Raw genomic sequence first — 144179 nt, forward strand, 5'->3', positions numbered from 1 at the left:
CTATGACCCAACTTAAAAATAACCGCTTATTTTTATTTAATTTTGGATTTTGAAATAATTCTATTGACGCTTACTCGCACGAAATGTGGTATTTTGATATTGGCAGTGAAACCCCATTAGTCCAGATTTCATTTGGCTTGACAATTTTTAGTTATTTCACCGGGAATTTTGGATTAAAGCTGGTAAGCAAAACGGTGTAAAATAGAATATTCTATCGGGTGCACGTGATGACAAAGGCCGTGAAATTTAATACAATAATGTCGTTTGGTAGCAAGCCATTGATAGCATTCAATTATATAGCATAGCGAGTATCCATGTATGGTTACTCTGCATCGTGTCCCGCCTATTGTGTTCACGTCTTGGCCCATATGCCACTCTATTTTACTGCAGGAGACACCGGCAAAGGCACATGTATTTCCAAGCCAAAAATATTGTACCGTGATTCATTTTCCCTAGGTAGCTTAAAAGTTTACCAGTATTTTCAAATCTTACAATTATTTTTTATTCATCAAGTAATTTTCCGATTATTTCATCACCCCTGAATCAATTATTAAGTGTTTTATGTCAAAATCTATATTCTTTATCATTAACTTCTATCCATAAAAAGTTTCAAAAATACTTGTCTGTAAATTGCGTTAGGTATTACGCCATGGGCAACGGAGGAAATGCCCAAGGATTTCACTTTCACTATAGCCCGACTTTCAATTAGGAATTTTATATATCACTTTTTGCGGATATAGAGGAACTTAAAAATTGTTCATAATGAGTCATTGTCCGACAAGATGAAAAGAGTGTGCATACACACAGTACGTAGTCGGGACTGTGACAGCTTAGTCGACTTTTCGTCGGTCGCATTGTAGAGCTATTAAGCTTGCAGATGATAGCGGTAGTCAAAGTTAGTGTTTGAACGTCATAATGCCGGAAGAACAGAAAACCCCTCGATATACACTATGTATGAGATGATGCCTACATCAATGACTCGCCTTATTCATCCATTTTGCATGTTTTGTGTTTATATTCCTCGTGTTTATTTTAAGACCATTGACTTTGTTTATTCGCAAACAAGGGTCGGATGAATTATGTAAATTAAGTCGTCTAGCCAGTGTTGATTGGGTACGCGTGGCCGATGACCTATCAATCAAATTAGAAAATGACGTTAGATACACTGAGTAAAGTAGTGGGTGAGCAATTTATTCGTCTGCCAGCCCACCGTGCATTTTTATTGGCTAGCGTGAATTCTTTGCATAGTTTAATCCTTATATGGTAGAAATGGCGTTGTCCAATGGTTCTGATCTCTTGTCAATTGCTGTCAGTAGTGAGTCCCTAGGGTATTTATCGTTTTTCCCATGGGGGCTGGAATCCATAGGGAAGCCGCCGTCCATAGCAGTACTTGAAACCAACAAAAGACGCCCCCGGGAGACCGACACCCCAAAGCTGGCTACATCGTAAGCTACGACCACATAGCGATGCTAATCAGCACACGTTAAGCCTTACACGTTTATTTTCTGTTGAGAGTGTGCGGTGGTCGACAGTGTACTAGTACGTATACACAGGCAACGTGCAAGCCTTTTACCGGAACCAAGTTACAAGCTACCTGCTCATGCATGCATGTGTGTACTGAAGATAAAACATAGTCAGACCTCGTGGGTTCGGCAACTTTCCCGTGCCGTTCAAGTTCCGATCATATCCTCTGTTGTTGGATCATTTACCAGTTCACACAGTCAACTTTAAATTGTAATCATATTAATAAGGAAAGCATCCCACTACAAACTTGTTCACGAGTAGTAGACATACCTTTATATTGATTGCATACGTACATCTCTTCATCTCCATTCATAAGTTAATCGTGTATTTTAACACTACACTGTTGTCTGCTGCTAGGAGATTTCATGTTTGGGATTCAGGACACACTTGCAAGAGGTCCCACGAATTTAAAAGAGGAACCGATTTCGAGTGGCGTTAGGAATTGGATGCAACCAACTATGGTTGAGCAAGGAGCGGCAAGGTTTGTTGACGTTTTCTTAACAATTTATATTTTCCCGTGCGTATCTTATTGTATTTTGCTACAAGCGATATGACATTATCGAGTCCCACATGTGCGCACACAATGTCTTGGGAAGTCGATGACTCCAACTAATATTGTTATAGTCTACGACTTAAATAGAAGGGTCTCAATTTCTATGCCATGTAGTTCATTGAACGTCATAGAAAAAATGTGGAACACTGGGGAAATTTATGGGAACAAGTGGGGAATGTAGTTATAATCATTCATACACGTTAAATGCTATCAAGTACTAGCAATGTTTTCAAACGATCTTTACCCCGCAATTTCATCTCATCACTTGACGTGTCTCCGCTGTTCTCTTGTATTTCAGTGGCGTCGGCATAGCACGAGCACATTTCGAGAAACAACCACCAAGCAATCTCCGAAAGAGCAATTTCTTCCATTTTGTTATTGCCTTATACGATCGTCAGGGACAACCGGTGGAAATCGAGAGGACGGCCTTTGTGGATTTTATCGAAAAAGATAGGGTACGTACAGGCCTACGGAAGCGATTTCAACGTAGTTTTGTGCTTCCCGCTGATTAATCGCTACATAAACCGATGTATTTATTCAATCAAGTACGCATGCAATATTCAATGTGAAAACCTGTCATTAATTTATTTACATTTTGACAGCGAATACTATCACGTCGTTAACGTGTATCTTTTGTTTCCTCTACCCTCATTGGGATCTTTTTGTTTTCTTTTTTCTTTTTTGTATTTGATTAGGAGCCGGATAACCAGAAGACTAATAACGGCATTCACTACAGACTTCAGTTGCTTTTCAATAATGGTAAATAAAGTTTATTATCCTCTCAATTGGTTCAAATCCGCTAATATTTGAGGGTTTATAGATTATAAGTGTTGATCCGATTTATTGCTTTCCTGCTTCCGATTTGAAAGGATAGATAGGTACCGTTACAAAAACACGCAATGAACTCTGTTTTGTTTAGCGATTACATGTTACTCGCATGGTTCACCGCTATTCTCGCTGCAATGTTTATGTTCTCCTTTTAACGTCGTTGTACAACTGCATCGATTTTGTAAATAATCGCCCGCCTCCTGTGCCCTTTTTCTTGACTGTTATTTATACCTGTGCTTTTCTAAAGGACTCAGGGTATTAAACTCTTGTGTTAGTTTGCCAAAGCTCTTCAAAATACTTGTCAGACCCTTCAAAATTTCACGGTAGCTACATAGCGGGAAGTTACCACGCTTGGCAGTACACGCGGGGCGTGCGACTGCCTTGCTAAGTATACGCTAATGACTCAATTTGACCATTTCGCGATCGACCTCTCTGTAGCCCCAAGCAATCTCGTATAGACAGATTTCCATGCAAAATTCTACCAATTGTCCAATTTTGTGTGTGTTGTGAATGACTGACATTGCCTTTGATTCTTTTCGGGATGATTTTCAGTCACTGGAAGGGTGAATTTGTGTCGGGATCATGTTGAAAGCATTTTGCGACGTAACACGATGTGTTTGGTCGATCGCTTCTCAGAGAGTGTGCGCTGTATTTTAAAAGTCTACACACAACCCTTAATAACCACCCAATTTTACTACTACTTCAGCCCATTATTTCATTTTGCTTACACATTATTCCCCATTTCACCCAGGTATCCGAAGTGAGCAAGATATCTACGTACGACTTATTGACTCTATGACAAAACAGGTAAAGTAAAGTTGACGAAATTCTTGGTTGTATTTATCAATGGGGTTTCCTCCGTCATGGCGAAGGAGTTGTGTTGTACAATGTATGTTTGACTGACTGTATACTGTGTCACATCCTTCCATGGATGACGGAACACAGTTTCACTCGCAGTAATCATTTTTGTTGACCCAGCACTGCAAAAGCAGTAGCCCCTAAAATTTGACCTACCCAACGAGCTAAAAAGTGAAAACATTGCAAAAAAACACTGAAAAAAAGACAGGACTGCCTCAAGCCTTGGCATCTTCTTGAAACCATATTGAGAGAAAAATACCGAGACATTTGTTACATTATAATAGTTGATAAAATTGACTCCGTATTATATTTACCGGGAAAGTACACCCACCCCTCCGTGTAGCCAACGTTTGTTTGGGTCCGCCGCCTGTGTATGTTATGTTGGGATATGGTTTGCATCGTATATTACATGCCTGTGGGACGTGAAATCCAACCAATGGCTATACCAACTGATATCATAGATATTACATGGGCTAAGCTCAGGTTAGAAACACTATTAACTGCATTCAAACTCGAAAGCATCGACAACAATGTATACGCAAATTAATAAAATCTAGAGAGAAAATTGATCGCAAAAGCGAGTAGATTATTAATTCGTCTAAATTTATAGCATTATGGTACAGTATACCTTATTGTGGTTAAGACAAATATCGCTGAAATTACTGCAAATTCCCCTAGCATTATCGTAATTTGAAATAATGTTAAGGATAAAAATTCAACAACAGACGACTGCCGAACAGTGAACACTCACTGACAGCAGCGGGCAATTGTGAAAAGTATAGCAAATTAAAGCCTTGGTTGATTGACTTCGTATCGTGTGGTGAAACATTTGGTGTATGGTGGCTATTCATCGCTGTTTGTGTCGGCTTGTATAGGCTAAGAAAGCTATGCACAGTGAATTTCTATATATACTATGGGGGTGTGTGTTGTCATCGCTACTTGACATGTCCCTTTTCTACATGATCGTCGTTACCAGGTGTCTTAACAGACATTTAGCGGCATTTTTTTCAAGATGACAACTGTATCGATAGTCGTTGTGGCCCATTTGTTGACCCAGAAGCAAAAAGTGTCCCACAAAATCCATGTTCCTTGTGGTAAATTTAACAGATCGAATGTGTAACTTTGTTTTCTGCTTTTAATTTGTCTTCAGCCCATAATCTATGAAGGCCAAGACAAGAACCCTGAAATGTGCCGAGTTCTACTAACACATGAAATCATGTGCAGGTATGAAGTTTATGTAAATAAACACGCAATGTACTCTTATATCGACTATCCAATAATTTCTTTCAAACTTTTGTGAGTTAATATTCCATTAAAAACTCAATCACTTACAAGTAATGCCTACTTGTAAAACACAGTGTACCTATCAACAGTTCTTTGTAATTCTTAGATTATTCCATTCAATTTAAATTCTTGACAATTTTATGACAATGAAAATGTATGGTATACCAATATTAATGTTTGTTGAAACGATATCTGATTTGTTCCTTAATATAGACATATCCCACAGCATTGTTAGCCTGTTCATGTAAAAATATTAGTGTATAATAATACTATATCATGTGGGGTTTTGTCAGTACCTGCTGCTCAGGGTAATTACTCCCTGCTATTTACTGACAGTGCAAACCATATGTGGTGCAAGTTTGTAATAATTGTGTTGATATTTTGTTGACAGCCGATGCTGTGACAAGAAGAGTTGTGGCAACAGGAACGAAACGCCTTCAGACCCGGTTATTATCGACAGGTAGGTGACTAGTGATAATTTGTGATAATGAAGCTTGAAGTTGTGAGATAGGAAGAGTTAAGACTCAACTGCTAAACTGCATATTGTTGTAACCCATTCTATAACACCCAAGGGGTCTTGGTCAAATTAAACCGTATTCTATTGTACAGTGATATCGTCATCACAGTCAAACTGTCAGTGTCCATTGATTTGAATTTACTCACTTCGACATGTAAATTACTGTCTGTTGTTTTTTTTGTCTAAGACTCCGCAGTCGAGTTTGAATAATAACCCCTACTTCTGGATTGCGACATCTACAGTACCGCCAAGGTATTCAGAATAACTCTTTAGGTTTAACTTTGTAGAGTTCGGCTTCCACTCCATAGCCCCTAACCTTTTGTTTGATGTTTGTGGTGTTAGGAATTGGCGGACACAAAGTGCCTTGTGAATCTAAATGGTTTATTTTAGACAATGACGAAAACGCAAACAAAGAAAGACAGAAAGTGTATAGTATAGATGAGTAACCCGCCTTATTGATGAGCAGCATGAGTAGTGGGCCTTTGATATCCATAATTAGCCGTTAAGGTACTACCCAGGGCAATTCTAATTGGAGGAGAACTATAGACTGTATGTGATATCGCGTTACAATTCTAATTGGATTGGACTTGGGTAGCGGCCACCTTCTTAAACTAAGCAGGCCCATGGACAGAGACAAACCCCAACATGCACGTACTTACGGTCCCCATGCTAGAAACTTTAACACTCAGTGAGAAGTACTCAGAAAGCAGCCAGTCAAAGAACTGATTGTTCTTGCCCCGTTCAGGAACCGCTAGGCTATTACAGAAGTATAGAATTACATACTAAATATCGTAGCTCCTGTTGGCTTTGTATGTACAAGTGGAAGACATATATCTCAATGTTTATATCAACTGCAGAGATTGTTAGTCAATAGCATGATTAAATACTCATAAAACTTACTGCTTGGTAGCTGAGTCCACTTTTCACCACTTATTTTACACTCAATAATTCATCTGGGGGTATCTCACTAAACTTTTTTACACTAGAGTCAGAATGAAGCGAACACATGTTAAATTCATTAACCATGTTAATTATGGCTGTAATCTTTCAAGATAGGCCAGGCGCATATAATACTCCCTTTACTTCAGTTTTGCCGCTCACTTTACCTGTTTGGCCAGATCAGGTAACTCCATTATTTTGGCAGTTGGAAATTTGTTAACATCTGGTACCTTTCCTTGATGTGTTGGAGCTGATCTGGATATTGTAATTTGTCAGTAGTTTTTTTTTTATCAGTTAAGAGTTAAGAGTGGTACCAAAAAAAAAAAAAATTGGGTAATTGAAAATGAATTATAGGAGGCCGACTTAATGAATGTAACAGATGTGATTGTGAAGGTGGAGATTGATACATTTTAGAACAATTGTAAAAGTTGTTTCATGAACGATAGTAGTACAATCTAAAAACAATGTTGACATTTCCTGATTGTCCACTCACACAAAGGTGATCTTTTCAATGACTTGCTTTCATTTTCTCTAACTCAAAACTCTGTTTCTCAAAAAATAGTATAGCTTGAATGAACTTAGATGCAGATTTTAATGTTTTATATAGATTTTCTGCATTTTTTTGTTTGAAAAATTTAGTATGGTAGAGAACTCTACAGTGTCAAACTTTCAGTGAACAACTTTTTATAGCCATAAACCTCACTGTAAGTCAACTGTAATCTTTCACTGGCAAATTTTAAAACTTGAACACTTGACATAAATTCTTGTACTTTTATGAACTTTTAGCTTTTTTAAACAGGATTTTAGTTTAGAAGGATTAAACTTGAATTAAAAAGTTGATTAAGCTGAAAACTAATCATCCATATTTTGTTCATGAAAATTAAACTTCCTCTCACCAAAAATACTACTTCTAGAAGCTATGCATGATTTGAATCAGTAGATCTCTTTCCAAAAGAGGAAGAAATCTTCAGATTCAAATCCACGGGCAGCCTCTAAACTTCTAAAAATCAGTGAATTTTTGTCTTTATAACTTTTTGTGTCTTTTCAACTTGAACTTGAGTTTAGACTAGAGTTATTATGTTACACAAAGAAAAAGTTGAGGTCAAAATTTTTGTTGATAGTTTAACAGTTTACAAATTTTTCCTGAAATGAAACTTTTTCATGCCAAAATTATTTGAGTAGATGTTGACATTTTGGATAAAAAATAGATCAATTTGACAAAAATGAAGTCATCACACTAGATATTATGATGTTAATATGTTATATCTTGAAAACTATCCCCAGTGTAAGCTGAAAAAACAAAAGGAAGGATATATGAATGGGAAAAGAGAATTTAGTAAAATAAATCACTAGTAAAGCATGTTTTGTTTTCCAGTTAATGGTTCTAGAGATGACATTTTTTGTGAATGGAAAATGGTTTCACATTCTAATGCTGTCACCTATAATTCTACTTTTCATATATTTGATTTACGAGCTTTTGTGAGGTGAATATCATGTCATTGAAAAGTTTGTGTGTCTATTGTTTTAATGGAAACTCAGGTACAATAGTAAATGGGTGACAGGCCTCATTTACAGGGTTAGTGAGAACTAAAGGCAGGTTGTTATGCAATTTAAATCATTTGTGGATATACTTGGCTTGACAGTTGGTCATTTTTGTTTTGTTTTGTATTGATTTATTACACAGATTTATGGCATTGTTTTTAGTGATTTATGTGTTAAGTTATTGTCAACATGGGCATTCACTTGTTGGCCATAAAACAGGTTTCTTTAGCTAACGTGACACAACATTGATTCGTTTTGTTGTTCCTATTTAGGAGAAGACCGGGCATTTCCGGTTAGTATAGAGTCTATGAAACCGTTCAGATATTTGTTTGTTAGCGCAATTTTAAGAAATAACAGTAAACAATTAATAGACAAGGGCCAGCTTTAAAACCACAAATATGTATTTTTTTAAAAATTGTAATGACTACTTCAAACAAGTAGTTCTATAGAAGGTACTAAATTAATCCTCTTCCTGTTAGTTTTAATCTGTCAGATATTTCATTTTTGGTATTTACATCTCTGAATATCAAGAAGCCAAGTCAAGACGGCTTTCTTTGCTACATTTCAGTTGTGACTATTTTTAGTTTAAAATGCCTTCCATAATGTCATTCATTTAAATACATTAAGCAATAATTGGGGCTGTAGAAGAATTTTCAAGCACCGCAATGAGCCTTCATTTATGTAATCAGACTGGTTTAGTAAATTTTATTGGTTAGAGATGTCCTTTGATCTGGTAGTAAAATGGAGGGATAACCACCATGGATCCACATAAAACAACTTGAACTTCCTCCCATAAAAGTAGATTACTTTTCACACCATGAAATTCTAAGTTATTTGACAAGAATATTTACATGTATATTTTTACCAGCCATTGATTGAATTCATTTTAGCATCACAAGTTTCTAACTAGGAAAAGTTCATTTTAATGGCTGATACACAAACTACTCATCATGGGGAAAGTTATAAACATTGTGCCTAGCCTGTGTTTTGGTCTTCAGTTTATTTTAGAACTACCGTATATTGAATTTTAGTCTTGCGGCTTTAATATGGCTGCCGTGAAAAGTAGCTTTACTGCTGTTTTGACTGTGTTAAAATGGAGGTTATAACTGAGATAAATAAATAGATAACAGTGACGAAGTTTATGATTCATAATTTAAATGTAATGCAAGAACGGTTTTATATAGCTATAATGCATTTCGTCTTTACTTACAGTACAGTTTTGAGCACCTTCCTATTAAACTTTACATTCAGGGAAAACTCCTCTTCCTCTCAAAATTTTTAGGAATGTTTGACTTTATTTTAGAAAGAGATCATAGAAATAATGTGTACATATTAACTGGCACCAAAATTTTGGTTTCAAAGTCATCACATTTACTGAAAATCTGATGAAAACTGTGTCAAATTTGTAATTCTCCGACAAAATTATACAATACAAATGAACACGTGAATAAAAATTGTAACAGTACCACTTTCTTATTTCTTGGCAACAATATTTGAATTTTTGCTTCTTTGTAAATTTTTGACATGTTTTAATTTCATTCTAGACAGGTCATAGAAATGAAGTGTATACACGAATTGGCTTTAAAAAAATTTGTGTAAGAGTTAATATATTTACAGAAAAATGGTGTTTCTTTGTCACTTCACTACCAAAAAATATTTGAAGAAATTTCATGCAGGCCTAATTTTTTTGGTACATTTGAACTTTATTTTTAAAAGAAATTACAGAAATAATGTGTTTGTAAAATTGGTGTCAGAATTTTTGTGTACAAGTGATCATTTTTACTGAAAAATCTCATAAAGATAGTGCCCATTTGTAAATTTTTTCATGTCTGGTAGTGAAGGCGTTTGAGATATGAGTCATTACCACATATTCACTGCATTTGATCACAGCTGTGATAAAGGCACATACAAAGATGTGTAGATTTTCATTAATTTAGAACCGTTTTTGTTTTTCAATCAAGTAATAAAAAGAAGATATGAGCATGTCTACTTATTTTTCCAAGAGTAGTAAATTTTTTTTTTTTTTTTTTTTACAAATTCTGTGCGTTGTCAGAATGATGAAACAACATTCCTGTTCAAAATATCAAACAGTTATTGAATTTCAAAATAGTTGGAGATCAGCTGTATTTCAACATGGTCATGTGACTTGTTCTGAACACTTTAAGAATGTATAAGATTTAGTCTTGGTGACATCACATTTGCAATTTCTATTTATACCTTACGAAAGTTGAGCGTCTTATTAACCAGGTCTGTGATTGCATTGTTTGCGGTAATATTAATCTGAATATTCTCAAAAACCCAGAATTAGTTTTCAAACTAAAATTATAGAATAACGGAGCGGAAAATGAGTCATTAAGAAAGCAAGGTTAAGATTTGCCTAATGTAGTAACTTGTAAGTACTCCTTCTAATATGACCTCTGACCTCTTATTGTGAGTGATTCACCTAGGCTTTGTCCCCAGGCCATGTTTAGTAAAGGTCAAATACATGAAAGTGTAATTTTTCTTTTACCTCAAGACATACGGCTCGTACATTCTTGTAAACATGGTGAAATTACTATAAGAAAAGTGTGATACAATTTTTCTCTCTCTCCATTTTATTAGTTTGTTGCGATCTCCGTACTGTTAATTATTAAACTGTGATTTGAATGCGTAAATTTGTCATTTTCATCTGATGTTTGGTTTAGCCATCAATCTTGGTGCTAATGTCACATCTTATGTATTTCATCACATAGTCAATGAGATTTTTATGATTGAGAATTTTATCAGGCCTTTGAATAAAAGATGGTATATTGAAGCAGTCAGTGGTGTTTATGTATTGAGCTCGATTTCAAATTTGTGTTCGGTCTCTCTCATGGTTTTATTCCTTAAATCATTTGTTCATGGACTCACCAATTCATTCATTCATTTGTTCATTTGTTTGTTTGTTCATTATTCATTCATCCATCCATTAATTTACTCACTCACTCACTCATTCACTCATTCATTCATGCATCCATCCATCCATTCATTCATTCAATCAATCAGTTGTTTGCTTATTCTTTCATTCATTCATTCATCCATTCTTTCTTTCTCTCTATTCTGATATTTTATCTCATAACACTCAGAAAGTAAGTCAAATCATTGTCAGACTTGCAAAGAAATCACAACCATTTGGTTACCATGGTCACTGTCTATTTTGATATCTGAATGACTAACCAATTTGTAATTCGGTACTTTGAGTTTTCTCTCACTATTTAAATAAAAAAAACAAGAAAGATAAATATGTATAAACTTTAAAAATGTAAACTTACGATTTTTAATTTTAGAGTGTTGATCTAAGTGAATGTTATAATAATCATATTTAACAAATTAGGAGTTGATCGTTTTTTTGGGGAAGGTTTAGTTTTCAAGATAGCTCAGGGAAAAGGGAAGCTTTGTATTAGAAGATAAATACTTGAGACTAATCTGCTAATAGTAGAAACCCCTCCAAATAGATTAAACACATTATTAAAGAATCTTGGAGAGTTGAGGGTGTGTTTGAGTGGCGAAATCATGAATGGCTTTGTAATTATTATGCTCAAGTGTCAATACTTCTTTTTAAAAAACCCCTCATCATCTATGTCTGTATTGTTGGCAGGTTCTCCAGTGTTGCTTTGTGTCTCTCTCTGTGTGTGTGTGCCAAGCTTTTGTTGTTATTATTTAGCCAAGAGGTGTGAAGTTATAAGTAAGTGATAATTGAGAGGTAAAGTCTTTAGACTGGCACTGTGTGTAGGTCCTAGATGAGATCCAAATGAACACCACATATTAATAACTACTCTTCAACCAAGGAAGAAATACTGAGGTAGCGTGTGTATCAGGTGATTAGGAATTAATTCCATGTCTGTTGGATTATTTAACTCCTACTGTTGTATTTAATAGCTTGGATGTCTCATCTACAAACATGTAACCCCAAGACAAGCAAATTGGAAAAAAAATAGCGAGATAGATTTCTAAAAAGAATGTATTTCTTCAGAAATTTTTGTGAATATTGAAGATCGTTTGCATTTTTTCCCTTAAATCTTAAATCTGTCAAATTTTTCTAAAGGATTTGTTTCTTTAGGGAATTTAGTGAACAATAACAAAAAATAATGTCACTACCTACATAGAGATATATTACCAATTTGACACATTTCTGTTCCACTGAATAATTTTGCAAATTTATATCCTTATCACAAGTGAATCTTCAAAAAAACTTGATAACCAGTAAAATTTATTTTTTTAAAAATCCAAATTTATTTAATAAAATCAAATTCATAAATTATTGAAATGTTAGGTTTTCTTTTAATGACTTAGTTATCACCTACGGAGTCTTTGTTTGACAATTATAAGACAAATTTTAAAAACCGGCAGATTTATGAAAGGAAATGTTCGTGATTATTTTAGAGATTTTTTAAATTATTGAAATGTTACCGTTACAGTTGTTGGTTTTATAGTATCAAAGACAAGGGCTTCTTTTAACCAGGATAAATTGGACGCAATTCTTGAAACTTACAGATTTTTGAGGCGGGGATCATATATCTGTTGAATATTGCATTATTTAAAAATATCAAAATTATCAGCAGATTTCCTTAACTTGATAGTCTCACCATGTTAGCTAAAATTTGTACGCATCACAGATAGATTTTATTTAAAACTTTAAAATAAAATAGGGTTATATGATACTTACAAGATTATTTTCAGTATATCTTGAAAATAAGAAAAAATTTGAATTCCATAACGTCTTAATAACAGTAAAACTGGAATTTCTAGGAAAAAAAGGCTGGTCATATTCATTCAACTAGAATATGGATGATTTACGAAATGTGAATTAAAGAAGAAAACACAACTTATTTTATTTACAAAATGGTGTTTACAAAAAAACAATACCTGCTTGTCTGATATATCTGAAAATTGAGAAATATATCGATTTTACAGTTCCGACATCTAGAAAACAATATTCAAAGAATTTAAGAAATCCACACAATTTTGAAACTGATGGAAAACAACTACTAATGTTCTGTCCTGAACAAATTTGATGAATTCAATCAAAAATTGTGAAATAATTTGTGATGAGTGAATTAAGTGCTTCCATGGTAATACTAGATAACTATGCAAATAAATTAGGTGATATTAAAGTGTAGATCAGATACATTATCGCGTTGATGATGGTGATAATTTTTGTGAAAATTTAATACGATCTATTAAAATGAGAAAAGTACACAGTTGTGTTTGGTAATATTTCATTTGTCGTGTTCATTTAAGCAGTGTTTCTGCACCTGTCTGCCAATTAATAGCTAGTAATTTTCACTTTGTGTTTATTGGACTTAGGCAGTACTATTTCTATTATTAACTTGATTTAGGTATGATCACAGATAATTATTACAACATCATGCCCTTCTTTTTACCATCAACCCTCCCTTGGCTATTTTTTTTCTTCTGTAAACTTACTTGGTGTTGTTGAGATGTCAGAGCAGTGTTGTCTACATGTAAAATATTTTTTATTGTGGCTCCGACTTGCTATTGACTTATCTTTTGACGACAGGTTCTCGGCCATGTTTCTAGTAATAGCCTGAAATTAGAAGCTTTTAAAGGCCATTACTTTGTGAACTCACAAAGACTTAGCACCAGAATGAGACGTAATGAAATTTACTAATGCTGTATTAAAACCCATTTATGTTATTCTTTCTGATGTGTTCTCTTTTTGTGTCGGTGTCAGTAAGTATAGCTGTAGTTATGGCTTAATCAAGGCTGATGACTGTTATTGGATTGGCCTGGGATAAGATACTAGGCAACAGAACACCACTTACACCTATCATTCAATTAACTTTACTGCAATTACTACAAAATAATAACCTTTCCCCACAACCCCCCACCTTAAATACATAAAAAGAAAACAAAAATCCCACACTGTAGTTTAGAAAATTCATGAAGCATTTAATACATTTGATTCTGAAATCTATATATACACTGTAACAAGAAATAGGACATGCTCACCTGACAAACATCTGCCCCAAAAAATATTATTTAAAAATCTAACTTTATGAAGATTACAAGAAGAAACCCTTTTGTGGACGTTGTAGTATATGGGATTCTGAAGGGGTCATCATGCAACCTTTCTTGTATCACACCAAAACAATAACAAACAAACAAAAGTAAACTGGTTTGCTAAAAGTTGAGTGAAAGGTTATTTTAAAACGTGCGTACAGGAACAATCGCCCTTGACAAACAGCAATCTCTCAAGTAATCATTATAACTGAACTTTTGTTGAAACGTTGGCGAGTAATTCATCACCTTGTTTTGAATGCAGTAACGCCTCAGTGGTTTGTCTCCACACAAACGGCTGCTGCATGTATTACCATCCCCATTCTGGTCTTAATGGAAGTCCAGTGGGCACCTTGAAACATAATGTTTTCTGGACCCTTGAGCTCTTGAAAAATCAGTCACAAAATACACAAAGACTCATTCCATTTGTCACTTTCCACACATGTGAATTATTTTTAACAGACTCAACGGCGATGTTCTCTCTTTGGTGAACTCCCAATTTAGTGAGCAGGAATGAACTGCATCATATGACTTCTACTCAGTGCCTGCTATTTTGTATATACCAACCAAACTACAAATGCTATTGGCTGTGAATTTTATTACCCGATACCCACATATTTTACCTTCAATAATCCACCATTTTGGAAAACCACATTTAGATAAGAGCATGGAACAATACATTCTGTTCAAAACAATTTCTGAAAAATCATTAGTTTCAATTTTTGGTCACAAAATAATTTAATTTTGACTAGAAGTAATATATTTTATATGTAGCATTTTCAGTCAGTGTTGCAATACTTACTATTTGACATGAAGACCTTCAGTTCTACTTGTGCTGATTTTTATCCGGTTCTTTTCACCACGATAGATATCTTGATTGATGTAAAATTTCTGTGAAAATCCTCATATATATCACCTCTTGATGAACTTTCTGACTAAAATCGTCTCCAAGGTGACTAAAATAACAGTTTTCGATTGATTTGTGTTGCCAAAGTGTGAAAAATTAGTCAAATAAATTGCGAGTGAAAGTGAAATTTTATTTTATAGACAGGATGACTTTGTGACAAAGTCAGCCCAAATGTTCAACACCAGAATGGTCTTGTCTTGTATTTCGCTATTAATGACATTAATGATATGAATGCATTCAAGTGAATGGTTTTGTTCCAGTGCCCATATGTCAGCCAGCTAGCCAAATGGACTTGGGACTCTTCTGACAGTCAGTCCCTATCTCTAGCTAGTAAGCCATTAAAATGGTAAAATCAGTATTGTTTATTTTAAAAATGACAAATACAGTAATAGTGTGAGGCTAATCTTATTAATTTTTAAAGAGAGACTTTCTTCTGGCCATTAAGAAACCCAACTGTCAGCGAATATTCTTATTTTCTCAACCCGTACGTTCATACCAATCTACATCCTATTTAAATACAAAACTATTTTTCTGGCAGCCAAGTGGAGATCATGTTGAAGCTGTTTGGTGTTTTTTTTTTGTAGTGGTGATCATCGAAGTGTTCAGCTTTTGTTATTAAAGTCTTGGTACTTGTTGAACAGTGTATTTGAGTCCAGTGAACTGAGGGATTTCCTCTCTGTGGAATTCCAGTATCTTTTGATCCAGCAGTCAGATTTGACGGCAAGTGGTGTGAGATTTTAGATCGATAGAATTATCATGGAAGTGATGAAAACTCAATTTCATTGCATTACTTTTCATCTGGTCGGCTGTAAAATAAATGTTTTGGTAGTTGTCGCACAGCATATGCCCTAGTGTGTCACCCCTATTAAGAAATGGAATGACCCTATTGGAAATGTAGTTGGGCTCAGGTGATATCGTTAATTGCTCTATGCATGTTAAACCACTTTATGGCCTGTTAAAGATTCAATTGTGCAGCATGCGTGCCATTCTGCGTGAGCTTATCCACTCCCCAGTTTGGGCTGCAAATTACATTAGGCGGTACAATTTGGTCAAATTGCCAGCACGGTCACCAGGCTTAGATGTTAGGTGCCAGGCATCAGGAACGCATCCTTTTCCCCTCTGTGTGCTCCGTGGCTAATTTTGATTCCCTGTTGTGGTATCATGATTAGCTAAACTTATTTATGTGTGCTTTTTAACTCACTGAGCCCAGTGTGGTTGCTATGTATGTAAGCAAGCATGGACTCGGCTCACTTCACCTACTAGCTAGATGTACGATTTTGCTCACAACATGAAACCCTATTCATATCAACTGTACCACGTACGCTGTGTCGGTATATAAGAAAGATAGTAAGCTTTGATAACTGCAAAGGTAAACACTACAGAAAATCAAATCTGATAAATGAGGACGGCAAGAATGAGGTCTAGTAATGTGTACACTGTGCATTAATACTACCAGAATGGTAAGCCGACTACCTTCCGGTGTGTATAAATATGATGACAGGCGAACCTTGCATTTCCAGATGGATGCATTTTGTGGAAGGTGGATTCTGTTCCATTGTTTTTCCTGAAGAACAAGCTCTACCCTTTAACCATCCTGGATATTATCATAACAAAGACTTCATATCCATGGTTTTTTTTTTTTCCCAAAATTGAATTTTATCAAATTGTATAACAATAGTGTATATGTAGTAGCTTCAATTTTACTTTAGCAAATTAATCAATCTCAAATTTAAAAATGAGCCAAAATTATTAATTTTAATGCGTTTCTGAAAATTTGACCACATTTTCGAATTGGAATTGATCGTACATACACATTGATTTTTGAATTTTTTAAATAGATAAGTCCTCGTATGACTGAAAAGTTGACTATAAAATTGAATGGAATCAAAGATGACCTGACTTTACAGATATTAATGTTTTTGATTGCAGATAGAGTTGCAAACAAAACAGACATAAATTATTTATAGTAATTTGTGAGAATCATCTTCTTTGTACAAACACATCGTGACTCTCATCCTGGATGTGTGTCTGGCACAAAAGTGTAATTTCACTGGAAATAAAATGTTTGTTCTATACATGATCTCATCCTTCAGCCAACAGAGGAGATATACTCTGCATTAGACAAATATTATTTCATTGCGGCGGGGAGAGGCCTACCGTCTTTCTTATAGTAACAGGCTATAATTCATATACGTAGTATGCTTGTAAATATTGATGTAGGGATGGTTAGATTCTCCATCGTTTTCTCAGTCTCTCTCATCCTGTACTTCAGTCAGGTTTTTCTTGGGAGTAAAGAAAAGATTTGAAAGATAACGACACAAAAAAAAATGTGTTTCATTCACTGAATCAGTATGATGGTCGGTGTACAGTGTAGTTCACATTGAATTATGGACAGAAGGAAGTGTATGAGTAAACATGAGTCAGGTTTAGGATTCAGTTAAACACTAAACTTCACAAGTATGAGATGTACTCGTTACCGGATATTCTAATTTTTAGACATTTGGTCAGGATTTGGAGGTAAACTCTGGCATCAGTTTCAAAGTTTGTCAGGTTGTAGGTAATACATACTCCAGAGGCAATTACCAGTGTTTCTTTAGCTGATTTATGGATTAACTGGAGTTTTCCTGTCAAAAAGCTGCTCCTATTGTATGTATCCTGTGTCAAACTACGGCTTCATCTATAATTCAGGCACATGGATGCAGATTTCTTAATAATTCACTAGCAATTTTATCCTCTCTCGCTGAAGATGAGCTGATTAGCATTTTGCATATAAATATAAGAGCTTTTTTTTTGGACGGAAAAAAAGTCTTAAGAGTAGAATAAGATAAAAACAAGGAAAGTGGTTGTACACCAAATTACCAAGACCAAGCTAGCTATCAAGTGAAGATGACTTGTAAACTGGTGTGAAACGATGATTTATCATAATTTTGTCCATGATCATTCATCAAGACTCGCACGATGTCATTAAGCCTGCTATCAGAGCCTATTCTTCAAAATTTATATGATTATAAATGAATGCATAAGGGGAAGGTAAAAGGATGCTATGAGGCACTGCAGGGCTCCTCATTGACTCATTTTGGACAAACAGACATACTGACCTTTCACTTTCCCTATCTTGTCATATTAATTTTCCAAAATGTTTACATTTTTCCCCAGAATTTTGAATTTTTGAAACATTTTTTCATGCACTATGATCATCAGAAGGGTATTTTACTTATCTGATCCTAAATGGACCTCAAATTTATTCAAAATTTCATCAACCACAAAAAAAGTGTCAGTTGTTGTTTTCAAAACATCAGATGGCAGGCATTTCAGCTTGGTGGCAGGAAAAGCAGGCAAATTATAGAATATCTCTCCAGTCAGGAAGTAGCAAATTGCTAGGCTAGGTGTGAAGTATGATGGTATAAATATTGTCCCCTGTGAAGAGAAATAAGCTACAAGTCTTCAGTTCAAATTACCTGAAGGTTGCAGTTGATCAAGGATAATGAGACTAATACTTGGCAGACATCAGGGGCTGACCACCACAGTGGACTAATTATTTGTCAGAGTTAGCTCCCCTGACTGTCATTAACGAGTCAATCTTGTGGCAAAATTACTAATTATTAGTACATAGAGGAGACTAGGGTGTGAAGTCAGATAATTGATTGTGAAAGTTTAGACTCTATAGATTTGATGTGCCTATAGACTTTATAAATTTGATGTACCTAATGCATCTCTTTTTTTTATCATTTTCAAAAAAAAGGTGAAATTATATTATGGATTTTGTGAAGATGACCAATTCTGATAAGTGGTTTGGCCTCAAAATTATCTCAAAATAGTTATAAGGAGATCACATTTGCATATCATTCTTAGTGAGAAAATTTGCTATAAAAATTTTAGTCCAAATTTTTTTTAATTTTGGTAATTTTTGCAAAATTTTACCTTCATTTTAGATCCTTTCATTGTTGCTAGGTCTATCTAGCCATTTCCAATATCAACTTTTATCATAAAATAACTAAATTTTATGTAATTTTATTTGTGAAATATGATGCACTTAGATATTGAATTGAAGATTTTGGATGACAAAATAACTGAAATTAACCAGAATTGTTGGAAATATATGATTTATTATTTTGAGTATAGTTTGAAAGTCTGCTGAATGCAGTGGTTTAGAAAGGCTTCCGATTCTTATGAAATTAAATTTAATGGAGAATTATGAATTGATATGATAATTGATTTTATTGTGTATTCACTTCATCCATTTGTAATTTGAATCTCCACATATAGGGTTTCACCTACTTGACTACTAATTTACAGACACAAAGCTGGTGGCATCTGGGTTGTTCACTTTGTAGTTCACAATTACTGAATCTTTAGATTTTGAAATAAACTTTCAAGTAGTGCATAGCAGTCAGTCAGTCAGTCAGTCAGTCAGTCAGTCAGTCAGTCAGACAGTCAGTCAGTCAGTCAGTCAGTGAGAGAGAGAGAGAGAGAGAGAGAGAGAGCAAGAGAGAGAGGGAGAGAGAGAAAGGCAGACAGACACAGACAGACACACAGACACAAAGAAAGACATAGGGTGGGGTGGGGTGGGGAGAATAGAAATTATGGTAAAATGTACAAAATTACTAAAGAAAAGTTTTTTTTTATATTTAAACTTATAAATGAAATAGATAAAAGTAATATTAACCACCACACATGGATAGATAAGTGTTGTAAAAAAATATTGAAATGCAACATTGTATAATTTAGAACAACCAAATTTACAATTTATTTAAATAAATCTACAAATATTACAGTTTAGTAAAATCATATCTTATTCACTCAAGTGATGAAAAGTTTCCCCGATACAAAATATTTAAAAATAAAAAATTTAGAGTTGCACTAATATTTACTATAACCATCAACCATTGAAAATTTAACGATGTAAGACAAACAGTTCATAGCCTTACAGTGAGCAAAACCTACCAACAGATGTTAGGCACCAGAAATTACATTTGACTGAACTGATTATCAGAAATAGTACTGGCAAATATTGCTGAAAATTTATGACAAACACAGAAAATGAGTATTTGAGACCTAGGGGTGTACACATTATAGTATAACCGTCGTAGCTGTCATGGTTAAACTTATTGAAGAGCCTATAAATCAAAAATTTTTACTTCCTTCAGTAAACTCTTTAGATTAAAATTGAAGGAAATATTATCATCAGAGTGGAAAATTAAAAGTGTCATCAAGTTCCTGCTGTGTATGTGTCCCTCTACTTTGATATGTACTACAAAGCTGTATTTCTCATAAATTTTGAATTTTTTGAAAATTCATGACTTTAATTTCAGTCAGTATCAGACTCTTAAAAATGTTAACAGCAATGGAACCTTTGAATTTTTTTTTTATTTCTGCAAAATTGATTCAGAATTTTTCCAAAATAACTTCTACTTATTGTAAGATGTGAGTTTATTCTTTCTTAACTTTTATCGTGCACTTCTCCCCCCCCCCCAAAAAAAAAAATACAAACAAACCCCAAAACAATCAACAAAAACAAATAAAACAAGACATGAAAGAAAATAAGTTTTTTTAAAAAATATCATTCTAGTTCTTGCTGACATCACCTCCTGGAAATTTGTTTTTAAAAAATTCCCCCTCTATGGGTAAAATGTTTGTTATGATATTTTTCGAACGGAAATGTTCAGATTTGAGGAGGGCTAAACGTTATGAATGAGTTGATCAGGGTGGTGATACTCGAACAAAGATTAGTGTTCGTACTGTCGTTGCTAATTGCAAACATTGCATTGACTTGATTCACTTTAATGACACAGAATGATCACGATGTCGCTAACTCTGACATATCCCCCTTCTAATTGGCCAGATTTCCATTCACTTGTTACCTTGTAACTTTTTAGCAAGAGTGGGGGTGTAAAATGGGGAGTAATTATCCAATTTGGTGACTGAGAGAAGAACAAAGTCGTTAAAGTACACGTGTCCCTGCGTGCTGATGGTATTATAGTTTTGGGCTCTAAATTAGTTAGATATAGATCAGTATCTTAGTAATTTGCACTTTGTGATGGAATCGAGATAAAATATTACAATACATTTAGTATGAAAACCTATACGGGTATAAATTAACACACTTACAAAAACTGGTCAGGAATTTTAATATAAAAATCATCATTGGTTCGCTTAATGTGTTTCCTTTTCTTATTATCACAGTGTGTTTAGAGTAATGAAAAAACAAACAAATAAATAATGATAGGCCAGACCAATTGTGGCTTCTGGAGGGAAAAGAAAACCCAGACAGGTTTCAAAGTTCTATTTGATTTTGGAGTTAAATTATTCACAACGGACAGAAAATTAGCAAAGCCTGGATACAATACATAGTAATGGGATGGAAGTCATTGTATGTGCAGTACCCTCTTACTGTTGGTTGATACGTAGCCTCCAGGCTTATTTGCTGTAGTCGTAATAACAAGATTTTTACTCTTCCCATCTGGCACACTTTTTACCTCACTTTATCCTAGCTGCCACCTTTTTGCACAAAGCGTAGGTCAACATGTTTGAATTTTTTGATCAAAATATGTAAATTTGGAGTGATTTTTCTGAAAATGGTTTTATTTTTTGTACTCTGCTGTCACCTTGGCTGTGAGTGTATATGTATTATAGCTCTTACTGATCTTCACTCACTCAGCAAGCTGTTTTTTTTTCTGATTTGAGAATCATACACTTTGTCACTAAAAGATATTTAAAAAAACCTAATGGGATTTGGAGTGATATTATGTTTCCTTTTTTCGTATGACATAGTTTTTAAATCATGAAAATAAAATGGTCTCAAATTCTAAAACCAAATGCGGAAGTGTAGAGTTGATGTTTTTTGATCCAAATCCCTACAGCAAGGCACAGTGGGCAATCAAGGATAGAGTAAATGTAGTGTAAATACAATGATTAGTAGGAATTGGGCAGCCTGATAAGTTGAAAAGTGGGTAAATCACATTTGGCGAGGAGCTCTGATTTATCATAATTTTCTGTTGAGCTGTTTCTATTGCCACTCATTGGTTATAATGCCTCGGATTTAGACCGCTGTATAAACGTGTATAATTTACTTATATGCAGCACAGCATTGGCTTGTGATACTTTCACATTAAACCATCACTAACTTGAATCATTTAAAGATTTTTTAGACTTTTATGTAGACAGCATCCATTTATATTTTATCAGTTTCTGAGGCTCAGACTAAGATAGTGTGCTGGATCTGCATTTTTATTACCTATGTCGGCCTTTTTGCCATGTAAATACATAAAGGTTACAATTGAATGAAGTATAGTGTAAGCCGTGTGTAGATAAGACACAGCGTTTGATAGATTTCTCATCCGGCGTTATCTATACTCTATTTCTAGTGTATTTATAATTGCAAGCATTTCATTACGGCCAAGTGACAGGCCACAGAGGCTCACAAGTCGGATACTTGAACGGAGTCCTTGTCCGTGTTAAAATGCTCCCAAGTTGCAAGTCACGCATAATCCATTTAGCCAACAGGCAGTTATCGTGTACGATAGTACTGGCTATCAGTGATCACAGCTTAGCAAGTACTGAGTTTGATCGCCCGCTACTGTATACAAATACTGCCGTTCAGCTGAGAGAAGATTTCCTAAACTTAGAAATTGCTCTCCATGGACAATATGTTTGCATAACGACCCAGCTAGATTTGCCTCCCCAAGTGTCAGCTATAATACCTTTAGCCTAAAGCTTAAATCATGGTACACTAGAGGCTCAGTATTGAGTTTCCGACACCATGTCCTAGTTTTAGTGGATGGATTTCTATAGTTGTATTACAGGTAAAGATATATGGTTGCTGGAAGGATGATCTTTCATTATCTATGTAACTGCAGTTGTCTTGGAAAGTGAGTCATTCTGGTCAAACAAAGTAGACTTGTGTCGAATTCTCTCAGCTGAAGGATTATTTTAATGAGTAGCAATTATTGCCTAGGGCCAAAAGGTAATTGAACTAAGACTGTTTGATAGCAAGTATAACTGGCAAGAAAAACATGCAAAGGTCATAGCAGATTGTAACTTATACCAGTACCCATTCCCAACCAATGCTGGGAAAACATATCCGAGGGGTTTCAATCTACATCTGGATTATACCAAGTTACATAGTCTTCTCGATTTCTTCCGTTGACTTGTTGGGATACTCACCCCATTGTAAGCTGATCAGCTGTTTTTGTTTGTACGTAGCAATGGCCACATTTCTGTACAATGGAGGAAAGTTATCAGACAGGACGTACGGATTGGACAGTTGTACAGATTAGCTGGATATTAGAACTATGTTTGTGATTCCTAATGACAATGTTTTGAGAAGTCAATTAGTACTACAATAACACCACTAAGTGTGAAAATTGCCCCCAGCTAAAAAAGTTTGTCAACTTTAAAATTTGTTGAAATGGACACAACTTTGTCATGGTACAGAAGTGTGCCCCTTTAAAAATATTAACTTCTGTATTCATGAATTATCAAAGATAACCGTTTGTAATAATTTAAGTATTTATTTGAGATCATTTTGCGTTATAAATATTTTGACTTTAGCAGTGGTTAACATGAGTGATGTAGGTGAATCACCATCAATAAATAGACCATTGAGATAAAATAGCATCTTGGGAAGCATCATATCCAGACTTCAAGGTTGCCCAAATTTATAGCAGGTCATTCTATATTTAAACCACTTTAAGACCATCATTTTAAAATTCAGCACAGTATGCTGTTTATCTTTTATTATGAGAATCAAATAAGGCATCTACCCAACTACCATCAATATTACAATTTATTTGTGATGCTAGACTTAACTTGGAAAACAAAACAACAATTATTTATTTCACTGTACAAGTTTATTAATAAACTTAATTTTAGTTCAGATTTTTATGAAAAATTATTTTTCTCTTCTTATTGAGAAAAACAAAAAACAACTGATTTACCAGGTGTTTGTAAGATTTTATGTGCATTTAGTGACTTTGTTATATTTCAGAGCAGATTTTATGAAATTGCTGTCGAGTTTTTGACTTCAAACTTTTCAACTTAAGAAAAATTTAGGCATACGTGACAAAATAGTAGTTCTTCTGGTTTAGAATTGCGTACCATACCTCAAAAGAACGTTTCAGTGATTAACTGAACACAAATCAACAAATTTATTCAATTTACATAATACTTGTAAGTTAGTGTCAGCGGAGGCCATGATGGCATCCACAGATGTGGACTAGAATGTTGCTATGGCAACTGTCACTCAAATCTCTGAATACATGTGCACAATTAGCCAGGGCAAACCAGGTGGTCCGGTCTGGTTAGAACACATTACAGTCAAAAAGTAAGTTACAAGACATGCAATGCTAAAAATGGAACAGGGGTGGGGGTAAAGAACTTTTCTTTTTTGGGAGTATGTCGTGCCTCCAGCTAAGGTGCAGATAAATGGCTTTCCGACAGAGCCCCCTGGCACCCGTATTGTTTAGCTGCCACCAGCATAGTGAGGCAAGATTCAAGTAGTCAAACGAGACATGTAGCAACTTAATAAGTTTCTGGTGGGATATTTCCTGTGACCTGATCATAATCACAGAGACTTACTTGTTTGAAAGTTTCACCAGTGGAAGTGTTTATTGTCTGGCCAATATTCTCATCAAGTTAATCGACTGTTGACGATGTGACATGTGACTGTTTTTAACCAATGAAAATTAACCCAAATCTTAATTACCAGGTATAGCACACACTAAAGGTCAATCTAAAAAAATGTTAGAATGTGTTCAAGTATATTACTGACATCCTAAGGTGGAAAGCAGGTGACAGATTTTAAAAAAAGATGAAAAAAAGGAAGTAGTTTAAATGATTTATATGTTTCTGCTTCAGAGATCTGGCTCTCATTATTTACAGAGAACAATCCATCTTTTAGTGACTGATCACTGTCAAAGGCTAAAGTTTATTGTAATGAACAAATTCATGTCAACTTTATGTTCTATTTCATTAACCTATGCTAGAAATTTTTAAAAAGTTTTCCAAAGTTGTGCCAGCAGTTGACTCCAGCGCTCAAAATATCCAAAACAAAATTAATTGAGTGTGGATTCAATAAAAACATTAAATTACTGATTACCACAATATACATATGATCTAATTAAGTGTCATCTTTATTTGAAGATTCACACTTAAGTGGCCAGAACAGTAGTCTGCAAGTCTCCCATGGGTTGAATACTTTATGCTTGGCAGACTGCGGTTATTAACACCTACCAGACTAACTGTATCATCAGTGCATTGCAACTTAGGTGGCCAGCCGCAGAGCTAAATACATGTACTATGATTCCTAAATTGCTGTATCTAAACAGCTTTGCAAAAATGCTATTCCCTTAGTAGGAAGAGACGCTGAGAAGGGCAAGACCACTGCCTCCCCAGACCTCTGCAAAATTGCGGAAACATCATCACTCCACAGGTTTCTCATCACATTTTGGTGTCGGTTTTCAAAGTTCAATTGACCAAAGAAATTGGGAAATCGCCGCCAAGAGTCGAAAGATTAAAAGTAAGGGAGATTTGTGAGCTGTGAACAGATCACCGACTTAAGTGAGACTTCACAGAACTTTGTTATGAAAAATATGCAACCAACAAAACTCAAATCCAAGCCTAAAGTTGTCTACTGTGTTTTTATTCTAGTAAACTTTGTCATATTTCTTAAAGCTGCCATGTTTTTTTTTCAGACTAAATATTTATCTAATTGTGGGGAAAGTTAGTGAAAATATTTTGTGATGGCAGAAAACTGATTTACCATTATGGTTTTATAAAGTTTAAAAAATTCTCAACACAAAATGCAAAAAAATACATGAATCCAATTTTCCATGTCTTGCTAATAACTTCAGTCCTAAACAGAGTCCTAGGATGGAGTCTATTTCGAGAAAGATATCTTGGAAAATGTGAAAGTGGGACAAAATGTTATCACGTTTCATTAAAATGTTAGTATAGAAGCAGATGAGAAGGTTTCAGTATATATTTTATTCTGGGACATGATGATGAATTAAAAATTTAAAATGTATTCATCAAAGTAGCATTGACTCGTGGGCTCGAAACTCGATAAAATTTCAATAAAAAGAAATTGTCCAATGTTTTGTAAGTACATAATATATTGAACTGGAAAAATTCTATAGATTTTACAAGGAAATTCTGTGATAAAGTAGTGTTTTAAATGTAATGAATGATTTTGTACAAAGTACATTGAGAATATTGGAGAACATATTTGGCACACTTGTAGTAACTTGTAATCTAGTTTCCATCTCCTTGACTAGTGTGTCATTGCCTGAGGTAGGGTCTTGGTCTACGCGCATTAAAGTTTCAACTGAATGTATAACGGCTAAACCACTGACTAGAAGGTAACACTGATCAGCATTGAGGTGGTCCTGTGATTGGTCAACTTTTAATTAAAACCTACTGATGATATCCGAGATGTGCAACCTGAGACAAATTTTATCGGCTGCTCAAATCTTGGACCAACCAAGAAGAATTTGTAATAAGAAAGGGATGGGGAAACCTGGTGATGTGGTGAGCAGGTTCAATTCATCCCTCGTGAGAAATGATGGCTTGGCCACCCTGTGATAATGGTTTGTCCCTTCCAAGCAACTTAGATGGTAGAATAATCAGCAGTTTCGCTATACTGTTGAAGAAAACTTTGATGTTGTTGCCATACCTTAGCAATAGCTGCAGCAAACTGGGTGAGGGTTGTATATGCAATGCACCAACTCTTTGAAAATGGCAAATGAAATGAATTTTTTACAGACTAGTGCAGCATACGTGTAGGCTGGTTTGGGGAGTGCCGTTTCCGCTAGTTCACTGTTACCATGTCAACGCTGCTATCACCATTTGTGACATGGTTTTTACAACCCTATGCCCCCACTTAATTTAATTGTTCCACGATGTCTTGTTTTTTCTAGCCTGAAATGTGTACACATCTTTTAGGAGCACAATAAGGTACACTCTGTTCCCTTCATAGACTGAATTCTTTGTATCACTATTTGCATACCCACTTACTCAAGTCACTCAATGTTACCTATTCAAGTGTCAGTCATTTTAGACAGCTCATTAGCATAAAGACGGGTCCACATTGACAAAGTCCATGTCTGGTGCGGTCGGCCCTTTTATTGAGAACTGTATTTAATGTTGATAATCCGTACCACATGTGACTCAGAAGCTGGTCTCAAATTGGTGTGTGGAGTCTTAGGTACTGATGGACAAATAAAATGGTTTTTAAAGCATCGGATTTCGGCTATTCTAGACATGTAGTTGTTTTAAAATGCTTCAAACCAAACACATAAATATTGATGTTAGGCACGAACAGTGGTGTTTAGATGAATGACCACAAATGGAAAAATTATCCGCCAGTCTGCTTGGATCAAATTTGTCCAGACATAAAAATATTGAAAAGGATTTAGAATCCTGTAAAATAATGAACTATGTTTAGAGGACTTTTCTATCAATAATAATGAATAAAATGTCTGTAAAACTCCTCGAACGTTTATTATGGTACACAGTAGGAAGGCAGAAAACTGACTAAGGCACTCAGGACGACTGTGTTTGTGTAGGCCACCCATTTATTTGAGTAACTCAAACAATAATATTGACAAATCCAAAAAGCTTAGTTCCAATCAAGACTTTAGTAGTAGTGTAGACCTGGCTGACCTTAGCACCAATTTAAAAGCTCTTCATTCAAGATGACTGTTTTTCCTGCGATCCTGTTTCCTTTTAAGTTATTTGCAAAAGCAAAGACAATGCAGTGAGGCAGATCACTCAGTCTACACAATTATAGACCTACCAAGAATTGGATCCCCCGTTTTAACTTCCGCACAATAACACTTTGTCCCCTCGTTTATAGAATAAAAACAGTGAAAGTTTTTGTAGTGTCACCAAACTGTGCTGCTTTTTGGAGTGCTTGTGGCGACCAAATATTTAACTGTAAAAATAAACTTTTGATTTACATGTAAAAGGACTACTTTATAAATGGCAGTCCTTGACTGGAATAATAGTTTACAAGTTTTCAGTTAATGTCACTGATAATGGTTGTACAAACCTGTTGTTTTTTGTGTCACTGCATGAATATGCTGTATTTTCATATATCATATTTTCTGTATTCACAGTATACATACATATTCACATATTTTGAAATGCAAGTGGTTGGTCTGGTTTAACCATTTTGAAAAAAAATTGGGGATTTATTGATATTTTGGGTGATAAATTTTTTGACTAGATGTGTACTTCTTTGATGATCCAACGTTTCCTGTTTGTTCGTTCTTGATGTTGAAAAAGACTGTTTATTCATGGCATACATTTTCATGCCACCCACTTCTCTCAGCTGTAAATTTTCACACACAACTGTTGTTAAAATAGTTGATGAAATATGCCAAACCATGACTCCTAATCCAGAAATGAAAGCAAAAAAAAAAAAACAGAAATGAAGACAGAAAGAGGAAAATTTGAGCCATTTTACCTACCACTGTGATTAATTGGCAGGGTGTAAACAATCTATATGGTGTATGGGTTTGCAACAAGGTGTGAACGGGTGTTTGGTTAATGGCTTGAGGAATTTATTCTTGAAACTTTTGTTGTCAGTACATTTGTTATTTCTTCATTTCCTATTAAGCCTTTGAAATCAAATTAACACCAAAGCGCAAAATGGAGGCTCTAGAATAATATTCATACTCAACTATCGGCTATCAATGCCTGTATGAATAGCTACTGCTTGCAGACTACAACATTTCCCGCCAAAAGAGTTTGTGCCAAATTCTGTACCAGAATATTTATTATATGTACCAGTATTCTTGTCGACTAATTTTCCCACCAACATTTTGTCCCAAACAAGCTTATTAGCAGACTACAGATATCATATGAAATTGTTTAGCCAAACTAGTTTATTTGTAAATTTTCAGTTTCTAAATTGTAAAAACCATTTCTGTAAAGACTATTATTTCTATTTTCAAAAAAATGAAATCTTTGAATGGAATGTTTCAAGATTTAGTTTTCATATAGTTTATAGCTGTTAAAAATTGTAGAATAGTAAACTATTTTGCCATTAAATATAATTTTGGTGATGTATTCAGTCACAATTTTATTTTCTTGGAATGAGGATGAATTTTAATGAATGACCTGTTAGGTAACATTGACATCAGTTCCAGGTGGAAGATGTATCAAAATGAAGGAAGTTGATGATTTTTGGGAGATTGGCATGTTAAATTAGCTATCAGAGAAGTAATGAAGAGGTCTGTTGCCAGACTGACTTGAAAGAAAAATAAACAACATTAAATCAAAAAGACATCGTACTGTAACTTAGGAAGCAAGTATGTGGTATTGGCATAAAAGTATTTCAATGATCGGTTAGAAGAACAGAGAGGAAAAGAAGTATTGTGAATGGTTTACTTGGATAGTAACTTTAAAATGTTGTGCTGTTTGACTACGGTCAATTAATGGAAGATGTGAAAAAAATCTTCAGAATATAGACTTGAAATTGTGTCTTTGTACTTGTAATGTTGCAAGAATTTTGAATGGTCAGTAGGAAACGGAGAACACAACAGAATATGAAATTTAGAGAAGAGAGTGATTTAGTTGTAATTTAGGGTGAAATTGAGCGCTGTGAATGCTCTCTGAAAGACTCACAAAATGGAATAAAGAGGATGAGAAAAAGCACCAAATGAAAAACCACAACTTTATAATCGGACCAAATCGACTTTGGTAATAGAAAAGGGTCTATAAGCAATCTAATGTTTAGGCAGACTTAGTCAGAACTCTATTGTAGTTGGTCGGATTACACCAAGATTGCTTCTTTGGTGGAAAATATCATATTTTTCTTCTTATAAAGCAGCTTATGTCTGCTTACAAATAATGCAGTTGTTGTTTCGATTTTTTTTGGTGGTAAAGCTTGACTTTTGGTATATAGGTATATTCATCAGGGGTAATGTAGGTAGATAATCTATATTATCAAGGGCTTTACGATCATTGTGTGCAAACTAATGAAAATCGTAACATTGAGGAATAAGCTGACAGCAGCGATGATGATACTAATAAGATGTCAAAGTGAGAATTTGTAGTGTAACTTTGCGATGGTGCATATGTAATGAGGTAGAATGCCCTTTGTGAAGAAACCTTTCAGAAATGGAATAGATAGGCCGATGTGTCTAGGGATGCATGGTGCAATGGTTTTTGAAGTGTACAGTACATTGACAGCGCTTGCTGATATGAATACAAGTTTAGCTTGAAAGATAGGAGAACAAAGGGATTGTGCTGAATTAATATGAGATATTAACTGTTTTGAATTTTTATAGGATTTTGCTATGTTAGAAGTTAGAAAGAAGTGAGAGAGAGAGAGAGAGAGAGAGAGAGAGAGAGAGAGAGAGAGAGAGAGAGAGAGAGAGAGAGAGAGAGAGAGAGAGAGAGAGAGAGAGAGAGAGAGAGAGAGAGAGAGAGAGAGAGAGAGATATTTACCTTTATATTGTTTGCTCTGCATTTGATCAGGAATTAATAATTTTAGAGAAATCTTTGCAGAATTTTGAATTGCTCTGAAAATCGTTAGGTTGTGAACTCCAAACTTTAAAATATGTGATTGATATTTCAGATGTAAAATACTACAATTTTATGGAACTTTTGGCAATGAATGTGATAGCTATAAGTATTACTGGTGAATGAGCTAATGAACATCAAAAGTTTGTCAAGTGTTACAGGTTCCCCACAGACCTCGGTTATATTATGTATCCAGTTCATCTCAATGTTAGAGTCTTAAATATTTACAACCAATAGAGATAAAGTCAATGAATGCTTAGGGATTGTTAATATTTCAAAACAACATGAACTTGGGCCATTATTGCACTGTTGAAGTCCTTCACCAAGACTGTGAATTTCCGATATACGAGCCCAAGGGGCAAGAAATGTGGTAACTTCATCCTAATATTTTGCCTGGATATTCTATCCATGTTGTGAAATCGTCAGTCATAATAGCTTTCTTGAAGTCAGTACAACATAAACATACAAGTATTCAAATTTTGGCATTTGGAAAAGTCATGTAATGGAAACCGGAAAATACTTTGTTGTTATTATGGAGTCCATTAAAAGTCTTGTGTCAGAACTTGTTTTTTCCCCTGGTTGTCATAAAGAATATAAAATTATTGCTTCTAAATCATTTTAGTGAATGCCAACACCTGCTGGGAATAATGTTTGAATTAGCCGCTCGTGATGGCTTTCCTAGCCGCTTGTAATGATCTTTCTATGTTGGTCAATTCATTTGAATGTTTGGATTGCAGAGGCCAATGATAAAACAAGTTGCGGTCAAAATAACGGACATTCTCTCCCTCGTGCTGTGTGAATGAACGGACAGTTTTGTTTACTCCATAGTATATGATGCCTGAAATATGTAACATTCAAACTAAAAATAACGTAGACAGTTTACTCTTGTGACAGTGCATGACTAAGTTGTCAAGTTTGTTTTGCCATAACCACATAAACAAATTCTCAAAGTATTATTAAAATTCGATAAACTTGTTTTACCCAAAGAAAGAAATTTGTCATTTTGGCCAGAAAAGGGTTAGACCTTGTTTCCTTCTTTCGAAAAAAAAAAACGAGCATACCTCTAACAAACTTCAACTTTATCTTTCGGCTGAGATCAACAAGTTCAAAAAAGCCAAGTCTGATTGTGAAATGACTCAGATAAACTTAATATATGTGTCAAAAATTGTATCTTCCAAGGAACTCATTAATGTAAATCTGATCTCTATGTGGTCATTAGACCAGGAAGTCTTGTCTGAGTTAGTGAAAACTTACACCCTGGAAATCTTGGCGGGAAAATCATAGCCATAAAAATCCTTGGTTTTAATGGGGGCTGATGCTTCAAATGAATGGAAGTTATGAGATCGTGATGTCCAAACTAGTCCATTCTTTCTGATATATGGGTTCTTAAAGCATGTGTTGAAAAGTTGAGTATGTTAAATTGGAAGTCTACACACATGGCTTCTCTGTCCTATTAACGGAGTAATTCTATCCCTTTCACTATGGAGACAGCAACAACATCAAATTCCTTTGTGAATCGTCAGCTCCTGCTTTGTTTCTGATAAATTGTTATAAAAAAGTGTAAGTATTAAACATTGTGGAAGGAAGTAGCTTCCCTGTGCATGTTGCTTGAGTAGTTTATTCCAATTTGAGGTCCCTTTTGATTTGTCAGGGAAGCTTTAAGTTAGATATAGTGACGGTGATGACAGAAGTCGATATCATCTGATAGATAACAAAAACAGGGAAAGTTTTGATGGCACTTGAAAAATTCCGGAAGAATCTTAGTGTGGTCACTTCTGGCAAAACGAAATAAATTGAAGGAATTGTTAGATGATGAAATTACAGACTCAAGAAATTTGTCACAAAACAGGAAGTTGTACTTGGATTTTGAAGGAAATAGGGTAATCTGATAGTTTGGGTTACCATGGTAACATGTTAGGTTGTCGTTTTTATTCCTGAGAATGGATGGAAGATTGACTTGTAATCGACAATGTTACAATAACATTGAAACTAGATTTGTTTCCTATGTTATCATTCATTCAGAATATCATAGAAACACAATATGCTTGTTATGAGACAGTGTGGTTGGACGTAACCATAACGACCAGCCTCGGTAATTGGAAGTGCAGTGTGACCCAGTGATGACTTTGCTATTAAGAGGTCAAAAATATACAAGTTTTGTGAAAAAGTTTATTGGTGAGGAGTTCTGGTGACCCATGGGTCAAAGGTCAAAGGATCAATAAGATGTATCAGTAGCAACAAAGTGACTTGTCATATACATAATGTATGGGGTGTGTATGGATATGATATGAACGACTACATCTGCATACGCCACATTAGCCAGAGTCGTAGGATGATGGATGGGACTTCCAAACTGCTTACAATCTCAAATATGCATTAAGCATAGAGACAACTGAAAAACCAATTTTGAAATCCGTAATGGCAGGGGAGTTTGGAGGTGAGAGAGACTGGGATAGGTTGTCCTCTTGTAGTGTCTATCATCAAGCCGGGAGGGGGAGTATCAAGTTCAGATGGTCTCCCTGTCTGACCCCTGGCTGTGTGGCTAACTGATCACGCAATGCAGTAAGTTGATGCCATTGCGGTAACATCTGACTGAGTCTGGTGCAGTTGAAAGGCGGGAACAGCTCCCTCTCTGTACTGTAGTCTGCTAACAACAAAATTTTTTAAAAAATTGAAAAGTTAAAAAAATTGATGTCCTTAGTCATTGCCTCACTGTTTCAGTTTTATTTATGTTATTTTCAGCTGTAACGCACCCCATTTTCTATGCAATTGAATAAGAAATTTAAAACAATTATTATATATTTTGTAAAATTGTAATTATAATATTTGAAACATTTGTAAAATTGTGATCAACTGTGTGTATTCGGTTTTAGACCTAAAGTGATTGATGCACACACAATTCTCGGTAGGCATTTTCTTTTTAATGCAATATATAGAAAGGCAGTTTTGATAAGATTATGTATTTTTCATATTTTCATCATAAACATTTGCCCTTTTGAGTAAGACTGGAAATGAAATTAGCAGTGAACTGAAAAATATGAAAAAGTGATGCACAGCTAATTTGCCTTTGTGTAGTTATATAATTTCATTGTTTTAGGTGAAGTAAGTTATCTACTTTCAGTTCAGATTTGTATAGCATTCATATATGGAAACAGAGGGCTTGGTACAAAACCAGGGAAGACTGCCACCAAGCTACAAACTAAAACTAACCAAGGGTGTACAAATACACAACAGCTGTGTCTGCTTCAAGAGAATACAAAATCCAGTAGAGTCCAGCTTACAAAATTTGTCGGCACTTGATCAAGAAAAAGTTTTGGTTGATATAAAATCACGCAATCCAGAAAAGTGACGCCCATTTGTTAACAAGATATGCTTGTACACGGAGAGTCAGTTGCATTTTGTAGTTGCCTGAAATTTGAAACACGGATCAGGTGAAATCCTATCCCTGATGCCGACCATCAGACAAAAACATTGTCGGAAAATTTTATACCCAGACCAACTATTTTGTGATTGGCTTGCTGAGATATTGTTGTAGCGCTGAAGAGGTCACAGGTCATGTTTTTTTGTTTTTTAAATGACAAGTTATGTTCCTACTTGCAAAGTGGTAATATTCAGGGTCTAAAATGACATATTTATGGTCATGAAATATAAATGTGAAGCAATGAATGAATGAAATATGAAATAGTAAGTCATAAATAATATTAATCTACATGTAATTAAAGAAAAACTTGACTGTAATTTTTGTTTATACACTTTACATTAATTATAAAATTTTATTGGTGATATGTTTTAACAGAATAAGGGGATTTCTATAAATGATGTAATCTGATGTCTGCAGCATCTTCCTTCACGTCTTTTATAAATATCATCATCATCATCATCATCATCATCATCATCATCATCTTCATCATCATCCTCACCAGGAAATAAGTACTTTATAAGTTGTCATCATGAACAAGATCATTGTTGTGTATGTCAGTAACATGATTACATATCAAAAATGTATTAATAATTTCAAAATCAATCAAACCAATATTAAGAAAAAGTCCAGCCTAAACAAGAGTGAACAAAGCTAAAATCAACCATTAATGTTCAAAAGAGCCAAGTGAACTTTAAGAAGATTATTTCCTTGAGATTGTTCTGAAATTTTATGTCAAAAATTGGGGATATAGGAGGAAGAATGGTTTCCATGGTGACAGAATTTAAGAGCTATTTCCTTGTCTCCATACACTTTCATTGTGATGTGTATATTTTGAGAATTTGTGTTGGAAGTTGAGAAGTTTAGATAAATCTTTAGGAGGCTGGTGATATAGATGTTAATATTTGATGACATGGAGAGTGGATTAGTCGTTGCAAATATCAAAAGGCCTGTATTATAACATGAATAATTAAATACCCACTGGATAGCCACGTTTTGTCAACTTTTTTCATATTCTAAATGTGCTCATCTTATATAAACTTTAGAAATTTTAGTAAATATTTGCAGTGTTTGACAGGACAGTAAATTGTGAGACGAGGGAGAGAGAGAGAGAGAGAGACGCAAAGTGGCAGGAGGGATAGTTGACATTGTAAGAAGTGGAAATTAGCATTGGGGAAGAGAAGCAATGTTTGTTGGCAGTCAAACGCTAGTTCCTATGTCAACAGTTTTATGTAATGCTACCCCCTGTACCCGGTCTGATTTGTACTTTTGGTGATGTCTCTATGATTTTTGACTGGTGTTCTAAATCGGATGGCTTCTATTGATATTTACAAATACAGGAAGGCCCAGGGGAGAGGAGTTTGGAGGGACAGGTGGGTCGGTTGGTCAGCTATGAGGTGTTGGGACAGTGGTTGTGAGTTGATAGACGTTTAGAGAAATATATATATATATATATATATAGTGTTTAGCGTATTGTCATCACATTGGTGATGTGGTCGTTGGCATTGTCATCCTTACTATCACTGACATAGTGGCCTAGTGTGTTTGATAAATGTGAATGTGTAATGCAACTTTAAACTTGCACCGGCAGTCTTTGTATTCCCCCATCATCTGCATTATCGTGCCATTATAAACTAAAGTAATGAGAATGTTTTAACTACTAATGTTGAGTGATAACAAGGCAATCCCCAAGTGAACCTCTTTGATAAGAATTCAAATTAGACACTAGGATAGTAGCTCCGGTGAGACTACCGCTCCCATTGTACACCCATCTTTGTTTGGCTACGACTATGTCTACCATCAATTCAGCCAGCGTGTAAAAAGAAATCAAAAAAAGTTAGTGATCAGAATGCAAGCAGCAAGAGTGCGCTTACTGTAGCTCTAACTGATCTAAATAGGAGTTTAATATCATAAGGGAATGCATGTAATGTAATAAAGTGGAGATAGTGATGGTATAAACTATATTCCATAGGGGAAAAATTAGAAAAAGAGTCTAATAGGAGAATGAAAACTTTAGGGAGAATTCATTGAAGTCCAGTTTGGGCTGTCTTACTGCAACTTAATGTGACGCTGATAGCGATTAGTCAGTAGTTGCCACGGTAATGAATAGAAACAAATATAGCTTCATCTGATTGCGATATTTTTTTAATCACATAAATTTGTCATTGTTGAATGCAACTTTTCAACGGTTTTTGATAGCGACTGAAAGATGTTGTTCACTGAGAAAAATTATCCAATTGGCCGACATTAGTGAATCATTATCACCTATTTGTGAAAAGATGATGTACAGATTTTTTTGTAACTTTTTTGTTGTTGATAATTTGGCTTCAAATATTGTAAGGAATATCAAAAGAATGAAGCAAGTCATTGCATATAAAGTAATTGGTGCAAGTTTGGTTTTGAAGTTGTGTAAAACTCATGGCACCAAAATTTTGGTTCAAGAATTTTTGTAGTAAAAAGATTTAAAGTCATACGAAACTAATGTTACAAAATAGTTGATAGAAGAATTTTTTGAGAAAGAACTAGAAAGACAGAACGATAAATTTGTTCCTTGCCATAAAACAAGGCAGGGTTTGAAAGTGACTGATCTCTACAGCTTGTTTTTGTTTGAAACTATATAAAAAAGTGTGAAAATGATGAGTTCTATGTTGCTTGAAACTATAAAAATTAGTGAAGGGGGATGGAAAAGCAATCTATAGATGGCCAAGGGCAGTCTCTAACTCACCCAATACTGGAAAATCAATCCGTCACTCCCAGAAGAGTTTGTGCATAAGTTCATTGCTCCAATGCTGATCAGTGTGAAATCGGTCATTAACTGTACACTGTTGGGGACTATTTTTTTTATTGTGAGCAAGTGCAGCCTGAGTGGACTCTTGGGCTGTGTAAATTTAGCTCAGAGCAAGTTCTACCAAAAATAAATTCCGACCAAAAAAAAAAAACACAAAAAAACACACAATTACTGAAATGTTAGATGAGTTTTATATTTATATGCAAGGAGATGATTATCAAAATGATAAATTTTAGTGATGATTTCGGCGCGGAAATTCCTAAAGTGGAACTGAAGCATGATGAGTAATTACTGAAAGAAAATACGATGCCATGGTAAGAATCCCCAAGTGGGTCGAGATAGAGAGGATAGTTTCCACATCTATTTTTTTACTGACCGTACAGGTGAAATAAATTGGACTTATTTAATATGCAAAGGATCGCCGTGTTTGATCTGTATTTGCATGCTAACTGTAAGACCCGTCAGCAGGTACGCTTTTATCCTATACTTTGATAGATAGATTCAATTTCAGTGAGGTCCCAGACTGTCTGTCCAGAAATGGAGCAAAAAATATCGGCTCACTCAACGGGAAGAAAGAAGCAATAAAAATGTGTGTATTGGCTATACACTATAATGGAGTTGACAACATATGTCAGTCCAGTCATGTAGAGAGACATAGGAAGTATTCATATTATGGCATAATATAATTAACCGACGAGTTCTCCTGAGATCTTTCAACTTTAACCAAGCATACTCAACAAAGTTCATCAGTTTGGGGAAATGGCCAAATAGGAATCGTCATTCATAAATCACTAGGGGGGAGTTTATTTCAAGGTCTCAAAAGTCGGCTGTTTTTTTCCCCTTTCATTGGATTGACTGTATGTGTTGTTGTCAGAGAAATGCTTGATCTATGTGTCACTCATCTTTACTGCATGCATTTTCGACCAACCGTACAATGTACAAAGAAGTCCTCTTTGTATTTCTAAGACAGCCACTAAGGACCTATTTTACGCATTTGTGGGTAAACATCCAGGGGTCGACAAGTACACGGTGTATGTACCTCAGAGTTTGTCAGTTTTTCTCCAATTCTCAGCTGACAATAAAATTGGCACTTAGGAGCTGCCACAATGTATAAATGCTTGTCCCAAAGTGAAAGAATTGGAGTGATAAAGTTCAAACCATCTTGTCAACATACAGCAGAAGAGCTCGCCACTGTGTGTATATATTTCCATTTTGTCTTCTAAATCAAAGGGGACTCAACTCAAACGCTGTCTCTTGGAAACACTGCCTGTCAGAGAGTATGTGTCAAGGGGGTAATTTCGGTTATCCAAAGAGATTGACTCTCCGGGCACTGTACCTGATACCTTCCAGTGGGAGCTCATCTATCCTTGTACCTCTGAATTGAAATCTCGCACGGCTTGATTTAATGCCGAGGAAATTTGCCATATCTTCAGTTAGAAAATGGAAGTCTCTAAGCATGTATGCACTTGGAGAATAGTGATTTTCTGTGGTTACTTCTTTGGTAAATTTGTCCCCTCTAAAGACTATTGCAGATATAACAAACTTCATAATGTTATTGTGATAAAATGGTCCCATTTATTCAACTAGTCCAATGAGCTGTGAAAACTTTTAAATGCCTCCATGATGTCATGCCTCTGAAGAATACACCGGATCCTTTGATCTGGCACTATCCGTAGTTCTAACTGAATCTTTCAGTGGATTTTTTCCTTGACAGCTAGGACGGAAAATTAAATGGAAATTTTCATTAAGAAATATTTAAGGAGATTGTCTTGGGAGAGTTGATTCCTTGTATATGTTTTAGATGAAATGTTAATATAGCTTGAAGCGCCAAGGGACAGAGTATAGAGGTGGCATAATGAACGCTGACATGTTCCGGGTAGTATTAATGCTTTTCTGTGTGGGGAAGTCAACCAATGCACTACAGCATACACAATGATTTGAATACCATCAGGCCTGACAACAACCTCTTTAAAAATAAATCACCATCCAGAACCGCTTCTGACTGCAGCCTTTTTAGATGAGGATTCCTGACTAATCCAGCTAGTCATTTGTGCAGTTTGTAAAAAGTAGACACTTTGGCATTTTTCACCCAAAATTGATGAGAAGGTCAAAACAACACAGGTCAATTCAAAATTACACACACCTGCTCTGACAATTTTGCCATTTGAAATTTTTTTTCCTGACAGATATCAAGCAAAATTGTCAAAAAATATTACATTGTGTGCATTTTTTTTCAACCTGCCAAATTATTTCCACAAACCGTTTTGTGGTTTCAGTTGGAAAATTTACTAATCTTCGACCAAAAAATAGATTTTTGAGGTGATTTTGTCATCAGTAAACATTGTGAGAGTATGTGTTCTTTCCACTTGATAAGATTACATGTGAACTCTTTGTTTCTGCCAGGGAATATTTCCTGAGTAAACATAGAAATCGATAGATTTTATAGAAATTCCCAACGAGCTACAACCAGGTGGGAGAGTAGACTAGCGAGTAAACATTCACAGTGATTTCAATATGAGGAGTAAAACAAACAGACTGAGATGAGAATGGTAGCATACTCTGATGATAGTTGGCATAAAGTTACACTCTCTGCTGCTCCGTATAATCATTGCTTGTATATTGACTGCACATCAATGTCACAGTTAATGCAAGCCAACAAACCAACGTGAAGGATCAGGGTTTGGTTTCTAACATATATCGTAATGACTCACCAGGTGATTTCGCTGTCCAAACACATTTCCAGGACTACTGCGACAATTGTAACATTAATAAATCTGAATTGATCACACTCGAAACTGAAATTTCAATCTACGACATCGTTCTAGGATTTTGAAATAAAGGTTTTTTCCCAAAACTGGTACTTAAAAAAAAAATAGATTTTCAACCATTTGGTTACAAATTTTGTTTGTCTGTTTGAGTGCTTTCTGGACTTGTAAGTTTAAAAACTAAAATGTCAATCCACAACATTTTGATGATTTTGAAATGGCTACTATTTTCAGAACTTTTTCCCACAACTAAAAATGTTTTTAGATTTTCTGATATGTAACTAACATTCTCTCTTCTCTCTGCCTGCATGTTGTATGTTTTATTTACGTTTACTGTAAAAACTAAAATCACAAAATGGTTGAAGATTTTGAAACACAGGCTACTATTTTCAGAAATTTTGCACAAAACTGTAAATGTTCTAGATTTTCTGATATTTATTCACATATTTCCTCTGTTTGTTTGAATTCTTTAGTTACTTTTTCAGATTAGAAACCCTTATTACATCACATCAGTGTAACCTAATATTTGTAACAACCAGATCAGAATATTTATCACCACCTCCATCCACATTTTGAAGGAAAAAACCTAGTAAAAAAAATTGAGCAGATAAGTAATCATTCATACTGATTTAATTTCAGTAAAGATAAGTGGTCAATTGATATTTTTTATCATGGTTACTGTAATATCTAAAAGAATCTAGGCCCTTTAAGTTAATGTGTACTTTGTCAATAAAACTGGAGTGTATTGGGGCTATAAAAGAATTCCATGCAATTCTCCTAAAATTAATAGAAAAACTTGGGTCATAAAAACTCACCACAAAATTTGAACTTGTAATTTACCAATGAAGAGATTGGATGAAGAGATGTTTAGTGTATTACAACTTATGGCAGTTTACTGAGGTACTCAGAAAAATAGTTCAAATGTAGAATACCGGTATGTCATAAATATAGACGTCCCTTGAACTTTAATAGTAGTGAAATAAAATTATATCATTTTTTGGGAAGTGGTTTTTATATCCCTGAAATTCCTAGTTATAACAAATGTGAATATACGCAATATTTAGATTGTTTTAAAAATGTATTCATTAAAAACGTCGTATTTGAACCTTTTTTCAAAAAAAGCTGAGGGGTAAAGTAGTTGAAGGTTCAAGGTTTTTTTTGGACTCATAGAGTGCTAATTAAAAGTGCCACTTATGTCAAAGTTTGTTTGTAATATTGCAATGGCCAAAATGGAAGTAAAACATGGTCAAAAGTATGTTATCTGTTAACATTTAGCTTTTTTTTGTCAAGTTTAAGGTTTTTTAGAGATGAAAAAATACTAACAGATGTTAAGAGGTGAAGTTTTCCTCTTATTGGCCAAAGTAGAAATAAACATAGGCAATGCATGTCATCAGTTCAAACTTGACATTCTTTGCCAGGTTTAAGTATTTGAGAGTTGAAAATACAAATAAATAAATAAATAAATAAATAAAAGTACTTTCAGAGTCATATTTTGGACAAGATTAGACATCCATCCAAGGGTTTTCTACTTCACTTTTACTGTTCATGACAACTTTAAGATAAATTATGTTAGAGTGGAAGAACTTTAGAAAGGTTTCATCAATCAAATCTAACAACTTGAATGATTTGTTGAGTTACTAATAATGTCATTCTATCGATGATAAAGAAAAGTAGTGTGACAGCAACGCTACTTTTGGACTGAAAGTATAAAGAAGAGGGAATCAGAACGGAATAATTTATGATGTGTACTACCACAAGTGGAAATGATAGTTACCACATCGCCAATGTACAAGGCCTATCAGCAACTCCACTGACAAGACCACTAAACAGTCCTTTCATTATTACGCCATCCTCTTGTTTGATTACTTTTCACTTTTTGTGACATTGTTATAGCTGTTGATATTTTTACCTCCTGATGACTGCATCATGGTAATTGAGGTACCGTTAGAGTGTAGAAGTGGTAATTAATTTAGGTATAGTTTTTGTGATGTCTGCGAGGAAAGACCAGAATTTTTAGGTGGGATCATAAAATTGGAATGTTCAGTCATCGCAATTATTGCATTATAAGACTAGAGAGATTTATGGTGAAGTCGTAAAGACGAGCTGATATGGCAGATAGCAGGATAATTTATTGGACTGATTCGGGGTTAGTCTCATATTGGCAAAGCACATTAGGATATAACAAGATTTCATGTACCAGACAAATCTAGTGCAATACATTTATTGCGGGTTGTAAACACGGTACCTCTCTCTCTCAAAATGGCACCGAATGAGACCTATCAGGGATGCAAATAGCCTCATTTGTAGTAAAAATTTTAGGAGAAATTTTGAAAACCCATAGTCTTCTGTTTTTATCCCTAAAAGAGACAGATGGATTTAATTCAAAATAAACCAAAAAAAAAGAAGATTATTAGAAATGGAATTTTCATGTCGATTTATTTGTCGTACTGAAATAATCAAAATAAGTTTGGTAATTTCTCCAGTATTCATTACATCAAAACAGACCTTTTCTGTCGAAGTTTTGATTTTAAAAAACTGCAAGAAAGGATTTCACAACTTCAAAATTCATCAACTTTATTGTGTAGTTATCTTTATTTGGTTGAAAATTATTACATCAAATTACAAAATGCTGTCATATTTAGTAAATGAGTTTATCTTGGACACCAAAATAAATTATTTGAATGTTGTTATTGTTCTTAAAAAGTTCCAAAAAAAGTAGTGATAAGATGAAAATAAATTAAAAAATTGTTAGAGGGGGGGGGCGCAAGATGACATAAAGAAATAAAGACTTAAAAATACAGGAAAAAGTTGAGTTAGTATGAAAAAGGGGATAAAGTAATAAAGAAATGAAATTTTGTCATACAAGGAAAGAATTTAGTGCAAAATTTGAGCAATATTAAACAAATTTGAAAGAAAAATGTAAAATTGAATGATATGGCAAAAAATTGTGACAAAATAAAATGAGACATTACAAAATTGGGTGATATGGTATACAAATTTACCCAAAAAAGAAGAAGAAGAAAATTGCAAAATTAAGTAATATGGAAAATAAATTTTATAAAAAATAACTACGATGACAAAGTGAATGAGGAGTTGACAGGACCATTACTCACTAGTATGAATTAAGAAGCAAAATGGTCTTAATTGGAGCCCTGAGCAAGCCGATGTGATGATACAAGGTGATTGGATAGGAAGTAGTTGTAGGAAGCCATGATTACTGATACAGCAAGATTGTCATATATATTAGTATTGACATTGTGTGCGTCTCATTTACATGGGAATCGTAACGGAACAGTTGATCCCCTACAAACTGGTCTTTTCCTCTCTGTACTTTACTGCATATCCTACTACAAATGCACAACGGACTAAACGACTCAAGTCTGCTAGTGCCAGATAATTCCCCGGATTGATTGGGGTGATACAGGCCAGGCAAATCTAATCCGCCACCTAATGATAGGCGTGTACTACCGCCAAGTCAACCCACCAAGGAGAGATCTCTTTTTCTGTTTGTTTTATTCTTCATACGAAATATATTTTGGGGAGATGACTGTGGCAATTTCAGTCGACTGTTTGAATTACTTGTGAAGGAGAAGATTGGCAGAAAGTTTGTTTTAACCATGATTAATATCCAAATTTACTGTAACAGATCACTCAGAAGTTGATGGGGGCAAAGTGGTCAAATTGGTTGCCATGGTAAACAGCATATGTTAAGTCAGTGCATTTTAGTGACATTTGAGTGATGAGGTATCTGAATGGTCATCTCGCTGTTGTTGAATTGAAGTCAATCTGAACATAGTGGTCATACATTTATTGATAGTCGCAATTCTACGATGAAGTTTACAACATTTATGTACACTCGCAATAGTAGCATGACTTTTACAACTTGGATAGCTGACTTGACTCGTATCAATGGGTATCCCAAGCTTGTATGTTAGGGTGTTCAATTATACATTGTGATGTCAGTTAGCATGAGTACAGTTGGCAACTGCCTTCATATCTGACTGATCATCACAGTCCTTTACTGAAGCCATTTAAATGCTAAATAGTCAGCCTGCTAGCCAGGCCGCTTGGGGAATTCAACAAGAAATGCAGAGCTCAGCTTAGAAAATGACCAGTGTGTTAAGTAGAGCAGTGGAGCGTGAGTCTGAATGAAAAGATCGGGGTGGAAGTTGCAACGCAGTGGCAAAGATCACAACAAAAGGATACAGGTCATGGAGAAAAGACGGCCCTAATGGTGAAGGGACCCCGCACAAGCCCTCAAGTTAAAGGACGAACCTCAGAGACTGATGCCTTCTGGGAAAATACGGAAATAGCCGGTCAAAGATTAAAGTATACTAATTTTTAGAACATGTTTCATGCACTGTCAAATCTTCTCCAATAGGAATTTCTTGACATGTTGTTAAAAAGAGAGGAAAATCACATTGATATGCAGCGATTGGAGCAAAGTGAAGTTCAGTGGGACCATTGAAGTAGACCTAAACTTATTAATGAGAGACTATCCGATAGATATCATGACTGGTAACTAGGGACTTATTTGTTAGTTTGTTATGCGTGTTCTATAAAATCAAATGGCAAGCTGTAAGAGCTGATCTGAGAGCCAAGGGAACAAAGGTCGAACAATAGTTCTCGGTACGGCTTACAAGCCAGAAACACAGACAAGATATTTTTATGTTGCATATAAACGTCAGATTTCTCTCTCTCCGACTTACGCCTGCAGCCCTAAGCGGGCAGATGTCCTTCCTTATCATTTGTTCCGCCTAACTTATTACCAACTCTACTATCCATTGTTCCAGAATCACAAGGTTTTCCAGGTTTTAGATTTATTTCTATGGTGTTGTATTACATTTGGAGGGCATTTTACATCACGATTTATCATATCAAATGGGGTTGGGTTTCCATATTTTCATTGAAATATTAGGAAAATGCCATTCTTTCTTTTCCCATTAAGCAAATGTTTCTGGGAAGATGAATCTATATTTTCGGTGTCGCTTTTCACCGCGAGTAATTAAATTTATGAGATGAGAATACAACTGATGAAATGGCTATGGGCATTAATGTGGAATACAATATCATGAACACTGTTACACTTCATTGCCATTGACCAAATGTGACGATACAAACAACACCATCATATTTCCACTTTAACACATATTTTATTTTCTGTTTATCCTGAAAATAAATCATCAATTTGGAAAAACTAGGACAGCTCTGTCTCTAGTTTTTATTTTTCTATTTTGTCGTAGACATGAAAAATGAAAACAAAAATATTTGTGATCTTAAATTTATTTAATTCTTCATTTTGACTGTATTCTTTATTTTATTGATATAAAAAAATGAAATATTACTGATACTGTTTACAATATTTAGTGAATTTTTATTTTTGATCTTTTTCATTATTTTGTAGCAATTTTATTTATATATGAAGTCAAGTACTTTAATCGTGGAAGTCAATCTTGTACAAGTTTGTGTCAATAAATAAATAATGTAGAAATGTGTATATTACCACTACAGCAAGGCTGTAGTATCAAATATTGATACATCGACTCGAACTCTAAGCCTCTTTCAGGAGATCGTGGGGAAAACTAACTACAGAATTTCAGAAAAATAATTGAAACCGAATAATATGCTAGTAGTGAAGTTGATGAAAAATTGAAGGAGAGTATGGCATTGCATGTTTTGGCTGAAAGGTGCAACTAACTTGGAAGGGTATCCAGGTGTAATACGTAATCACTGTAAGCTGCTTTCGTAAGAAGTTTAGTAAGGCAGCAATCAAAAATAAAGTGATTTACTCAGTACATTACCATAGCGAGGTGATTACTTTATAAAACCCCTCAATAATATTCCAGGCCTTTTGGCTTTTGTTTAATTTTTCGTGAGTATATTCCTAAATGTAGTTTATATTACAATCTTCTTTAGTTATTTGGCATTGAATCCGTGATCAAAAGCATTGAAGGGGAGCTCTGAAGTTATTCAACAGAAAAAGATCTCCACTTTAATTTCAATTCGATCATTTGTCTATAGCCACAATCAAGCTTCTTACAAGCTAAGTGAGTTTGATGACGGGAACATAATGCGTAAAAAACGAAGCTCAGCTGAGGCATGGCAGCCCGTCGGGAATACTACATTAAGGTATGGAAGGAAATTGTGCCTTGGGCCAACCTGCATACGAGTAATCTCTCTGCTTGTCCCTAGAGCTGCTATTAAAACAGTATTACACCCTTGTAATTCCTGATTAATGTATGTTGTTTGACCAATGCCTTAAGTCTGTGTTTTGAGTCCCGACACGACAGTGTGGATGCCTTGTCCAGAGAGCACCAAATACATGTATGCCACTAATGAATAACACAAACAAGAGCTAGGCTTTGTAGGAGTGGCCATTATGCTACAATTATGAGTGAATTGGATACAATAGTGTGAAAAACGTAACACTTGTATTCAATATCAACACTCAACCACTAACGTTGGGCGAGGAACGCAGCAATTGTGTCACAGTCCATATTAACATGCACAAAACGGCTGAAGTCAAGCTATGCATGAATGCATAAGCTGCATGGATGCATAGCTTGCCTTGAGCAGAAATTTATAGAAAGCTCACAGCTGATTAAATAAAGACATATTATACTACCTGTGTTTGTAATAAAAGCTTTCTATACTGCAATGATGAACAGCAGCCAACAATATCTAGATACTAGCTTAGACTAAAAGATCTGGCTGTAACAACTAGGATTGGTTGTGTTGTTGACACATGTATTCAATTGTCATCATGTTTGTAACTTTACTTTTCATGCTCAAATATTTCCTGACATGAATTCATTAGATAGAACCGTTAACTTTCTCAGCTTTGGGTGTCAGTTTGTACTAGGTTTTCTTGTATCTATTGATGTTTAATTCATACTGTAAATGCAATGATTGGCAATGAATTTGTCAGAATTAAGAGAGAAAAGAACAACAATGCATATTTTCACACTCATATTTGTACATCCACACATCTACACATACAGACAGACACACATAGACACACATGTGCATACATACATACATACATACATACATACATACATACATACATACATACATACATACATACGCAAGGACTAACCCACCCACAGACAGACAGATAGATAGATACAAATGAACAAACAAGCAAAAAGAAATAAGATGAACATTTTTTTAATTGTGTCATATTTTATGTAAAATTAATTTCTGCATCGCGTTCATCTTTTTAAAAAAATGTCAATAAGTTAGGACATCTGCGAACTATAAACTTCATGAAATTGTTAGCTTGTGATCTTTGTCCATATAGGTAGGAAGGATGCAAAACACTATAGTACACAGAGAGTGCTAGAGAATGCACAAAAATAACTTCTTTTGTAGGGTTATTGTGTTAACTGAATGATGATGATGATGGTGGTGGCAGTGTTAAAGAATATTTGATTTATCATGAACTTTTTTAACCCTATTTTGCACTTTTAAAGGAAAAGTAATGTTGATAAATTTTTGTTCAAAATAAGACTAGTTTTGCTATTGAACCAAAGCATTTTACCTTGTATGATTATTTGATGAGAAATCACTTTCTTAACAAGATTATTGAGGGAAGAGAAATGTGGGTGTAAAAATGCAAAAAAGGTCAAAAAGGTGGAAAATCAGATTTTGTAGGATTATTACAGCTAGCGAAAGACCGGATTGTTATGGCTAGGAACCACTTCTTGTATAAGAGAGGAAAATAAGCGAACTGCAATACTCTGTAAATTGCTTAGTTTTATGGCCTATATTGAGCAATCTAGTTTAATGGCCCTGTACATAGGCCTAGTTTTACAATATAATATAAAATGTGTACACAAATAGTCAGACTTCCCTCCTGATAACTATAGTCTGTGTTTATATTTTGAAGGTTCTTTATGGTGACTTTATAACTCCCAGATCTGCAGGCAATTGATTGGTATATAGCCAGGCCCATCCCTAGCAACCTCATATTCCATCCCTAGCAACCTCATATTCCTGAATGGCCAGTTAAAAAGATTGAATCAGGGTAAAATTGAATAGACTCTCAACGCAGTAAATTAGTACAGTCATCTAATGTGATTGTGAATCTGGTGATCGGAGCAGGGTGCATCTGCTGTATTCGCCACTCCTCAAACAGTATTCTAATAAAACAGAGTCAACGAAAAGTGTGTGTAAATCTAATAAGTAGGGTTTGGTTGTTGGGTTTTTATAACCTAAGAGGTTTAGATGATGTTCTAAGTGATACACACAGACATATGAGTCGTATGGTTGTAGCTAAAGTTTGATTCTATGACAAGGTTATCACGTCAAACAGCAGACCTCGTAGTTGTCGGCTATAATATTGACCATTGTGTAAGGAAGTTCTACAAGAGAGAGACTCGGCTGGCTTTAAATGAATCCACTTGATCAACATAAGTTTAGTGATTACAAAGTATTTATCAGTTACTTCTGACTGTTTTTTGAAGGTTTGTGTCACTTATTATACAGTAATTTTGGGGCTTTATTATGGAAACGCCCGAGGCAGCACTTTCTATGTACAAAAGTACTCTGTGTGACACTTTCTTTGACCCCCAAGCAGACTCTGAATGGGGTACACTCTGCAGTAAATGGTTGAAAGAGCCACAATGTGCCAGCGTGCAAGCACTTATATAGTGCATGGATTATTTGTTCCTATGCTATACAGATGTCGCTATTTTCTTTCCAATCTGTTACATTTTGGGGGGAGATATCCTGTCCTCGTTACCGATCCGATTCGTCCAGCACAACCTGTAAAGATTGCACCTTGAAGCTAATGTCATAAAACATCCAATTGAAGAGCACCCTGCAAATTAAAAGTGTAAGGAATAAGGTGCATAGTATACAGTAGTGTGTGCGCTAACAACGCTAGGATGTCATCATTGCTTGGAGCAAGGTCCCTGTGTGCCACTACCTGATCTCCAGGGTGTCATTGTACTGTATAGTGACTGCATTTGACAATATCCTCTCTCAAAGAAAGGGTAACAGACTAGACAGTGAATTCAAGTGGACTTTGCAAGTGACTGCTGAAATGTATCGTGTGAATAGCATGTCCTAGCCATTCCATATACCACACCATTCAGTACAAGTCTGCAGACGGGCCAAATAGGATACCGTAAATGAGAAAAACATGCAAACATAAGAAGGGTCTTTGCAACTAGAAGGACACCACTGTGGAATCGCCTTAAGCAAAATGTCTAAAACCGAAGCATTGTGGCATGAAAATTTGATGGGTGTAGTGGGAAAAAAATGACAATATTCAACCAACAATAGTTGGCAAATTGGAGGCCGCAAAGCAGGTCTTCTCAGGGGGAAAGATCTAAATAGCTGAGACAGACGCCATTGAAAGAAAGTTGAAAACTGTAGTCTCACCCTACATTTTGCTGTGTGTAAATAGATTTCCAACAAATACAAAAATTAAATGTGAAGATTTTTTTAAAGTTTAAAGTCTGAAAAGTAACAATGGATCTATTTAATATTAAATCTCAAGGTTTTTCCATTTGGGAAATAGACAAAAACTTTTCCCGCCAAAATTCTTGATACTTTGTGATACGACGTGCTTTCTCATACTTTTATTGAACTTTACACTTTGAAGTGTGAAACAGGCTCTGTTAATATCACATATCTGGAGAAAATGGAACTGAAAAGTGTAAAAAAATTGATAGATAAAAATATAGATAACATAAACTATATCTTAAAAAACTAGTCGTGTTCACATTTGTAATTAGAGAAAATAATGAATGAAGTGAGATGATAAAAAGGTGAAAAATACTAATCAATTAATATCCAGATATGTAATCTAGGATCAGAATAATGTAACGGTACTTGCTGTCGTACGACTATTTTTATTATCAACATAAATGCATGAAGAATATAATTTGTTCATCCTGTTTGAGAGTAATATGGTTGATATGAAAGAATGATTCGTTATTATGAGAAATAATACAATTAATCAACTTTTACTATCTGATTACGGAAATGTGAATTTTCTAACTTTAGCAAAAATTAGACATTACAAATATGGTTGAACAGAACATTAGCACGCTGAGTTACAAAATGAACGATTTGAATCAGTTTCATAATTTTAAAAATTGGCAAATAAATTTTTTATTCTACAAATTTTAATATTATGATTTTTGTAATAAATTAATAAAACAATGATAAAACTGAAAAAAATCTTTCAAACTTTGGTACAATTTTGATAATTCAAATCAAAATGTGCAAATATACATTGATGTAGAAAATATTTAGACATATTATGAATTAACCGAAAAAAAAAAAATAATAATAATGATAATAATAGACAAATAAGAAGGAATAAAAGTGAAGTAAAAAAATTTAAATTCCATGATATGTCAATTTTAATGTTTGAAGAGATGGAAATATTAAAACCAGAAGATTCTTCATTCCTAATGTATTTATTTGAAAAAACAAGAAATGAAAAAGATCAATACATAAGAAAAATATTGACTACAAAAACTAACATCAGGTGTCCAAAATTGCAATTCTATTGAGCAAAAACCAGAAGGACATCAAAATGCATATAATAACAGTATAATATTGATGTAGAAAAAGTTACAAGGAAATGTATTGTGGTAACATTTATTGTAAAACGTTTCCTGTACTTTATAGTCCACTGAAAAATCCTAGCGAAGGCATCATTAACAGCTTCCTGTTGGTAATGGAGATATTGTCATCAAAGTTCACAGCTTACCCTCCTGTGTATAGATTTGTTCTATCATGTCCACTTAATGAATTGTATTCTCCTAACAATCGTGAAAATCCTGTAATTTGGAAAATTATGACAGCTAGTTTAGTTATTTGGTTGGTGACGTTTCAGTGTTTTGACTCAAGTCATGCAACAGAACAAAGAACACTGAAATGTACTTATTAACATGACTTGAAAGCTTTCCTTGCTGCAAATCACCCACTTTATATCCTATATACTAGCTAGTAATGGCTAAGTCAATAAAACTTTTCTGTTTCTGATTCTCTTTTTTTGTGTGAATGGAAAGAAGCATTAATTTTGTGAGCTTTCCTCTCTGTGATGGCACCACTTTGGTTATTGGTTAATAGTGAGAGAGGAACATAAAAGTAATATAATGAAGATAAAAAAAATGAAGGCTGACTGACACCAAACACTAACACAGTTCATCCTAAGCTGGCTTTCGGTAATTTTAATTTTCTGTAATGCCGTAATATGGAAGTTAGACAAGCGTTTTCAATACATTTCTCCGATTACCGGCTTGGCTTTTCTGATAATTACAATTGCATGTAATAAAAGAATCGTTTTTTTATCGTTTTTTGTGTTTTTTTATTTGAAGTGTTTGTTCAGCACTTGTGGTGGACATTTTCATTTCTATGATACCCTAATTTTAATAACATTTGTGATGAAGATGTACAAGGTATTACAGTCTTTATATTTTTAGTGAAATTTATCTCACATTGTCACTTGCAGTGTTTTTTTGTAGAAATAAATAAATTAATAAGATATGATTCAATTCTCCTGATATCTTAGTACTCAGGGTTGTCCTTTAAAAATTGAAAGAAGACAATTTCATTAAAGTGTTAGCAAAAATTGCCATCCTGTGTAAAAACAAAACCCAAATGTGGACTGGTTTTGTTACAGGTGGGAAGTTTGATGAATTCTAGCAGACATCTGTAGGCATTTTGACAGCTTTCAATTCCAGAATTATGATTAAACTGGCTGAAAACTGTTCAAATTTATCAAATATTTTCTTTTTTTTTGATAAAGTTGACAAAATGTGTTGATCATTTATTTAGTGCAGACTACAAAGTCTTGTCACCAAATTTTGATAACTCCCTATAGCCATTTCATCTTGATTCATATCATGTTGTCTTTTGACACCATATTCCTTAGTTAATTCACTCATTAATGTCATTCTAACAACCAGCTTCATATAATCATTAAATTAAGTCTGTCTGACTTGAATATTCCCCAGAAAGCAGTTTTTAATTCTTTATTTCATTAAATGTCAACTGCAGTTTGGCCATGCACTCTCCAGACAAATCAAGCATAAGGTGTTGATATTGCGTACGGTGAGACACCTCGTCACAAGGCCACTAAATGTACTTTCCTAATTTCAACATCACTTAAAATTTATGACCAAAAAATAATGCACTTTTCCAGAATTATATTTTGTGAGTGTTGAAAAAAAAAATGGTGAGTGATATCCGATCTAGATGAGTTTCATCACCCCAAGGTAACATTGCGTGTTGTTTTGAAATGAAAATATCATCGTTAATTATTTTGAGCTACAACTAATTATTGAATATTTAAACTGTTTTATGGTAACACAGAGGAATAAAAACTGAAGTGGAGTCATTAAAGGTTAACGCATAAATGATCGGGATGAGAGTGGTGGTTGCACCGACCACCAGAGCTTTTATCTGGTCGATTGTACAACACCCCAAGCTTGATGGAGGCTTGCTGTCATCAGTTACAGTTGCTTTTTGATGGTTTATCACCTTAAAAGTTTATTTCTCCAAGTTTGATTTGGGGATGGAGCCCAGTAATTTATAGCACAGCCATAAAAGCTTGACCGTCAAACAGTCAACATAGACGTCGATCTAAGTGTTTGAGTGCGTCACTGTTTTACATGGCTTTCTATGAATTTTTATCCATATTGCTGCAGGCTACCCTGTCTAATGTCAGAGCTGCTTCGCCACGTAATGACTTGTTAACTCTTGTATGCATTGCCAGCCTTCACAGCGCTACAACTGTTTTCTTGTTTGGTTGATTGCAATGCCCTCTGTGACTCATTCCAAGACCAGTGTTGGTGACGTGCCGGTGCAAACTTTTCTCAATTGATACAAGTCTCCATTTTATACCCTGTCTAGGTAGACAATTAGGTGGAAGAGAGTTTTTTTTTTTCCTTTTCAGTTTGGATATGCGCACATAGGACAGAGTACAAAGGGAGTGCAAACGACTTCATTTTTTGTGTGCTAGCCTTCATTGTATGACTACTGTGTACATGAGGATGGTTGATTGCATACCAATATAATATATGGTGCTGCTTTTGTTCACCACACAAATGGTTTATGTTTAAGATGATTCGCTATTCGGATGTGCCTAGTTCACTGCACAAACACAAAAGCAATGCTGTCACTCACATCTCATTCAGTCTAATCAGATCATAGAGGAAGCCGGCCTATCGGGCCGTTCACAACACACGCACACACGCTCCCCAAAAATGCACCATTCTCCACACATGTTCAAAGTCACAAATAGGCCACGAAGCCACAAATTTGGAAAATAATAACACTAAAAAGATCGCCCTCTCTCCACTTCCCGCAAGAAAATGACAGACAAGAGCGAAATAATAATAAGACCTTATTAATTTGCATAAATGCATGATAAATGAAGGGATCAAGAATAAATATCAGTGTTTGATTGCAGTGTAATTTTCAAGCGAGTTGACACTTGGAGTATTGAAGTGTTTCTTACTATTAAACTCTGTGTGTGATCATTATCGCCATTACCTGTGTTAGTAGGGTTAAATTAAGTGAAAATTTGTAAAATTTAACAGTTCTTGGTCGTTTCCAAGTTATCACAGCCTTGTAATGATGTTGTATATAAAGTTGTGATAATAGGTTAAGTTGAAGTACATGGATGAAAAATCACCCTTTTACTTGTTCAATGTCGACACCTGATATGTTTAGTATTCTCACACAAACACAAGAAATATGTCCCATAATTTCAAAGTTTCTCACCCCCCCCCCCTCCCTGTAACTGTTAATCTTGCCTCTGTAGGGGTATAATAGCGAGAACAATGAAAGTTTTGAAGTTTGATGTGATGTATTGGCCAATTTTTTATAAGTTATTCGAAGGCTACAATCATGACAGATGTGTGCCAGTTGGAGTGTATTCCAATTAAGTGTGTTGCGCCGTGTCAGGAACTCTAGTGACTTTACTATTGCCCAGTACAATCACTAACATTATTGGTAATTTTAACAGCATTTTTTTTATTACATCAATCGAATCTTGTTGAGATTTTGAGGATTAAAAGGTCAAAGTCAAGTTTTCATATTTAGGACGTTGAGTTGATCAAAGGTGACAGACTACGTGTAGTAGTTCCATGTCTGTAAATAGAACCGTGAGTACAAGCAAAGTGAATACAACATTTCCGCTTTGCTTTCCCGAATACTGATGAGATTTCAGTGTTTCCATTCATGAAGTAAATTTTGCCGTTTCACAAACATGACCGGCAAGGTTAATACAATTGATTAAAGAACAAGACGGCAGTAGACTGGTTGCCGGTTCCCCACCATGTGTAAATTGCTTGATTGATTGCGTTGATGAATCGGATCAAAACTCAAAAACTAGCAGTTTGTAGTAGCATTTAACTCCTTCCTTGGAATTGCCCACTGTCAGTTGTATTTGGTAGTAAAGCCGTAATTTTAACCAGTTAAGACTGGCAAGTACATGTTTCTTGGCTTTAAAACGACTGCCCTGAGGGCTGGAATTGTGATTAAGGCTGTGGAGACTGACATCGTGGTTTATACCTAGGGCATTCTGTTGTCTTTTAAGGACGACTGGTCGTTGCCTCCAGCACTGACATTGCGTATTTCACTGACCTTAATAATCTGCCATTAAAGGCAGTTAACCGGAAGGAAATCAACAAAGTAATATGGGTTTTTAGTAAATTAAAGAGAAAGTCAGCTCTGAGCTGATCCTCTAAATTATTTGCTGTTATTCTACTTTTTGAATGGATATTGTTTCAGTTTTACAGCAAATGTAATTATATCTTGCCAAGTATATTTGATGAGAATTCAAGTGTATTGTAGGACATGAAAGCAATTAGTACAATTTTCTCCACATTCAATAATTGCGATGAACTTTGAATCTTTCTCTCCTGTTGGCTAATTTCTCAAAAGCTGCCGTATGCATGAATTTTTGAAATTCTTTAGTCAATTTGAGTGTTTTTCTGTTTCAAAACAACACTTTAATGTTTCACTTTAATTTGATGTGACGCTGCTTTCTAAAAAATTGGTATGTTCTATAAACTTGTCCTTCTCGCTTTGGTCTATTTTAATCACATGTTAATACTCACCAAAATGAATTAATTTATATTTATGACAAAATTGATAATTTGGATGGTGATGACTCATGATGTTATGTTCAAAAATTTCATGAAAGAGATGTTACAAATTATGGTGTTAATCAGATTGAATAAAAAAATGTTTAAAAAGGTAGGCTAATGCCGTGGTACAACAAATGTCATTTTTGATCAAAATTGATCCAAAGAAGACTGTTTTGATCAAAATGGTGTATGATGTCAGTGAAAAGCAAAGTTTCAAAAATAAAATAAAAATAAAAGGGAAAACTCCAAATAGATAATATTAAAAGAAAATGCTTGAAAAAATACTATTTTGTTACAAGTATTTTAACCCTTATCATTAAAGTCTAATTTTTTATTTTAAATCATTTGGTTGTCAGTGTCTGAACTATTCCCTAAAAATGAACAAAAAAAACACTTCTACAAAAGAAACTGGTATCTATGTACTCAAAACTAATTTAACGGAAAAGGGTGTGAAAAAATGTCGTCTGCCTGACATGAGTTCCGTACAGAATGTGTAATCCACAACAATACAGAGTAGCCAGAGTAATTCTACTCACTCAAGCAAATTGCTAGTCGTTTGAGAAATGTGAGGAAAATGAACACTGTAATAAGAAAAGAAGTTATCATGGTTGCTATGGATTTTACAGGTGAGTGGAAGAACAGGCCCAAGTTATTGTAATAACATAACTAGTTTGGTCAACAATACGCTTCAATAGGCCGCGTACTATCTTTTAAGTGTTTTCTCTTTCTTGACTGAATTCCCTACTCTTATTGTCATCCAGATAAGGCTTACACAGCCACGACTATCATCAAAGCCATTTTTTCCTTTTCAGTACACGCCACATTCCAATTATGTAGATTTTTTATCAATGATAAAAGTTGACGAGAGATAAAACTAGACAATGTTGTACGATATGTTTATTCAACCCATTTTTATTTCCAAAAAAAAAATTGACAAAAGATAAAACTTGGTACTTTTGGATCACTGTCGTACGATAACTTTACTTAAGGAATTTTAGTATTCACAACAAATTTCATCATAGAGCATAAAGCAAAGTTCACCTTTTCCCACCTTTTTTGTTTAGTTGAGCACATCAGCTGTCATGGTAACTAGTCAGGCAAGTAAACACAATTCAAATCACCTTATCATCGGATATCTACATTGCAGAGGATTATGAATATTGAAAGAACTTGTGCAAGTCATAAAAAATTGCGATAAAAATAGTACATTTTTGAAACTGTGCCAAGTGCTTTTTATTTGCGCATTTTATTTAGTCGATCCCAGGTGGACTAAAACAGATCACATTTTAAACTAATATGGCTAATATGACAAGACAGCGATGGAAAGCTCCTGGCAAAAAACATTCCCTGGGAAGAGCTAATTTTACTCTGACTACCCCAATATTTGTGAGCTAATAATTGATATATACTGCAGTTGAATGCAGAATCATAATTTTGATATTTATGGGCTGTGATAGAAGTTAACACAGTAATGATGATAGTGGGTAGGTAATTAAAGAAGGAACTCAGGTGCATGAGGGTTAGTCTCTTATAATTGACGTTCAAATTAACGTGGCAGGCCGCTATTTCTCAACCGTATTTTCACCCTTTCTTCTCATGGTGATTTTCCAATATTTCTAAAATAATTTAATGAATGTTTTGGCAGCGTTGCTATAGTATTTGTAGACACGGAACAGTCATTGAAAAAAAAATGTTTGACCTCGCTTATCATGTGTGACAGAGTGATGGGTATTTGAAATGGTTACTCTGAAAGAAGAGGCAATTCTGACTTAAGTCTATATAATGACATTGTCACAATGTAACTATTGCAATTAACAGGATGAAACCAGGCCTGTCAATTACGACAACACTCATTCGTATCGTCAGCCTCCTTATTTATTCAGCATAGGAGTGGCAAAGAGAATAGCCAAGTACTTTTCAGCAAGGTCACGTCAAATGAGTTTTTTCTCCTTTCTATAATTGTTTTTGCAAGAGCAATAAAACACATTCCTAGCTTTTCGCATATTATGGAATGAACATAAAAGTTTGTGAGAGGGACAAATTTTTTATGTGTGTAGGAAACACCTGGGGTGCTGCAACGTGACTCCAGCTTGGTTCTGGTGAGTCGATCAGGAAAATGAAAACTGTCAGAATTGGTCTTCCAAAAACCAATGGTTATTAGAAAGAAAATGGATGTTTGATGACAACTTCATGATAAGCGAGACTAGAAATAAAATTAAAAAATTAAAATTTAATGTGTTAGGTGATTGAAATGTGCTTTCTATCTGATCTTGTTAATACGCTGTTTTTGTGTTGATGGTGGAGTAGTTGTCAGCCAGGCTGTACTTTATGTGTTTCCCCCCAGTATCAGCATGCCTGTCTGCCCTTGGGATGATGAGAGCACTAATAAATCTCTACCACTGTGAATGACTTAAAGAACTAAAAAACCTGTCACTTCTCACTCAAATTAACTTAACCAGTTAAATGTGGAATCCTCACAACCAAAAAGAATAGAGGTTCTCGTTAGTTTTGGAGACAAGACAACAGAACTGTTCTCATGACTCGGAGAAGTTTTGTGAAATGGCCATAAATTCTTGTTTTGAATGAACCATCAGAAGGCTTCAATTATTCTAAACATCACAAAAACACTTTGTTTCCAAAGATGTCAAGTTCTTGCTAACTTTAAATACTGAACCTCAGTTTTTCCTCTTTTTCTGCACAGTACGTAAATTTCTTTATCCAAGTTTTACCGTAGTTACTGTAGTATAACCATGTTAACTGAATGTTGCCATGGTTACTGTAAATATTTCTGTGTGTACTGTAATTGTTTCCACAGTAAGTTTTGCTGTTACCATGACAACCAAAAGTATTGTCACCCATTGGTATAAGAGGTGAACTTAAAAAGTAGCTAGACAAAAACAGAAAGTTACCCACATAAAAATGCATTGACTTATGCAAGTACATTCAAGAAAATAAAAAGGAATTACAGTTTATAGAGGACAGTAACATTTAATAGACTGGAAATGGGTCAGTTTATATGCGGGTCTCCATCTGTGAGTAAGAAAGGCAAAGCTGTCGCCTACATCATAAGCTATAAAAAAAATTTGCCAAGAATCTATTAAAGGGAATGGGAAATAATAGGTGAATGGGTCTGAACATGGGACAGGAATCATCACATTATAGAAAAGTGGCAATTTATGACTTGCCTAATAGGGAGTGAATGTCAGGCTGCCAGTTTTCAACGTCCCTGATCTAAGCGTCATGCCGCAAATGTGGTGGAAAGTTTCCTATTAATATGGAAAGTACAAGCGTAACCCCGCGATCTATAAGGTGTGTGCAACGTAGTGTTCATCACAGAAATCAAATGAAAATAAGTCTGATATGAGTCAAATGGGGTGTAAAGTTTGAAAAACCCGCAGATGATTTATTTTTTTGTCACCTGCTCATAGCAATGATACGTTGGTATAATCTTGAAAGGTATTGTTTTTGGAATAAAGTTTGTATGGTAGACCGTCTGCGTATCATTGTTAGACTGATCATGTTTTTTGTTGTCCCGCTGGGAGAACCAAGGTAGAGTATAGAAAGTCACAAATACTAACAATAGTCTGCGATACGTATCACTGAATGTTGTCAGAAAAGCCAGTTAACTCGTTACGACTTTGTTAACTCTTCATCTCTCTATGCAGGTGATGTTAGCATAGTCATTGCACATTCTATCGCATAAATTATTCTGCCAGTTTTGTACTTTCGATTTGAGGCTTTGTGAAAAAAGAAAGGGACGGCTATAAATCATGGGAACAATTTACAGAGTCTGAACGAGGTAGACTGAATAACTTCAAGGATTATAGTCTTGTTAAAGGTGGGGAACGAGGAGGACCCAGAGACCAGAATTATAAAGTTTTTACTACTCTCTTATGTTGTGAGTGAAAGTAAAAAAGTCGTTGGACAACAATAACAGAGGTAGTTACAACTCAGCAGACAGACATGACCATGAATAGGTTTTAGGGCAAATTAACATGTCAAAACCACCAAATTTATAACCTCTCATACCCTAAGCCTTACTGCCATCTTAAGCACTGTGCTAAAGAAATCCTCAAACTAAAAGAATTAAAGTATAGTGGTATGGTGTAAGAAGTTATGCTTTTGTCTACAGTGTTGTTCACTGGTTATGTAGGTATTTAAAATCTATTATAACTGGAAACTTTTCTGGGCTTAGAATTGGTTAAAAAATAAGTTGTGAATCGGTCAAAATGTTGTGAAGCTAATGATTGAAGAAACATTTAGAATGTTGATATGACAGGACAAAATCATTGAAGTGTTGTTAAAATGAAAACAACCCTTTGTAAGGTGTTAACGTACTAAACGTGAATTTTCTCATAAATTGATAAAAATTACCTTGACTATAAAGTGAAGTAAAGAATGTGAGCGAGAAGAACATCTTGAAACAGTGGCCAGTTCTGAGAGAGCAATTTTGAAGTGAGAGTAAACTTAGGTGGGAGGTGAACCACTTGAAGAGAATAATAGTGCTAGTAATTGTTGAAGGAAATGCAAAGAAAACGTTCAAGAAAAAAGTTAACCAAGTGTGGAAAAGGGCAGGTAGTCGAAGTGGGCTATGAAGCAGAAAGTGGAGTTAATGTTTGTATAATATAGAGTTAATAGGTTATGTAGATAGACTGGGTTTATTCATATAATACAAACATAAACAAACCAGCTTGTTTACTCTGCGTCCATATTGACCACACAATGAGAACGACACAGGTTAATTTCCAGTCAGGCCAAAACATTAGGGAATGTGGACAGAATACTTCAGTTTCATTCACTGCAAATTAACTGCCCCCCTCTGGAATAGCACTCCCTCCCTGGAATTTTAGGCTTTACTCGACATTTTACAGTATTGCACAGATTTACCATGTGTGAAGTTTAGTAGTTGATTACTTTCACAACAGACTGTTTTCTCTCTATAGATTCAGTACAAACTATTCACAATTTGGAATGAGATTTATGGGTTTATAAAGTATAGAATTATTTAATTTTTTTTGTTCCATATTTATATTTTTGTTACGAAATAATCAACAAAAATCCTACTGTGTCATGCAAAAGCTTTGATAAACAAAGTCAAATAAAAGTCAATGAAACTAATTCTCTATTTTTGCAACTTTAAATTTCTGTTTTTCAAATTTTCTTTTTACAGCATGTCGGTTCATCTTTATTAGTAACATAACTATTAAATATTAAGTTTTTTGTACTGATATTTTGATCTTAGTCATACTGTGATTTCCTTTTGACCAATTTTCTATTTTGAAAACCTGAATTATTGTTTGAGAACTATTACCTTACTGTATTAGCAGAGAGGATAGCTTCTACTTTGATATTTTCAAACATTTGAGTTCAGCAATAAATGACGAGAACATTTTTTAGGACTTTTTCCATGCTGAAAATTTAATTTACTTTTTGTGAACACTCACAAGATTTCAAAAAAGAGGAAAAATCCTATAAACTCGTATATTTTCACATACTTCCAATTTGCAGTATTTGACTTTAAAAAATTAAAAAACATTTGTGAGTTTAATATTCAAGTTTAATTACTGTTGGCAAATTCATACACAAGCAGAAGGAAACTTCAAGCTTCATAATTTTATGTCTTCAATTTTAGACCTCTAACAAAGGATGGTAGCAAATTTTGAGAAATTTCCTGAGTTGTAAATTGAAGTTACCTTGTTAGAATTGTCACTCTAGATAATCTAAGCCTCTCAATTTCCATACACTTTAGAACTTTCCCTGAGTTGTAAATTGAAGTTTATCTTGTTACAACTCTCACACTAAAACATCCAAGCCTCTAAATTTCCATACACTTTACAACTTTCCCTGAGTTGTAAATTGAAGTTACTGTCCAAAACCTCATTTGTGTATAGACTGCCATTTGTTTAGTTAGACATGCATGAGCTGGTAGAAGGTTAGGACACACAGTGTCAGATATATGCAGGCTTAGATAGCCTGTAAGTAAAGAATAGTTTAGAAATGAACAGCTTAGTTCTGCCATAGTGTTTGCTTGATCACAGGTGAATCAGTTTAATCCATCTGCAACGCTGTGTTGACTTCGTATCAGGTGGATAGGATGTACAACTCAATACTACATGTCTGGAATTTTGATTCCACATGCATGTACAATGAGTAAGAACTTGCTCTTTCTATTAAAGTCAAGATGTTTTTTTTTACAAAAGTTTAACATTTGGGTTCTGCTAGAGTAACGTAAAAGGATGAAAAGGGATTCATTTTGTTTCCAGCGCTGAAAATTTGTGCAAGGTTTCTAATCTCCAAGTTTGATGCCGTTTATTTTGTCATTTGTTGTGGATTTCAAATTCATTTATTGTTTGATTTTGACTAGATTTTTATGTGATTGACAAGAACTTAAAGTGACCATTCTGAGTTTCAGATTTATTCCATTTTTTGTGTGTTTATGGGCATTATTATAAAAAAACAATAATTTTTTATTGACAACACACTGTCTATAAACCCAAGGAGTATAGAATGTCCATTGACAAGAGAATACTTTCCCGCCAAATTTACTGACCAGAAATTTTTTAAAAAAGTAGACAATAAAATACTGATGTTCAAGACAAAACATCAAAAGTTGCACAAAAATGAACCGACTGTTAGAATCTCACTTTTTATGAATTTTGTAATTTCTAGGTTATATTTATATCATAACAAATAAATTCTTATCAAAATAAAGGTGTTAGAGTAGTAAAATTACTTAACATGAACACTTTTGTAAGTTATCAGTATGATTAAATTGGGTTATAGCTAGCAGAATAAGGTGTCTGTTTTGTTGTCTCGCCTACCCAGTATAGTTCTAATCGCTACCTTGTAGATAAGGAAATTACATTGATTAGAATGATCATTGGAGTCTGTGTCTTACGGCCACCACTCAAGATTTCACAAAGTATGTGCACTGGGACTTGTTGAGGATTTTTAGAGGCCAATTCCACTCTGTTCGAATGCTAATGTGTAGAAATCTTGCAATTATACGAAGCATTCACTGCCTATCGGCTGCGTGTTAGACAACCCCCTTAAGTGTTTAATTAAAAGTTTGAAAAGTCCTCTTTTCATAGGCAGTATGGAGGATTCATTTCCCCCCAAAGCTCAATACCAATTTGTATTGGAATAGCTAGAGGCCGTTATCGATGTTGTACAATGTTATACCTTCATTGCAATTGTATAGTGTTCAGGAACGGCAGTCCCCTGTATCACATTAAACCGAAGCATCAATTTGAATTCTAAGATACTCATCTAAATAAGAAGATTTTTTACCCTGCAGCTATCCTTTTGGTTTTTTCGTATAGAATTTCCTATTGCTCCCACAACCACACTGTCTTTATCTGTTTGTACTTTTATTTTCTGTTATCGCTTCTTGTTTTTCCAAATTATAAACCAGATAACTCAGATCATGTGAAGATTTCATTTTTCAAAAAACATGAAACCTTTTGGTTTTTTTATCTTTTTAGTGATGTCAGTGTTAACTTTAAATGTTGAATTTTTTTGTGATTTTATTTTCTGAATGGTTGCTTACTTTATTAGAATCCTTAACACGTAAAGCACTGAAGTTTTTTATCTTTGGATGTGTTCAACTTTTTAAATTTCATTTTATATACAGCGGTTTCTTTCAAGTTTGGAATCTGAAACTTTAAATATTTAGTTTTAGCCTCGCAAATAAGTGTGAGAAAACTGTTCAGTAAAGAACAAAGTGTCTATTAATTACAATGTACCCATATCATCTACTTTTCCCAGAGTGTGTTACATAATCTGTCATTTTCTAGCCCTAATTAAGAAACAGTTTGTCCTTTTCCTTGATGAAAAAAACATGCATTAAAATTTTCTTTTGAATTATAGTAACTTGGAGGATCACAATCTCAGAATTGATCAAAAGAAAACAGGAATTATGAGCACTTCTTGATTAGAATAAATTACAGTAACCATTCTACTTTTTGTTTGACTCAGACGATATATTAGCATTTGTAAGGTGTGAACAGTTATCAATAGTTCTGTGTATTAACTGTTTACCGACATACAGTCTGATACCAATAGCAGATTTATTCTAGGACAATGGTGCTGTGATTACAACTGTCAATGGCCAAGGAGGCGCTCACTGAAAACAAAAACAACGTTTGTTTTTCCTTTGTTTAACTCTGACGATTAACCACTTATCGTATCCCATTAAAGTGCTCAGATTGTTGTTTGGGAAACTTTTTCTCACCACTTTGTGGAAAAGCAGGGAAAGTTTAACAAAAAGGGAAAATTAACAAGTCCATCCGGTCTGGTTTGTATGAGAACTGCTGGTATTGTGAATGGTGGAAGCATAATAAGGGGATTAAAGTTCTTTTTCACAATAAGCCTTACGGAGTAGAGTGGCACAACTGGGGAAGTTATCAAGGAATTAAGAGAACTGTGTAGAGTCACAGATGGGCATGTGTTGAACAGTAGGAAGCAGTGTTTAGGAATGCCACAGGCATGTTCCGATAAGTGTGACAATATGAAAGAATATACGTAGAGGTTGCTGTCCTCAACGTTTTTTCGTTCTTGCGATCTCTTCATAATTGCAAATGCTACTTGCATCTCTTCCTGTTCTCTTTTATTTCAGCCCCGTTTTGTTTTAATACACTTCCCTTGTCGGTCTTTTGTCACAAAGCTTCAATGATAAGTTTTCTTGTTCTCTTTGCCAAAAAAAAAGAAAGAAAAGACATGACTCTTTGAGGAATATTTTCTTGGTTGTCATAGTAACTAGAACTGAAGACGAGGCTGAAGATGTATATTTAGCTCCGTTGATAGGTTTTCAACAGATCAGAACATGTGTCTTACAGCAAGCCAGTCGGCAATGTTGATGTTGTGTTTGTGGAGTAACAATATTATAATACTAGAATGCATTAATCCTTGTGCAGATTTATTACGGAGATTAGAAAAGTGCTCTTCTGTTGTAAAAAGAGTCGAGGAGGGCACGTCTTATCGTTCCTTTGTGTGTGAGCTGTAACACCGCCTTGACTTGAAATTTAATATACCAAGGGGTATGCTGTTGCCACAATGCTCAATACTCCAGTTAATTTGATTACCCAATTCCAGGCCGGCTCTCTTTGATTGCTGCAGCTCAAATGGCATAGCTGGAGCATGGAATGGTATTTTGTATGTATCTTGTCTCATTGACTTGCATGCTAAAGCCCCAGAATGTCAAGGGCTCAAATTGAAGTCAGGTATTGTGGATTGATGGGGTCAAGGGTCAGTCGTCTCAAGTCAGGTTAGCTTATCCAGTGATATCTAATAGGACTAAGATAGGCGACTCAGGGAGAGTAAATTGGAAAATTAGTGAACTATTTGAAATTCATTGCCCACTGCTACTGTTCTCAAAGCCCTCTAGCTTGGCTAATTTTATGTGATTTTGTACCTCTCTTTAATTCAGCTATTACAGGTGTACTGTTGTCAACAAATGTACATGGTGGCAATATCTTCTCACTGTTGACATTTGAAACAGTCAAACTAAACCAAGGGTATTTGATGCCAAGTTTTCCAATGGTTAAACTTCTCTGATGATATTTGACTCTTGAACTTGAAAGCGTTGTTCACCAGAAGTCGATCGACATCTCAGTTTCACTAAGCTGAGGTGTCTTCCCTATATCTGCTTCCAAATCTATGGATTTAATCCGTATGGTACCGGGAGACGTATATGAAGATGGGTTGGGAATCCTTACGGATAGAAGAAGGCATATAAAGATAAACAACGCCATGACATCAGTTTACTATAACATTGTGTATTACAACATACTGTACCAGTCAGGGTATGAATAGTAAATATGACATGCAGGGTCAAAGGTCAAATATTGACACCCAGTCAGCCTTCTTGCCACATTAAAAATACATGTGTATCCTAGAACACCAATAAATATAACTTAGTGGTTATTATGTTATATTTGATGAAGGAGAATCATATAAAATTTATTTCACATTTCTATTCCCAAGGTCTTCAAAAATATCAGAACAAATGCTTTTTTTTTCAGTTAATCTTTGTAAGTATAACTTCTCAAGATTTCAGTGTTCAAAACAAAGACATTTGGTTTTGATAATCGCAAGAAAATAGAAGTAAAAATAATTTTGTAAAATAAACTACAACCTTTGTTAAAAATGATTCTTTTTAAGCCATGAAACCTTTGCTAAATTGTTTTGTTTATAATAACACAGTAAAAGTTTTTTTTGGGAAAGCAAAATTCTTATAACAAAAACTACAGCTTCTGGTTTGTCGGTTTTTTTACACCTTAAAAATGTGAAATGTTCAAGACAGAAAATAACAAAGAAATGCACCATTTATATCATTCAGCAATTTTTGTTACTCTGTAATTTAATGATTGCGTCGATGTATTGTAAATCTGTTGAGGATTTCAACTTTACTAACAATTCAATTCTACTAGAAGTCTTAACCTGTTGTCAAACATACCTTCCCTGTGATAATCCAGAATCAACTGTTTGTCCCTACTGAAAACAAAATGATCTCTCTTTGAGACTAATTTGGTCAATATAGCTGTATTTAGTCGTTGTCTTCAGGGTGCTATACTTCTTTGGCGAATGAAAGTTTAATCTTGCAGTTGTCAAGGTTACAGCCTAAAGTCACGGCTTTGCAACCCTGTCAAGAGGGACAGTATCTTGTATACAGGATGCACGACATTACTCGTAAGGTTGAGAGGATTTCAATTTTGTTCTGAAGGGTGAGAAAAGAGTTGAGTTTTTGCTGTTGAGGGCAAAAAGAGCACTGATTAGAAGTTACAGGGAGTGTAAAAAGGACGTCGAAGTAGATATGACTGCAAAGATGTTAGGTGCTGTGATTGACAATACCAGTGTTCTGACTGTGTTTGTGTTGTGGTAGCCTTCAATTACACACACCTTCTAAGTGCATGTTTATTCACAGTGACTGAGTCTTCAAATAAAAGCTATAGAGAACAATTTCACTAGATTGGCACAAAAGACTGTTATTTTATGTCAATCAAACAGCGTAGTAGCCAAGTCTGTCTTGTTGATTTTGGCTAAAAGCTCTGGGTAAATGCAATCAGTGTGGTCAGATTTGACTGGGTCTCTGTTCTTTTTACATTTAACATTGTATGAACTTACTTCTCTGGACGCTAGCTTTTGTCTTGTGGGGCAAATCAGGACACCCATCCACCAAGTTTTTGTTCACAAGTTTATTTTAGCAAAAGTGTGCTAAAATGTTATGGAAGTTAAACCATTGAGATAAGAATCAAGTACCAATAGACTGTGTATTTGTTCATTGTCATTTTCTGTGTAGTTGATTTTGCTTCTCTGCTAAGTAAGCATTCGTAAATGAGTGGAGTCCAACAAGCAAATAGAGAAAGAATTCTCAGGTTTAGCTGGACCCGGTGAATGAATGAGTTGATGTTTTATACAATTAGGAGGGAAATATCAGTTTTCATAGGCATCCCCGTCAATTTGTTTTTGATGGCTTATAATTGTGCCATTTCCGTACACTTTTACAGGGGCTTTTAAGATTGTTGACACTGAGGACACCCATAACACCAGGGAAAATGTAAACATTACAAGCAAAATGCCAACATGCTTAGAAAATCGTTGCCTGGAAATAAAATGGTGTTGATTTAAGGGTTGTTTCTGTGAGAGTATATTGAGAGTACTTTTCAGTGTTTGAATTGTTTGGAAATTTAACAGTATTAGCGAACAGAAATTTTTTTTTAATGCTTTGTGTATGCAGCTTGCCAAATTATTTTCCTTTGGAATCATACAGTTGATCATTTTACAGGACTTTCTGACAAATTTTAAGGAAAATGATTTGAAAGATTTTGCAGTTGATATTGATAATGATAAAAAATTAGGAAAGGTATATTTTTCAAAAATTTTCAAAAATCAGTAGAATTTAGAAATGTGGTCTGTTTACTGTTGTAAAATTAAAGTTCAAGGGAAGACATTCACTTTTCTTAGCTTTCATTTGCAATTTTCAGAAAATAATTTCTACTTTCTCTTTTTTTTATTTTTCATTTTTGAGTAAAGTAATGCAGACTATTTGCTGTCAAGACTTTTTCTACAAAGACTTTTTTTGTTAGATACTTTTTGCACAATATGAACCAAATTATTAAGTTTTATGCTATTTTTTGAAATGATTATATTCATAGTCTTTTGAAAAAAACTTGAATTATAAAATTGACTGAGTGATGCAATTCAGATAAGCGCAAACTTTGCGTTTGGAATTACTGTAAGTATTTCTTTTGACTATAAATTGTATGGCTTTTCTGTGTTAACATTAGGTGAGGCTAAAATTTATGGAAAGTTTCATACAACAGGTTTTGATATTGTGAGGATCAATACAAGCATTGCCAATTGACTAGAGTTTTCTTTTTTGAAAAAAAAATGCAATTAACTTGCCTTTTGGTGTGCATACTTGATATTCCCCAGGTAAATAATGTTAAGAATTGTGCAGAAAACCCTGCTACATGTCTTTATTACTATGAAAAAAGAGTCATCCCTGAATTACTCCTAGATTGAGTCCTGTCATTTGATCTCCTTTTTTGCCACATAAAAGCCTAGAAGAGTAAAACATTGGTGAAATCCCCTTCATCGGATAAAAACATGGAATTATTAGAATCTAAGAATCAATTGAGTAAGCCAAGCCATTGTGCCGGCATTATGAGGAAAACTTTCCAAGTTATTTTTTCTGTGGGATTAGTAAGGCTTGGTAAAGTAGTATCCAGGTGTGAAACGATTCTAAGTGGTCGTTCAATGGTTAGATTGCTTTATGCTCAAAACAGCTTAATGTAGCCTGCCATCTCCATCCCTTTGATTTCATAATCTCCAGGTTTACTTTCCAATTTTGTTTTTATTTCGGGATAAGCGGCTTTACAAAATTACGGCAGTACATCCATCTTCTTCCTCTACTAGTCCAGTGTTATGCTAATAATGGATTTTTCTTCACGGAAAATTAATGTTTTATTGACTCTAAAATTAAAAGATTTAGCAGATATTATTATTCATTGTAAAGATGAATTGTTTAGTTGCTGTAATGTGCCAGTAGACTCAGAAAATGGAAAATCATTTTTGAAAATCTCCAGGGTAGTATAGTACCCATTGATCCTAATAGTAAATCGCCTACAATCAGAGATTTCGTAACAAGTTACATTAGTTACTTTAGATATTACACAAAATTATGAATAACTGTGCAGTACTTGTTGTATCACTTCTTGATGTCGTCTCTATCAGGTACATATTACCGCTGACCTCTCTCATATAACAAACCGAAAAAGATAAATGTCAAAGAAGGGAAAATTTACCACTATCGTTTAATCCGGGCTTATCTGTACGCGGAGTTCTCATAGAAATTGAGTTTCAAGTGGAATAAAAGCTAAGCATTAAATGGTAAACATTGATGTAGCTGATGGGGTTAGGTGAGTGTGTAGTTGATATGATAAATTATGATCGCTGTCCCGTTGATCGCTTTCCGTTTCATAAGACCCCCAAATAGGATCTTTTTAACACATACCTCAGAAAAAACTCAAAGGCGAAGTGAATGAATGTACCTGAATAGGAAATGCCATATTTCATCGTTTCTGAAGTTATGATAATTTTCGAGATTAATTTTTCGGCTGATTTAATTCAGTATTGTGTAGCTTTTCAGTTGTGCGTGTTAATGGAAAGAATAGCTAATGTTGTGTTGACAATACAATCTAAGCAGTGTGAATGGGGTTTTGAGTAGTGGTAATATTACCGCCATGAAATATTGTCTTCTGTGAAAAACTCATCCCAAACTAGTTTATTTGTGAGTAGACATACAAATTGACCATTTCAAATTACATAAATTGTGATCATTGAAGTTGTTAAGGAAAATGAGTAAACGGTGATTAAATCGACAATTGCGTTGGCACCATAGATGGTATATTATATGCGTCACGTCTACCCGTCTTCCAAAATGAGGCTTTCCATCATCAGTACCAGTCATCAGAAATGTTTTTTGTGCACTTTCAGTGCTGCTCATAAAAAATTCAAAGTATGACTTATCTAGTCACAAAATACCATTAATATTGTTTAATAATTAATATGCATGGAAGTAATTAGCCCGTGGATCTTCTTTGATATGTAATGGACAAGCAAGAGGATTTTAAAGACTTCAACTCTGACTTATCTTACAATCTCTTATTAAAAGTGAAATTGGTGCGTGTGTTCAGAAGACGCCATTACGCACTAAATGATTGCGTATCAATAATTAACCACGCTCACTAATGTAGCATACAGTATTTGGCCTTTCACTTGCCAACCAAATGTCAGTCTGGATCTAAGGTTCAATTTTTCATAGGGTTCCATTATTCTATTAGTGATGCTGCTATACTCGGCCTGTTGGCTGATTCCAACAGTGCCATATGCCATATACCTCACTGCAGTCTGTTGCTAGCCTCTCTATCCTGGCATGCACTTATTTTTTTTTGGCTAGCTTTGTCGTCTCTAATACAATTCCCAAGCCACTACCAATTCTCACATTAGGGTGTGCGAAATTTGCAAAGAAAATTTAGATCAAATTGAGTGAAAAGGCCGGAGTGTTATATCTTGCACACATTGCATGCAACACACAATTACATATGCTATAAGCGGATTGGGTTTTGAAATCCGTCTTTAGTAGATTGCCCGAGATGGTATGAAATGAGGATATGGTCTTCCGTTTGTGTGTGTCAAAAGTAAACACGGCTCTGTCTGAATAATAACTGTATCATTTATCATTCTAACATCAGCAGAATAATATTGATAAAAGTATTACATTGTGAAACTCCATTAGAAATAGTGAAGATCCATTTTTTGTGTGCATTTTTTGTCATCATGTTCATATAATTGAAATTTTTTGTCAGATTACAAAGCAGTTTATGTCTAATCACCTGTATAAAATATCAAAATTTAGGAATGTTGTCAAATGGTATCAAAAACTATATACTGCAGAACAAGACGTGGTTTAGAAAAGAAATTGTAAAAGACAACACAAAGAAAATTTATGACTACAGTAAAATGTTATAGAAAAATATGAAAGCTGACAAAAATTTGAAATGAGAAAATGGAGGAACTTAGCTAATGAATTTTAAAATTTTATGATTCCTGTCATGTGGCACAGAAAACCCAATGAAGGATGACAACATGGCCAACTTACAAACAAAACAGCAAAATACTGGAAGGTTGTCAGACAATCATAAAAACAGAACACTCAAGAAAAATGGAAAGGAAAAAATGTGTAAACAGGAATAAAGAAATATAAACAAATACAAATTATGGAATGTTGTCGAATGCTTTCATAGAAAAAAATGTACAAAAAAAGAAGAAAGAAACATAAACAAATATAATTGAAGGAATTCTGGCGAACATTTCCAAAACATTCCAGAAAAAGTGTACAAAAAAGAAGGGGGAAAAAATATTTTTGGTTAAAAATGAAAACACAGTGTGTGTATTTTGCGATAGCTGGTTTCATTAAATTGACAACATATCGTGAGAAAGGTATTGCAGACTGAGAAGATATCACAATGTTTACATCTTTACTGAGAGGGTAACAGAATATACCCCAAAGGTAATGTGATGACTAAGACTCAGTAGACACGCCATTGTTTTCATTGGCCTCTTTCACAACGTGTCAAAACGGGAATTAAGAAAATACTACAGCATAACTGACACACTTTCAGATGAGATGAATTTCTGCAAGTGTACTTTAGTAATTACTTTATTTAGAAACTATAAGCTGACATTTTCTAATGACTTTCTGTGTACCGGGTAATAGTAAACAGAAATTTATGTATTTCAGACTTTGTCACGATTTCGTTTTGAAAAAATATAGTTTAGCAAGAGTGTATGATATTATAGATTATAGAAATAGGAATCAATGTGTCAGAATTGATAGCAGAAATTAGTCAGTTAACTTACAGCATTCTAGATCTAAAGGTCTTCATGTTAGATGAATCTCTCTCAAAAAATTGACCATTTTTAAGGTGTTGTACCTATACTTAAATTTAATAAATTATTTACAAATTGATTCATAATTTTATATTCAGACTAATTTATCAATAGACTTAAAGAAAATATTAAAATGCATATCGTAAAGATGAATTTCTGTGTTACAAATTCATAATGAGCAGCGTGAGAAATATTTTGATGTATTGATATCAATATTTTTTTAAATGGCAAAATTTCTTGTAAAAGATGCTCCATAATTTTTGAAATGCACAAAATTTGTTATGATGTAACTATGATGAAAATATTGTGATGTGTGTTCAAAGTAGCATGATTTTTTAACATTAATTCCCTTGCAGGAAATGTTATGTTCATAGTATTCAGCCGCCATCAATATTTTAGTTCAAAATTATCAAATTTCTAAGGGAAAAAAAATGAGCTGATGCTAATCTGAAATTTTGAGGTATAGGTATATTAAAGATTGTGACAAAGTATGAACTGAGGTAGAAACTTGAAATGAGTCTTCAGGATTGAATTATTTGATTAGAGATAAAGATTAAAACAAAACTAATTAGACCAACACACATGCAGTTTTAGTGAAGAAATTGAGTTGATGAGGCAGAAGGTGCAATAAATAAGTTTGATTACTGCCTAAGTAACCGGTTTAAACTATTCTAGAGGAATGCCCTGTAAACTGTATCACAATAAGGCCCATCATCGCCACGTTGGACCTGGTTCAAACAAACAACCCACAGGGCTTTCCAGCCAACCTGATACAACGAGATAGTATTGTTAAATCACCACCTTGTATCAACATTTTAATATTTCTATCTAAACTCTGATGTTAAAATATTAATATTATCTTGAATCCGGAGGCCATATACTAATATCTTATGAAGTATAGATGTGTTAGCCATACGCTATGTTAGAGGCTGCCATGTGCTCCTACTGTCATCGATACTGTATTAAAATATGCATGGCTTGATGTTCACTGACTGCTAGGGTGCCCCGAAGGAATTTCATATTTTCTACTATTCCCCATAGTCAAATTCAACATAAAACAAGAGATATCGGAATAATTAGAAGACTTCAAAACAATGACTATTCAACCCTAGCTAGAGCAGAGGACTCATGGGTATTCTGCAGATATGTCTGCCAGAACACAACTGTGGTACGACGAGGCAGTTTGATTTCAAAAATGAAATTTAAAAAAAAAAAATTGCAAAAATTTTGCAAATTTTTGTTACTGAAAAATATTTTTTGTCGAACATAGTGGAAAACTTGATAGACAATAATAAAATACATGTGAACCCATGCCATATTTTAATTTTGCTTTATAGGAAGGTTGTTCTGTCACAGGCGACTAAGTATCCAGAGAACATGTCAATGCAAGTCTACAGTGTAGCCTTTTCACCTTATAAGCATACGTCACTTGCATCATAGATATTTTTAGTGGTATAACCAAGTAACGATTACCGCGATTCCTAAATTATCATATTTGAGGGCGTTAATTGGTCACAGTTGTGTGTACCATCTACTTATTGATGTATAGGTCATAGACAGACTAAAAAAAGATGCAATTTAGTTATCAATTTGTAAGAAATGTAAATTCTATAATTCGTGAGATGTTCTGAGTATAAAGTTCTTATTAGATCAAAACAGCGACTCCCAATAAATTCTCAATGAATTTACATTAAAATTGTCAATTAGCCAACGATTTCAAAAAAGAATGTACCGAAGCAGAAACATATCAGTATATTGATTAAAATATTACACACTTAGTACGTTCTATTATACACTTCAATATATAAATGATATATGAAGCGACAGTACTTTACCGAAAGTTATATCGCAAAAGTCCCCTTTTATCTCTTCATTTGGAAAATACGATTAGCAAGGCAAATTGTGAAACTTGATACCAATTCGAATTATACTTCAAAAAAGTTCAGAGCTCAGCTTATTAATAAAAATTATGCAGCTGTTTCTACAACTTGTACTTGTATACATTGATTCTGAATTCAATAACAGGAGCTGTCATCAATGATTGAAACGTGGCTTTTTTTTTTATTTCAAACTTTGCGATGGAATATTTTTTTAGATGTTATTTCAAGGTATGATCATGACAATCTTCTCAAGTGATATTTTTACTCGGAGGCTCATGGGTCTCCTCTTTCCACTACTCTCACTACAAGAAGAGATGATGTACATCTCAGACTATGGTAGAGTTTGTAGTTAGCCACTAGCTATCATTAACATTGATAGCTAACAGATAACACTTCATGAAACATGGAAAATTGGATTTGGCATACAATATTCATCGGTAAAATATACAATTTTGGATAAAATTACAAAATATCATCAGAGTTGGACTCCGTAAGAACACAAAGAGATGGCCGCATCTTTTACTGAATGTGATCAAGAGACAAAATACCTGCTGAGTGATGTTGATTTATCATACAAGAAGCATTTATGAGTTAACTTTTGACTGATATTAAAAATTCGATATGATTTGAATTCATCAGGGAATATGTTATTATCATGGAATGAAAGAGAAAAATGACATTAAGCTGCCCGTGTCTTTATGAATAATCAATGTGAAATAAAACAATGATCATAGTCAGTGATAAACAGTCTCAAATTATGATTATTAGTTATTTCCTGGGTTGAATTATATAATGTCATGACGATGAAAAGAATCAGAAATGTAGGAAATCATCACTGAAGTGTAATGAGGTTGTTGTAAGTATGAAGAAGCACTGAGGCCCTCTATAGACAAGCAGTAGCAAGATGATGATGATGATGATGATGATGATGATGATGATGACAGTTGTTAGTTTAGGCATGGTTCATTTGGCAGCTAGTAGGGGGTGGTGGACTATGTTCAGAGGGGACCAGAGTGACCTGATTAGTGGCAACTTAGTAACAAAGTGGCAACCTTGTTGTAATGTGACTATAAATATTAAGGCTGTTGGCTGTGGAGTGGAAACGAACTTACCAGAGTTATGTACAAATAAAGAATTAATATATACATTTATTTCAGGGCTTGACACGTTCTTTCTCATGAGATTCAGTCAAAGTTACGTAGCGTAAAAAGCAATGTTGCAGGGGCCATCTCACTTCTGAATTCTAAGAATAAACAATTTAAAATTAAAATTGAAAAAAAAAGGGGGATCAAGTTTGGTTTTGAATAGAAGTGGTATAAAGAGATGGTCCCTAGATAGTAAAGCTCTCAATTTTTTGATCCAATTTACAGGTTTTTCTTGAAGTACTTCTTGAAATGCAATCAGAACTGCCTCAAGAATGCAGGGAATCCCAGGGATATGAGAAGATTTCAGGTAAATTGATGCTACTCTTAAACTCAATATTTTGCAGGTATTTCTTGAAGAATTTCATGAAATGTAATCAGAACTGCCTCAGGAATGCAGGAAACCCTAAGGACATGAGAAGATTTCAGGTAACAAAAAATTATCATGTAGGAAAGTAAAAAAAATTATGTGGTTTATGTTTTGGTGTGTGTTTTGTAGGTAAGAAGTAAATGGTTTCTATTGTGCCACAACTTTGGGGTAGAGATACCAAAAAGTTGCCTGGTTTCCTCCCCTTTTGTATGCAGTAGTAAATCAAGAGTTTGTGTCAGGAAAACTTTAGGGTCAGGTCCAAACACACTAATTTTTTTTTTCAAATTGTCCAGCTCAGAATAATTTGTAAATATAGTATTAAAGTAGTGATATCCCAAAGAAAAATAGATTAAAAAAATGTTCCTTTTGGTGCTATTCTAGTAATTTCGATATGTTTTGGACAAACCATCACCAATCTCCACTCCCACTCACCCCAACTAGTATTTTTCAGAGTCAGAAAGTTGATGCAATCATATATTTGGTTGTCATGGTGAATTCGAGGTGTAAAATGTTCATTCAACCTATCTATATAATTGTTTTGTTCACTCTTGTCTATAAACTGGGATAGCTTGTATAAATTTCTAGGAAAAGTTGGGGAGAATCTGAAAAACCTTGCCACAAATTTATTGTTAGTCTAACATTTTGAAAAGGATGACTAAAGTAGCCAATTTCTGTTTTTATGTTTTTTTTCTTGTCATCTTCTTACTATAAGAAGTAGTAAATATTCAACTTGTAAAGTTTTATGTATGTTTGTGTGTGATCTGTCTGTTTTCTTAATATATGTGCTTGTATCTAATCGAAGACAAATTTCAGTGTTACTGTAATTTTTTGTAGTCAGCCCTGTTGCTCAAAATTCAAAAAGTTAAATTTTAATGGTTTTTGCTGCAAATTTGTTATTTCATACCTTTGTATAAAGTAATTTCACATTACATATAATTTTTAATTTTTAATTTTGTGTTCAGATTTGTTCTTTCATATTCTTTTGGACATAATACCTTTTTGTATAAAACCATAAATCTTGGATTATAGATTCCATATCATTGTTCCGGCTCCTTTGTGAGAAATGTCTTATAGTGTAAAAACTTTTTAAATGTTTAATTTTGTGTTTAAATTTATGATTTTGTGATTTTGTTTTTTCTTTGTGCTATTCATAGTATAGTGTATGAAGGTTTTTTCTAACAATCAAAGTGCACTTGCTGTCATTGTTGCCTGTTTTATAAAAATATGTATCTCTAGATAGGAGGCTTGAAAGGCTACACATCAAACATGTATAGATGCTATTTCCCAAGCCATCATGGGACCACTCAGCCTTAGCCGTCAGCAACGCAGAGATCGAACTTTCATGATATTTGGCTGCAAAAAATCACATGCCCCGAAGTTCTCCACTGAGAGTATTCTCTATCTATTTACAAGTATCCCGTCAACGTGGTTATCAGATGCTTTTGCATTTTAAAGACAGTAAAGTTCTTTGGAGACCAACCTGTCTAATTTGAATATGTTGTCAACTGACCTCTGATGTCAAATTATGACCTCTGCTTTTAACCTTCGTATGCTAGCTGACCAAAACCATCAAAATTGATGGAGATACCTCTGTGATTTGAATGGCTAAAAACTACCCACAATCACGACCCAGCTGCGCTCCACTTCTATCTCATTTTCTGATAATTTCTGAATTTTCACCAATTTCAGATCATATGACCTTTAATCTAGATCATAGTTCTCACAAAATTTGGACAGTTTTGTTCAGTTTTCACTAACGTTTTAGTTTGTCTGCAGTGAAGTAATCTTAGAAATTCCTTCTGGTACTTTATTTCCAGATAATTTCTCAAATTTTCACAAATTTCTTACTCGTACTTTTAATCAAGATCACAGATTTCACAAATTTTGAACATTTTATCAAATTTTCACTAACTTCTCGTCAACTACAGCAAATATATCTTATAAATCATTCATTGGTACTTCACTTTTCAGAAAACTTTGAAATTTTCACCAATTTCAGAGTCATATGTGATCTTTATCACAGTTTTCACAAAATGTTGACATTTTTATCAAATTTTCACCAACTTCTAGTACATCATAAACGTAATCTGTTTTCTCCCAGTTACTCAATTTCTGGTCAAATTTAACAACAAATGAGAAAGCATTGTGTAAAAATTCTAAAATTCCTAAATCTCTTCCCCTCGTTCAAAATTCATGAAATACTGAAATGTTGTACATTGGCATGGTGATGCTGCAATGAACATACAGGAAACACATACGGAGGAATTGTTTCGGTTGATAACAAAAAATTTCTTCATCGTAAAATTTCTTAATTATTTATCGTTTCCTAAGGAATTAATCATTGTTGATATTGTACAAAGATAAAGATCCATTGTGAAAAGTGAAAGAAGGCAACAAACTCGTCAGCTTTTTCGCACATAATCATTTTGTGAAGGTCAAATTTATCATTCTCAAACCATCTAACTTTACCCATGAATATTTCTTATGAATTATTAATCCTTCCTTTGTGAAAAATTTGCTGGAGTATTATTTCCAAAATAAAGCAATTTATTTCCACTAAATGACAATGTGAATTATTCATTGTATTCAGCCGTAATAAAGCTGCCAGAAAAAAAAAGTATCATTCTCTTTATTACAGATATTAAACTCATTTCTAATACCATTGTGTAATAAAAAATGTAAAGTGATTAGTTTTTATGTGTGGTTAAGAGAGAGAGAGAGATGACTGCTAATGATATTGAGTTGAGGAAACAACAACCAACAACAATTGTAATTTCTTTTTGCCAGGTTGTTATAGCAACGACACCAAATGTGGACGGCCATGTTCTTGCAGTATCTGACAATATGTTTGTACACAATAATTCCAAGCATGGAAGAAGAGCAAGGCGGTTAGACCCTTCAGAGGGAGGTAGGTTCACTCTCAAATTTCTCTGTCTAATTTATGACAAACTTTCAGTGTTCTTGTTGACCCAAAACAAGTGAGACAAGAAGTAATAAGAATTACCAGGGTTCCTCACAAAAATTAACAAGGTGTATCGGAGATTGTGCATTTTACAGGGTTCTAGTCAAATTAAAAAAAGGTACATATTTGATAGAAGTAAAGAAATAAAAGTCACATTTTGCCTCAAAATAAGACAGCTAAAAAATGAAAACTAAAATGTTATACTTTATTGTCACGAATTTTTTACGGTTTGTTTGTCAATAAGAGTATTATTAGTTGTGTTGTATTTTTCTCAGCCAACCATCAGAAGAGGAGAGTACTATAAAGATCATCAAAAGAAAACAAACCAGTTCTTGTAAACATTGTAAAATGTTACCTGAGAGTAATAAATCTTACTAATATGTTGTCAAAGACAAAAAAATATTTTTATCGAAGTTCTGTCTTATGAGGTGCTGTTGCTATGCATTGTGGGTAACTGGTTCATTGGTAAAACTAAGTATGTATAGTGAACTCATTAAAGATTGCAAGAAAGTTGGATTAATTTTTGCAGTCTAGTAATTTTAATGATATCAATGTCAGATCAAAATAATTTTTTAAAAATTGCTTGAAATCACCAAAATTATGAAATATATATATATTTGTGCAACAATGTACTTTATGAGAATGAATTCAGTTTTTCGTTGGTCTTTTTATAATTTTTTGACTTTTAAACATTTCAAATTATATTTCACATAAAAATCCTCGTAAGTTGTTAGAGAAAATAGTCCAGGTGAAGATAAGATTTTTAGTTGAATTTGATAATAATTTGATGCAGTGCTGGAGATTTAAGTAGAAAAAGAAATTCCAAAAAGTGTCACCAACCTTTTAGTTTAAAAATCAATTTATTATAATTCTAAGTGTCTGCTTCGTTTACTCAATACAGAGCAACTGCAATTTGGAAGACGGCTTATTCGCTTCAATTAATGTTCGGTGACAAGATTGTAGTTTATCTCTTGTAGACTTGTTTTACAGTGTTACAGTTTGAGTACATATCCTGTTAAATGACTCTAAGAAAAATGGGTCTTTATCGGCCACCTATGCAGGAGCTAATGTAAAGAGCATTAATTGCAACGCAGACTGATTGCAAAAAAAGATAAAAATGGCAGAAATCTTGTATGTGTTAGAAAGGCTAATAGAGGTGATCGGGGCTTTATCTGATATCAGCCGTTTATCACCGAGTTAGGTTTGGTTAAGAAAATCCCGATAACCTTAAGGTTGTCATTATCCTAGTAATCATAGCTCCAATTTACTTTGTAATTCTGCAGAAATGTCATCGAATCTTAGCCAGTCAATTGGATATTTTCTCATTCCGTGTTCTAGCCAGATTTCAGTTTAATTTATGATATCAGATGCCAGTGATAGCCAACTTGACTCTTGGTTGACGTGCTCGCAATTCTTGACTTTTTGGAGGATGGAAATACGAGAGAGGGTCAAAGTTCCTTGAACTTTCATAACCATCGTTTGGAATGAATTGTCTCTCACAATACTATACTCAAAGATCTCCTGTATATAAAGTTGTGCTTTTGCCGAAAATCCAAATATATAAAAAAGGAAAATACTCTAAAATGAAAAATCTGACATCTTGGTCATTACAAATAACAGTGATGAAGAAATTCTTGCACAATTTGTTGAAATAATGTAAAAAAAAAAAACATTCATTAAAAAGCTTTTTTTGTAAAGAAAATTTATGTTCTTATTTTCAAAAAATGTGTTACTTGTAGTCGAGTTTGAGGTCAGAAAAGCAACACTGAAAGTGAAAAAGATCTGGATGTCAGCAATAGACATTCATACATGCTTTAATGAGTACATCAAAATTAAGAAGTCATAATAAACCAAAGATATGAAAAATGTTGTTACAGTTAAACCTACAAGTTTATTTATTAAGATAATCGTCTACCTACAGCAGCTAAGCTTTATGTATAACACATAAAAAAACCAACCATGACATTAAATTTTAAAGTTATTCAGCATTTTGTACCATTCTTCACTGCAACTGATATTAAAGTGGTTTCTAGAAAAATACTTCCTTCGTTGAATATTTAATATCAGAATCTAAGCCTAATGCTTGTATTGACCATTATTGGTACTTAATAATATATGCATTACAAAAAACAAATCGTTCTCGTCTTAATCTCTCTTATAATTCATTCTTTTTTGAAAAATTAAACAAAAGTATTACTAGATAATGGTCCCGCCTTACTTGATAATTAGTATATTGAATTAGAGATTTTACAACAAATTTGATTATTACGCGAAAGTCGTAATAATTTATGTAATAAACTAAATATTAATAATAACAAAATATCACAGGTCTTTCTTTATTGCCAATGAGAATTTAAACAAAATTATTTATTGTGAATGACTATTTTTTGAATAATGCATGTGTCATTTTGGATTTGAAAATAAAAGTTTACGATTTAATCGAGTGTTGACAAATATTTTATAACAGCAATCAAATTATTAATTTTGAAATAAAAATTCTGCCAAAAGATTTTTTGCTGAAAGGTTGTCAAAAGTCAGCAACTTCAATGCGAAGTCTATTTTCTAATTTCACAAAAAATATCTAGCTGATGTTAATATTCACATAGTACAACATGTGAAAGGTAACAAGTGTCTGAATACAAATGTCTAAGTTTTTATTCAATAATCATATTTTTTTAAATAATCAAAAAGTATTCACGATTTTTGTATTTATGACACTAGAAAGGGATAGAATTAATAAGAAACCCACATTTCTAGTTTCCATTCACAAAATAAATATATTTTCTTAATAATCAAAAAGTATTTATTAGATATTTATTTCCATATCTACAACGTGACAAAGAATTAATTCATGTTTAATTTTATTTCTAGTTACTGAATAATCATAAAAGTATCTATCGGCGTCAATTTCCATGTTGTAAGACACTTGTAAGGCAAAGATGATAGGAGAGTTTATTATCTAGTAATGGGGGTGTCACTGAAATTGACTGAAGGAGCAGGAAATTGAAAGATGAGGCAGTACAACTGTTCATATAGAAATGGACAAGAGTTATGTATACAGCAGGTGGGAAAGATCTAGGAAAGGTCAGGAAAGGCGAGGTATTGTGACAGTGTTAGCAGCTGGCTCAAGTCACCTTACAGACACTGCCTGTACAGATAATCATACCTCTATATAATAAACAAAGTATATAAATGGAGATAAAAAACGAAGATAGCCACGCTCGGAGCAGCTGGTAAGCTCTCAAGCGTAGCAACATTGGTTCAAATTGGTAACTGTACTTGGTGGTGCATGACGTATTACGTTAACCAATGAATTGTGACCAATCTTTCTTATGTTAAACCGACCAACAGAGAGAGATAGCAGCTCAAAATATTTTTTTCTTCTTTTATCGGAGTTGTTAGTATTGTGTTTAAGTTAGCGTCATTTGATGATTCGTTTTTTTGTTCATCCCAATGACACAAACGATTTGAGATATGACTTATCACAACAGATGGTTCGTGAGATATATATTAGTAGTCATCACTCACAATGTCAAATTTTGTAGATCAACTTAGATCGTTTGATGCCCTTTGATTTCCGGTACTCATTGCCATGTTGTGATGAATTTAGTTTTTGGTGATAAAATCCACGGAAACATCAGCTGATGTGACAGATGCTGTTTGTGGCTGGTGCAAGCCAGAATGTCTCCTTCACCTGTCATCCGCCATCTTTAATTTTTGATATCAGATCTTATGATATCGTTATACAATACACAAAAAGAAACTTCAGAATTAAAAAAGAATTTTAGTAGTCATCAAATGATAGTATTGAACTGACTTATAAGACTATCTGAGTGTTTTGTGTCGATTTTAGGAACCCTGGTAACTTAATTTTTAACGATAAAAATCTGAAAGTGATATTTTCCTGTAAATTACATTATCATGTCTAAGATATGGATAATAATGATAAAATGCTTACAGAACTATGATAGATCTCATCATGTATTTCCTACTCTTGAGGATAGTCACTAATATTGATGAATAAATTCCTGAAACTAAATGTATTTTATTGTCAGTCCTTGCACCATAGTAGTACATTGCACTGTAATGCCATAGTATTTTAAATAATTACCCTACCATATGCTGTATTAGTGTTTTATTATTGCCCTACCCTACTCTACCCTACCCTACACTGTGTTTTATTATTACCCTACCCTACCCTACCCTACCCTATACTGTATGTGTTTTATTATTACCCTACCCTACCCTATACTGTATTAGTGTTTTATTATTACCCTACCCTATACTGTATTAGTGTTGTATTATTGCCCTACCCTACCCTACCCTATACTGTATGTGTTTTATTATTACCCTACCCTACCCTATACTGTATTAGTGTTTTATTATTACCCTCCCCTACCCTATACTGTATGTGTTTTATTATTACCCTACCCTACCCTATACTGTATTAGTGTTTTATTATTACCCTATCCTATACTGTATTAGTGTTTTATTATTACCCTATCATATACTGTATTAATGTTTTATTATTACCCTATCCTATACTGTATTAGTGTTTTATTATTACCCTACCCTATACTGTATTAGTGTTTTATTATTACCCTACCCTATACTGTATTAGTGTTTTATTATTACCCTATCCTATAATGATCGTAGTAATGTTTTGTTCGGTGTAAATATTGCCCTATAATGTAGTGTAGGTTATGTTTGTTTTTATCCCGCAGCTACACCTTGCATCAAAGCTATCAGTCCTAGTGAAGGTTGGACCACTGGTGGCTCTACAGTTATCATTGTTGGTGACAACTTCTTTGACGGTTTACAAGTTGTGTTTGGTACCATGATAGTATGGAGTGAGGTAAGCTCTACACATTATAACCCCAATTAATGTCTTCATGACTATTAAAGTTTCACAGTGATGGCAAAAACAGCAAACTGAAGACCAATGGTAGTTTGCCATTTTTATTGACAGTGAAGACCAGCATAGCTGTGAGACTAGTTTAGTCATAACTAGTTGATACCAAGAGTTTCAAGTTTTGTGTTATTTATTACACAATTATTATATTTATAGAATATGAATCTTGGAACAATGCCCAATTTTAGATATGTTATGATGATGATAATCATAAAATCTACCAAATCCATAAATTATTGAACTTTGTTCTCATTTATCATAGAATATAAATTAAGAAATTTACAACTACACAAAATCATATGGGAAAAATACTTTTTGTGATATTGTGGGCACAACATGTATTGTGTATTAATGACTACTACCATTGCTATGCATGCACACAAACTATATAGGTATTTTCACTGCAGTGCAATACCAAAAATATTTTTGCAAATGACCCATATGCAAATTACACATGCAAATTATGTGTATGCAAATCACCTGTATGCAAATTACCGTAATTAAAGTTTCTTCCTATACATCAATCATTCATTGATAAAAAATGAAAAGTTTTCAAAAAAATTGTGTTTTTGTTTTGCGGCCGATGCATTTTTGAGTATTTATTGACAACACAAAAATAATAATATTCAAAAATGTGTGTTTTTGTTTTACAGTTGATTACATCTCATGCAATTCGAGTACAAACCCCACCGAGACATATACCCGGCGTTGTTGAAGTGACGTTGTCGTATAAATCTAAACAGTTCTGCAAGGGTGCACCAGGCAGATTTGTCTACACTTCGCTGACAGAACCAACAATAGATTATGGGTTCCAAAGGCTTTGTAAGCTGGTACCCAGGCATCCAGGTGACCCTGAAAGATTACCAAAGGTTAGTTGCTTGGTCTTACCTATCTCAAATGGTATAACCCAATTTTATATTGAATATTGGAACATACTACTATAAAAGAAGAGGTGAAAGGGTAATATCAATATGGTTGGATGTTGGCAAGCATTTTAGCATTTTCCAATTTCAGAATATTTTAACAAATACAAACCTAAATTTTTCTTTGTGTATCATATCACATTGATTACTGTGGTTTATAACTTAAGATAAGAGTTGATTGCTTCATTCCTTCAAGAGCCGTGTAGACATCATTCAGCACCCTGAAGTAGGAGAGGATACTCTAACATACTCCTACACTGCTGTGAACCACTGCTTTGGCTCATGAGGTTTACTTATATAGTGCTTTGCTGCCTATACCTGTGCATGACCTGGTCATTTCTTATGAGCCACTGTTCACTTTAGCATTTTATAAAAATGAAAAAAAAATATAAAATATAAAATAAATTCTAAGTTGGTTCCAAGTTGGTAAATTCACATAAATGTTTTTATCATGGATAACAAATTAAAAAAATAAAAAGTAAAGGGGAAACTGAAATGATCACTGTCAGTATTTTGGTTAATGTTTGGAAACCCCATGTAGAAAGGCTGATGGTGAAATGAAATGAAAGCAGCATAGATTTCTGTACCATTGCACCAAAGTTTTGAAAGGAATACGGGTGATATTATGTATAGTCATGGAACTTGGTAGGTTGCGCCTACTTACCTCCTCAATTATTTATGTTGTAGTTTTCTTTTCATTGGAATAACATCCCACAGTTGTTGTCACCTCAGAATGTCAAAATGAGTAAACTATAAGCAGCAACAAACGAGGAATGGCCATGAATGTAAATAATTTATCGTCGGCCAAACACCAAAGAAAGCACACAAGAATTATAGCCAATTAGAAACTTGTAGCATTTAAATGCAGATGAAATAAAACATCCTGTTTAGTTGCAATGAAAAGGGGAATAAACGTTCAAATTTGGACATGTAACAAATTGGATTTGATAGAATGAGGTTGTTAAGTGTCATTGTTTTAAAGAATAGAATCATATCATGACAAGCAGATTGTTTTCACTCTGTATTACAACCACCTTTGTACATTCAAGGACCTTCCTACCTCCATGATTCAACCTACATACATTTTTTTTCTAATTTGAGACTTCGAGATGTAAAAAAACATTGTGATTGATAATTTTTCAGATTCTGAAGTAAACTTAGAACATGTCTAACAAAATTAATGAAAATATTGTGCATAATAAATATAATAAAAAAATAATATAATAATGTAATAATAATCAAAATAGTGCAGTATCGGTGTGAATTTGTTTTGAGTTGAGCACATTTTGTCAAATTTGCCTGCACATAAATTCAAAATGGTGACAGTATCGGCAATACCCACAAGTATAGTAATTTCCCATTGTTTATGGTTACATCAGATTTGTGAAAAACAAAAGAGTTAAAAGTATACTTTGGGTTTAGTGTTTTACTATGGGTTCATTCCTGTGTCCATATAAAAATCACATTTTTATTATGTTAAAGCAGTTTTACAATGTCATCTGTTAAAATGCCCTGATCAACTGAATAATGTTTTGCTTGAACATGAAAATGATTTTTTTCACAAAAGATTTCTTGTCCAAAATAACATTTTAACAACAAGTTGTTTTCAAGTAATTCAAATTGAAGATACTGATCATAATTTGTAAAAACTATGGTAAGTGACCAAAAAGGCGTCATTTTGAAGAACTGTGACAAGTGACCAACAAACTGTCATTTTGAAAGAATATGACGAGTGACCAACAAACCGCTATTTTGAAAGAATATGATGAGTGACCAATAAACCTCCATTTTGAAAGAATATGACGAGTGACCAACAAACCGCCATTTTGAAAAACTATGAGTAAGAAAATGAAAAATAACATCCTCCTGCTTTGAGGCACTAGAAGACAGGAGAATGACTCCAATCAGGTTGTTGTCCTTAGCGCCAGCAGGTGGATAAATTGTGTAACATTACCCCATCAGCTGACATTACTGAATTAATCTTCGTGATCGGAAATAAAAGAAGACTATCCAGGCAATTATTGGCAAATGAAAAGTGATAATTTGAACAAACATGCTTGAAAATAATTTGTAGTGGTGTGAAATTGTGTAGTCTATGCTTGTTTAAACACCTTAGAAATGGCTGGAGAAATTAGTATCCCAGTTTCTTTTCAAAATAGGTACTTGATTGATGTAGCCACAGCTGGGTGATTTCACACTGTACTAGTAAAGTTTGTGTCTCCGAGATAGATTTGCTTGTCAACAATGTAGTAAGCAATGAAGATTCATCCCTAACCTTTGACCTTCACCTCAGTCAGAGTGTGGAATGAAGGTGGTTGCTAAATCCATGCTATCATAAAATGCAATTCCATGGAGACACATTTCTGTTGGCGTGATTGAAATAATGAATACCTTAAATGTCTACTGGTTTTTACAACGATATCTAGCATTTCTCATTCAGCAATGATGGATCAGTCATTTGTAGGATCTTTGAACGGAAAGCAAACTTGTCATTCCTGACAAAGGTGCCATGACTAGCCTGCAAAATCAAGTTGCTCCTCGTATAAATTAACCTGTGCGCTTACCAGATGTGTATTGTCTTCACAAATTTTTAATTCAAATTTCTAAAGGGTAAAAAAAAAATCATGAAAATTTTAAATCATGATGTTTGTATAACATGGCATCCCCTTGAGGCAGGAGAGTTAATTTTTGAGAAGCAATGATGATATTAAGAATTTCATTTTAATGAAACTACAAACTGTGTATGGTTATTTCATTAGATGTTTTTACAACTAAATTCAGATGTAAATGTGGAATTCACCATTGAAAAATTAATATTTCGGAAAAGAAGAACTTTTAAACTTTAAATATAAATATCATCGCCCACTAAAATTACAGAAGTTGATATTCAAAATAATTTGCATCGTTCAGTACTAACATCATTTGAAAGCAGTTTATTGTTTTGTTTTCTAGTCCTTGTACTACAGATTACCATTTTTGTATATATTATATTAATTATTTAGCAAATGTCAGTTTTGTGTGAAAATTCCATGAAATTTACATTAAAAATTGAGATTGAGAATTAGTAATTTGTAAATAGATATACAGTAATATCAATCAGTCTTGTTATTTGTAATGGATGTCCAATTGTTGGCTCATTTATGATGGGTAAGATGAATATGCAGAATCATTGAATCAAAATTTAAGATTCTGTGCCAGACTGGATGAAATATTTCACCAAAACATTTATAAACCAGACTTTTAACAGATCAGAGAAGTGGTCAAGTGAAGTGTTACCATATATTTTGAGAATGGAAAACAAAAAAAATTTGAATTTGTTCATTTACTGGTAATTAAGTACTAGTACTTGAATTCAAAATGGCTGCCATGTTGTGACATATATCTGTATGAAAATAATTAAAATTTAAAATGGCTGCTAAAGTGTGTAACAAATGTCTGGAAAGCAATGAAATTGTCAGTTTTCTTGGAAGCTGATGCTGATCACCCTCTGTTTTCAAATAATAATTATAGCATTGAAAAGAAGCTGATATTTTGTGTGTGAAAATCTTTCCCTGGTGCCGTAACATTGTTGTCATAAGTAACAAAATGTTTGACATGACTAGTTGCATGTTTTAGGTCTATGAAACACCACTGTTAAAAGTCATTATTCATAATATTAAGACTGTTTCAATTTCTTGCACCTACAGGAAATCATTTTGAAGCGTGCGGCTGACCTAGCTGAAGCTCTGTATAGTATGCCAAGAAATCAACTACCAGCACTAACAGCACCACGATCTCCAGCTTTAAATAATTCAGCTGGTGCAGGGATGATGGGTATGAATACGTTCAACAGCCAATTAGCTGTCACTGTACCAGATCATAATAGCACCGGTAGTGGCGGCCAGTCAGGTGAGCATGGCATGATGGGATTTATTCCAGGATCATGGTGATGCTCAAATTGCAAGAAACCACAAAATACTTGTAATAAGTCACAAACTTTATAGACAGTGAAAACATTTTTGAAATTTGTTTTTTTGGAAAAAAAATTGTGCATGGTGATCAAACATATTGCCTGACAGTTTTACAACAGTACTGTGTTGACAATTTATAAAGGTTACCTGTTGTCAATTTGTGAAGCACATATTGATATGAATGAAAGTTGCCAAAATCTTACTTGAAAAACTAGATTCATTGAGAGAGAAAAAAAATGGAAAAAAAAATATTTTGGACATTCAACACTAGGCTACGTTACATTTTCTGTTTGTATATTATGTTTGTCATGGTGAAATAAAAATTTATGTTATATTTCACATATTCTCAAAAAATTCAAATAAATAAACATACACAGCATGGAAATGAAAGTGTATCGATACTGGTTCTTGCATGCCTAATGAAGTCCATTGCTCACTTTGGCTTGCCATTTAGATACCTCTTGTAGATATAGTTGTCTAGATAGCACATAGATACTATATGAGTACCAAGCTATGACGGTTATCTAACAACTTGTATCTTTTGTGCTAAGAAATGTGTGTTGTAGTTCTTATAAAAGTATCAGTCAGTGTATAAAACTAGTGCTATTTGTTGTAAATTTAACCCCCTAATTTCTAACATTGGACTAATCCTGAGACATTGGAAACAAAAGGGATTGACCAGAAGACTTTGAAAGCAGGGGTGGACATGTCAAAAAAGTACATTTAGATAACAATGTAAATGTCAACTAAACACAAGTCATACTAACAACAGTAGTAAGGTGGTATTTTAGCATTTTGTCAAAACAACTTGACATTTCTTCTATGTCGTATTTGCATGCATCAGACTCTGACACTATCCCCTCTTGTTTTTCAAAGTAAACTTTGTCAATTCAGTTTTAGGGTTTTTTAGTTAATTTCACTTATCTAGATTTGTGTGTTGACTTTAACCACTCCATTTCTCTGTACAATTCTGCAGGTTTTTCCAGAGTTCAAAGTAACAGTATGTCTCCAAGGGGTTACTCATCAGGTGTTTCAACTCCACATAGTAGCAACGGATCGTATCCTACCAGCTCTGTCAATGGCTACGGCAACGGCACTCTTTCTAATATGCCAGTTCCATCATCACCAAGTTTTCTAAATGGTAGCTCAAGTAAGTCTCTTGGCATCTTTACACCATAACCATAACAACTTCAAGTGTAACTGTGACTCGACATCAGGACACATACATACACACAAAAAAGCAACAATGACTTCAAATTGTCTTTTTAAAAAACATTGGGTACGTGTGCCAATTGTTTAAATTTCAACGATCAAATCCTTATCGCCATCCTTGTAGTGTGCAAATATAGATTTGTACAAATTGTGTAAGGCAGTCCTTTGTCAGAGAGTGAATTGTGTTATGTTATCAAAAATTCAGCGATACTTGATTCTAATCCGTCTTCTCCAGGCAAAAGTGAAACCAATACACATCCTTACAATGTTACCAGAAATCGTACAAGGACACCAATATAGAGTGATCTGAGCTATGATCGCTGTCTGAGTGAACATTTGGGATGAATCATGACAGCTCATTTGTAAAGTGTGTGTGCATGTGTTGTGTGTACATGCATGCATGTGTTGTGTGTGTGTGTGTGTGTGTGTGTTGTGTGTGTGTGTGTGTGTGTGTTGTAAAGGAATATGAATGTGTCTGATGGTCATGAAAGGGGTTTGATGACTACGAAAGCTAAGTAAACCATATCAGGAGTAAAAACGTTGTCAAAATAAAGTAAGACTTTTCAGTATATAGGTTCTATCATCAAAGCAGACCAGCTGATGTTATGATCAGAAATCATTTTGAAACAATTTTGGACTTCTAAGTAATCTTGAAAAAAAGAACACTTAAGCTGTTATTTAAGTGACTGAGAATATTAGGTCAGATTATTATTAAAAAGTTGCACAAATTGAGAAAGGGAAACAATGGCCACCATCTTGATTGCATGCTTACATATACAAGTTAGTCTTCAGTGATTCATTTCCGGTACTATATTCAATGCTTGCAGACAGAACTGTTTCAAAATTGGTTGTGATGGCCCTGTAACATGGATCATGACAAGGTTGGCCCTGAACCATGAATTTATGATGATATATCCTCTTTCTAAGTTCAAATATCATACTTATATATTTTTCTTGGTTTGGTTCTCAAAACTTCAATGTAAAATTCAGTTTTGGATCTTTCTAGATGCATATTTTTTCACAAATTTTTGCATTTCCAGTATTGTGACCTTTCTCTTAATGGAAATTTTTGTCATAATGAAAAAAAGTACGACTGATGTACTAAGTGAACTGACTGTCAAGACCAATAAATCTACTTTGTATCGTCACATTTTGTTTATGCAATTTGTTTTATTTCACTTTGGCATTGAAATTTCATTTAAAAAATTTAGAGAGAAGAAAATAGTTGTTACCATGACAATGCTAATGGATAATCAGTTGCTGCTATCTGGTTTAGATGTATCTATATCTTGCAAGCATTTGGTGAATTTTTGCGTTTCTATTTTAGGTCAGATATGCTGATAATTAGAGCATAAGCGCTTTCTGAATCACTATCAAATTACAGGTCGTACCAAACAATAAGATATTTGAGATTTTGGGGCTTATGGGAAGTGGCACATTTGTAACAAGTGTTGTAATTTCACTAGCTCCATTGAAATTATCTTACTTTGATGTAGATTAGAATGGACTATGAATGATATTAGACTTTACAATTAGTTGTTAACGTAAAGCTTGCTGAAATGCCCCTCTGTAATAACTACATTGTTGAATTGATCACTTTTCAACTCTAGTCTGCATCCAATACTTTCCCGCTAAAAATAACTGAACAGAAATTCTTACTTTTTAGCGAATTTTGAGTAAGTTTCAAACTCATAAACAAAATAGATACCCGAGGAGTGTTGTTTCACTACGTAGCGAGACAGATATTTGAATTTTGTCATATTTTTTGATGAATTTTTAGACAAATGTTTAACTAGATACTAACAAATTATCAACAAAAATGGTATCTCTAGAAATCAGTCACTTTTGATATATTTGTACTCAAAGTCTCCTCAGTATTTGTCTTCCCTTGCTTTGTAGCCATGATGAGATCATGCCTAAGAGGGGTGAGCAAATTCATGAAAATTATTTTAAGATGAATTTTTTTTTTTTAATCCTGTGTATTATTTGCTGAGAGCATTAAATAAGAAGGCTGGAGTATGTAGTTAGATTTCAAAATGGCAACGGTTTGATTCGAAATACAATCCAATTTGTAGATTTGTACGCCCTACAATCCTTTCATTTGGAAATATGAAACAGACTTAGTAAGGTAGAAGGTATGGTTTTGGATTCTCCAGATGATTGCATAAGGTAAAGAGAATTAATTATTAATGATAAAGAAAATTTCTGATCTTGCGGGAGACGGCATAATCTGTATCATGATGGTTTGAAGCAATGTATCTCTAGTAACACAGAAGATGTTTTCATTACAAATTTTAGAAGATTTGCTAAATCACATAAGATCCTGTATAATCTGTATTTGGGGGTTCCAAGGGCAGTTCTTATTCTCAGATACTCGGAAAATGTCACGAAGTTGACGCTACAACAGCTGTGCTCATGAAAAATGGAATTGTTTTCTTGTATGATCTCCGGACCAAAGTATTTTAAAAAACTGAGACATTGACGACAAGTAACTATCATCAGACTTATTCATTTATAAGTAAAAGAATATTTTTTATTTTGTTTCGGAAACGTTTGTAAAAAATTTAGTTGATGTTGGTTTTTAAGTCTTCCATGGCGTAGGTTGTCTACTTTTTTTGTCTTCTGCTGAAAGAAGTTTTGAAAATGATGTTATGTTGCAAGCTTTCACAGCTTCTATGTGGCACGAAAAAGGGATTTTTCTTTTAGTTTTGAAAATCTCTAGATTTATTGATGTCTTATAATATAATGGTTAACACAAAATATCTTATTAACATTAAATACAGATTTTCATCATCTGCAGAAAATGTTTGGTGAAAGTACATTTGTGAAAGGTGGACAAAAAACAATACAAAATGATTTATTTTTGTAAAACCAGGATTTTTTTTTGTTCTCTTTGGGAAACATTTGTTAAAAATAGAGTTGAGTACAGGAGTTAACCAGCTTTCATCGAAAATGACTTATTTTGTAACAAAATCCTCACTAATCCATTGTTTGAAATTTATGTGTTGTTGTCTTGGGACAAATCAAGAGAAAGGTAAACCTGTAGTAGCTGTGATGGTGATTGGATGTATAGTACTAAGACCATGTCACCGTGGGGACAAATTACCGATGTAATGTAAGCGTACATAGTTATTGTTGTTTTGCGTCGTTCTTATCGCTTCATTCCCAGGCCATCTATATTTACTAATCCTAGCTCTGTACAACTGTATTGATACGGTTGTGTTAACAGTTGTTTTGGGAGTTAGAACAAACAAGAGGGTCTATCATTCTGAGGTAGAGTCACAAAGGGCTAGTTAGATCTTATAGGCATCCTATTCGTCTCTGTCATGGACGACATGCGACAGGCTAATCCCCACAAAATAGAATAGTAATGGAAAGAAGAGTCAGTTGTGATTTTGTTGGATTAACTCCTGCATAGGATATTGCATAGTATGAATAATTTGTGAGAGTTTTCTGGTATGTCCCTACAGTGGAGATTAAAAAACCTAAGTACTGTGTTGGCTTCCAGATTACGTCTATCTCAATCTTAACTTGAAAAGTTCATCTGAAAGCCGACTTTTTGTTTCACAACTTAAGGACAAAATCTGGTGAGATTAAGTTGAATTAGCACAGGTCATTTTGTATGCAACATTGGTGTTACTGTATTTGTTTTCTGCCGTCGTTCTTACTTAGGATATAATAGTTCAACTGACAAAAATTCCTCCTATTTTGTGATGTAAAATGTCTCAGGGTGCTAATAACTTAGAAAGTCTTTGTGTGCAAATCATTGTTAAAGTTACACTAGGCCCGTGGTCTTACTACTCAGCTTAGAAAGACAGTTTTTACGTTCAATCTGCCTCTTGTTTACAGAGATTAGCCAGAGTCAGAGTAGTCCCATAGAACACTTGTCAGAAAATTGTCACAGCTTTGCAATAAATACTCTGACATCTATGTCACTTCCCCCATCCTCCGAGACAACAAGGTATAAAACATGATTGCAATCCGGTCACTCTTGTGAAAATAGTTGTGGTGAGTTTACTGTGAATAGCATTGAAACAAAAGTCATTAGACACAACTTCATATATTATGTACATATCCAGAGGCGACTGTCAGGTTGTCGACTTTCTTTGACAGGTGTACAAAGTTGGCGTTCTGCATGAGTTGTTGCACAGACCTCGATTGCATAATATTTTGACAAAGTTCCAACTGGGGCCAATGCTTAGTTCAAGTGATTTGTCTTGGGATGTCAACGTACGGTTGATATTACAATTAACTTGGTCAATTGGCGGTCCTCCATTAGTTCAAGTGCCACTTCACATGATGCTGTAAGTGGAAGTCATGACAGACAAGAAAACTCTAGGGGGCAGGCTTTCTTACTGTGAGAAATCATGTTGAGATAGCAGGTGTGAAGCCAGCAGGTACTCTTTGATATTCCAAACTATAGGTAGGTTGGTGGGTTGGTTAGACTAGAATTTTTAATATTCTTATAAACCAGTTTAAGTCAGATTTGCTGAGATCAAGTTCTATACTAGTACAAAAATATCAAATTACTCACTTTGAAATCTTATCTAATCTTGGTTGGGGGGAGGAGAAATGTTCAGGAAACGAGAAGTTTTGGGTCAGATTCTGTCTGATGAGGACAATCATTGTGTTATTAGATTGATATATTCTGTAACAGGAATTCAAGATAAGAGAATGTGAAGAGACAATACAATTTTTCACCTGATTTCCGTGGATGTTTGACAAGGTCAACACAGTGATTGATGATTCCAATAATTTGCAAGCTGCATCCTTGGTAATTTATTCAATTCCTTGACCCCCCTCTAACCTAAACTATATAGACCATCTTGTACTAATCTGGTCATATGCTATAAATTCAAGCAGCAGTTGTCGAACAATCATTGATGTACCGCTCAACTATAGTACTTTCAAAAAATTGGATCAACTTAAAAACAGCTAAAAATATCAAATGGATGTTTCTTTTTTTTTTTAAATTCTCGTGTAAAAAAAAAGTTTGAAAAAGCAAATCTGAAATCTACAAACAATCTGAACATTTTTGAAGTTTGATTTATGTTGCCACAAGCTGCCAACAAAATTAAGATTTTATGGAAAGTTAGAACTACAGCCAAGTTACCCATAGTTCCTTGTTTTTATAATTTTTTTATGTATACAGCTTCAAGCAGTGGTAAGAAGGTCTTCTTAAGTTGACGGATAGGCTTTGTATGGACTGATACCCTGTCTGTCTGTATCTCCCAAGGTTCTTTTGTTTCACAATTTCTGAGGACGAGGTTCAAAGTACTCTAAGAGGAAAGATCGAGTTACATTTCCTGAAAGTCTGTAGTATCTAAAACAAAAGATTTTTTTAAATCGTTATTCCTGGAAAATGCACTTTAGCTAGCGCACTCTATAAAATTGAAGTTTTAAATAATTTGTTCATTTTGTTAATTTTCCTGTTCTAAGAATATTGAAATTGACTAAATTTGGTGTTAGGCTGCACTCCATGGTGTAATTTTCAGAATAATAAACATCGTAATGTGCTCTCTCTTGCTAAGGTTCAAACTTGTCTATCATAAAATATATCCACTAATAAAACATTTCGCCATTTCTTGTTCTGCAAATAACTTTCACCCAACACTTCAAAAATTTTCAATTTGAGCATTTTCTACTTTTGATTTCACAGCCAAATTTTAGCATAAGTTTTTATGTGTTCTTCCAATTTCTATCGGAAGAGATTCGTCTGTAATTAAACTTCTAATTGAAGTTTGTCGGTAATTTGACAATTTAGTGTATATTTTATGTTGCAGTGTAAGTACTGTTATCTAGTTGATTGACCTTATCAGAGACAAACGATATCAGAGACAAACGACACAGTGTGGGTGTTCATGTGTTTGCGGACATTGACACAAACGATGATTATGTTTGTTAGATTCTAAGACTATTTCAAGAAATTCGCCATCAAAAAATAAGTGCAAGTCATAATTTTGTGTTTTTTGGGGGGGTAATAGGGCAGCAGCATTGTTTTTAATATGATGTATATCATGCGCCGTAATAGAGGATGTAAGACTGGGGATTGAGTGCTAATCCTGTTTTAACGACAGGTCTCGGGACGCGGATAAACATGCAATAGACAATAGTAGCGGGATGTCACGCATACTACTCGATTCTGACAGGTTTTAGAGTGTCTGATGTGAACTGGCTGTACAAGAAATCCACTAGTCTTACTCCATTTTTCAATGTCAGAACTTCTGTGTTTTTTTTGTAATGACCAATGACAGGATTTCTTCATGATTCATACAAACCTTGAGGTTACAGAAAAAGCAGTCAAATCAATACTTGAAAATTGCACCCAAGAGAACTCTAAATTTTATCCAAATTTTCCTGTTTTGTCTCAGTGACACAGAAAGAGAACAGATTCCACAATCTTTATTATCTGTAGTATGAAACCCTGACAAATACAAAATCTCTTTTTGAGTGACTGATACATTTTTATGTCTGCGTGTCTGCTTTTTTAAAGACAAAGGTCAGGAAAACAAAATGGTTCTGTGTTTATTTTACTAGTGGTGACAGAAACATTGAATTTTTTTTATCAGAAGTCAGCAATTTCAGATTTTTGAAGTAACAGAAACTCTTTGGTTTGTTAAATTTTCTGAAAGTTTTTAAATTTCAATGGGTCAGTATCATTCCTAACATAATCTAAATCGTCTTTTTTTTTCCATTTTGCCACTTTTGTGAGGATTCGATAAGTCAAAGTTATTTAAGTCTGAATTTGTTTGATTAATGAAATTCATTTTAAAATGTTCGTATATTTTCCTACATTTTGAAAAATAATTCAAAATGGCAATTTACTGTTGTATCAACATTTCTCATGCAACAGATTTAAAATGCTTTGTATATCTTCAGATGATTCAGCCGTTGCTAATTTTCTTCCAAACTTACAGAAATTCTAAAGTTACTTTTTTAAGAAGGGGAAGAGAGATCTTTATCTTCATGTTATGTATTACTCAAGGCGTCTGCTGTGTCTGAGGTATGATAAAGTCAAAACAAAATGGTGTAAAAGTCCTATTGCTTGCCAATTGGTACGATGAGTCTGAGACCGGATCAGGCTTTCTTTCAATTCCTGATTTGTGCAGTGATCGTGGCTATTATGAAACATCTCAGACAACCAGTGTCTGAGGTATGATAAAGTTGCAAAAAGATGGTGTTCAAATTCTATTGCTTGGTACGACGGTCCTAAGACCGGATCAGGCTCTCTTTCAATTCCTGATTTGTGCAGTGATTGTAGTATTATGGAACTCGGCCCGTCTTGTTGGTGTAACTTGCATTCAGACTTAGCTTTCATTGCTCTAAGTCCCTTTTTATTGCTGTTTAATCTTGCCAATCTCTTGACTTCTTTGTTTCCATTTTCTTTTTCTGAGTCAGTGTTGTTAGTATCATGTGGTGTTAAGAGTACACTGCTCAGCTAATCTGACTGCCATTTTATTATACTTTCTATTCATATTATGATTAGTTTTGTTGACTTTGGTATGAGTTTTTCTGCCCTTTGGTCTGTTTCTGGTTTTGTTTACGCACATTCGCCGCCTCTTGAGTTAATTTCTATAAGTCAGGGGTCCGACTCAATTTCTGTTTAAGACATTGATGTGGTTGTAGACAAAGAGGAAACACCTCCAATTCAGTCAGTGCATAATAGATACAGAGAAAGGCTAAGAGATTTGGTTTGTTGTGAAGGACAATTGGCAGGGTGAGTCTTCTATGCCTCAACTGAAAGGATTGGTGAACGGCCGCAGTAATACGCTAACTGAAAATGAAAAAAAGAGAAGAATTTGATCTAAATCTGTTTCAAATAGAAATGGGGATTAAAAATGAAATGTAGTGCACCTGGCAGTATTGAATAAACAGTGTGACCTGTGACCTCGTGGGGACCTATTTTTTCGGATATTTCTGTGACTTGTATTGAATTGCCAGCTTTGTAAAGTGTGTAAGAAATTGACAACTGTCTTAATTACCTCAGTACTCTCCTCAGAGACTTGTCTTAATTACAGTAACAACAAAAACCAATGTGTGAAAATGCTCCAACCATAAGTGTAGAGAGGTCTTTTCCCAGATGACATAAAGTTACAGAACTGTGTACATTTTCTCTCTGACTTTTTCATGTGATTCTGTGATTCTAAATGTTCTTTGGTGTGTACTCAGATCATTTTGATTTCAAGACTGGTTTTTTATCGTACAGCAAAATCCTGTAAAGACAAATGGTTTTTATGAGACTTTTTAAAAAAATACGTGAGAAAATTCACCATTACGATGTCGAACTTAGACTTCTAACTGAAATCCTGCATGCATTAAATCATAGTATTTTTGAACACAGTATTTAAAGGTTTGGTTTTTTTGACGAGTGGTGCTAGGGGGCGGTATTTGAGGATTGCTGTAAATTATAACAGGGGGAGGACTAACACGAGTTCTTTTGATCTCCGCCGATATCTCTAGGTGTGATAACTTCTTCACCGATGATGCCCCCAGTGGTCTGACTTGTGTGAAGTGAGTACAAAACAGACTCCTCACTGACCTAAGTGTTGCCTGCCCCCTAGCGCTTTTCATTTTTTTTTGTCGTGTATGACTCTGCAGGTTGTTTTCTCAAGTCCAATTCTGATTGGTCAGCATAATATTTGCAACATTGTTGCAAATGGAAGGAGGGAGACACTATTTTCCAGTATTTGGTATGAAAATCTGCAAACGTTGAATTCGCATGTAAAGTTCAAAGTGCAAAATGCAGTTCCTTCCTTCCATCCTTGTAAAAATGTTGTCAAATGATGAAAGCACCGTCTTTTTTTTCGTTTGGTTCTATTTTCATCTCACTTTCACACCAACACGCACTCTTCTGTTTTTCTGTCCCACCTTTACAGTGGTCCCTTCCTCACCGACAATGCCCCCAAATGCTAGCAGCTTGAACACTTCGGCACCATCCAGCCATATCAGCACCCCTGGAATTTTCTCCTTCTCGCCCGCAAACATGATATCTGCCGTTAAACAGAAGAGTGCGTTTGCGCCTGTGGTCCGCCCTCAGTCCAGCCCACCCCCTGCAGGAGCTTCCTCGACCAATGAATCTTGTAGGACAAACTTGTCAGGTGGGTGGGCGATGCATGTTACCATGGTAACCTCCTAGCTCAACTCAGGCTCACACCTTGCAGTATGTTGACATAATTTTTTCTTTTCGTTTTTTTTGTTGATTTTCCCATTTTCTTTCTTCTGGTGGATTTGTGAATTTTCTGTGCGTTCTTAAAAATGTTCAAACCGTTGCTTTTTTTTTTTTTCATGTGAGACTCCGGTAGCAGCATGATGTTGAAATTTTATTTCTCTTATTTCAATTTTTTTTGTTTCCGAGTCATCTTCATTTATAAAACACACATCCAATACATCAAGACGTGCATGTCAAGACGTTAGTCATTGTTTGTCAGATCTTTCCTCCAGAGATTTGTATGTAAATGAGGCATCTGTCATCCATGTAAAATCCGAGTCGTGGCCTTTATATTTACATATGACCATGTCTTCCCTGACATTTTGTCAATTTTTATGACTATCTTCAATCTAACGTTTGTCTCTACAAACAATCCCAGTCTTGAATTATGAAATGACCTGAGGAATCTTTGCTGTACCGTGTCCTAGTACCATCGAAGAATTATTTAAAACTTACTTATAATGTTAGACTGTGTAGAATTTTGATTACACAGAATAAAATGTGAGGGACTAACACAACATTTATTTTTCACCCCAAAGTGTCAACCAGTGAAAACTGATATATTGACTAACCAAATTCTTTTTTTCTCTTTTTCTCTTTTTCTTTTTTCTATCCAGGGAGTGGTATAGTTTCCCCACCCTCATTTGCAGGTGCTATGGGAGGACCCTTCGCTTTGCCCACTGCACAAAGCTATCACAGCCATGTTCTAGATAGCCCTCCAAAGTAAAAGAAGTCATCAACAGGAGATGTAACCATAGCAGCAGGACTCAACAGGGTGAAGAGGACCGTTTCCTAGGAGACACCTCATGTTATCAAAAATAGGGACTGTTTATGGGGAAATCTGAGTCAACACACACAACAAACAAAAGTATTAAATAATTACTCCAAATTTGCCAATAGTGTAACAAGATTTCCAGGACTAGAAGTCTGAATCCATTGAGGGAACGAACAAGAAGGGTAGATACAATTTTGAAAAAAGACAAAAAAAAATTGTCAAAAATAAGTTATGCTAACAAATGACTGTTAGTGTTATCACTTGACGTGTATATTATAGGACCACAGAAGGGAAATTTTCATGAAAATTAGGACAAAGCTTTTAAAAATTTCACGAAAGGATGTCTTCATCTCCTATTTTCTCAAAGCACTTTCAATTGTGGGTCTGTTACAAGACATACAATGTTTTTTGTGTCCATTGTGTTGTGATGTAATCGTCTGTATCTCTGTAGTGTTATAAAAAGAAACAAAAAAAATAGTCAACAAATCTGAGACAATTTGACGTCATCATTCTACTCTCTGTTGTTTCAACACTTTTTTAAAAACTGCTGGACATTTGCCAAATACTGGGAGCCTTGTCCTCAAAGAGTCACCATTATAATTCATATCAAACAAAAGTCTCTGTTCTTACACAGCTCTTTCGATGATGAAAAAAAAAAATGTCTTTTTTTTTTTAGTTTGATGTTTTGATATTGCTTGAAAAAGTTTTAATAGACAAAAAGACTGGAGAGATTGAAATGTCATCATTGATGGTCATTTTAATACATCATTTATTTCTGAAATGCTCATAACTTTGACAACGACAGGACCAACAATGCTTTATGTACTTAAGTAAGGGAATAAAAACTTATTTAACTACCCAAACTTTATCAAAATGCAATGGGCAGTTTAAAAAATTCATCATTACTGTAAAGAAGAGAAGAGAAGTGTAACAGTTCATCTTGACCCCTAACCTGTTGAAATCTCCTCGCCAACAGAGTTCAAGTTGACCCTTGACCTGTTGAGCTCTCCTAGCAACAGAATTCAAGTTGACCCCTGACCTGTTGAAATCTCCTCGCCAACAGAGTTCAAGTTGACCCTTGACCTGTTGCAAACACCTAGGCAACAGAGTATTATAAATTCAAAGATGAAAGAAAGATTGGCTTTTCCCACTTGACTAGAATATTAAGTAAGTATTAGGAGTATGTGTCAGTTTTTTGCTAAAAGCACATTTTACACATATGGATACAAAGAATGGTAAGCATCCTACTTCTTTATCATCTACTTAAAAAAAGAGACTTTTTAAGAGTAAAAAAAAAACTATGTACTATATTCTTCACTATATGTATTGTATATTTTACTTCATCATATTTATCCACTTTGAAACATTCTTGAATATTTTCTTGTATGAGTTGGATGGCTACGTTACGTACTTATGTCAATTTTTGCATTGATATGACCTGCCATATCTTGTCCTCTTCTATGGAGATTATTTTTGTAAACTTTTGTGTATTTCTTGCCAGAAAAAAAGTTACATTTTGCTTATCTGTTACCTTGAATTTTGGTAGTTGAACTATAGAGGGCGCACGTACATAGATGTATAGAAGCCGTAGAGGGCGCACTGCTCAAAATTTACAGAAAATTGCTAGTTTTCAATGCCCACCTTTAGGTATTCCAGGCCAATTGGTATTTTTTTAACACTTGCCTTTTCAATGTCCAGATTTTGCACTGCCAACTCTCAATAATCGTTTCTGAGAAAGTGATTTTACTTTGAAATGAACAGGCAAGAAGAGCCATTTCTCATTCATATTATATTTTCTTTTGGTGTAGTACGTGCTAAAATCAACCAATAATTCAAACTATGTGCAATACAAAGTATCCTTATCAAACATTTTTTTTTATAACAGTGACCAATGTTAAAGTAACAGAAGATTTATTTCTGTTTTAGGGATGATATCAACAACAATGCACTTTAAAAAGAGATATTTAAAAAAAAGTAGTAACATTGTAGTGAAATAGTTTCAAAGTACTCAATCTTGATGCAACCAATGCAGACATGGCTGTCATAGCACTAAGGAAAGAAATTACAAGCCTCAGGTTTTGAGATGATTTTTTTTTTGTACCCATACATTGTCAGAAAATGTTCATTTGAAATCACCAAGAGCATTTTCTCTTTATGAGCGTTTTTTAGAAGTTACCTTAAAGCATGAAATATGTGATGAAATAGAACAAGATTGTAATCATTTTCAAAGGTCAGCTGAGGGCAAATCTGCAGAACTAAAGGTTACTGAGCTCATTTGCCATGGAATAAATATCCCACTTCAAGACTCTCATTTCCATGACTGGTCTTAACTTTTGACAGAATTATGACTCTAAAGATCATAGTGAAATCAGTTTATCTTTATCGTACCAGGTTCAATCATGTTCAATGTGTTCATGTTTTAATAACTCTCGTCTATACTTCCATTTCAACCTGTCAATTTCGGTGTTAATTTTACCTTGCTTGTTTCAACATCCCAGTTTCAACATAAATGTTATTTTCCAAAGTACTGAACCTGTTTCAATATATGTTTATTTTCAACATATCCATAGCCATTTTGGTATGTTCAGTTTGGTATGTTCATTTCGGTATTTCCCATTTCGGTATGTTCATTTCGGTTATGTTCATTTCGGTATGTTCGATGTTCGTTTCGGTATGTTCATTTTGGTATGTTCCCTTCAGCATGCAGGTTTCTATGTATAGTTTGCTGTCTATGACAGTGTCTTTCTTGCTTATGCATGTGTATTTGTTATATTTGTTACACATAATTCAGTTGATTTTTTCAAAAAAGAAAACTGCAGGGTTAAAAAAGAGAGATGTATTATCATTATTCTTAAAGAAAATATCAAACTCTAAAGAATAACTGGAAAATTATGAACCAATTTCTTCATGATTCATGAACACAAATCAGATAAAAGTAGTCTGTAGTTTATACACATAAAATTTCAAATGGCTGCCAAAAGTGTTGCATCAACTCTGGAGGGAAGGGTAAAAGATTGTTTCCATGGAAATGAAAGAATATACATCATATTTCCTTTTATATTTGAGACCTAGCAACAACCTAGCAAAGTTATTGTACATTTGATAGCTTTGAAGTGTTTTAGTTCACATGAATACAACCCTTTTGAAAGAAAACATTTTTTTTCTAAAAATCAATCAGTAAGTGACAGCTTGCATTCACTATTTTTATTATGTTTTTAAAAAACTTTGAGTCTCTGTCATCTTAATTATCCCAAAATGTTGTCAACAAAACTGAAAACTTATTAAAAGAATGCGAATAATTTCCTATCATTAGAAATTCAGATATCTAAGATTGACTTCTTGCCAAAAAACTGCAGTATCACTTTTGAAATCTTTGAAAAGACCAGACTTTGTTATAGAAACAAACGAATGACCTTGTTTGAACACTGACTGAATGCATAGTGTTTAATTAATTAAACCTCACCAAGTGATACAGTGTATTACAAAAGAACTACAATGTATCACAAAGTGATACAATGTATTGAGAAAGTGATACAATGTATCACAAAGTGATACAATGTAGGGGAATGTTGTACAAAGTGCTACAAGTGTAAAAGTGTAGTACTTGGTAATTGATGCACTTGAAAGTTATATCATTTGATGCTTATTTCAACATGATGTGGTGATATACAAATTTAACCAAATGTCAATTTAAATGAGTTACAAAGTAATACAATATGCTACAAAGTGACACAAAGTTTATATAATTTAGTACTAAGTGGTACAGTGTATCAAAGGGTAATCTAATTATCTCGAAGTATTGTTTTGCTTTACTCTTATACACTCCACCCACACCAGCATCATAGCTAATATAGAGCACCTGGACATTCATCAATTTTCTGAATTTCTATCATAATCCATGACAGCCATACTAGTATATCAAATATTTAGAGATACATCCTCTTGCCAAAGCTCTAGTAAGTTGTAGACAAATCATTACTGTCCTTATTAAATCATTATTCATGTCACATACAAGAAGGTCACACAAATATAGATATTTTACAAATTTTTATAATCAAGATAGTCTTTTAAACTTTCCCCACCTACCAGTGTAGTAAGTTTAGTTATAGAAAGTTTTTTTTTTCTGCTCGGCATGTAAAATGCACTTCAGCACCTTTTGACCTATACCCTTTTATCATTGCATTTTTGGATAGTAAATGTTGCAATGTTTTCTGTATATTGTAATGCCAGTGTGCTGATTGCAGTAAAAAATAGATTTATTGTACTGTCAGGGATGCTCTTTTGTTTTTTATTTCATTTTTCATTTCTCTAGTTCTGTATTGTTTTTTCTCAATGACGTATTCTCCAACTCATGTTCCTTGAAAATGTTATATTAAAACAATGCATTCAGTATATTTGCCAGTTTGTGTCTTAGTTATTTCTGAATTTCACAGTTTTCAAATCTGTGGCCAGCACCATAGTTTTCTATCTTTCATTAATCCTCCTTGTTCTACTTGTACATCTCTCTCTGTCTCTCTGTCTCTCTCTGTCTCTGTGTGTGTGTGTGTGTGTGTCTCTCTCTCTCTCTCAATCAGTCATTCATTTCCTTGTCTGAAAGAAAGAGATGAAGTAGACGTAATTATGCAATGCATAACAATTACTTCATTTGGATTAAAATCTGATAAAGGAGAAGGCAAGAACCATACTATGCTACACCTAGAATTACCTAATATTTTACCTGATAACCGGAGTGTATATTCTGAAGAGGCCACAAAGGACAAGTACAGTAGACAACTGAAATACAATGAATTAAGCCTTCCTGATATGTCTGACAAGAGTTTGTAACAGTCTCAATGTTCCAGTCGCTCGCTACCCACGAGTTGAGCATATTACATAAGCGGAAACAAGGACTGAATCTTTTAATAGGCTGGAGCTTGGATACGTTCTTTTTGAATTTAAGATAAATGAATGACTGCCACGAATCCTAATGCAGAAACTCTGTTGCCATAGCAACCAAACGTGTATCCCCTTCTTCAACCATTACAGCCTATGGGGCATTTCCAACGTATGATTATATCATTGATCAAGTTTTTTGGCTTGAAGTGTTTCGATTTCTCTAGATCTTTCCAAATGATCAACTAGGTGTCTCCATCGGAAATGTTTCACTTTCTCTCGACATACCCCAATGATTGTTGATTACATTCCCGCGGGCCAGAGTGTTTTTCCGTTCTCCCCTACAACGTTCTGCAGTCATAAAAAAATAGTCAAAGAAAAGCTATCTTAAAAGTGCAAATGTGTTTGATTGGAACTTTCCATTACAGTGTATACGTAATCACTTGTGCGCCGAAGTTCCACCAGGTTTCATCCGTTTCCTGTTCTGGTGTGGTGGCCCGTATTAGAAGAGAACCATGCAATGAGGATCGGTTCCAAAATGTTGTGTAAAAGGATTTACGTATATAGCTTTGAAGTATATGGATGAAACTGAAATATTGCGTTAATAACAGGTTTATAGGCTATAGGATAACATCATACCGGATACCTCGCAAGGAGAGGTACCCGGTATGGTGCTCACAAAGGACTGTCTCTCCCCCGGCTGTGTTTGCCGTTGCCACAAAGAACCCAGGTGTCCCAAACAATTGTATTGTACGACCAAGGAACAATGTCGGACTGGTAACATACGTCGTGTTGTTGTTGTTGTTGTTGTTGTTGTTGTTGTTGTTGTTGTTGTTGTTGTCGTCGTCGTCGTCGTCGTCGTCGTCGTCGTCGTCGTCGTCGTTGTCGTATCTCACAGACTAGGGGACGATGATGTACTTTATGTCGTCTTTGCCTACAATAATTACACTCGACTTGTAAACTTGTAAATGGGTTTATATATTTGATTAAATCTCTTCTTGAGACCTAGAAGAAAGCAAACATGTGAATATTATCTGAAGAATATAATCAAATCATGTAATTTCTGGGGGGAAATATCATTGCCTACTAGTTGTAATCATTGTAACGTTGGTTTTTAGCACAACTGAACTTGTTCAGTAGTGCTATAGGGATCGCCCGGCGTCTGTCTGTCTGTGTGTGTGTGTGTGTGTGTGTGTGTGGATGTGTGTGTGTGTGTAAACAACTTAAAGTCAAAAACCGCTGAACCGATTGCCACAATATTTGGTGGGTCCATTACTTTGGGTGTCTAGTTGGGAAATTGTTCAAATCAAAATGATCGCATCACAGGTGTGTGATTTGGGTCAAAAAATGTGATTTTTGGTCAAAAAGCTTAAACTCAGAAACTACTGGGCAGATTGGTGCGAAATTTGGTGGGAACATTCTTAAGGTGGTGTAAAGTAAGATTTGTTCATGACGGGATGATTCCATCAGTGATATGCAAATTAGGGCTAAAAATGTCTCTTTTTGGTTAAAAATCTATAATTCTAAAACTACTGAGCAGATTGGGCTGAAATTTAATGGGAATATATCTAGGGATGTATGGACGAAGAAATATTAAGCTTACCATGATTCCATGAGTGATATGCAAATTAGGTGTAAAAATGTTCATTTTTGGTCAAAAACTTATATCTCAAAAAGTACTTGGTCAATTAGTCTGAAACTTGGCGAGATGTTTCTGAAACTGTTATTCTGCAGATTTTCTTAAAAACATTTTGACAAAATTGGCCCTAGCGACCATGACCACGCCCTTAGCAACAACCAAATGGCAGTATATTTTGGTCAAATAACAACATCATCTGGTAAGCAAGTGAGTAAACATTCAAAAAATGTATGCAAATACCCTAGCAACCATGACCACGCCCATAGCAACAACCAAACGGTGGTGTATTTCACAAAGATAACAACAGGGTTTAATAGATAATTGAATAAACATCCAAAAAATGTATGTAAATTTGCATAGCAACAAGACCACGCCCATAACAACAGCCAAATAATCACGTATATTGCAAAGATAACAACAGGAATAGAAAGACAGATGAATTAACATTTAAAAAATGTATGCAAATACCCTAGTAACCATGACCACGCCCATAGCAACAGCCAAACAGTGGTGTATTTCACAAAGATAACAACAGGGTTTAATAGACAATTGAATAAACATTCAAAAAATGTATGTAAATTTTCCTAGCAACAAGACCACACCCATAGCAACAGCCAAATGATCACGTATATTGCAAAGACAATATCAGGAATTCATACACAAGTGAACAAAAACATACACAAATGTATGCAAATATATCTAACAACATGACCACGCCCATAGCAACAGCCAAATGATAGCATTTATCGTAAAGATAGCAACATGGTTGGATAGGCAACTGGATAGTTATTCAGCAAATAAACACCTATTGTTAGCATAGACTAGCATATGTATAAACATTTTTAAAAACTACAGTTGTGCTACAACGCCATTGGCGGTATTTTGTTTATTTTGAAATTTGATTTGATTTTTTTTTTCTTTTCTTTTCTTTTTTTTCTTTTTTTTTTGGGGGGGGGCTTTTCATCGTTTTGGGGTTTGTAAAACTAACATATAAAATCGTAAACACACACCAAGGAAAACATATGTAGTAAGCTTAACGTGTACAGGCACATGTATACAGACATTGATAAAGGTAGCTCCAAACTACACATACACATATTACACATACATACACAGACATGCCAACAAAGTCAAAGAAAGATCTAGACATTTTACTACCCCCCCCCCCCTTTTATAACTACAAACATATCCAAAGAAAAAATAATAGAAAAACAAAATGTTATATAATAGCAACCGTAGATGGCGATATTAAAGATGTTCGCCCGACGCGGATGCATCCAAGCCGCTCGTGGAAGGGATTGATAGTAGAGAATACTTACATGTACTTAACTTGCTATAAACTCGACACTCCATACTTTCAAGTAGGTTACATGTAAAGTGATTACATGTAAGTGAGAAATATTGTTGTGGCATATGGAAAAATGTTGTCTTGATGCAAAAATGGACACAGTGTGTCCTGGAAAAATAATAATGAGTTGTAATAACATTTTCTTGCCAGAGAACAGAAAGAAAACAAAATGTACACATCAGATAAGAAAACAAAATAAATACAAAGATAAATTATAAATACTTAATGGCAAACTTGAAATTTCTGATTGGGCCACCCAAATTTTTCGGGTCTTTGTACACCTGTACTGTCATTGCATTCTATTTTTGATGTCTGTACTTACTAATACTAGCAGTGGTTGTACTGGTTGTATTTTTAGCTTTGTACATTTGGTATATGCATTGTTCATACTTAAAATACCTTGAATACATTAGTACTGTGGTTATACTTTTTAACCAAATATGAATAGGGTAAAAAAAAAATCAAAACTTCATCAGACAAGCTCGTAATAGATATAGATGGTGCAGGGGTAGGTAAGAAATCTTAGCGACGATACAAATATCGCATGTGCATATGTGCATGTACATGTTTGTAGTTCAAAGGTTGCTCAAAATGGAATCGCACATGCGCAAAACAGTAACAACGGAAACGCATGCCGTGTATTTCGGGTGAAAACTTGAGATATGCAAAATTAGAGGTTGTAATCAGCCTCAGGTAAGCGTTTATTTGTTGACAGTATTTATTGTACGTCTACTAAAGCATGGTTCAACCTGTCCAATTCTGCACCACCACGGTGTACTATATAGACGCTACACGTGTCGCGAGACTCTTGCAGACGGATACCCGGGACTGGACGATCGATCGCGGATCGGTTTACTAAATATTACTGACACTCACATTGTCCTCTTTACACGAAAGTGTAGGGTCTATGGGGAGAGAAAGGGACAATGTCAGATTTGAGTTCCGACTTACTCCGTCTGCAAGTAGGAATAATCACCATGAACGTGTTCATTGATTTTCTTCCACAGTTGTGCTACTAGTAGTAGTAGTAGGTATTGGTATTGGTATTACATTGTAAAACAAGGAGATAAATGGTGAGGGGCATGTCATGTCAGTTTTGTTGAATCACAGTCTGTCTATCAAGAGGATGATGTGCTGCATGGCAACGGTTGTTGTTGCTAATGTTAAAGGACATCATGTAGTGGGTAGGCAGGAGGGGGGGGGGTTACTCACATAGGAGAGTAGTGGTAGGAGGGGAAGGAGTGGCTATAACAATGACAAAATTCCCCTCCCCATTCTTTCAAACATGAATTAATCCTACAGCAAATGAATTTTGTACACCCCAATCAAAATCAATATGGCCATCTCCCCCCCCCCCCAGTGTACTTGTAGCCACCATGACCCAGGCCCTTAGCAACAGCCACCTGCCAGTGTACTTGTAGCCACCATGACCAGACCCTTAGTAACAGCCAACTGCCAGTGTACGTTACAAAGATAACAACATTATTTGGAAGGCAACTTGTCTCGATAAATTTTTAAAGTCATAGTTCAAAATTGCTCAGTTTTGAAATAATGTTCCAGTGATATTTAAATGTTTTATTTCCAAGGCTGTTAAATTCTTAAAAGAAGAAAAAAATGTGGAGAAAAAAGCAAAGTGAACTTGACATTCAAGCAGCAACTGATGTATTACTGGATAGATTTGAAAATAACACACTTAGTGATGACGGTAAGTCAGTGAAAATTTGACTGAAGTCAATTTGACCTCTCAAGTTTTTTTAAGGATCCTATAAACCATTTGATTTATCAAAGGTTCCAAATTTCTGCAACAAACAATAATTTTTGGTCAGAAACATTCTTGTTGTCTTGCCATCAGTGATATTATATAATTATTCTGATCATGCCATAGAGGGCAGTGTTTCAAAAAATCACTTTCTTGTACAACAAAGGGGTAACTGTTATTCTAGTATAATATAAGTTTTGGTTTTGTGTAGCGCGTAAAGGCCAGTTTTTCAATCCCACGTCCTTAGCATTAATGCCTCATGAGTGGAGTCCATAGAATCATTCTTTTATTTGGGACCAACTTTTTTATATGTCTTGAGGACAACTGTTTTTATCTCCTAAATTTTAAGTCAAATTAGAACTTATGATTATTATATATATAGTTGTGTAAGTTAGATTATAAAACAAAGACTGAACAACAATACGTCAAAATGTCAGAAGTGACAGTTACGTCATAAACTAGCTGTCACACAAAAGATTATGGTTGAAATTTAATTCTTCAGTGATTGGATAACTTTTAACTCTTTTACAAACAAAGTGTGTCATATCACAGTACTTGAAAATATTATAAATCATGCTACAGTTTGGTACACATCTTTGACCATTCCAATGGTGCAAATCTCTGACCATTCCAATGGTGCAAATCTCTGACCATTCCAATGATGCAAATCTCTGACCATTCCAATGGTGCAAATCTCTGACCATTCCAATGCTACACATCTCTGACCATTCCAATGGTACAAATCTCTCACCATTCCAAATCTCTAACCATTCCAGTGGTGCAAATCTCTAACTAGTCTAAATGTTGTTTATTTTTCTACTACAGATATATCTGTGATTATCAATTGTCTTTGGCTCAATGGACATGTTGTGATGGAAGCAAATATCAAACAGGAAATTATAGTGAAACAGGAATACGATGAGGAGTTGGAGGAAGGAGGAAATGGTGAGTTAATACAAGGAGGAGGAAGCACTTACTCTATATTGGAAGAAGGACCCCTTAACTTAACCCTTCAAGGAGGAAAGCAAGACTTTTCAGTGGAGGAAGGACTCCCTAACTTAGTATTTGGGGGAGGAAACCCAGGTTTAACTCTGAAGGGAGGACTCGCTAACTTTACTGTGAAGGAAGAACCCCCTGATTTTACTCTGGAGGTACAACACCCGAACTCAATTCTGGAGGAAGGACCCACTACCTCAACCCCTAAGGGGGACATAAAAGAGGAGGTAGGAAACCCAACCTTTATTCTGGAAGAAGGAAACCCTACAACCCTTGAGGGAGAAAACCCTGAATTTCAACAGGTGAGAGGGCACCATGACTTAACTCTAGAGGGAGCAAATCCTGACATCACACTTGAACACACAAACCAAGAGGAAACAAGCACTAAATTTCCACCGGACGAGACAAACAATGACTTGACAAAGGATGGAAGAAACACTATCTTAACACATCATTATGTGACTTGGACTACAGGTAGTTCTGGCTATGATTGTACTGAACCGCAAACTATGCCGAGAAACCATGCTGAAAATAATTCAGCAAGTGCACCATCTGAAATAGGTAGTGAAAACTTTGACTCTGAAAGTCCAACAATAGAAGAGAGATATGATGCAAACCAGTGTATGGATCGTTTTTGTGACAGTGATGATACAGCGTGTCAACAGGATTTCATTCACACTACTACTGCTAAGAGAAAGAAGCCATATTTATGCAAGACATGTGGGAAAAGTTTTAGTTTGAAGAGAACTCTAAAAACACACAACAGACTTCACACTGGTGAACAACTTTATGAATGTAGCGAATGTGGCAAAAAATTTACCCAAGCTACCGCTTTGAAACGACACATGAAAGTTCACAGTAACGAAAAAACACATTTGTGTAAGGAGTGTGGCAAACGGTTTAACTATAAATGTAATCTGATAACACACATGAGGATACATACCCAGGAAAGACCATATGCATGTAAAATGTGTGATAAAACATTTAATCAAGCCACTATATGTAAGAATCACATGCTAACTCACACCAATGAAAAACCACATGTGTGTCAAATTTGTGATAAGAGATTCCTAAGGAAAGATAATCTGAAGATCCATGTAAGGATCCACACAAATGAAAGGCCATATTCATGCAATGAGTGTGGAAGTTGTTTTAATGATAAAAGCACTTTGAATGTGCATCTAAGGCGCCATACAGATGAAATGCCATTTTATTGTAAAGTGTGTGGCAAGAAATTTGCTCAAAGTAGCAACCTAAACTCCCATATGAGAATCCACACAAATTTGAAACCATATTCATGTGAAGAGTGTGGGAAAAGTTATAATCACATCAGCTCTCTGAAATACCATTTCAAAACCCACACGGATGAAAGACCGTTTTTATGTGAAGATTGTGGGAAGTATTTCAGGAATAAAGCTCAACTGCAACTCCATATGAGGGTCCACACTAATGAAAAACCATATGCATGTCGAGTTTGTGGAAAACAGTTTAGTCAAAGCTGCTACATTGGAATCCACATGAGAATTCACACAAAAGAAAAGCCATATAAATGTGAAGAGTGTGGGAAATGTTTTGCACTAACTGGTAGTCTGAAATCCCATACGAGGGTTCACACAAAGGAAAAGCCATACATGTGTCAAGAATGTGGCAAGAGGTTCAGTCAAACTTGCAATCTGCGAAATCACATGAAAGTTCACACTGGTGCAAAGCCATATTCATGTGAGTTTTGTTGCAAAGGCTTCAGTTTAAAAGGTAACATGCGTACTCATGTAAAGAGACGACACAACAATGAAATGTATGTTGCTCATGAAAAGTTTGACACGGAGTTAGAGGAAGGAAACCCAGAGGTAACACAAGGAGAAGGAATTGCTAACTTTATATTGGAAGGAGAGCCTCCTAACTTAATCCTTGATGGAGGACCCCCTAACTTAATCCTTGAAGGAGAAAACCCAGGCTTAACTATGGAAGAACCCCCTAACTTAGTATTTGAGGGAAGAACCCCACATTTAACTCTGAAGGGAGGACACCCTAACTTTGCTTTGAAGGAAGACCCTCCTGATTTAATTCTGGAGGTAGGAACTCCAAACCCAATTCTGGTGGAAGGACCACCTAACTTGACCTTTCAAGGAGGAAACCCAAGCTTAGCTCAGAATGGAAGACCCCTTAACTTTACTTTGGAGGAACAAAACCATCACCTAATTCTGGAGGGAGGACCCCTTAACTTGACCCTCCAGGGAAGAAACCTGAACATAAAAGAGGAGGTAGAACACCCCAACTTTATTCTGGAGGAAGGAAACCATATGACCCTTGAGGGAGAAAACTCTGAATTTCCACATGTGAGAGGGCACAATGACTTTAACATGTGAGAGGGCACGATGACTTAACACAGGAGAAAGGAAACCATTACTTTACATGCAGTAACTCCTGGTTGGTGCAAGAGGGAGTAAACATTAACTTTCTACAGGAGGAAGGAAATGCTGGCTCTCCACAGGAGGGAGGGAAGTAGAACTTGACACAGGAGGGCGGTATAACGAACTTCAAACTTGGATGCACAAACCATGAATCTCCACAGAAGGAAGGAAGCAAGCACAACATTTCTGCATGGAGACACAAACCCTTACTTGATATAGAATGATAAAAACTGTAATTTAACACTAGAGGGAGCAAATCCTGACTTCTCACTTGAACCTGCAACCTCATGCGTGTAAAGTGTATTGAACAGTTTTAATAGTCAAAGCTTCTACACTAGGCTACCTTGAAGACAGTATTATTGTCATTCCTTCATTTAATCTGTTCTCAGTTTGAATTTTCATTCTGTTTTATAATTACTGTATATTTCGGCTACCTTTCAGTGGTACACTTTAATTTTTGTGTTTTTGTGTGTTTTATCTGTGAAGTTATTTTATCAAGTCCAAGGTTTATAATTCTTAAAGGCCTAATTTCTAATCCCAGGCTGTGATGTTAGTGTTGTCTTAGCAACAACATCATAAGGGTTAGATAGGATGATACATTTGTTCAGGACCAACTTTTTCTATAGCTCTGCCAGACAACCTTTTTATAAGAAACTATAATTCGAAGCAAAGTGAAATTTTATGTAATTACAAAAATGGTGTTTATGAAGAACAACAGACTGTATGTGTTTGCAACTGCCTGGCTGAGATTGATTATTTGTGAGCAATTTGTTATTTGTTATCTCTCTACCACACGAGGGCGCTTACAAAGCCGACTAGTTTTAGTGACCAATTCAAATGACCCTACATATACTAAGTCTCAGACAAAAAATTTGTCCACCTGGGCACCAAAGGAAGGGAGATGTTTTTTAAAGTTATTGAATATTTGGTTGCATAATTTTTATATGTATCACTGTGTACGTTGATGTATAGTTAGAAATAAAATCGGTATTTTCACTATTTATTATGCAAAATGCAAATCCAATCATGATGCAAAAAGCAAATAAATTCATTTGTTTTTAAAAAAGCACATACTCTTTTCTCCAGTCATTACACAATTTTTGAACACATTTTTTGGTGGAATGTTGGTTTATAAAATATTTCACTATTTGTATTGACCATTTCAACTTTTGAAGTATCAGGTAACTATGCAAATTAGCCGCTTACCTATCAAACAACTATGCAAATTAGATAGGTATTTCACTGTAAACAAGTAAACAATTTTAACTACTTTCTGTATGTAAACATAATCAATCTGGTGTTTACTAATGTATCAAAGGTATTTGTGTCATCTAATTTTATTGCACTAAATTTTATATTATGCTACAATAAATCAGCAATGTCTTAATATTTATATCTATCTATCTATTTATCTATGTAGATATATAATAATATATAACAAGATATATATATATATATATATATATATATATATATATATATATATATATATATATATATATATATATATATATATATATATACATATATATATACTATTACGCTCTGCCACTGCGGTATAGAGCACTGTCTTAGCAGATTGATACTCACCGAGTTATATATATATATATATATATATAGTGATTTGAAATTAATATTCCAGGAAGTGTAAAGCTTTAGAGAAATAAATAGGGTGTTTTGAAATACTTAATTTTTTATAACTTTTAGTCGGCTGTCTTCATTGAATACAAGATTGTAGCAGGAATGATGGAAGGAACATGAGTTGAGTTGAAACGATTTTTGGGGAGTAAAATTCCTTGGGTATCATGAAGTACATGTAGTATTCTACATACTGAAGCATATTTAACGGTCCCTTGCCATTGAAAGAACTCCAACCATAGGAGCCCAGGAACAAACAAACAAACAAACAAAATAAATAAAAAACTCATGAATATTTGTGTCTTTATTTTTTACTTATTTGTATTTGTTGTAGCATGGTACCTGTGCTCCAACCAGGTATTAAGACAGTAATGACGTCATCGTCATCAGTCCAGGTTTATCAGCCTGCCCTAATGTTTGGGGAAAGGGAGATTAGACCACGCCCACAACAGCTGATCTGTCAGTCTAGCAGGTATTTAGATCCCAGAATTTAGATATTGTACATAAACAACTTGATGTGGTAATTTCGCATACATACCCCCACCCCACTCCATTATGCAAAAAAACTATGGCAACAGTCTATATCAGAATCAGAATCTATATCAGATCACTTTGGCCATGGTGGGGGGGGGGGGGTGCATTTGGAAACAAACTGAAGGCAAATTAGGAAAACGTTAATCTTGGGTGATATTGCACGCATTTTGACCTGTGGTGGCGCTATTAACACTGTCATAACATATATGCTGAAAAATGTACTTTCTGTCCTAAAAATCTGTCGTAGTACATGTACAAGCTATTTTTCTCCTCAAAACATTACGGACAGTACTTCATTTGACCACAAAGGCTGGGACGAAAGTCATCAAGAAGTACGTTACAAATATTAACGGTAATTAACAATAATTTATTACAGTTTGAAAAAATTATCACGGGTCACAAGTAAATTCCCTAACGCTATTACGCCGAGATCACACAAAAAGTCGCAATTGTATAATTGAAAATCGATCAGTTGTACTAATTCACATGAAACTGATATCCTCGAAAACTTTCCAATGATATTGCTCTCTAAATATTAAAATAATTATTATATTAGTATAGTTTAAGCCTGAGTCGTCCCTTTGTATTCGTACGTCGATAGAAAGTTCGTATCTGTGTTGGGGCATGATCAGCGCTGTGTAATTATTCACCAACGTGGTTTCCTAGGTTACGCATGGTGACGTCATCGCGAAAAGACGAATTGCTGTGTCGTGTAAGTTTCAAAGACACGAAATGATAGATGTAGGTTTGTATAAATGAAGTAATGTAAAGCTGTCTTTGTAGTAGGCAATCAATATATGGGTCGATACTATCTAAATACGTCACCTTTTACACGATAAAAATAATTGACGTACAAATATTACCATGACTTTTCTTTCACCTTTACAACTTGAATGGCGCGATTTCGGAAATGATCCACTTCCGTTCTGCGATGAAATGCGAACCTTACACATAACTCGTAAAGTATCGTTATTTCAATACAGCGGGCAGGTAATATACAATTTATAGACACGTGGACATGAACCTGACCGTGTCGGGTACATTTCTTGTTTATTTCATAAAATGAATAAATAGAATGTACTATATCACTTTGTAAGTCGTGCATCAGAATTTAACGAGAATTTATTGATATTGCAGTAGATTTAAACGGAAAGAAAGGAGGAACATGTTAGACGGAAGGAATCATGGGTTGGGATTTGAACGAGAAGACACGAACATTTTGGGACGTTGTTAGGCAATGACGTGACTTGCGGGAGGGGAGACATAGGTAAAGAGGGAACGGGAGACACAATTATACAAATTAGGGAACAAAAATAGCCAAACTGCGTACATTGGTGGAGGGGTATCTTCTGATGGAGCCATGATCAATACAACAGGTAAACATGTATTACAAATGATGACTCATTTCCAAGCTAATAACATCGAATGTTTTTTATCAAATCGTGGAAGACACGGGGAACGAGAAAGATGAAGAGGGGGAGGGGGGGGTACTTTCATCGGAAACAAGTATAATTACAAATAGGTAGGAGAATAGACACTTGAAATATAAAGACTCGGGGAAATGATAGGAGGGGGCAGGTAGCTACAAGAGTTGTAGATCATGCCAATGTGCCCTATATAGTAAAAGATCATGAAATATTACCATGAGAACGTATCCGCTGCATGTAATAAAACACTCTTCAATCAACTGAGATTATTTTATAGATGTTAAATAAGACACACAGTAGAAGTTGTGTAAATCAAACTGAAATGTGTTAGGTACGACGGTTTTTGCCGTCAGTCTGTATATGTCTTGTATCCAGGCTGTTTGCCATCAGTCCGTATATGCCTAGTATATCCCGTAAAAGAAATTACTCCTTAAAAGTAAATTCGCACCACAAGTCATCCATCCATAGCGTTTTTAATATTACTCACATTTCTTGCGATTTCTCTCTCAAGTTGTTATGCCCACACCACACTATATTTCTGAAAGACATGTATATATCCCATATATGGAACTTGAAAAGGGTTTTCATTTTCTAAAAAGTGTAACTTTATATTTCCGTGTTCTGATCATCTATGTATATCTTTACGTCTATTAAAAACGTTAGTTTCGTTGTAAGAGTACTCCGAAGTATATTGTCCCAATATGGATCGTGACACCCTAAAAAGCTGTTCACTCCTACAAACACCGACATATTTTATTTCAGAATTCTAGCAAATTCATCCGTATATCTATGACAGTAAGGGGAATAAATATATATTATTTAAATGCCTTTCATCGGAGTTCAAAGGTGTCAGAAATTATATTTTCTTTGATGGAAATGGTTTCCCCAGATCAATAGGCTTGTACATCTACATTTGTACTTGGTGTCCCTCTTATGAAAACCAGAACTGTTATTTCTTCCGCGATACTGTAAAATATGCCGTAAAAGGGGCTGTAGTTTTGCGACAATGATCAAAACTTGTCAGTGTAAGACACAGGTAAAGTCTGAAATTTGCAATCTATAAAATGACAAAGCGGCATATTCTGTCACCAAGACCGCCTTTTTCGGTTTAAGTCATAGTCAACGTCTAATGTAAATGCAGCACGGTTTTAATTATCTAGGAGAAACTCGGCCTTGACATCGCGTGATAGAGGTAATTGAGTGAGTATGCACGAAGAGGGTTTGTAACTCAGCTCCCTTTAAAAAAAATAATTATACATTTTACGAGCTCCTTCACACATTAACTTTATGTATAGAAAAGTGACTGACTCGGTGTCAAACATTTTAGATCGTACGTTAGAAAATGAGGAATTACTCCATGCATTAAAAAACACTAAGTTGTATACGTTTTTGGTTGTTTTCGTTTGTTACGCTATTTACAGACTTCATATGGATAGAAACCCCATAAAAAATTTAGCCATCTTTTGGAGGCACTGTAACTTTAATAAATTTACCAAGCACGCCATATTATACAAATGTCATTGCTTAAAAAAGTCCTGTCTCGCAAGGACTGTAGAAGTAACTACATGACTCACTGAAGCAGCTATAAAATCAGTGAAGCCTTCAATAGGTCATTCAGCCAGATTGCTAGGTGAATTTCCTTGTTCAACACATATTTTGTATCCCTCGACTTATTTACAGTTACACACGAGCAATTCGAGTTTGATCCTGTCAGTTTCGCACTCAATACACTTCAGATTACGAATTATGTCATTGCTTAAGCTCTCCCGTTACGCCGCAACAAATCCTTGGTAAATGGAAATTCAAATTCTGTACACTTCTACGATAAAACCTAATCTGTTGAGTTAGGCCTTACGTCATAGAAAGTGTTATTTGTAATGATCATACGCATATACATTTCACTACACACCATGTTAAATGTGTCGCCTTGTTTCGTGTTCTTGAGTCTTGAACATAATGCACTATACATTTCAGATAATTCACCTGTAGTAATTCAAGTTAATTCAAGAAAGAAAAAGTTTACAACAACAGCTGGCGCAATTGCTGATACACATGTCAAAAATCTCTTCGAACCAGTCTTCCAAATCCAATGTACTTCCGGTATAGTCAAAATCACATTCAAAATGGCCGCAAAACTTTCTCTGAAATAAGATGTGATATACATCAAGTTATTTGTTAATGTATTGATTCTGTCCTTTGTAGCTCTGGGAATACATGATGCGCTCCGTTCACTCCGACATGTCTTCGTTCCACCTCATGCAGACGTGGCGGGGTGATCGGAGGGCATATTTCCAGAGCTATGTCCTTGGCATGCCAGAGACCTTGCACTGTGGCATTGAAGGTCATTGAACTTTCCCAGAATAAATGAATTTCGTTTTAAACATGAAAGTGGTGTAATTTTCAAGCATTTTGATAGTTTCCCCGAATGAGTTCTGCAGTAATCAACACTGTCATATAAAATTGATCGAACAGAATTCCTGCTGTACTCATTATACCTGATAGCCATACTTGCAAGCCAAAGCATTTGTTCAACTCCGGCAAAACGTGGGTGGGTGGGGGGTGGGGGGGGGTGGGGGTGGGGTGGGGGGTGGGTGTTCAAAGAGGTATGATAACAATACGAATATGAGTTTTCTGTCAACGTTATTGAGACATATTGAGCTGATTTTCCAAAAGACTTTCAAAAAACGAGTATTGGTTTAGAATGGTATTTTAAAGGGTTTACTTAAAAATGTATTGAAAGAATATTGGACGGTACGCCCCCCCCCCCTTATATATTGTAGTTGGTAAGTTTACAACGAAATCGTGTAGCACATTTACAGAATCTAATCAAGATCAGAAGGAAGTGGGTCAATATCCTTCTAAGTTTATCGGAATTCTCTACATCCTATAAATAATCTATTTTCCCCGTAAAAGTAAAGAAGTGTTTCCGGATACGCTCGGTTTCTAACGATATATCCTGATAACAACCACTTCACATTTCCTTCATTAAGCTCAGAAAACACTTGTATCATTGCAATACGTCAGAAAACTGATGACGTCATACGTGGTCGGGTTAATGACCTGTGACTCCAATTAAGAGCACGCTTTTAAATTGAATAGTGATGTCAGATATACGATTACATATGATAATTGATTAAAAGTACCTGATATGTGATCTTGCGGAACAAATAAAATAAAATATTTCTAATATTCACAATTTATCAAAACTGTTCTGACGCGTATGTTGCATACTACGCGTAGGTAGACGTATCATGATAGATAGGGGCAGCCACTGCGGAGTCGTAATGTCGCCAACAAGCAATTCTACCCTTGTTCAATTTATTCGAAACAAGGAAATCGCGTGGTTTTTTTTTATCCTTTCATATCTGTTTCTATCGATCAATGACTGATGCGATTTGTCTTCCATGAGCTAACCAATCTACTGTATAATTCACTTTAGTTTGATATACACAAACAGGTTTTATTAACCCAAGCATGTATGCTTTATATGTATTGTACAATAACTTGTCGACGATATTTACATCTTTAATACGTTTCATTCATTTGGGGAGAGCAGAGAGCGAACAGAGATACTTCAATTGTGGATCAAAAGATAAAATCTGACATTGGTCGTATATAGACTATATAATGTTCATGTCGTATGTAATATTATATTCTGTAAATGTAACATCACTGATCATGGAGGACAATACAGGTGGTCCATCCTTTCCCAATTTCTATTAATAGAGACGGTCATATAATTTGTAATTAATACTTATTGCCTTGCTATGCGGGCACTAATAGAGGTACATTTACCCTGAGGGCCGTGTGTTATAATTATATAGCAACTATTTCCCCGAGACTGGAAGCTGGGGAAAGTAGTAGCCCTGGGCTGAAAGCCGATGGAAATAGTTGATACATAACAGTACAATTGCAAGGGGTAATATGACGTGTACTAGCACGAGAATAAGGCAAGACAATATTAGTGTTTTATAACGCTTCACATTCACAGGCACATATACTCAAATCATAATTAGGACTCCTGTGCTACATTAATAGTGCCCTATGGAAAATAGAGAATGAATAATATCCGCCATTACATGTATATGCAAATTGAAGTCACTATGAGTCACTGAAACATACCACATGACACGATATAAACCAATCACTGAAGGTTGTATGAAATAAATGTGTTATCCTTTCACAGTTCGATCCACATGATAGTGTCTATATACCTAGAAAGCATATCTTGTATATTTCATGGGTACAGGTGAATGGTAAGGTAGCATCGCAGAGATAAAGTGCTCAACTAATAAGCCATCACCATTAACCTCAAATCTAATTTTTTTTCACGCCGGGTTACTATACCTCATAAATTATAACTGTTTTAATAATGTGATGAGAAAATAGCATGGATCCTTTCGTTCATCTGTACGATCTGCCTGACATTGGTAGCTTGATGAACCCCCTCCTCATGCTCCTAGATTATGTACATGAAATGGCCACAGCCGCATGTAATAGTCCCAGGCTGTGTGACGTGTGACGTCATGCTATGTGGGTACGTCAGGGTGCAATTATATCAATCAAATACAAACCCAGACGCATTTTTGTACTTGAACTTGAAGGGAAAGAATCTAAGCACGTAGGTACGCTTTTATCAAGAAAAAATTCAGTTCAGTGATGATCGATTTATTTGGGTCAAAAAGAGAAAAATATAAATCTAGAATAATAGTAATAGTTTGAAACAACGTCACTTCGCAAGCCACACACACAGACACCGAAGTAATATTCAAAGGTGAAAAAAAGTACGGAGTTAAACAGATTGTGGCATTTCACACAGTAATTTCAACCACCTTGAAACCTATGTGACTGAAAAGAAAACTGATGAATCAGATGTAATGTCTGTTATCGAATGTCGTACAACAGAATTGTAATATCGATCCAGTATGTGTTTAACCCATATCAATTCACTAGGTAAACGAAAAGTTGATATTGCGTGGTTGTGTACGACATTACTACATCTATATATGGATTCCTAAGTAATTCTACAGACTGACTGCTTGGTTTTCAGCTCCAATGTAAGCAAACAACGACGTTGGCTACATTGTGACGGAGAGAGAGAGAGAGAGAGAGAGAGAGAGAGAGAGAGAGAGAGAGAGAGAGAGAGAGAGAGAGAGAGAGAGAGAGAGGGGGGGGAGAGGAAGGAAATAAATGACACTAGTTACCAACGTAAAAACAAAATTAATAAATTGATGGCTATTTGATATGTGAGTGATGAATGGTAAGATTTATAATAAATTTCGTCATAGACGACTTGTTAAGATTACACAAAGATCGACATCACCACTTTGGCGCTATGTTCGTATCTAGTGGTGAGTCCTTATTTAGAGTTGTCTGATAGTACAAGAATTTTAGCCAAAGTTCCTAAATAAGAGACTTGAAAATTTGACCATGGTTTAATATCGAGTTTTATCTTTTCTTTAACCACACATCGTTATACTCAAATGTATACACGCACTAATAAAACGTGATGTGAAATTTGTGGTACTATATTTCATGGATATTTGTCGGCTGTCACGTGACATTCAGTGCTCTTTTGTAATCGTTTAAAGGTCGATATTTGTTGTCATTTTTATTCATATTGATTTTATGATTCTTAAATACATTAAGTAAATAATCTCGTTAGAGTTTCACGTGAGAAGTTCGTGCAATGTGATATTGGTTTAGGATGATATCCCAGAAATATGAAAGCTGAAAAATAGTAGTATAGCAGTCTCAAATGGGCCGTAGGTCGCACTATTCCCTTGAACTTTCCAGTTTTGAAACGTATATCACGTATATTAGAACCCGTTCATAGTAGTGAAACTGTTGGCAAACATTACATTAAAATACAAGTAATTTCATTCTTTTTATACGACGCGTGACCTCTGACCCTTGATCAACGAGACGATCGAAACTAGACTTGAGATGAGTGATTTTCAGAGCGTGAAAAGTAATCTTTTCCGGGGTTAAAAATATGCATAATTATTGTTATGGTGCATTTTTGTTCCCCGACTTTCTAGTAATATAACTCTTCTCTAACAGGAATGAACTGACATCATGGTTATTAGATACTACTTTTGTGTGTAATGTTTTTGTATGTTTGGTCACTTTTAAAATAAAATCCTTTAGGCTAATTCAGTGATGAGAAATTTTACTGAAAGTAAGACTTGATTCAAGAGGAAAAAAAACATGTAAAATGTAGACACTATATCTTAATTTACACTGCAAAGCTTTTAAATATAGCAAGGCGAGATGAACTGTCCTTCAAGCGAAAATTACTATGTAACACGATAAATCTATTAAATTTACGATTGTATCTTGTTACGAATTTAGTTTATGCATGTAAATACCAATCATATTTTGATCTGATAATATCTAAATGGCTTCTGTAAATGAGTGGAAAAATTGAGAAAAAAATTAATCAACTTGTACAAATGCTACAACACGAAATGAGTATATCGTTGTAAAAATAACGGACTGCAGGTTTACCCAAAGTCTGGCCTCCTCGTACACTCGCCACCAATTACGTTCAATCGATTTTGGTAATTTTATTAAATTATCCGTAGATAACACATTTCCCCTGACTTGGTTGTAGACATACCGAGCAAATTACAAATCGTGTATTTAAATACCAAACAGCGCTATTTCAAGTCTAACTAATTAATTAATGTATATCCGTAATGGTTTAGTTGCAATATATCTACTCTCCAGCTGACAAGCTTGGAATACGAATTAACGTTTAGTACTTCGCTGTTAGCTAATTTAGTAACATGTAAAATGCATGCCAGGTAGTACAGCTCTAAAATATATGCAACATCTCGCTCGCCAACACTGAAAGTGAACTCTCGCTCTCTCTCTCTCTCTCGCTCTCTCGCTCTCCTGGATATACAGTTGACCATTCATGGTCGTCAGACTGCTTACGTAGGTTGGCGATTAGTTTCCGGTCACTGTCGTTGTTACGTTGTATTTGGTATTTAAACACCTGTGAAATATAACACAACGTTCACAAACACTGTTGTGAGTTGCAGTAGAACTCTGCAAAGTACAAAACTTAAACAACTCAGGTATTGCGAACAGGCGTCGTTTTCAGCAATACGACAGTGAAGTGTTATCTCTATTTTACTACTGTAACACGGTCTCCGGCCTGCTCCAGCCACCACTGCCTCACAACACCAAACATCGCAGTTGGACGATAATCCATTTACACGTAAGTATCCATCCTATGTCTTTAGTTGCATATTTAAAAGATGAAAATAACAATAACAAAGGCAAAGGTATAGGGAAAATTTAGACACAAATTTAGTTTTCAAAAAGCAGTATCGATGACATACCGCTGGTATGGTATATCTTTTGTCCAAAAAAACCTTCGTATTTGATACCTCACGTAAGATACAGTGAGTCTGATACAGTTCTGATTTGCGGGATGGATTCTTAAATCCTCTCCAACTTGTTCTGTGTGTAGGTGTGTATGTGTGACTGCATGGACTTTGCCTGTTAGACAGCCTGGTATGTACTCTGTAAACTCGAGTGAACAGGATTACTATACTGTAGAAAGTGAAGGAAACAAATTCATAAAACATGACAATAGTTTCTTGCTTCTATTCAAATAACTTCGTTTAAAAAAAAAAAGTTTGTAGTTCATTAATTTAGCCTTTTTATGGCACTTACGGTATAGTCCGTTTAATTTCTCGAGGTATAAAATATGGAAGGATGATACTAGTAGGAGTGTAATTTCAGGAAATATTTTGATATCTCGGGGTAATTTCGTTAAACTAAGCTTGTGGGATGCCGTTCATACTGATATTTCCTAAACAGTAACTTTAGCATATTTTGAATTGTTAGTCGTAGTAAATTTGCACAACAATACAAAATTAATGTAGGTATCAATGCCGTTGTAGTCTGTCGTCTATCCCAGACCAAACGTAGCTTTTATTTGAGTCCAAAGTGACATTAACATTCTTCAACATACTTTTCCATCGACCACTGAATGAAAATGAAGTCGAATCGGAGCTTTGTGTGCTCTAGATTATTTTAATACTGAGTTCATTTTACCCAGTGGACCATTTATGGAACTATTATTAGTAGCATAGTACCGGACGTGACGTAAGCTTTAACTAGCATCTTTATCATTTAAAAAAATCCCCAGTTGTTTGTTTAACATATTCTGTCACAAAGACTATAGTTATGTGTTTACTGTAAACAAAAAAATGTGTCTTCCATACTCTACCGCAGTTTTTTTCATTTTTACTTTTCGTTTACTGTTTTTAAACTAAAAGTGCATGTGTCCGTCAAGAACTATGGATTGGCAAAACGTTTGAGTACAGTCTACACTCAAAATAAACGTTTGGGTTACTCAGATGAACACCTCGAAAATACATCAAATAATTTGAGATTTTCAAGTATTGAAAATGTCTGAATAAATGTTGCGACGCTGTTTTCAATTTCGGCAATTAATGACCACAGCTTGAAAAGTTCCCCATGCCATGTGCGTGTACCTGTCATGGCTCGCATTGGTACTCTGGCCCGTACTCATAGCCAGCCACTATTTCGTGACGTTTCCACAGAAACACATCAAATTATTTAATTTTCTAACTGTCATTTCCTCATAGGAAATCGATAACTCTTGATCACACAAACACCGTTCATTCTCCAATGTGACATTAACAATTTATATGACATTTTTCATCGATATATTGAATACACTGTATTAATATACGAGTCCCGATGTGTGCAGTGTTTATTTTACGAATTTTCATCAATTATTTTGACTGAGGATATAGCAGGTGGGATAAACTAAGTGTCGTGATGTTTTCAGTCATTGTTAATTAATCCTATTTATCACAGGAAGACCACCATATTGCTCCTAATTGAAACTGTCGGAAGTAAATCAATAAACTTAATATATATTAGGTCGATATGGGTTGCGTTTTGACATGATAAAACAGGAACCAAACTTACACATACTACTTCATTATAATAAGCTATATATATAATTTCATTGTTCCTTATAAACGAAAACGAATGTATGATTCTCAAATTAAAGTCCGCATTATTTTCAGTCTGTTCACTACACGTGCAGTGGTAGTTTTCTACGATCTATCTCTAAGGGCCCGAAAAGAAATGTAATACACGTACTGCATCATTAATTGTAATATGATTTGTTGTATATATATATATATATATATATATATATATATATATATATATATATATATATATATATATATATATATATATATATATATATATATATATATATATATATATATATATATATATATATATATATATATATATATATATATATATATAAAATGTGTGTGTGTGTGTGTGTGTTTGTGGTGGGGGGGGGGGTAATTTTCTCGGGCCGCTGCCTCTACAAGTCTAGAGACCGTTCCCTTGATTGATTTCGGCTAGGCTATGTTCTCTCAACACTTCAAAGGACATATCCCGAAATTAACCTTGCAGTGCTTGCGTAGCTTGTGGGTCTGTAACTCGATTCTGCCTGTTTGTTGTCACTCAACTCCAGTGTCGGAGTGATTAACAGTCTGTCTGAAGTCACACACACGACAAGTAGGGCTAACCATGTAACATAAACAAAGCAAAAGGGTCGTGACTAGATATATTGATAACACGTTTGGTAAGACGTAAGACGTTCTTGGATGACAGAACCGAGACATGTTTTTATCTCATTTGACAACCTTACTAGTACAATTTGTCACTTACTTCGGACTGTGAAGATTCGTGAAACACACCCTGGGTCAGCATTCACTTCAACTTTCATTTCTTTCGTTCTCCCTGCGACGAATAGATATAAAAAGCTTGCATGATATGGTCTCACGACCTGAACGAAGCCCGAAATTCACATCCATTCGACAAAAAAAATACACATTGGAGATAAATAAAATAGATAAAATGTACTTATTACCGATAAAAAAAAACTAATATAAGACTACATTGAAGTATTTGCACAGACATAACACATTGTGAATTATGATTGACATTTACCATATGTGTATGTGTATGTAGACAGACAGTTCGGGCAGACAGACGTGGGTCTACGATTATACATACATACATACATACATACATACATACATACATACATACATACATACATACATACATACATACATACATACATACATGCGCATGCATGCATGCATGCATGCATGCATACATACATACATACATACATACATACATACATACATACATACATACATACATACATACATACATACATACATACATACATACATACATACATAAGTGATTTGCTATTTTTATGGAAGAGGAAATTGAACCTTTTTGCATTACTACTATAGGCCTATAAAGTTGTTCCATAAATACTTTATGTTCAACCGTACCCGGAGGCCTATGCATATATGTTTACTAGTATCTCTGTATATTTGGATTTTGTATGTTTATCCTTTATCTTCAAACCATAATTTTCAGACTGCATCATTATCCACGTGTTTTACGTGTATAAAGAAGTATGTATGTAGTCAAACCCTGCACCGTCGTGAGTGCAATTACTTTTGTAAAGAAAAAAAATCCCGCCAAAAGTGAAAGTTGTCGGATAACCTTATGAATAATTCATGACCTATTTATGGCTGTCCTTACTATGCAAATTTACAAGGCTTGCATGCAAGTGCTTTGCATACTTCGAATGAACGGCTGGCGCTGGATGAACGCACACGATGTACTAGTACCTCGAAGTTTCTAGTGATTTATCATGATGGATATATGCTGAGTGAACATTATACGTTCTGTGAAGGTTAGTGCAGCAAAACGAGTGAACTGTAAGCACCAGAACAGGCCAAAAACTTATGTTGGTTGTAGTTGAACTAGCGTCTGACGTGTTTGATTGTCATCGCAGCTGCATTACAGTGCAGAATGTACGCACGTTTTGTATTGATCAACATGAACAAACACCCACCACGTGGGTACACGGTCTGTGTAGATTTCCTAACGATTGTTACAGACCGCGAAGTTTGATTTTGATCGACTGTACTAACGTTATTCATGGTAAACTAGTCTGTGCTCTCGATCGTTGTCTTAGCAGTTTATCTTTCACTGATTTCTGTGTGAACATGCGATGCTTTTGTCATCTTACATAACGCCGGTCGTACGGTACAGCTTACACCGTTTAGCCATGAACAAAAGTCGATCGTTGCACAGAAATCATTATCCTCCGTATCAGAATAACACATTGTCCATAGAACACTCCCATTTGAAAATAGAAATGTATACTATAAGTAAAGTAAAATTGTATTTATGATGTCGATGTTGTACGGAGTTCAAACGAGCTTTTATAGTCGAGTCCTGCTTGCATACGTCCCTCGTATAAAGTTCTAAGCGAAACGCATGCACCGTTTGCAAGCAGGCTAAACAAGAAACTTAAGTTGCAATGAAACCAACTGCAAGGGTGATATTTACTTTTGTAGAATATACACCATGTACTTCCATGGAATGATTACCAAATATAGTAGCCTACTGTATTACCTTATAAGTTATTAACTCGGTTTATTTCTGTAACCTAGTTAACACTCCTCAAAATAAGTCCAACCATGTAATTAAAGTTAAGTTTGTTTTGTAATCCCCTAACCTAATACAACTGAAACCTTGGAGTGCCATTCCATCCATAGCAAAATATCCATATCCAAGTACACCCAGTTTGATACTAAAAGGATCTGCAGGAAAAATTTCAATCACATTAAATTTTGCATATTAGATGCTCTTTTATGGGGCCACTATTAAACCTTGACCTGGCTTTAGGTGACCAAAGTGTGTTATTGCATGCCAATTTATTAAATGCAAAGCACAGCAGTGGAACTGATACCTCTCAACTTCTTGACTATGCAGTGACCTTTGAGTGAGCAAAATATTTTCTTCATTGCAGTACTATCTCTCCAATGCCTCTGCCTGTAGACACTATATTGGTGTTATACATGTGAACAAATTGATTCTACGAGATTTTAATAAATGTGTTGATTCTCTCATATACTTTTTCCTTATAGGATTACACAGACCAGTTTAATACTTGTCTGTGGTTATTAGTACAATGATTTTATATCATATGCATGTACAGAGTGTAGAGATGCCAACAGAAATGTTATTTTTCCATCATACCAGGATTTTCAAAATTTGTTGGCAGTGGTCAGAATTTAAAAAAAAAGGAAATCACTAAAAAGATGTTGTGTTGTAGTGTAAGTTCTGAAACAGTTTGTTGTTAATATAATACAATGCAGTGCTTCAGCGCTGTCATTTTTGAGAATTTTCTTGCTTGAAAAAGTTCTTGAAGGATGAAAGTTCACCAACACTTAATACAATTATATGAAATTAGTGAAATTAATGTATGACATGTTTCTTGTTTAATGCAAAAAAATGTTGAGATGAACTCAGCTGTGAAAATATTTGATATTGGAGACTGAAATTGAATCTAAATCTCCCATGAAAAGTGTGAACTATCCTTCCATCAAATATCTCACTAAAAATGTTGAAGTCACAGAGTCAGTGTCATTATAAATGTCTGTACACATATTTTATGAAGATCTACATGTCCAACATGTCACTCTGTAATGCTTTAAGTTACTCTAAAAAAAATATTTGTATTTTGAAGTTTAGTTGAAATTTTTTATGAAATATTTACAAAATATTGTAACAACCTATTTTTTTGTACTAAAACAAGTAATAAGTATCATACAAAAATTCACATATCAGAACATATCAGAAACAGTTTTCAAAAGTTTTTGTTTGATCATGTGGTCATGTGACCTTTGACCTTTAGTCAGCTGACTAGATTGAAACTGATCAACATCACAGCTGTTGTCTCGTTTTAGTGTCACTGTTAGAACTAAGAAGTATAAAATTTTCTCCTTTAAAATTAAATTCTTTATTGTGCAATGTTGTATTTAAGAATTAAACTATAGACAAATTAAGTTTTGTAATCTGTAAATTAAATAAATCAACTTAGGAATCACAAGTGTAAAAAAAAGTTATGGAATATTTAGAAATGATATAATAGACATGTGTCATTTGTCCCATGAATACACTTTGCCCCCTTAGATTAATCCATGTCTATCATTGCAAGTATAGCACAAGCAGTATTGATCAAATTGCATGAGTGATTATCAAAAATTGTTCAAATGTTTCAACTACTGATAGAGGTCAAATAATTGATGGACTACTCCTGGGGGTGGGGGCAGTACCAGTGACCAGCTCTGGTAGGGGAGTGTGGCCAGTGCTGGAAACTCCAGGCCCCATTTTAGACCCACTTTGACCAAAAATCAATACCCCATTTTAAGACCATCACATGTTTTTAAAAGATGAAAGTTTAGCTAACTACATTTTCCTAAAGAAGGCAACAGTTTGGGGCAATATTAAAAAAAATGGCCTTTATGATTTGGTAAAGGACAATGGACCACATTTTAGGCCAAGCAAAATTGAAAATAAAGCAAAGTGGACTCTGTTTTAGACTCTTCAGCCCATTTTAGACTAGAAAAAGCATCCCAAAGGGTGGCACATATATTAGTCAAATAAGGGGAGTGCCCCCCCCCCCCCCCCCTCCTCCGGGAGACTACTGAGGGTTATGAAATAATATTTCAGTTGTAAAACCTGGCTATACATTTATAATGCTGGAAACTTGACAAAGATCTATGGATCTCAGTGAAATACTAGTACCAATTGTGTTAGTCTAGTTCCTATATGGTATCGTTACCATTTACACTTGAGACCACATTGGCATCCAAGACTACCACTATGCAAACTATGTGGTTGAAAGGATCTATACTGGAATCTAGTCAAGCTAATTATGTAACTGTTGTATACATGTTAAACTGAATGGTTTTGACAGGAACATTATTGCTCTTTTCACATGTCAAGCCTGAGAACAAACTGCAAGTTACATAACGAATTAAAGACATGGCATTACATTTGTGAAAAGGTCCAACTATAAACTCATAAAAAGTAAGGAGTTAAAGGCTGTGACTCAATCTCAGGTTTTCAAATTGTCCTGTCAGTAGAACCAATCGAAAGGTTTAAGTCTGTTCTTTTGTTCTGGATCAACTTTTTCAGTGAACTCTAACAACTATCTTTCACTAAATAAATTTTAACCTTAATTGAAACTTAGCCACTACATTCACCTAAGCCTGTTTACTTTCTGTTGAGATACATCATTAGCTGATCATACCTCCTAGCGTAGCCCTTGTATGTTCCCTTTGTGTTAAGAAAAATTTCAAATGCGGATTCATGTAGCTACACCTCCAAAAAGTCATTATCATGGCTGTCCAGCACCCACATAAACATATGTAAATAGCATCATCTGCATGTATGTAAATTACCACGTCGTGTATAGTAATGTACTTACATACTGATTCATTTGAATAAATAAGGAAAGTCTGACTTACAAGTTGTCATGGTTGAAGGGACTGCACACTCTCATTGACCAGGCTATTTGGGCAAAAATTTAATTCATTATGATCAATTTTGACAATGTACATGTAATACAAGCTGGAGAATATGAGGGCTAGGACTTCTGAGTAGGAGGTGGTATTAAACCATGTTATAATATATGTATCTTGACAGCACAGTAGACAGACTAACATTGACCATGCAGGAATCCATATTGTCTTGTTCTACAGTATTAACCAGGGGGTGGGGGGATGGGGGGTGGGTTATTCACACAATAGTTTATACTTCTGGCCATTGTTTTTTTGAAAGATGATATGGTTAGGTAGATATAAAACCAAGTATTAAAATATGGATTCCAGGGTACTTATGTATAATCATAGATAATAGAAGGGGATTGTGTATATATGTATGGTAAAATATTCAGACTTTTCATTTGATGATGAATATCCCCATAACATTCCTGATTGGTGAATTTATATCATACATCACCTGTTCAAACACCAATCAAATTACAGTATTGATTTATAGTATACATGTTCTGATGACAGGTGCACGGTTTTATGTCCACCACATATACCTTATATCAATAGTTATTTACACACTATGAACATTTGAAATAGTTCTTCTAAAATGCCCATGCACTAACGAAATACTGTTAACCTAGGTATTTTTGCCACTAGAAAAGTGTGCGATTTTACAGTCTTCAGCTATTTTTATCCGGCAATAGTATATGTGACATGCAACAAATTTTTCAGTCTAATGCCCAGAATGGTGACATTGATTTTCCTAATTAGCATATTAATACATACAGATGTACATCATAATTTGTCATGGATGTTTGTGAAATGGAAACTTTTTTGTGTTCATTCCATTTATTCTTGAAAATTAACAGCAACACTGTGTCATTTAAAAGGTGACACTTTTGAATTGTTTACATCAAATATTCCCAGTAACTGTTGAAATTTATTAATACATGTATGTGTACTGTTCTGAAATGGTGATTTCAGTGAGTACAATGTACATACAGGCACCTTTTACTGACCAATCACAAGGCTACAATTTGATCATGTGATGTTGGTAAAACTGATGACTGAGCAAGCTCTAATTGTACTACAGCAGACATACATGTACATACATTTCGTTGTTCTAGTGATACTTCAGAGTGAAACGTGATATGTAGATTAAAATTCTTAATATTACCTATTAACAATTAAATAGAAATAATCCCATATAATTCAACTACACTGTCATAGAAGTGATTACAAAGATAAATGGTTTATTTATAAATAGATACATGGTCTCCCTAGATGACTTTTATTAGTGTATGGAGACTACTAATAAAAGGAATTTTTTTTTAAAAAGTTCGACATTTTCCTTTACAGAACTAAAAATGAATAACAAACACAAAACTTTTGAAGAATATGAGACTTCAAAAAAAAAATCTTCGAGGAATAGTGCCAGTCTAAGATGGTGTGGCACATACATGTAGTCTATTAAAAAGTAGTCTAGTCCCTCCACAGTATCGTTACGATTTACACCTCCACTTAGTCTAGTTCCTACACGGTATCGTTACGATTTACACCTCCACTCACAGTCTAGTTCCTACACGGTATCGTTACGATTTACACCTCCACTCACAGTCTAGTTCCTACACGGTATCGTTACGATTTACACCTCCACTCACAGTCTAGTTCGTACACGGTATCGTTACGATTTACACCTCCACTCACAGTCTAGTTCCTACACGGTATCGTTACGATTTACACCTCCACTCACAGTTAGAGACCACATTGGTATCCAGACTAGTTTAAAAAGTGGTGTACTAAAAGAGCCATGCTGTTCTGCTTTACATTATTTGGGCAGTGGTTCGAGAGGGGGTATAGATCGAGCTGCTAACTTTGTGTATTTCCCATGAAGCCTCACATTTCTTCTGAGTCAGATTTGTGACCTTTCACTTTAATAATAGCGGCTATGCAATGCAAGGTTGGTTAGGAACAGATGAGTGTGGGTAGAGTCTATGGTAGAAATGATTTTTCTGTGTTTTCAAAGCATAAGAAATGTGACTGACATGGAATCTATTGTTACCTGTGTTCCCTTTATCTGTTACAGGTTCAAGGTGTGTCATTGTTATTGACACCATCAAACTAACAATAAACTTGTGCTGTCCATACATGTACTAGTCTGTAAGATACACACATTCGTGCCACACTATCAGCCAGCACTCATCGAAGCCTGATAGGAGCAAACAACACAACTTATTTTACAGTATAATACATGTACATGTACCTGTAGTAGAAGCTAGAAGTTTTTTAGTATATGTACATGTCTATAAATTGGTTAGAAGTAGTCCAGAGAGTGTAACACCCAAGACAAGTTTCTGGGCTATGTTAGAAGGCTCCTTTCAACACTGTGATTGTTTTTACTACTATAGGTAACTGTATTTGGTAAGAATGACCTTCAGGTCAATGCCCTGAACTCCTGGACCGGACTTCATTAGATCATGTCAACATGTCGTATAAAGCATGTTACAGTGTATGCAGTCATAGACCACTGATGGACAATGTTGCTTCTTTTAAGTAAATGATTGTCCAAGCAAAAGGAACAAAAAGTTTGATACTTGTCGAAAATAAATGTCAGTTATTGCATGTATGATTGAATGATTTCTAACTTGTTGTGGTATTTTATCCTTGGACCAAGGACCATAAACAATTTACAATGTTAGAACTTTGGACTGAGAGACCATGGGTTGATATCTTTTCAATGTAATTTCTATAACTCCACAGAGATAAGAAAAAGTGGAACTGATTATTGGAGTCGTGACCTTTACAACTTTAGTTACATCATACTGAAAAGAGAGGATAAAAACAAACTCCTCTCAGTAGTTTGAAATAAATTGTCTCTGATCAAGGTGTTACAGAACTTTTCCTCTGTGTGCCCATTATACAAAGGTATGTACCAAATATTCTCAAATTATCTATCAGCAGTAGTGTATTTACTACATAGACTGTCATGGGAGGCAGATTTACTACCATGTGAAGTACTATGTCAGGTACAATTTTTAGCAGGCCATGTGTCCTGGACTACTAGCAAGATTTAGCCAAGTGAAATGTTTCACCTACAGTTGTCTATTGATTTTTCTGCTAGACTGAAAGATTCACAATGATTCATTGTAAACTGAGTGGTTATTGAAGTGCAAGCAAACACCAAACTTTCAGTCTGGCAGACTGCTCCTTTATAAATTGTGTTTATCCCCCCAACCCCCCCCCCCCACCCAGGAGTATTCTGTATCCTTCAGTCCTGTGAATTTTGAGCCCTGCACATGTGATATCAAGATTTAGCCAAGTGAACTGTCCCAGATATACCTTTGTATTGATTTCATTGATTTAACACTGAGTCTAAGACTACATGTACCGACCACATTCTAAATTTTGTTGTCTAGATAATATGTTTAGTAGACTTTTAGTCTAGTTGTTATATGGTATTGTTATGATGTACACCCCACTGGTTTAGTTAGAAACCATGTTGGCATCCAGACTAGTAGACTTGAGGCAAGATGACACAAATACATTATTATGATATAATTATGTATGTATAAAAAAATTACTCCCTCTATAGAAAAAAATAGATATTTAACAATTTCAAAAAAGAAAAAAAAGTGAATTAATTATACACAGGAAAATTAGCAAAAGTTTGGGAACCTTGGTAATGTGTGTGTGTGTGTGTGGGGGGGGGTGTGGTGGGTGTGGTGGGGGGGGGGGCTGTGTGCCCGCTAATGATAGCCCAATTTTGTTGTTGTGAGTCAAAATGAAAAAAAGAGAAGAGATTTCTTGTGAGTTACCACATTGTAAGAGATAGGGGAACACCAAATGTTGGTGCGTCATCAGAAATTGTGTGTCAGTGTGCGTGCTTAGAGGGCACACTTGTGAGGGGAGGGAGGATCTAAAATTTTGCATAGCATGGTTTTGATACTTTGTACCATTATTTTGATGGATGTACAGTATATGCATTGGTAAAAAATATCTAGTGAAATCTGGTAGATTGTACTTACTGCCCTCAACAAAAACACTTTCACAAAAATATACTTTACTGCCCTGACTGCCTATTGTGACACCAAGGAACCATAGATCTACAGTTTAAATTTTCTGAAAAGTATTGAACTGAATCCGTGTAATAATAACTGGTTTATGGTACATATTAACAGGTATGTTGTAACATTGGTTGCTTTTCAATGCAACTAAACACACACATTGCCAGAGGACACTTTGTTAAAACTGATGTAAAACTGAATCCAGCTACTAGATAATTTATCATCAGATAACCTGGTCTCCATGCTTTTTTACACTGTCAACATAAGGAGCATAATAAGGATGACAGACTTTTGACATTGTCAGGTTTCACATAAAACGTCCATTTGCAGAAACATAAACCTTCTCGTTGAAATTTTATATCAAAATTGATTTTTAGCTGTCAGTTTAAAGAGGACTGACATCAACTCTTTCATTCCTTCATTGATTGTCCAATGTCTGCATTCAGCCCAATTGTTTATTTTACGATGACCTCTGTAAGTATTTGATACAGTATTTAGTGTTGAGCCTACAGGCTAAGTACAAACATGTTGGTATCAATGAAAACATGTAGTATAGCTGATGGGCAGATTGTACATGATATAGCAATATGTCAGCTGTGCAGGTGAAATTTGTCCCTTAAAGGCTTAAGTTATGGTATTGTACGTGTATTTAGTACTGTTATATGACAGTACACAAGAAGATGGTAAGTTTGAAGACCAAGCCATCTTATAGTAGTCTAGTAACTATACACATGATCTCTCTCTCCATGTATAGTCAAATGGACAAATTCTATTTTATAATATATAATTTAGCTAAATCGCCTGCTGTGAACAGCTTATGTCAGTAGTAATCTATCACACACTGACAGGCGGTTGTAATTGGTTACATCGTTCAGTTTACTACAAATTCAACCTCCAGTAATTCACTTGCATCAGAGGACAGGATAAGTGGATAATGTTATCATGTTTATATCAATGCTCCAATAGCATTAAACTACTGCTGTTGGTGGCAAGAACAGAATATTGTGCTAAAGAAAGCCATTTGTCTGTACAGTGGACAGAGATCATAGAAAAGTAAGGCCACATATATTATAGTTATTAAACTATTCTTAGTCACATACATGTACTGTACATGTATTATGATGCGGTTTATATTTATGCCAAGTGTGTATCATTATGCTAAGTTCAGAGGGAACCATGTCAAACTTTGAATAGCTGGAAATCTACATACATGAATACACAGTACATAATATTATACCTATATGCACTAAAAAATAGTCTGGATGCCAGTGTGGTCTCTAACTAAACCATTTGTAAATCTTAACTATACTGTATAGGAAGTAGACTAACAAAAAACTAAAGTAAGACATGTAAGTATTGTATTGCACTAAGGAAATGATTTATCAGTCATGGGGTACAGATGCAGCTCCAAGTCGGTGTAACTTTTCATACTTTTTGTTAACTTTTACCTGTTGACAAATGCACAGTTTACTGAAAATTGCATCATGTGTATGATATGATATAGATAGAGGTCGATGTATTGAGCAGAGAATACCATAATGTTATAAATTAGATGATAGAAATTATTGTAAATGGTTCAGAAATTATATGCTTTGGTATCAACACAGCAACAAATAATATGATCATCAGATGAATAATGTGAGCTACAATTTTATACAAGGAACTGCTACAAGATAATCCCTTCGTTGAAGGAACACAGTATATAGCCACCCACACAACTAGAGTACATTGTACTTTTTATTACTTCTTGGTTTGTATGTACAGACTTAGTACTTGTATTACACTCTATAGTATGCTACTAACAGAAACATGCTGTGCTATAACCTGGTAAAAAGTACACTGTACACATAGTACAGTCTGCTTACAGTTCAAAGGATTGAGTCTTGCCAATGTCATCATATTCCTAACAACTGTTGACATTTTTCAATGTCTTGATGGTTTGAAAAATGTTTGAATCATGAAATATATACAGTTTATGACATAACCTTGGGAGAAGAGGCAAGTCCTGTCTTTATTAATTACAATGTAGAGTTCTCCTCAGGATAGATTGCAAGAATGGTGGCTAATTTGCATATTAATTTACATATAAAATGGTAATTTGCATATTGGTTTGCATAGTTGCATTGCACTATTGTGAAAAGAAGCAATCCAAAAATACCCTTTGATTAAATGCAATGATTTGCAATGATTTGAAAGACTTGTGTTTGAAGAGTTGACCTTTCGTCAGGTGTCAAAATTGATCTCCTTTGTAGTAAACACACTGTAACAGAAGGAAAGCATGTACCTCAGGTAAGAATGGCTGATGGAGGGGGTTGGTTGGTGCACAAGAGTTGTGCAAGAGAGCTGGGTTGGTACTTGTAAAATGGTATGATCATAAACTTTGTCATGTATATGGGAAATACTATTGAGAAAGCTATTCAACTGTTTTGGAATAATCAAACTTTTACCAGATTGCGTTTTCCCCACATTATAAAGATACATGCAGTATGTAAGGGGTGTTACATGTACCTCGATTGTAAATGATGTTTGCTGTGACATGCATGATTATTGACATTGGTATTATAATTGCCAATTCATATTACACTATGGCTATTATAATGACAATAGAATTGTGGACAATGCATGTGAATGTACTTTATGCACTAGTTAACTTTCACCTCGCCCAGTTGAGAAGAGTAGCGAGTATATCAAACTATGGACTAATAATACAGGTTTAGTGTTTTAGAATCATCTTTCTGAAAATATAGGTGAGTGGATGTGTTTGTAGAGTTTCTGAGATTTACTTCCTTGCCTTGCTTTGCTTTGTGTAGTCTAGTTTGTTTGTTTGTGAAGGGAGAGGGAAAGTTCTGTGGTAAAGTAAAATGACTGCTCGGTGGACCTTGAGCACTTGAATTGATACATTCACATGCATACGTGTAGTTGAACTTCTCAATGTTTGAGATCATGGTGTAATAGGTGAAACGTTTGTGGCTTTTGCAGACATCTTTAACAGTGGAGATCTTCACTGCAATGTATTAAAACCAATATCTCAATGACGTTTCCTACTTACATGTATTTACATATGAAATGTAGTGTGGGTTTACGAGACTTCGTTTGTCTCTGTGAATATGCCAAGTTTTGAAAAATGAAAATGCTGTCAACATGTACATATATTTGCAGTTGATTTCCAGGGACAGGACACAGCTTTAATGCCAGAGTAAATAACAGTGGATGACACTTTCGTATTTAATAATGTTGGTCATATTTGTCAGCCAAGGTGTGCTTGTGTGACCTCTCTTAAACTTTTATGTTTTGATCATACAGCCATGTTTTCGTTAATGTTCAGAAATAGGTTAATTCTACGCAGGTCAAGTTAGTTTGTTTACAGAAGTGTAGTTCACATACTACAAGGTTTACCAGATATTTACCTTTTCTGTTACAACAGCGTACGTTCTGTTTTATTAAAACTGTTCTGTACGACTGTCTCTGCGATTCAGGGTCAAGATACATGTAAATGAATAGGGAGTTAAACCATAGACAATGGAGAAGAAAACCATGCATAGATAGTGTATGGGATGTAATGTTACAGTGTACATGTATTGTGTATAAATGAATTGATTTATGGTTGTAGGAATAACACCATAGATGTAGAGAGAAGTACTCAGTATTCACACACAACACTTTGGTTGGTCAACACCTTGTTTGTAATAAGGTAAATCACTGTCAATACCCTGTGCCTGACCATAGATGTATTGTTGAGATCAAAGGACAGTAGAAACAAAGGCTTTAATTGGTCTGAACAAAAGACTTAAGGGAAGTAACTCTCCATACACTATCCTGCTCAATAATAGATCCATGGTCTGGTCTGACAAAATTGTTGAAATATTTCCCTTTATATATTTATGTACAAATGTATAGACAATAGAAATGGTTTCTTTCTGTGAATGGTCAACCCCATGGTCAGTCAAAGATTTAATTTTCTAACCATGGTTAGGGGAGATATCTAACCCATTGGAGCCCAAAGTTTCTTTACTGGCCTGTGTTGAATTGTGATCAGTAAAATTTAGGTGTGAAAAACTGTTTTCTGGCAGTGGCAGTGGTGTGAGAAAAAGTTGGTTCTGAACAAAAGAAAAGTACTATCATGGTAGTATAACCGTGGGTGATAATTCCATGGTACTACCTAACCTTTATGGCACCACCGATAGGATATTGTTAATGTGAGAACTTGGGATTGAGTTATGGGCCTTTAACACATTTGTCCAAATCAGTTGCTTGAAAATTCAAGTCTCGGTCTCAAAACAGTATGCCAGCATTGACATCAAATTTGTTTTTATTGACAAATTGTCTAGGGGAGAAAAGGTGACCTAGCTACTTGTATGGTCCATGCAAATATTTGAAATAATGGAACAGAAAACTAAAATCCTGAATCTATTTAGTATTGGTACATTTTACTTAAAAATGGCTGTCAAACACATACATTTGTACATCCTCACTGTATAGATGCAAGAAAAAGCTTTTCTAAGAAAGATTTTTCTTGAAAACAGGTTGTGTGTATTCATATTTAGCAGAGAACTTGGTGGAAATATTCAAGAGGTGAGGATTTGGAAAAATGTTTGCAGATGTAATTTTATTGAAGTCTTGGCAATCTCATCCAAATAATTTCTTTCTTTGTTTGAAGTTGAATTTGTCTTTTGACATCAAAGTCAACAAATCTTTGCATCATTATAATTATCTCCAGATTTCCTCAAGAATAATTTGTTAATCAATGATATCATCAAATTAAATTATAATTAAAGTTGTGCGTTCTCATCGTCATTATAATGAAGCTGGTTATAATTCTTGTGATAGATGAGTCATAACTTTGACCCAGGAACTCCAGTTACATGTAGGTGTACACCCTGAACATTTTGACAAAAAAATTAACTTACTTTGAAAATTGAATTAAAGTTGGTGATTTCACAAAGATGTGTTTAATTAACGAAATTGATTCTAAGAGATTGAAAATTGATGAAGAAATTCGATTAATTAGACATTTGTATGGCGCCGTGTATCTAAAAGTAGTTACTTGATGTATTTTTCACTAAGAGTCGTAAGTAGGTAAAATTTACCAGGCTTCTTCAGTCATTTTACCATGGTTCACAAACAAAAAACAGTGTAGATTGTATGGGAGAGTTATTCGCACTTTATCTGATTTCTGCATCTGTTACCAAGGTTACCTGACCTGAGCAACAAGACTGCACATACATGTATGGATGCTTTACAGAGTAAATGAAAAAGCAAATGACAAAAGTATGGGTATTAAATAATGAATTGTATACCAGATGTAACAAATGAATTACATCCAGAGTTTCCTAGTGTCAGTGGTACTTGTGTAATACAAGGAGGAGGGGGGGGGGGGAGGGGGGGGGGTAAACTTGTATTATATTTGTATGCCTCCTATCCTAATTTTGGTTGGGAATCATGGCATAAGGCTGGCAGGTTTGCCCTTTTTAAGTTCTGATAAACAGGTTGATTGATACATCAGACACAGAAACAGAAAAGTAAATGTTATGTGGTATTGATATGATTAATTTAGAAAAAGAAACTCAAAGTTTTACATTGTGTATGTGTGTTCCCATGTAACAAAATGAATCGAGAAGAAACCAGTTTATGTTGAGTCTACTATTGGGAGCAATAATGTACATGACAAATTGTATTCATCGTCATTAGCTTAAGGAGTCTCAAGGCCATTGTGGCAGTTGTAGGAAAGGAAAATTGCTCAGGCAGTCATGGATCACCATAAATTTATCAAAGAAAATCACAAAATATTTCTTATTTCAAATGTAGCATGTTGCATCCACTAATTTAGTCTCTTTGTTAATGTCGAATTCATCTGTCAAACCAATGAGTGTCTAAATTCATGTTTTAAAAATGAACTGACGAAATCTTTGTGTATTCAACCAAACATTCACAGAAAAGGCAATGTTTTATTGCAATCACTCTTATTTGCATATTCATGGTTTTGATTTCCATATACATATACATTATGCAAAGCGGTTATTTCTCCTGATAAGGTATAAGGAATATCACAAGTCAAAGATTCCTAAAAATTGGCAGATCAGATGACACATCTCTTCCTGTCGTATGTCTTATTGATGACATTGTCTCTGTTGCACAGACTTACCACTGGGGGCTCTTCTACAAGACCACCCAGACGAGAGTCAGGGGAAACCATGTTCCAACTACCCTGCACTGGAAGTCACACAGGACATTTCTTCCGTCATAAAAAATGGGCTGACAAGCCCTGTTTGTTGTAATTAAGAGTATCGGTCACTTGAGAAGCTATAACCTTTGGCGAAAGTACCTAGATCACTTAGCCTGCAATGTGGGACGTGAAGTATTCCCCAGCATGCACTGCTCTAGAATCTACTTCCCGCACGGGCTAGTTTTGATTCGGTTTCCCCAGACTCTTGCGTGGGAGGTCTCGTAAACAGAGCCCCAAGCGGCGATCAGAGTCTGGGTAACCGAGACTATTGATGACATCATTTTCTGTTTGGCTTATTTGATGACATCACTTCCTGTATGTCTCTTTGATGACATCACTTCCTAGTATGTTCTATTTGAATGACATCCCTGGTTGTAGATAGTAATAGCTCTGTAATATAAACAGTTAAAAGTACACTTTTTCAAAATTTTGCAGATTTTTCCCAGGCCTCGGAATCCCAATACTAGTCACTTATTTGTAGTAATAAGTTAGACACGAATGTTTTCATCAGTTTATAAAATAATTCAAGTGGTTGTTTGGTAATGACAGCTGACATTTGTATGGTCTTTTTACAAAAAAACCTTATTGCTAAATTTCCCTTTAGGGCTTTCTCCGTTTGGTAATTTGAGTTGTGGAATGACATAAGTATCATCTCTAGTTAAACTACCGATAGTTTTATCATTATGTGTGCCTTATTGCCATGGTAACCATAATAGTGGAATTGTGCAGGTGTCCAGTAATTACTATGAGCTGTCTTGTGAAGCAGTTCTCAGCGAGACTGCTCTCTTGGGTTGGCTTGGTTTCTATGGCGATGGCCGTGCTAATGTAGTGTGAATCCTAGCTAAGTCCACAACTAAGCTGCCTAGATTTCCACATCAGTACCTACAGGAAAAAAACTCAGAAATTGAAAGTCTATGGCTTCTCCTTCTACTGTCAATAAAAATGGTAACAGCATGACTGTAATTGACTGGTTAGTTACTAAACTTAAGGGTTGTTGGTGACTTGTTACATTGCTATTTGTTATCTTGTAACAGTTTCTAACTGCAAACAATGGTAGGCTGGAGGTATTCACTGGTTAAATTTGTTCATGTAGCAACAAGGATGCAAATCATGTGCAAATCCACCATCTTGAATGATGCAGTATGGGAAGTTTAGTATCATCCCATTGAATTAAACATCATTGAAAACAATTTGTCACATTGTTTATAACCACATTGTCAGTAAGTCTTGTTTATCCAATCAGGATCTGTTCAACAGTATGAGGAACAAAAATTTCTTGCAGTCTGCAAAATGAATTAATTTGAAAGGTCTAGCCAGTGGTCCGTTTATGGTTGATCAGTATTGATATCTACCTGTAGTGACCATACACATCATTTTGTAATTATCCGACGTAGAAGCTCACAATGTGAAGTAGATTGTATACATATACTTGTATTATTGTAATCCAGTTATAATACTACATGGCCAGTTTATGACAATAAAATATTTCTTGTTAACCAGAGTGAAAACATTCCTGTGGCTCGCAAGAATGTTTACTTTTGAACCACACAAGAAAAGTGACCTTATAATTTTCTTTGTCATTTAAATACATCCTTGAAAAAGATCTAATTCATCTTACGATTAAAAATGATAATCAACATAAATATATATCTGTCGAAAATCAACATAGGAAACTTTTCAAACTTGAACTTGACAGAAAGGTATTTTGATCTTCTGAGAAAGAAATTAGGACTGAACAAAAAATTTTTTAGTATATAATTTTGCTGTTGAACGGACTCTTTCTGATGTACTGTTAGTGTTAGTATCATTTGTGTTGCAAAGTTCAAAGGGTCAAGTTGTCAGATGAATAGTATACATACATTGCATGTGTATGCTGTCAAAATGATCCGGTTTTAGTTGCCAGATGAACATATATGTTCATGTACAGGGGATGATATGGTATGGCTATGTACACACATGTTTTTATGGGTGATTGAATCACAAACTGCCAGAAATGAGTTATGTATTCTTTTGATGCTAACTAATCAGCCACATAATGCCTTATCTTCATCAATACATGCTTCATTTGATGTACATTCTTTGTACCAGATTGCTGCCGCCATGTGTGTGACACAAATCAACCAAGATTAAGAAATGTCCAATTTCCTGTGCTAATCCCAGAGAAAGTCAACGACAAAATGACAATTTGTAAGAAATAGGTTACTTTACTCAGTATGACATGTTTCAGTGTATTTGCAAAGACTTGGGAATTCTAGCAGTAGAGGAAGGAAATCTGATTAAATTTGCATATTAAGATTGCTTTACCATGTACATTGTATAGTTCCAGTATTTTGGTGGGGAACCCTCAGTAAAAATATGTGATGAACTTTGTGGAAGATTTTACTTATAATATCACTGTCAATATCTTTTGTCTGAGAGCAGTATATGTATGTTTGAACCCATAATCAACCTCTTCTCCGCCAATAATTACATCAAATCAAATGTTAGATTTTAGAGATATTTTGATAACATCTCTCCTTTATCCTAGTGCTATATCTTTATAAAAAGTAAAAAGATCTGAAATTTTCAGTCAAAATATCAAGATTATATTTTGATTATTTGTTTAAATTATAGAAATAGCCATCAAGTCTTGTTAATTTGCATCTAATAGCAATGGTATTATCTTACTCAAGATGACAAAGTAACAATTTCTACTCATCTTGTTATCAGTTTATTACCTTGGTATGAAGTTCTCCTGGCTTTGACTACTGACTTCAGAAAAATATTCCGAGAACAAAAAGTGTACACTTAATTAACCCAATAAAGAAAAGATGGTCTGGAATTTAATAAGAAATATTGTTAATATATACAAATTTATGAATGTGTTTGTTAGGAAAATTTAAGCGAAAATTATGTTGAATGGTTATATCAAATACTTATCATTATCATGATTTTAATAATGTATGTTTTTGTAAAACCTTTCAATGCAGAATGTCAAGATCATAGTACTCTATCATTCCTGAAAATAAGAATGATGTCAAAGGATATTTTTGAAGAAAATTGGAATACATGTACTACTTTAAACCATCAAAATAGCTTTCCATCTTGAATGGAAAATTCCTATGAAAATAGCTTCTACTGTTCAATAGACAAGGCCTACTAAATTCCCTTTCTGTCTACTACAGCAAAGTTGTAAATGAAAAGATTAAAATTCAAATATTGTAATAGTGAGAGAGCACAGGTTATCAACAACTATATCTGTATATCTGTATAAGGCAGGAAATGCTGTCACACCAATGATGTCAAAAAACTGCCTTATTTAAGATAATTTGTTGGCTTACATATTTGATTGCATTAATGGTTGACATCCTGCACCTACACTGCAGGGACAAGATTGCTATGATTAGAGAGTTCCTCAAGAGATCCACCCCCTCATCACTGATGGAGATGAAAAAATCCTACTCACACTCTCTCAGACCACCTAGCATTGTCAATAAAATTCTGTTGCCAATTTATTTCTTAAACAAGAATTCAAATTTCTCTTCATAATGTAAACATTTTCAATGAATTGGTGCAAGAGTTTGATTAATTCTTTGAATTGATGTGAAATCATTGGAATGGGAACAAAATTGAGCACAATTTTGACATCATGATTAAATTTTATCGTAATTTATCAATCTGATTTTATCGTATACTAGTAGTATTCAAAGTTTCTCACAGAGAGACTGTTGTGGGTGTTAAAGCAAGGAAGCTAGGGGGTTCAGTTTGTTGCCTGGTATTGTAATGAGATAGTTAATTGAAAGCTTGCTGTTAATGCTAAGTGGTACAACAAACCTCATGAGATGTCAGTTTAAATTCAGAATAGGCCTGATTGAGTGTGTGTGTGCACTTTTTATTAAATAAAGCATCAAACTAGTTAGACTAAATATACGCTAACATAGGAAGACCATAACAATGGAACAATCAGGGGAAATAGTTGATGTCGCATACGGATGTCTAATAAAACCCAATAAACTACATTGACAGTGAAGGCTCATTTTCTGCCTGCATTGTTGGCAGCACTCGTCCTTGTAAAGTATACGTATCAGGTTTGTATGGAGAAAGGAAATAACTACTCGCTGAAGGAAATGTTCAATTCAGTCACCTCGCCAAGGTTTGCATACAGAAGTACCCTTGAGGCTAAAACCACTTGTGCTGGTTAAATTTATGAAGTATATGGTAAATGATAAAGTCATTTAATATAAGTAAGGATGAGAAAATAGATCGCTACTAAAAGTAATCATAAAAATATTCACCTTGCCAATCTTTTTTCCTTGCCCTGCAGGATAAACACAAGAGTAGACGACTTAATTTGTTGCCGTTTAAAGTCAGACAGTATTTCATAATGAGATGGTAGAAATATAGGTTTACATGCGAAAAAAAAACACAGTCGCCTCTCTAAGTTTGTCAATTACCCTCCAGGTTTACATAAAACCATGTGGATTGTTTAACTTTAAGTACTACATTATGAAGGAGTCTATGTAATATAGGAGAAGATAAACTTATGGAACACGATGAAGGAAAATGATTTAAAACCGTTACCCTGCCCAACACATACATGTAGCTCAGGAAGTTTCATCATGTGTTTACTGAATATTTTGTGAATGATTTAGTGATTTTAGTAATTTAAGAAAAGAAGTCTAAGTACACAATAAATTGTATGTACACATGGACATGATGCTGATGAAATAAACGAGACACCTAGCCAAACTTTTATCACTGCCAGGCTGTATTGTTTTACTGATTTTGTTGTCTAAATACAGAAATAATGTCGTTTAGAGTATCACTGCTAGGGAACATTGTTATAATATAGAAAAAAAACTAAATATGTCAAGTCTGCCCCAAGAACTACTTTAATAACTACCAGTCTGTGTACTTGTGGATGAATTAC

General features: G+C 34.7%; 1 protein-coding gene and 1 long non-coding RNA gene across 2 annotated transcripts; both read left to right on the forward strand.

The window, feature by feature from the left end:
- The first annotated feature begins 1881 nt into the window (after nucleotides 1-1881).
- LOC144446123 (transcription factor COE3-like) lies at nucleotides 1882-98187 on the forward strand. Its single transcript, XM_078135833.1, has 14 exons — nucleotides 1882-2005; nucleotides 2376-2532; nucleotides 2773-2836; nucleotides 3657-3712; nucleotides 4914-4987; nucleotides 5439-5507; nucleotides 73936-74017; nucleotides 76746-76866; nucleotides 81621-81775; nucleotides 82486-82701; nucleotides 86442-86643; nucleotides 87682-87855; nucleotides 96794-97015; nucleotides 97743-98187. Exons 1-14 carry the CDS (start codon nucleotides 1890-1892, stop codon nucleotides 97850-97852), a joined length of 1818 nt encoding a protein of 605 aa, XP_077991959.1. The 5' UTR covers nucleotides 1882-1889; the 3' UTR covers nucleotides 97853-98187.
- Nucleotides 98188-106398: 8211 nt separating this feature from the next.
- On the forward strand, nucleotides 106399-112935 carry LOC144446289 (uncharacterized). The gene is made up of 4 exons (XR_013481959.1): nucleotides 106399-106452; nucleotides 107346-107464; nucleotides 108344-108463; nucleotides 112898-112935. It is a non-coding gene; the product is annotated as an uncharacterized LOC144446289 (long non-coding RNA).
- Nucleotides 112936-144179: the final 31244 nt, after the last annotated feature.

This window comes from Glandiceps talaboti, chromosome 15, assembly GCF_964340395.1.
Source record: "Glandiceps talaboti chromosome 15, keGlaTala1.1, whole genome shotgun sequence".
Lineage (NCBI taxonomy): Eukaryota > Metazoa > Hemichordata > Enteropneusta > Spengelidae > Glandiceps > Glandiceps talaboti.

Coding starts and splice junctions, on each gene's coding strand:
- LOC144446123 (XM_078135833.1), top strand. CDS start 1,890: ATGTTTGGGATTCAGGACACACTTGCAAGAGGTCCCACGAATTTAAAA. Junction 2,533..2,772: donor ATTTTATCGAAAAAGATAGG/GTACGTACAGGC, acceptor GTATTTGATTAG/GAGCCGGATAACCAGAAGAC. Junction 97,016..97,742: donor TTGTAGGACAAACTTGTCAG/GTGGGTGGGCGA, acceptor TTTTCTATCCAG/GGAGTGGTATAGTTTCCCCA.